The sequence below is a fragment of the Cynocephalus volans genome, chromosome 2 (assembly GCF_027409185.1).
Source record: "Cynocephalus volans isolate mCynVol1 chromosome 2, mCynVol1.pri, whole genome shotgun sequence".
In the NCBI taxonomy this organism is placed as follows: domain Eukaryota; kingdom Metazoa; phylum Chordata; class Mammalia; order Dermoptera; family Cynocephalidae; genus Cynocephalus; species Cynocephalus volans.
In genome coordinates, this window is record NC_084461.1 from 199,380,604 (window position 1) to 199,502,499 (window position 121,896).

Here is a 121,896-nt window from a genome sequence, read left to right on the forward strand (position 1 = left end):
CAAACTTACAGCTAGAAAGGAAGAATAAGTTCCAGCATTCTGTAGCAGTGCTAGGTGTCTATAATTAACAATAATTAGAAGAGAGGAACTCAAATGTTCTTAACACAAAGAAATGAGAAATATTTGCAGGGATGAGTATGTTAATACCCTGATTTGAACATCACCCATTGTACACATGTACTGAAATTCCACTCTGTACCCCATAAATATGTACAATTATTGCGTGCCAATCAAAAAAATATTTTTGTTAAGAGTCTGCCAGGGAACAGTCTCCAACCATCTCCTCTTCATTGTCCCTCTTCTTTTTTCAGGCCCTCACCTCTCCATTCTCCCCCAGGCATGTCCAGGGATGCAAGTGGATTATAGTTTGGAGATGAGGGGTCTGTAAATATATGCATGCAATGTCTGAGCACCATAGCTAATAAATTCCTTTGGGACAAAGGCATTTATTCTAAACCTTACCTGCTATACTTGCAAATCTTTGGTATTACATCCTAAGAAATAATTAAGGGTGTTAAAGAACAAAATTGTTCTTGATAACAAAAAAAGCAATCTATCCAAATATTCAATAATAGATGATCATATAAGTTAAGGAGCATGCATCTTAATGAAATTCTTTTGTAGATATGAAAATTAGCAATCTAGATCTATGTTTATTGACATAGAGAAATGTTCATTTTTTATTTGGAAAAGGAGATCAATCATTTTTCAATTTCTGTGCCTGGAAAACTGTGTGATTTTACATAGGAAAAATGCATTAACTAATACTGTCTTACTTAGGTTTAGATTTCTATAACAAAGTACCACAGATTGGGTGGCTTATAAATAACAGAAATTTATTTCTCACAGGTCTGGAGACTGAAAGTCTGAGATCAAGGTGCCAGCATGGTTGGGTTCTGGTGAGGGTCTTCTTCTGGACTGCAGACTTTCAATTTCTCATTGTACCCTCCTATGGCAGAAATAGTGCAAGGGAGCTCCCTGTGATCCCTTTCATAAGGGCACTAATCCCATTCATGAGAGCTCCACCCTTATGACCTAATCACCTCCCAAAGGCCCCATCTCCTAATACTGTCACCTTGGTGATTAAGATTCAAAAATAAGCATTTGTGGGGACACAAACATTCAGTCCATAACAAGTACAAAGCTTTCCACTGCAAGTAAAAAAAATCTGTAACTCAATAATAAAATAACTGTAGAATTGTGCAAGGAGGCCTTGCTGGCTAACTCCACTGAGCTTTATTTCCCAGAGAATGCTCCCAAGGACTGGCCAGAACAAGGTGAAAAAAGCAACACTAAGGAAATATTTGGGAAGAACATGTCCAAAGGGCTCCCTGACACAAGAGCCCCCCATGCTCTTCTCCCTTCTTAATTGTACTGGATAATTTCTGTTTGTCCTGCCACATCCCCCAACCACCCCTCTGCACGCTGCTCTGGTTTCTGGGGCAGGAGGGGGTGCTGCTGAGCTTTACTGGCTCTATCAGAGGCTCCTTGCTCTTGACTTCTAGCTGGGCTCAGCCAAAGCGAGGCACCAGCAGGCAACAGAAAGAAGGGAGGGGGATGAGACTGAGCTATCTATTTCCCTATGCTGATGTCACAGCTCCTGTCAGACAGTCCTAGAACCACACCACCCTCCTCCCTTCTAATCCAGAGGTGTGCATTAGTCAGTTTTTAAGGTATTCAAAAGAGCCTCAAAATTTCGATGGCTACAAGAATAAACATTGTGATTTTGCTCAAGGGTCTGGGCTTTAGCTCTCTTGGGCTCATTTAAACTTGGTCCAGGCTGCCTGGGTTCACATCTGCTCCGTGGGTCTCCTCTTTCTGAGGCCATCAGAGCATATTCTTCTCATGGCAAATGACAGAAGTACAAGAGCGTGACTGTGTCATGCAAGCCCATATCTAGTATTTGCTTACATCATATTCCACTGACCTACGCAAGCCCCATGGCCAAGCCCTAAGCCAATAGGATGGGGATGCACATTCTGCCTATTCTTCTGCAAGACACTGCCATGTCTCATGGTTCAGAAAGAGAAGTGCTGGAACTACAGTTTTACTTATTCCAAGGGGGTAACAGATCTTCACTGTTGCTTTCCCTGTAACACAGCACTATTGCATGCTTTTTTTTCTATAACCTGTATACCTGTAAATAATTCACATACTCATGTTCTATTAATTAATTATAAACAATAAATAATATTATTAATAACTCGTGTTGTTTTTATTTGATATTGTATTACTTTAATACATTTGTGGTGTTGTTATTGATATTAAACCCTCCACAAATTACCCAGTGTGTGGGTGACAGATGTTTCTTGCTAGAACCCTGAAGAACAGATGCTCCATCATGGAATTGAGCCAGCACTGACTAAACACTTCCTTTCTGCCCAGCCGGGGATGGATAAGAACTAGATTAACAAAAATAACACCCTCTCTTTGCTGAGCTCATACTCTGTTCTGTGCACTATGCCAAGCTCTATGTGCGTAATCTCATCCAAATACCATAACCACACTGGACAGGGTCTTCTATTGTTATCCCAATACAAGAAAACAGAAGCTCAGAGTGGTAAACTTACTTGCCTAAAGTCAATTAACTATGACGGAAAAGAGGCAGGATTTGAAGCCAGGTCCTCCTGGCACTTTACAGCCTCCTGCTGCAGTAAAAGTAAGCGCTTTGCAAATACAACCTCATTTCATCCTCACCCTATCTCTGTACAGAGGTTCATTTACTATGTCCTTTTTTCAGATGAAGAAATTGAGTGTCAGGGAAATGAAACTAATTCCCCAGAGTCTCTCTCTCTCTCTCTTTTTTAATTGATGTTCTTGTGTCTACTTAAATTTATTTTCTTATCTAATTTTATTTCATTTATTTTTTGGCAGCTGACTGGTATGGGGATCTAAACCCTTGACCTTCATCCTATAACACCACACTCTAATCAACTGAGCTAACTGGCCAGCCCTCCAGAGTCTCTTAGCTATAAATTTGCAAAACTGAAATATAAATCTAGTTCCACTAGAATCCAAAACCCATTTTCCTTCCACCACACCTCACTGCCAACCACATCTACTCTCTCATCAAGGATCCATCCTGAGCAGGTCTCAGTGTGAATTCTGGCTGACTTTGACCACAAACAGAGGCGGGCCTCTTCCACCCTTTGCTTCATCTCCTCTAATTGCCTGGCCCCTTTCCAGGCTCTGCAGTCTCTCAACTTTCATGTCACCTGCTCAGTGAGGCTACCTTTTGCCATGTTTTACAGCCCTTTTGATAAAGAGCAAATCTGTATTGATTTGGGAATGGCTCAAGCTGTAAATTAGTGGTCATAATTTGCTTGGCCACCCTGAGAGGAGACACTATTGACTGAACTAGGCTGATAAATCTAATTATAGCTTCAGGAAATTCATTTGCAGAGCATCCAAAGGCCTGTGTTAAGAAATGATTTAAACAGCCACAAGCTAACTACAAAAATACATACAACCTAATTTAGAGATGTCCGTGGTCATTGTCTACTGTATCAAAGTCCAGTGGCTTCCTTTGGAATTGAACTGCGAGAACTGCCCCCGAGTCATTTCTGTCAATAATAGTAATAATGATGACAATACAACAATAGCTAATATTCATTGACCACTTTGCCTGCACTGTCTCATTTTAAATCTTCACAAGAGCCCTACCCCTTGCTATCTTACTCAGCTCATGTTGCTACAATAAAATACCATAGACTGGGTGGCTTAAACAACAGACATTTATTTATTATGGAGACCAGGAAGCTTGAGATCAAAGTGTTGGAAGGTTCAGATCCTGCCAAGAGCTCTCTTCTTGACTTGTACATGGCTGCCTTCTCCCTGTACCTTCCCATGGCAGGAAGAGAGAGCAAGATCTGGTCTCTTTCTCCATTTGTAAGGATACTAATCCCATCACGAGAGCTCCATCCTCACGACTTTGTCTAAATCTAATTAGCTCCTAAAGGGCGCACCTCCAAATACCATTACATTGGGGGGTAGGGCTTCGACATATGAATCTGGGGGGACACAAACATTCTGTCTGCTATAATACCACTGCAAGATTCTGGACACGTGACTCAGCCTCTCTCTGCTTCTGTTTCCTCATCTGGAAGACAAGTGATAACAGTAACACCTATGTCATCACATTGAGGTAAAGATGAAACAAAATAATCCACGTAAATTGCTAAACTCATGAGCTAGGTATATTCTTACCCCCATTACTGACGAAGAAACAGAAGCTCAGAGGTGTTAAAGGGCTTGCCCAAGTCCACACAGCTAACACATGGCTTTTGTCTGGCTTTCACTACATACTTTTTTAGTTGCCGGAATTTAAAAATGGTGCAATTTCACATCTAATTAGGATTTCCTACTTCTTCTGAAAATTTTAAAAAATCTGGCAGCACCAAATTCTCTGGTCAGCTGATGCTGACCAGGAACGGCTCCTGTCACATGGGGCTTGTGTGTCCCAGTTTACTGCAGTCCCCCCCAGTCACTACCTTCCACTTGCCCCTCTTCTCTCATTCATGGTGCCTGCCTGGCCCTTGTAGGCATCTGAGGTTGTGGGGTAGATTAGCACACTTAAGTATCACATCAAATCCCTGAGTGGTGTGTATTACCAACCCCAGTTTACAGATGAGGAAATAGAGGCTCTAAGAGACAGAGACTTGACTTCTGGTTTCTAGTCTGGCATAAAAGGAGCTTGGAAGTCATCACTCCCATCCTGACAAGAAGAAAAAAGCTGAACAAACTGAAAACCAATAACCCTTCTCAGACCTACCAGAGAATTGAGTTTACAGGCAAACTGCCGCCCTCAAAATTAGACAGACAGAGAGGCAGGTACAGAAAATTACAGCTTACCAGAGCAGCAGTCCAGGAGCACAAATCGCTGCTGGAGCCAGTACCCGGTTGTGAGATTTAAACTGTAATCGAATTTCTGGAGGCTCTGTATGGGCAAGCTTTGAGAATTAAAAACTCCAGAGGGAGGGGTTCAGCCTTAGGGTGCTCCTGCATATTCCTGAGTTTTACCCTCAGGAGCCCCACCAGTGCTCCACAGTGAATATTAGAGAAAAATGCTCTTGTTCTTCTAGCAAGGGGAGTGGTAAAGTAACCATTTTAAAATATACCCAGAGCACTGTGTTCTTCTTAACAAGGCCTGTCCTCAACAGAAAATGTTTTACCAGAGCCTGACCGACTGGGGTTTTACTAGAGTCTAATAACCAACCTGGGCAAGGTAAATATCCAACTCCAGCCTCCTCTGGCTGTCCTGCCTCACCTCAGGTTAAGAAGGAATAATAAGCATTTGTGCATGTCACAGCCCAGAGGCACAGGCTCCCTCAAATACTGACACCTAATCATAGGAATATGGATTGTGCCCTCTCCCCCAACACCTTCCCACGGTATCAATAGGGCTCCTGCAAAGCAGCAGGACATTAGAAAGAACCACATGTCTCAAACCCAAATATAACAGTGGAGACAAAAGCAAAGAGCATAAAGAATTATCATAATTTGTAAGAATGAACATGCTAATAATAAATAATAATAATAAGTAAGAATAAAAATGAGTGATTTTAAAGTACTAAAAAAAAGACATTAGAAGAAATGTCAGCTTCTAACACGATAGCAAACACTAAGTATAGCCTAACTCCTAGCCAGATAAAAATAAAACTTCACACTAAGTCCTATTTACATCAGTTCCTTTTACCCATATCTGGCTTCCAACAAAAAATTACAAGGCATACTAAAGACAAAGAACACAGTTTGAAGAAATAGAGCAAGCATGAGAACCAGACTCAGATATGGCATAGATGTTGGAACTACCAGGCTGAGAATTTAAAGCAACTATAATTAGTATACATTGTGCTGTAAAGGAAAAAGTGGACAACATGTAAGAACAGATAGGTAATCTAAGCAGAGATATGGCAGTCTGAGAAAGAATCAAAAGGAAATGTCAGAAATCAAAACCATGACATAAATGAAGAATGCCTTTGGTGGGTTCATCAGTAGATAGACTGAACATGACTAAGAAAAGACTCTCTGAACTTCAGGATATGTCAATAGAAACTTCCAAAACTGAAGCTCAAAGAGAAAAAAGAATGAAGGAGATGAAACAGAATATCCAAGAACTGCAGGGCAACTATAAAAGATATAACATATGCATAATGGGAATACCGTAAGGAGAAGAGATATTTGAAATAATAATGGCTGAGAATTTTCCAAAATTAAAGACAGACATCAAACCACAGATCCCGAAAGTTCATAGAATACCAGGCAGGATAAATACAAAAAGTTCTACTCTAGGCACATTATATTCAAATTGAAGGGACAGTGACTTGCTCAAGGTCACACAGTTAGCAAGTGACAGAACTAGGATTCGAACACAAGCTTATGTACCCCTAGAGCCAACCCTCTATGCCCCTCACCAAGGTTCCTTCCCAGGCACACAGGCTAAAAATCCTGCAGGCAGAGACAGGGAAGAAAAATCCCTGTCCATCTCTCACACTGGGGAAGGAAGATAGAAAGAGAGGGTGCTCATGTCTACTTTTGGGTCTGATAGACTCCTCTGTGGCTACTCTTCTGAGCACAAAGTGCTGTTTCCAATGGCTAATGGTTCCAGCAGTGCAAGACCCTTAGTGGGGACAGCACGGAACTTACATTTGTCCTCGTTTTGTGACCATCACAAAAAGCCTCCTGCATTCAGTTTGTTTTCCCGTTTGCATTGTTCAGACCTTGAAGGAAAGCAAGAGGCAGGGAGGGCTGTGGCTGACAATGACTCCCCCTCAGCATCCATCCCATTGGGGGACAGTGCCAAGGCCCCCCTGCCCTGACACCCACTGTGAAGAGACTTATTCACCAACCCCAATAAAGCAGCCTCACAGTTGTGGGAGGCCCAGGAAGAAAGATTTCATGTTCTCTCCCTTTCCTAGGTCTGACAGCTTGGACAGAAGCTTCCCAGAAACAAACTTTATTCTCATACAGACAGGTCTAAGCCTTGCATGCTTCCATGCATATGTACGGCTTTTCTCCCTGCTCCTGACTCCACCAGGTGGTGCTGCTGTCCTTAGTTCATAATGACAATGGCATATCAGAGCATTGTGGTTTCTTGTCACTGCGCTAAATGTTTTACATAGATCAAATCATTTCATCCTAATAACAGCCTCATGAAGTAGGCAGTGAGGCACAGAGGTGAAGTCTCTTATCCAAGGTCACACAGCTGGGAATTATTGCACACAAAATCCAAATCCATAAACCAGTGTCAGAAGTTTTCTGTAGCAAAATCGTCAGTGTAAGGACACCAATTGTCCCTGCTTGGGAAGGGCTGTAATTTTTTCTAAAGTATATCCCTACTACTCTTTAGGTGTTAAGGTGGTCTTTCTTTTATAAATTGATGGAGACAGTGGATGAGTTGGTTTTAAAATTTTGCTATCCTTTACTTTTTTTTTCTTCCAATTTTCAGGCCCCGAAGGTTCAAGACCGAGGACCATTTCTCCTTATGAACAAGCTATAGTGCTGAGTTAGAAGGAAATTCGAGTTTGTAATGAGCCAACATAATTGTGTTGGTAACCTACTCCTACTGGAATACACTCAACAACGCTGCATATATAATTATAAAAGTACTGAACGATTGAGAATTATAATGAAAAGTTCTGTATCACAGTGAAAGTAGTAATTAAGGAAGAGGAAGAGCTAAATTTTAAATAGAAATCAAAGATTATGTTCTTGGATTATTTAATAATCATATTAATAAAGAGAAGTAAATCTTATCAATATAAGTAATAAGTACTAAGTGGTTGTACACTTTACAATATAAGTAAATCTTACCTTATATCGGAGGAACATGTAAAATCCACATAGTTGGAGCTCAATAAATAGCAACTTCTCTAGGCAATGGGACAATATTATGTCTGCCATTTGGATTTAGATAAAAACCTTTGTCAACACACAGCCTGTCCAGCTATGTGCTGTGTGACTATGGGAAAGTCACATCATCTCTCTGAGACCTGATTTCCTTATATGTGGGATGGAAATTTACATCACAGGGACTCGTGTGGGTCATAAGAGCTAATCTGTGAAAGAGTCTGGCATATGCTAAGTGCTTGACAAGTTATAGCTATTGGAGTTGATATCATTCCATAATGTCAAAGGGCCCTGGTTAACAAGCTGATCTCCGTTCCATCTTCTGGGAAATAAGGACACACCAGTCACCTGTCTCTACCAAACTAGGCTTCTAGGAATTAGGAATGATGGCATCTTAGGTGGGTGTAGAGCAGCATCTAGTGGAGTAGAAGGAAAATTGATGAAGTGTAACAATGACAAGGGAAGAGAAAGTTTTAAGCCTGGAACAAAGGTTGGCAGAGAATCCAGGAAGGTGACCTGCATGTGCTGGGTGTCCCCAGCAGTGGGGGGGGGGGGTCAGACGAGGGGACTCCCCATATGCTAATGGAGGAGGGGGCTCCTCTCCTCTCCCTAGCCTCCCCGAGTGCTGGGTCTCTGGGTCCTGTGGGCACAGAGGCCCATCCTTCTGGAGTTCTGCTTCATCTGCCCGTGTCCAGCTAAGGGCACTGCCCCTATGCCCAGTGCTCAGGATGCCAGGACAGTAGACGGCTCTGTGCAGGGCACAGCCAAGGTGTCCTCTGCAGCTCTGGGCCACACGTCAGCAGCTGGGCCCTGCGTCTCTCTGACATCAGGTCCTAGGGGCACTGGCTGTGCCCGTCTCTGCTCTGAGGCTCCATCCTGAGCAGGTGGCTCGGCAGAGAGGTTCGCCATGCTGTCCCTTCCCCTTCTCCATGCTCCTGCCTTGCCTCACACCCCTGCCCATAAGCCCTATTCATTCTGCCAACGAAATTTAGAAGAAACCAGTCTTCTCCCCCCGTCCTCATCTGCAGAGGGGGAGATCCAGATCCTGGTAGGACCCCCTTACTGAGCCGTGAGGGTGAAGGAAGAAGCCGTGTAAAGCGTGCAGCTCAGGAACAGGCGCGCAGTGAGTGCCCGGGAAGCGGAGGCCGTGATCACCGTCTCCATCAGCACCGTCAAGGAGAGAAGCAAAGAGAAGACCATTTGCATGTCGGTGGAAATTCCTCTGTTATATTTATCACTTACGGTCAGTTTTAAGGATAGAGGTGGATACATATAGAAATATATCTAAAATACATTAAGTTTTAAAAAGTAGGTTATTAAAAGATAAGTACAAGATGGTTCAGATTTTTATAAAGATGAATATACATACCACAAATGCCCAAATATAAGCTAAACCCCATTCTAAGTCAATTTTTTAATGCAGTAATAAAAAATATTGCCCAGTGAGAGAATAAAAATGTTGGGTTTGTCCTGATAATATAAACTTTTAGGGAAATCAAATGTGTAAAGTATTTAATTCATTAGTTTAGATGCAATTAAATATTTATATTATACAGGTATATCATATGAATAACAGAGAAGTATTGCTCTTTTCTACTTTCACATTTAGAAAACAGTTTTTCTATTAAGATAATTATACATACATGTGGGGTACAATGTTGATTTTCAATAATTGTGTACAATGTATGATGGTTAGATCAGGACAGTTAGCTTATTCCTCATTACAACAGGCAATCATTCCTTATATCTGTTGGCCGAAAACAATTTTTAACTCAAGTTCTTCACAGTTATCTCTAATATCAGTGTTTTTCTTATCTGCAAAGCAAATTTTGAATCTTCATAGCCAGTTTTCCAGGGCTCAGCATCTTCTTTTCCATCTAAATGAAGGAACAGGCCTTTTTGAATCAGAAATTTCTTGACAAACCCCGGAGAGGTATTCATGTGGCATTAGGACATTTAAAACAATTATCTCATATTCTGTATATTCGTGACCTCCACAATATCAATGTGAGATTCCTCCTTTAAATAACTGTAAAATGTTTATGTAACAGCATCCATATGTGCAACTCTAAGGCCATGTTCTGAGGAAAAATTGCTAAATAGGAGTTCAATTTCTTTAACACTTGTTTTGCTGACTTCATCGGTCACCTCTTTAGGCCTCCAAAACTCTCATTAATTGAGATCTTTTAAGGCCAACGTGTCTTCCCCAAATTGTCCTTTGGACTTCAAAATTAAATTGTTGAGAAAACCCTTTCATCCCAAGAATTCTTAATGATTTCCTCTTTCCTATGGGATAATGGGAAGGGAGCTCACCTAGAAATAAGACAGGAAGGAGCTACGCCCAGATATAAATGGTGAGGGTCCCCTGATGATGGGATTGTTTTCTTATGGAATGGTTTTTGTTTTGTTGATCTGTGCTTTCTAAATTATCTACCACAAGCATTCATTGCTTATTCTATAAGGAGTAAAACAAGCAATAAAGATTGTGTTTGCTCTTAGAAAATAAGGAGATCAGCCAATCCCAGACCCTAGGGCCCCTCAGTCTCAGCCCAAGCCCCTCACCCCCTCACTCCAGGCAGTCAGCACCTCCTGACCCCAGGAGCTACTCTTTCCAGTTCCTGGATCCAGTTGGGGATCTAGGTCTCCTGTCCTGAATCAGGAGATGGGGAATGGGGAAGCGGGGGAGAGGGGGAGGCACCTCCAGGACACTCTGGGAAATTCCCAGACCGAGAGCCTGTGGGGAGGCCTGGAGGGTGGAGGGGCATCTCCAAGCCATTTTTCCTGGCAGCCTCAAACAGAAAGAGAAAATTCCAGCTCAGCAAACTCAGTTTCTGTTTCCAAACTTTGAGCAGGAAGGACCCAGCAGAAGAGCTGGCTACTGAGCTGAAGGCAGCCCAGGAAGGGAGGAGCAGTGTGCGAGGACCCCCACCTTCAATCCCTCCCCTCACCCCAAGGAGAGAAGGATAAATCCTTCTCTTTCCCACACTGTCTCCTTCCCCATCTGCAGTACTTTAGCCCACTGGAGACAGGCTAGAGAGTGGTGCCTCTTCACAGGGCTGAGCAGAGGCAGAGAGGATTTATCCCAAGAGGTAGCCTGTTCCTGCAGAGATGGAACCCTCCCAGGGCCTGGATGAGACCCCTGGGGACAGTCTGGATGCCTTCCTGGAGCAGAACCTCCAGCCCCAGTGGGACTGGAGAGAGGAAATGCAGGATGCCTGGCAGAGAATTGAGAGGTTCTTGTGGGATCGGTGCTTCCATGATGAGCTGGTTCTGGACCAATAAGTCAGGGTGCTGAAGGCAGTAATGGTGAGCGCTTGGGGACCCTGGGGATTCAAATCCCAGCTCTGCCCTGTGGGACTGCAGGACCTTGGGGAATGGCTCATTTCATCCCTCAAAGCAATTTTTTTTTTTTTAAAAAAAAAAAACTGGTTTGTTATGAGGAATAAATAGGATAAGAAATGGAAAAGTGCTTTTAAGGGATAAATTGTTCTACAAATCTGAAGATTGAACATGTTGAATCCTATTGATTCTAGTGTTCCTTGTTCCAATAGAAGACATGCAATTTATGCTAGTAAAAATATCAATATCTTGAAGTCTCCAAGCCTACTTTTATCAGGGGTATTGATATATGCTTCAAATGGAGTCTATTTGTCAGTGATAAGAAAAAAATTATTTTCCTTTTCCTTTTGTTCCCTTAATAATCTCTGTCTCCAGAAGCTGAGACACTCCCGGAATAAATATCTTTAACAATTTTTAGTGGAATGGAAAATGCATAGAACGAAATATTTATTAATTGAATGACCTTATTTCACCAAATGTTGGTAAACAAGCCACAGCAATAAGGGCATGCCTTTATGGAGTTTCAGTTTCTAAATCACAACAGAATATAACTGCACACGGTGCACATAATTCAGCATTTCTTTGCTTCCTGCCTTTCTTGACCTGGTTGAGCATTAGCTTTTCTTAATTAAATCTAGGTTTCCTGGTTTCCTCCATCCATAATAGAAATGAAAGTGCTGTAGTTTTTTAGTTAAATATACTGATTCTTTTTGATTTCCCTGTGACATGGAGAGTGTTCTGGGAATGGCAGCAATTTTTGCAAAGACATTTCTTGCTATTCTGAATCACGCCACCATCCGATATCCATATTGTTCCTTTTTCTACTTTTCTGTTTCCTTGTGTCGAGAAATTCAATTTCTAAAATCAAGGTTACATAGGAATCAGGGGAAGATCTAAAATCAAAATGATGTCATGATTTTTAAAATTATACCAGTAATACTTTTAGTTACAAATTATGGATAAATGCAGAAGTTTACAAATCAAACGATCTTTACTATTCATAAATAAGCACTGTTAACATTTTAGCATACTATGGCAATATTTAAAATATTTATAAATAACTATAAAATATTTTCTTTCATATGTATTTATAAGTACATTTATTTCATTTTATTTTATTTTGAATTACAGTGAATATTTATTGAATGTTTATTTGTGCCAAGGAGCATAGGCTGTATTCTTTTTTTCTTTCCTTTTTTTATGCAAATATTTTTGTTGGTTATGAATATTCATGAGATACACACAGACTTTAAAAAATGAGCCCTAAAGCAAAGGCAACAAAAGAAACAATAAACAAATGGGACTATATCAAACTCAAAAGCTTCTGCACAGCAAAGGAAACAATCAACAGAGTGAAACGACAACCCACAGAGTGGGAGAAAATTTTTACTAACCATGCATCTGACAAGGGATTAATATCCATAATACACAAGGAACTCAAGCAATGACACATTTATTTTAAAAGTGACTGCAAACTTTTGATTAAGCAGAGGTGGAGTTAGCTTCATACAACTTCTGTCTCTCAAGGATAACAATTAAAATTCCGAACAGAGGACAATCAATAAGTACTTGAGGACTCTTTAAAGTAAATAATAACAGGCAAATGGGACTGAAGTCAAATCTTAATAATCACCTGTACTGGGGTGATTATAGTGGGTTAAATTTCCTCCTCTGTCTCCTGGTTTACCCAAGGGCAGGGGGAGTTGTGGAATTGTCCAGCAGGCACTTAATGTAAAACCTCTGGGATAAACCCCCCAAATTTCTAGCCAGACTAGCAGGAAAGGGGTCTCCTGCATGTTGAAGATGGTGAGGGTCACGCCCTTTTTATTTTTTCTTCTCCCCAGTTACAAATCTGTCCTGCAGTCTCAGCAGTGGCAGAGGGACCTAAAAAAACTCTGAGGAATTGCTTCACTCACTGGACAAAGGAAGAGAAAAGAGACTTCTGAAGAGTGTAGGGAAAATCCTTGTTATTATTTTTTTTTTCTATTCTCTTGCTGCTTCACTTGAAAGGCTGACCTAGTTACATACAACTGCACAACAACAGCTCAGGGTGCTAAAACACTAAGAGGAACATGAAAAAGAAGCCCTGCAAGTCTTAGGATGTGGGCAGAATGTTGCAGAGGAGAGAGCTAAAGGGGATCATTTAAATCTGTATATGATGTAACATAGGTCCTGGGATCACCCTGAGCTATGCATGCACAAAACAGACCAAAAGAAGCAGAGCAAAGGCTTTGAGAGCTGAACTACAATATAACCCACCACTTGACTTCTAGATGAACCCCTGAGTGGTATGTGAGCCATGTGGATACAATGGCAGAACAATGGCTTGAAAATTGCACAGAGACTGGAACGACTGCCAATAGAAAGCAAGACAGACAGACAGACAGTTTAACCTAAACTATGCTGGTTGCTCAATAAACAACAACAAAAAAGGAACATTTCACCACAGGTTTTAATAAGAACCAGAGTCTCACACATAATAAGCAAACTGTCCAGGATAACAACCAAAATTATATAATAAACACACAAAAAACTAGGAAAATCTGACCAATTCTCAAGGGAAAAGACAATCAACAATCCAGCCCTGAAATGACCCACATGAAGGAATTATCAGAGAAAGCATTTAATATAACCATTCTCAAAGAAATAAAGGCAAATACTCTTGGAATTAATGCAAAGATATAAATTCTCAGCAGAGAAGTAGAAACTATGGGAAAAAAGCAAATGGAAATTTTAACTGAACATACAATACCCCAAAATTTATAAACTTACTGGATGGACTCAGTTACAGACTGGAGAAAGAAAGGAAGGAGTCAGTGAACTTGAAAATACATCAATAGAAATGATACAATATAAAGATCAACAAACAAAAAAAGAGTGAACAATAATTCACAGAGCCTCAGATATGTATGGGACACTATCCAAATTTCTAGAGCTGACTGGTTAGCTTAGTTGGTTTGAGTGCAGTGTTGCCATACTGGCCAGCTGCAAAAAAATAAAAATAAAAAAATAAAAATCTAATATTTTACCTATTGGAGAACCTTAAAGAAAGGAGAAAGTTGGTGCAGAAAAAATATTAAGAAAATGGCTCAAAATATCCCAAATTTATGAAACATAGATTCAAAAGCTCAGAAAAACCTTAACCGGATACAGCATAATAATCTACTGAAAACCAAAACTGAAGAAAAAGTCTAGAAAGCAGTCAGAGAAAAAAGTGATGTTATACATGAAAGAATAACGATATTAGTGCTTGTGATTTCTCATCTGAAATGATAGTACCCAGAGGAGAGTAGAACAACATTTATAAATGCTGTGGAAAAAAGGACTATCAACCCAAGATACTCTATGCAGCAAAAATATTCTTAAAGATTTGCGGGAAGGGATGGAGACTGATAGAGATGTGGGAAAAAGAAAAAGAGAATTCATCGCAAGACAACTTATTCTAAAATGATGTAAAAGGAAGTACATAGGCTGGAAGGAAATTATATAGGAAGGAAGCTTGGAGCTTTAGGAATAAGGAAAGAGCAACATAAATGGTTAAGTATATGGGTAACTGTGATCGTCTGTTTTTCTCCTCTTAAACTGATTATAACTTGTGAGAGCAAAAATTATACAACCGTCCCAAAGGGCAGGGTTCAATCATGTAGATGTAATAAATATGACAACTAACATAAAGAATAAAGGGTAAAAGTACCTATATGGATGTCAGGTGACTACATTTTACTTGAATTGGTAAATTATTAACTCTATTTAGAATGTGAAAAGTTTGGTATACTTATTGTCACTCCCATAACTGCAATTAAATACAATTACAAACTTACTCCAAAAAATTGTATAAACTCAATAGTCCTATGTCTAAGTGATATGAATAAAGCAGCTAAAATACTCATATTCAGGTTTTTATTCAAAAATAAGTTTGATTTGCCTAAGTACATCGAAGTGGAATTGCTGGGTCATATGGTAAATGCATCTCTCCCAGCCTGCCCCCACAGAATCTGGGTAACACGGAACACGGCGCCAGGGCTGCTGTGGATGCAGACAGGATCCCGGAGGCCGGGGCCGCGCTGAAGGTGGCCAGCTGCCCTATTCACGATTCGAGGTTTCAGGCCGGCATTAAAGAAGATTCCTGGGAGTGCCCGAGCCACGCCGCGACTGAACAGCCCGAGGCGGCAGCGGCCGAGAACGGGGAAGGTGACAAACCAGAGGCAGAGAGTGAGCACCCGACCTCGCACAGCCCTGTCAGTGATGGCTGGCCCAGCCCCGTTCGGGGGGCTAACGCCCACCCGGCTCCCACCTGCATCACCGGTTCACTCACTGCCCCGGGGCTGCCTCCATTTTTCCAGGTGCTGGCAGCTCCACCCAGCTTGGCCGTCACTGAGCCTTCCCACTTGCTTGGCCCAGCGCGGGGCTTTCCGGAGCCTGCGGGACAGCCTCCCCTCCCATACCCTCCGTGGTTCTCTGGCGGGGCTGGTGGCGTGGGGCGTCCCCGGCCAGCGTCGGGAGGGCAAGGAGGTACGGGCGGGGCCGACTGTCACTCCACCACACCCTGGACTCCGGCCCTGGTAAACTTCCTGATACTGGGAGGCAGATACCATCTCTGTGGCCACCAGTTCGGAAAAAAGCCTAACGAATTTCTGGTTGGGAATAGTGTAGTAGGAGAGTTCCCAGGTCCGCTTGAACCTGCCGGAGAGCCAGCTGCAGGTGGGCACTAGATTCGGTCTATGCTGGGGGGATACAAAGGTGAACAAGTCCCGAGAAAGATCTACACAGTGCTACAAAGGCACCCAGAGCAACCGGTCATCTGTGCCTACCAGAAACCTGGTAGATTTCCTGGGCGAGGCGGTGCCGAACAGGGTCTTGAAGGCCCAGCTGATAGACGAGGGTTGCAGAAGACATGCCCCAGCCCAGCACAGTGCGCACAGACTGGGTAGATGTGCAGCCAGGGAGGCGGAGACACGACAGAAACCACACACCCTGTGGGGTCACCACTGCATGATCCAACAGCCTGGGCCAGAGCACATGGAACAGGAAGAAGTCCTGCACGGGAAGTGAAAGCTCAACAGAGATCACACACCCTGTGGTACGTGATCCACCCGCCCAGCAGAGTCCAAGCTGACCAGAAAGGTGGCTCCCTGGAGAAGCCCAAGACCTGAGGCAACCACACACACAAGGCACTAGAGGCCAACTGAGCAGTCACGGAGGGAGCCATATGAAATTGGCAACCACAGCAACATCCTAGTTAGTCATTAGTCTCAAACCGGTGGACTGTGAAACACCCTGCCACAATGAATAAACACCAAAAAAAAAAAAGACACCAGAAATACAAAAAATCAAGAAAGTACACCACCAAAAGTTAATAAATCTCAAACTCTAGATCCTATAGAACAAGAAGCCCTTGAAATGACTGACAAGGAATTTTGAGTGATAATTCTAAGGAAACTGAATGAGATACAAGAAAACTCAGCTAGACATCATGATGAAATGAGGAAAAGTATACAGGATCTGAAAGAGGAAATGTTCAAGGAAATCAATGTCCTGAAAAAAAATGTAGCAGAACTTGCTGAACTGAAGAAGTTATTCAGCGAAATAAAAAACACAACGGAGAGTATAACCAGCAGGCTTGTCGAAGTTGAAGAGAGAACCTCTGAATTTGAAGATGGGCTGTTTGAAATAACACAAACAGACAAAAAGAAAGAAAAAAGAATCAAGGACATTGAAGAAAATCTGAGAGAGATATCAGACAACCTTAAGCGCTCAAATATCCGAGTCATGGGTATTCCAGAAGGGGAGGAAAATGGAGATTCCATTCAAAACATATTCAACAAAATAGTGGCAGAAAACTTCTCAGGTATAGGAAAAATCACAGATCTTCAGATCCAGGAAGCTCAACGATCTCCAATGAGGGACACTACTTAAGGATAAAAGGACTGATCCATCAAGAAGACATAACAATCATAAATATGTACGCACCCAATGTTGGAGCAGCCAGATTTATAAAACAAACTCTATTAGACCTAAAGAAGGAAATAGACACTAATACCATAATAGTAGGGGACCTGAACACCCCACTGTCAATATTAGACAGATCATCTAGGCAAAGAATCAGTAGAGAAACACAAGATCTAAACAAGACTCTAGACCAATTGGAATTGGCAGATATCTACAGAACATTCCACCCAACAAACTCAGAATATTCATTCTTCTCATCAGTACATGGATCATTCTCCACGATAGATCACATATTAGGTCACAAATCAAGTCTCAAGAAATTCAAAAAAATTGGAATTATCCCATGTATCTTCTCAGACCACAATGGATTAAAACTAGAAATTAATAACAAACGAAACTCGGGAACCTATACAAACACATGGAAATTAAACAGCATTCTACTTAATGACATATGGGTCCAAGAAGAAATCAAGCAGGAAATCAAAAAATTTATTGAAACTAATGAAAACAATGATACATCATACCAAAACCTGTGGGATACTGCAAAAGCAGTATTGAGGGGGAAATTTATTGCATTAAATGCTCACTTCAGAAGAATGGAAAGATGGCAAGTGAACAACCTAACACTTCACCTTAAAGAACTAGAAAAACAAGAACAATCCAAACCTAAAGTTAGCAGATGGAAAGAAATCATTAAGATCAGAGCAGAACTGAATGAAATTGAAAACCAAAAAACAATTCAAAAGATCAACGAATCAAAAAGTTGGTTTTTTGAAAAGATAAATAAAATTGACAAACCATTAGCATGGCTAACAAAAAAAAAGAAGAGAGAAGACTCAAATAACAAAAATTAGAAATGAAAAAGGCGATATTACAACTGATTCATCTGAAATACAAGGAATCATTACAGACTACTATAAACAACTATACGCCAACAAATTTGAAAATCTGGAGGAAATGGATAAATTTCTGGACACACACAAGCTCCCAAAACTGAAACATGAAGACGTAGAAAATTTGAACAGACCAATAACAATAAAGGAGATTGAAGCTGTTATCAGAAGGCTCCCAACAAAGAAAAGCCCAGGACCAGATGGATTCACAGCAGAATTTTACCAAACATTCAAAGAGGAATTGACACCGATTCTTTATAAACTATTCCAAAAGGTTGAAACAGACACAAATCTCCCAAACTCATTTTGTGAAGCAAACATCATCCTGATACCAAAACCAGGTAAAGATATAACCAAAAAAGAAAACTACAGGCCGATATCCTTGATGGATATAGATGCAAAAATCCTCACTAAAATACTAGCAAACAGATTACAGCAACACATACGTAAAATTATTCATCATGATCAAGTGGGATTCATCCCAGGGATGCAAGGTTGGTTCAACATACGCAAATCAATAAATGTGATACACCATATTAATAAACTCAAACACAAGGACCATATGATCATCTCTATAGAGATGCTGAAAAAGAATTTGATAAAGTTCAGCACTCATTCATGACAAAGACCCTCTATAAGTTAGGTATAGAGGGAAAGTATCTCAACATAATTAAAGCCATATATGACAAACCCACTGCCAATATCATCCTGAATGGGCAAAAGCTGAAAGCTTTTCCTTTAAGAACAGGAACTAGACAAGGATGCCCACTCTCACCACTCCTATTCAACATAGTGTTGGAAGTACTAGCCAGAGCAATCAGAGAAGAGAAGGAAATAAAGGGCATCCAGATTGGAAAAGATGAAGTCAAACTGTCCCTGTTTGCAGATGACATGATCCTATATATCGAACAGCCTAAAACCTCTCCAAAAAAACTGTTGGAATTGATAAATGATTTCAGCACAGTAGCAGGATACAAAATCAACACACAAAATCAGTATCATTTCTTTTCTCCAATAGTGAACATGCAGAACGAGAAATCAAGAAAGCCTGCCCATTTACAATAGCCACCAAAAAAATAAAATACTTAGGAATTGAGTTAACCAAGGATGTGAAAAATCTCTATAATGAGAACTACAAACCACTGCTGAGAGAAATTAGAGAGGATACAAGAAGATGGAAAGATATGCCATGCTCTTGGATTGGAAGAATCAACATAGTGAAAATGTCCATACTACCCAAAGTGATATACAAATTCAATGCAATCCCCATCAAAATTCCAAAGACATTTTTCTCAGAAATGGAAAAAACTATCCAGACATTTATATGGAATAATAAAAGACCACGCATAGCCAAAGCAATGCTGAGCAAAAAAAATAAAGCTGGAGGCATAACACTACCTGACTTTAAGCTATACTACAAAGCTATAATAACCAAAACAGTATGGTACTGGCATAAAAACCGACACATTGACCAATGGAATAGAATAGAGAATCCAGAAATCAACCCACACACTTACTGCCATCTGATCTTTGACAAAGGCACCAAGCCTATTCACTGGGGAAGGGACTGCCTCTTCAGCAACTGGTGCTGGGATAACTGGATATCCATATGCAGGAGAATGAAACTAGATCCATCCCTCTCACCATATACTAAAATCAACTCAAAATGGATTAAGGATTTAAATATACACCCTGAAACAATAAAACTTCTTAAAGAAAACATACGAGAAACACTTCAGGAAATAGGACTGGGCACAGACTTCATGAATACGACCCCAAAAGCACGGGCAACCAAAGGAAAAATAAACAAATGGGATTATATCAAACTAAAAAGCTTCTGCACAGCAAAAGAAACAATTAACAGAGTTAAAAGACAACCAACAGAGTGGGAGAAAATATTTGCAAAATATACATCTGACAAAGGATTAATATCCAGAATATATAAGGAACTCAAACAACTTTACAAGAAGAAAACAAGCAACCCATTTAAAAAATGGGCAAAAGAGCTAAGTAGGCATTTCTCTAAGGAAGATATCCAAATGGCCAACAGACATATGAAAAAATGCTCAACATCACTCAGCATCCGGGAAATGCAAATCAAAACCATACTGAGATACCATCTAACCCCAGTTAGGATGGCTAAAATCCAAAAGACTCTGAACAATAAATGCTGGCGAGGTTGCGGAGAAAAAGGAACTCTCATACATTGTTGGTGGGACTGCAAAATGGTGCAGCCTCTATGGAAAATGGTATGGAGGTTCCTTAAACAACTGCAGATAGATCTACCATACGACCCAGCTATCCCACTGTTGGGAATATACCCAGAGGAATGGAAATCATCCAGTCGAAGGTATACCTGTTCCCCAATGTTCATCGCAGCACTCTTTACAATAGCCAAGAGTTGGAACCAGCCCAAATGTCCATCATCGGATGAGTGGATACGGAAAATGTGGTACATCTACACAATGGAATACTACTCAGCTATAAAAACGAATGAAATACTGCCATTTGCAACAACATGGATGGACCTCGAGAGAATTATATTAAGTGAAACAAGTCAGGCACAGAAAGAGAAATACCACATGTTCCCACTTATTGGTGGGAGCTAAAAATTAATATATAAATTCACACACACACACACACACACACACACACACAAAACCGGGGGGTGGGGGGGAAGAAGATATAACAACCACAATTACTTGAAGTTGATATGACAAGCAAACAGAAAGGACATTGTTGGGGGGGAGGGGGGAGGGAGAAGGGAGGGAGGTTTTGGTGATGGGGAGCAATAATCAGCTACAATGTATATCGACAAAATAAAATTTTAAAAAAAATTTAAAAAATAAAAATAAAAATAAAAGGTTTTTTTCTCTGGTATGCCTGGGGAAAAGGGAAGGTGGATACACAGGTGCTAATCCTAAAGATACCATTTTTTGCAGGAGATACAAAGCTCAACTCCCTAACAATTTCCCCTCTGCTGACTTGGGGGGCCTCCATTCTTCACAGTAGCCTGACACCTCTGTGATGTGGCCAGTGGGGAAGAGGGCTGCTCCTCCTGCCAATACACTTAAGCCAAACACCTTCAACCCTCAGCAGGAGACCCAGAAGTACCAGAGAGTACATAGGACCAAGCTATAGCCTTTGCTCATGCTATTTCCTTGCATGTTTTTCATGCATGTCAATTATTGGTGCCTCTGTTACATGCCTGTGCCTGGTCCTCACATGTTCTGTGAATGCACACTCATTCCTTGCTTACACATTCCAAAGATACATTACAGAAACATGCCAAATAGTATGTGTTTTGCATTTTGCCAAGTTGGCAGGAAAGAGAGAACACCTAGAATCCATTTCTTTAAGCCAAGAACCAGATCTTAGTTGGTATTAATTTAAACTAAATTATAAATTTAATATTTTAATTGTAATTCCTTGTATAACCAATAAGAAAATAACTAGAAATATACAGAAAAGAAAACAAGAAGAGAACCAAACGGTACACTACAAAAAATCAGTTAAACACAAAGGAAGGCAATAATGGAGAAAACGAGGAACAAAACAGACATAAGACATATCAAAAAAAAATAGGAAAAGATCAGAACTAAGTCCTTCCTTACCACTAATTACTCTAAAAGTAAATGGAATAAACTTTCCAATTAAAAGGTAGAGATTGGAAGAATGGACAACAAAACATGACCCAACTATATGCTGTCTTTAAGGGATGCTGTGAATTGACTGAATTGTGTTCCCAGAGTTCACATATTAGAAGCTTAATTCCCATGTAAGTGTTGAGGATGGGAAATTCTATTATGGTAACTGAAAGGTAGGGCCTTGAAGGGGTGATTAGTTTGTAGGACCATGCTGTAGTGAATGGATTAAAGATGGTGGTCGCAGGTGTGATTCTGAGGGCTTTAAAAGAAGAACACATGAAAGATTAGTCTCTCTCTGCTCTGCCATTTTCTGTCATGTGAGACCCCTGGGTCACTGTCACCACCACCAGATATGTTCCCTGGACTTTGGACTTCCAGACTCTGAAACTGTAAGAAATAAATTTCACTTTCTTTATAAATTACACAGTTCCATATATTTTGTTAAAGCAACACAAACAGACTAATATAAGGAACTTGGTTTAGATCCAAAGACACAAATACATTGAAATTGAAAAAAAATGGAAAAGATACTCCACATGAATGGTTACCAAAGAGAGATGGGTGGCTAACCTTATTTTAAGTCAAAAATTGTTACAAGAGACAAAGAAGAACAATATGTATTGATAAAAGGATCAATTCACCATGAAGATATAACAATCATAAGCAAGTATACACTCAAAACAGCTTCAAAATGTGAAGGAAAATTTAACAGAATTGAAGAAACAGACCGATAAAAAATTACAGTTGGAGAATTCAATACTGCATTCTTAGTAATGCATATAAGAACCAGAAAGAACATCAATAAGAAAATAGAGAACTTGAACAACTCTATAAACCAACATGACCTAAGTGACATATAAAGAATACTCCACCCAAAAGCAGTAAAATATAAATTCTTCTCAATTACACGTGAAACATTCTCCAGGATAGATCATGTGTTAGGCAACATAACAAGTCTCAATAAATTTTAAAAGATTGAAATCATACAAACTATCTTCTCTGACCACAATGGAATAAAACTAGAAATTAATAACAGAAGGAAAACAGAAAATTTTAAAAATATGTGGTCAAAGAATGAACCATGGAGGAAATCAGAAAATACTTTGAGATGAATAAAAGCAAAAATACTACTTACCAAAACTTAAGAGATGCAGTAAAAGCAGTGCTTGGATGGAAATTTATAGCTGCAAATGACCACATTGAAAAAGAAAAATCTAAAATCAGTAACCTTACTTTAGGCCTTAAGACACTAACAAAGGTAGAGAAAATTAAACTCAATTCTAGCAGAAGGAAGGAATTAGTAAAAGTAAAAAAATCGGTGAGCACAAATAAAATTATAAATAGAAATACAATAAAGAAAGCAACAAAACCAAAAGTTGATCCTTTAAAAATATCAACAAAGGTGGCAAACCTTTAGCTACACAGACTAAGAAAAAGCAAAGACTCAAATTACTAAAATCAGAAATGCAAGTGGGGATATTACTAGCAATCTCTCAGAAAATTTTCTTATAAGAATTATAAGAAAATACTATGAATAATTGTACACCAACAAATTAAATAACCAATATGAAATGGGCAAATTGCTAACAACAAACAACTATGACTGACTCAAGAAGAAATAGAAAATAGGAACAGAGTCATAATAAGTAAAGATACTGGATAGCTGACTAGAGGCAGCCAGCCCTCACTTCTAATGTAAAGAAATTTCAAAGCCACAAGTAGACAGTCATCAGTAGAATAGAGTGTCTAGAAAAATGACAGAATTCAGCAAAATAGTGAGGAAGACCCCCAAAATCTGGAAACTCAAGATGGCAAAACAGAAATACAAGGGAAACACCTGACCAAGACCAGCATGGAGATTGGAGACACCCGGCACAGCTGGGACAAGATAGATGGGGTGATCCACAGTCTGTGCTCCTATTGCAGACATCTGCAATTCAAGCTGCAAGCTAACTGTGCGAACCTTGTGGGCAGTTGGCCCAGAGCAGAAAGCTGCTGGAAGCCCACGCAGATTCATTTTTCCAGAGGGGAAGTGAACTCTGAGTTCCCTATTCCCCTAGGTTCCAAGCTGCTGCTGAACATCACCATTTTGAGATGGGAACCAGGACACAGAGGCCTATTCAGTTCTGACAAGCCTGTCAGAGCATCCCACCTTGCAGAGAGGGTGCAGGAAATGATCCAGCCTCTCATGTCTCCGATGAACTTGCCTAGATCCACGCCCACCTCCCCAGGGAACTCAGAGACCCTCCCAACTCAGCAGGCCCACTGGAGTGTCCTGCCCCGGTGGAGAGGGTTCAGGAAGTGTGCTGGCCTGGGTACATGCAGCTCTGAGAATCTCTGGTGAATTTGCCTAGATCTAATCCCACCTAAACCCCCCTTCCAGGATCTCAGAGAACCAAATGACACAGCAAGCCCACCCACACCAGTGGAGAAGGTTTAGGGATTGCACCAGTCACTCCTGGGTGCACACAGTCCCATGTCTCTGGTAAACTTGACTATATCCAAATACCACAGCAGCTGGGGGAGCTCCAGAGAACATACCCACCTTGCTCAGGGACTCAGAGAAGTACCCCAGTGCTTCCCACAGGGGTGTGCAACCCACTCAGTAACTTTCAACTCTGCCCACATTAGCAGAGGAACAGCCCATTGAGACATGTACCCCAGAAATCAAAGCTCCCAAAGGTGACCCTGGTGACCATGTATAGGGTCACTCATCTCAGCTTAGGAAGCAGTGAGTGCACCAGCACATCCCCAAGATACTCGAGACCCTGCTCACAGCTACAAGAACCCTACGTACTGTCAAACCATCCCAACAGGAAACTGCCAAGGGCCCCACCACCTAGGCCATGAAGGTACCCACAGACAATTCCAAGACTGAATACAGTCAAAGAAGTTACATGAAGACTATATTACTGCACTCAACCAGAGTCAAACCTAAAACACCCAACCTGACTGGCAATATAGAACACTTCTATAGGAAAGAGTTGTTCCCTTCAAAAACTACTCCAAAAATTAAAAGAGACTGCACCACCAGATGCCTACACTTCAATGAAAAAATACAAGAAGCATGAGAAAAACAAGGAAACTCAACACCCCGAAAAGAACAATAATTCTCCAGAACCAATTCCCAAACAACGGGAAACCAGTGAAATGTCTGAAAAGGAATTCTAAGTTGTAATCTTAAAAAACTCAATATGAGGCAAGAAAAAATGGATATAATCACACAATGAAGTAAGAAAAACAATCCAGGACCTGAATGAGAAATTCAACAAAGAGATAGATATCATTAAACAAAACAAAACAATCAAGTCCTGGAACTAAAGAATTCATTCAGTGAAATAAAAAATACAACTGAGAGCTTAAGCAACAGACTAGAACAAGTGAAATAAAGAATTTATGAACTAGAGGACAGGCTTTCAAATTAACCCAGTTAAACCAAAAAAAGAAAAAGGATTTTTTTTTTAATGAAGAAAGCCTATGAGATCTATCAGACAACATTAAGTATACAAACATCTGTATGGGTGTACTGGAAGGGGAAGAGATAGGGAAAGGCATTGAAGGCCTATTTAATGAAATAATAACTGAAAACTTTCCAAGTATTGGGAGAGACACCAGTTCCCACATCAAGAGGCTCTTAGATCCCATACAGATTCAACCCAAAAAGGTTCTCATGAGACACAATATAGTCGTATTATCAAAAGACAAAGAAAGAATTCTAAAAACAGCAAGAGAAAAGCATCAAGTCACCTATAACAGAATCCTCATCAGACTAACAGCAGACTTCTCAGCAGAAGGCTGGGAGAGAGTGGAATGATATATTCAAAGTGCTAAAAGAAAAAAAACTGCCAGCCATGAATGCTATACCCAGCAAAGCTACCCCTAGGAAATTAAGGAGAAATAGTGTCTTTCCCAGAAAAACAAAAACTGTGAGAAATCACCACCACAGGACTGGCCTTTTAAGAAACCCTCAAGGGAGTTCTACATCTGGAATTAAAAGAATGATAACTACCATCATGAGTACATGAGAAAGAGCAGATACACAATGAGAAAGAGAAAGAAACTGTATCTTATCACTACAACAAACAAACAAACAAACAAACAAACACAAAAAACACCAAACAGCAAAGACCAACAATAAAAAGGAAAGAAAAGAAAAAAAGAAATGTAAAACAGCCATAAAAAATTTAATTAAATGGCAGGAGTAAGGCAATGCCTTTCAATAACAGCCCTGAATGTAAATAGACTAAATCCCCCACTTAAAACATACATACTGGCTGAATGGATTTTAAAACTACACCTAACTATATGCTGCCTGCTAAAACCTCACTTCATCAGTGAAAACACATGTAGTCTAACAGTGAAGGGATGGAAAAAGATATTCCACATAAATAGAAACCCCAAACAAGCAAGAGTTGTTATATTTATATCAGATAAAATAGACTTTAAACCAAAAACTATAAAAAGAGACAAGTAAGGATATTTTATAATGATAAAGGGACCAATGCAGCAAGAATATATAACAATCACAAATATACATGCACCCAGCATTGGAGCACCCAGATATATAAAGCAAATGTTATTGGATGTAAAGAGAGAGATTGACCCCAATAAAATAATAGTTGGAGATTTCAACACCCCTCACTTAGCATTGGACAGATCCTCTAGACAAAAAATTATCAGAGAAATACTGAATTTAAACTGCACCTTACACCAAATGGACTTGACAGACATTTGCAGAACATTTCACTCAACAACTGAGAATACACATTCTTCTCATCAGCACACAGATCATTACACCCCAAGTTATGCCACAAACCAAGTTTCAACAAATTTTTTAAAAGATTAAAATCATATCAAATATTTTTTTCAGACCACAATGTAATAAAACTAGAAATAAATAACAAGTGAAACTTTGGAAACTACTCCAATACATAGAAATTAAACAACATGGTCCTGAATGACCAGTGGGTCAAAGAAGAAATAAAGCAGGAAATCAAAAAATTCCTTGAAACAAATGAAAACACAAGTACTCTGTCACCAAGTATGTCAATACTCTCCAGAGACATAGCATTCCATTTCCACTGCCTTCTCTGCAGTTTTGCCCCAAATTTGGATCCTTTGAGGCTATTAGATCCCAGAAGCCAGAGACTTTGCTACAGGAGAGGAAGGCCCTTGGCCCATTTCCTTCTGGCCTTTGAGCAGGTGGGATGCCAACTGCTGCCTACAGTTCCTTCCTACCACTCCCTCACTTTTCTCCTGAAACCCTTGTCTGTCTTCTACATGTTTTATACATAAAGCATTGTTATTGTTCCTTTGCATAATTCTCAACCATCTTTGCTCTGTGAAACAAGTTTGGAGAAAGAATTGACTTAATGCTAAGTAAATGTATGGCAGATTGGAGGAGCCTGGCTTCTCACCGTTGGAGTGAGCAAGGAGAAGAGGGTATAGTGATCCATGTGTTAATGGATTAGAGTTAGAGACATCAGTATAAACTCATGTTTAGGGCCGAGCCCGTGGCGCACTTGGTAGAGTGTTGCGCTGGCAGCGCGGTGACGCTCCCGCCGCGGGTTCGGATCCTATATAGGACTGACCGGTGCACTCACTGGCTGAGTGCCGGTCACGAAAAAACGACAAAAAAAATAAATAAATAAATAAAATAAACTCATGTTTAGATTATCAAAGATACAAGTGATTACTCATACAAATATTTATAGATACATGCATATACACAGGTTAATATATACACACACTTGTGTATATGTTCACAAACACACATTTATTTCCTGGCTCTGTCAAGTGACAGGGCTTGGACACAACAGCACCCCAGTAGCAACAACCACACTTGGCACTCAGAGCTTGGTTTCTAATACCACTTTCTAAAACACAAAATCAGGGCTCCTCGGAGAAGTAGTTAAATGTGTGACAAGTGCAGGAAATACACAAGATGAACCTGGAGTATTACATACCACCAGAAAGGAAGTACTAAAATAAGAAAAGAAAAAAGAAAGGGAGAAAGAGAATGTCCATGATGGTGGTATATCAAAGGGACACTGAAGCCAGCTGAAAGAGACCAATGGTTAAAGCTGGAACAATTTGAGCCACAAAATAAAGTAGCATTTGATTGTAACCCAAAGTATAAAACAAATATTCATGAATCCATGCTGATATAAATATATGATTGAATAATTTAATAAATGGGGAAAAACAACAAATTTCTCATGCAGAAGAATTCCAGATAATCTAAATAGATACTCCACCCTCAGTTAGGTGCAGCATAAGTCCCCAGTCAGTGAGCTACATATAATGACTTCCTTCAAAAGACTCCAGAATGGAGGGACAAAGTGAAAGAAAATTTACAGGGTAGAAACCTGACAAACACCGCCATGAGACTAGTGACCAAGGTCAATATCAACAGTGATGTCATGCGTGTACCCTTGATATGATGTGGGGAAAAATGACACTGCCTCTGTGGTCTCCCTCTCACTTTGACTTTGATCTACTGAAAGACTTTATTCACATATACATCTTGCAGGGTGACTTTTTAGCCCACAGGATGTATGGGTTTTATGGGTTGTCAAAAGTTCAACTCCTTGATATTTGCAGAGTTTGAGAGGTCTCCAGGACCACCGTCAGGTTTGATACTTCATTAGAAAGACGAACAGAACTCACTGAAAGCTGCTTTATTCACAGTTACAGTTCCTACAGTGAAAGGATGCAGACTACAAACAGCCAAAGCAAGAGGTGCACGGGGCAGAATTCAGTAGAGTTCCAAGGATGGAGCTTCCAGTTGTCCTCTCTCCATGGAATTATGGACAGTGCTAACTCCTCCTAGCAATAATGTATGACAGTAGACACAGAGTATTGTCAACCAGGGAAACTTATCTGAGCTTTGGTGTCCAGAGTTTTTATCTGGGGCTCATTCACATAGACATGGTTGACCACCCTCATGGCTGACCTTAGTCCCTCTAGATGGCCAACAGATACCATGTGGCCCAAAGCCCCTATCATACATCCCACTGTTAACACAAACTATCTAGGGCCCAAGGACCCCATAAACAAAGATGCTCTTATCAGGCAGGACACTCTAAGAGCTTAGAGATCATACCACATGAGCCAAAGGCAAAAGCCAGACATCTCTTCAGGTAAGGTCGATCTTTTACTATTAAAACAAATGAGTATACATTTTCTCCCCGTTTATTAACATATATATAATGGAAGAAGCATTGGGCTTCACTACAAACAGTAATCCCAGCTTGGTGTCTTAGAATATCCAGCTGACCAGGCAGCAACTGGGAATCAAGATTTATAAAACAGGCCAGTATTTCTTATTCCTGTAGATACCCCACCCTACAATCTTTATTATGAGCATTATTATTTTGTATTTCGTGAAAAGGTGACACGTGTTTATTACAAAGAAGAAAGCAGATTGCTGAAGAAGATTCACAATTAAAGATAAGTCTCCTTCCCACACTTTAGTAAAGGGAGGGAGTCATCAGCAGAGAAAGGAGGCATACAGCAAAAGACTAAATCAATACCCCTCATACAGTCCAGAGAGAGAAGCTGCAGGATGCTGTTTGTCCTGCCCCTTTTTTCTATCAAATTCCCCTTGTATCTTTTATCAATTTAAATTGCATGACTGAACACTCATTAAATGATTCAGACTGGGTATCTTTTCTGTCCCAAGAGCTTTGACTAACATCTGCCTTAGAGGCTTGATAAAACTGTTTTATCACTTCCTCAGTAATTTAATGATTCTATGCACTTACATGGTATTTACACCAAGAGTCTCTATAAACACGATGTCATTTGATTCTTATCCTCAGCTGCAAAGGAACATAAATAAACAAGTAGAGTTAGTAGCTATTCCATATTATAGATGGGAAATCTGAGGCTTAGAGGGTAAAGAATGATGTTCAGAGGGCAATGGAGGTGGAACAGGAACCAGGATAACTCTGACAGGGACAATCAGGAACTCTCATACATCATCTGGAAGGAATACTTTTTTTTCTCCCACTTTCTCTAGGCCTCACCCATAGGCACCTGCCTGAGCTCTATATTCTTCATTCTGCTGGTCTTCTCCAAACACTTCAATAACAGTGTTCTCATCAAATAACCTCAGCCTGTGGGCTATAGCAATTGGAGTAGAGATGGTCACCTGAACCAGGGTAAAATCAGTCCATTGCCTGGGCTAAGCCAATCAGGTTTTGAATTGTGGAGATTAAGAACTATTATTTCTTAAGCGTGTCTGATGAACCAGGAATAGCACAGTACACTTGGAATTCATTTTACTTTCACAAGAAGCTTAGATTGATCATTATTGCCCTCATTATATAGATAAGGAAACTAAAATTCAGAAAGTTAAGGGTCATGATCAAGGTTACACAGCTGGTAATTAGCAAAGCTGAAATTTATTCTTGTGTATGTCTGACCAGAGGCTGTGCTTTTAACCACCATGTGGTGCTGCTTCCCTTAGTGGGTCCCAGCTCTCCCTCAGCCACCCAGCACTCTGTACCCCAATATCCAACCCTCTACTGAGCAACATGCAGTTCCCCAAATGTATCACACTGGTTGTCACCTGAGTCCTTCACATGTTGTTCGTTCTGCCTTTCATGCCACCCCTAGATAGGCCACTTGCTAGCAGTCAGTCTTTGGGCAAGTTATTACTCTCATTAACCTCAACTTCTTGGTGTCTAGGGAACACACTGATTATAGCACTTACCTCACAAGGTCAATGTGAGGATCAAGTGAGGACTGTGAAAGCACTTTATAGCTTCAAAGTTCTGTACCAATATCAGCTACCATAGTACAAAATTATGAATGTCTAGGGGCTAAGACAAAAAGAGAACTTAAAAGATAAAAGCAGTTGCTGTGTTGAACTGGTAGATGCAGATTTGTTCTGTATGCTAGTAATAGAAATAAGTTTTACAAAAGTACAGATGAAAAAATGGAGCGGAATTGTGATAAGAGCTACGAAAGAAGCAAATTGTAAAGGGTAGGCTGGGATGGGGTTGGATCCTCTGAACCCCAGAGAGAAGAAAGAGATTGATGGGTATGGGAACCCACAGAAGGGGTTTCAGGACAGGGGTAAGAGTGGAGACTCACTTTAGAAAGTTGTTGCAGTTGTCCAGGCAAGAGATGATATTTGCTAGTGAATGGGAGTACAGGTAGAGAGAAGCGGATGAACTCAAGCCTCCAAAGGCTTGCTTAGTCAAATCCAGTGATGAGAGGTTGAAAGCTTTTCCCTAAGATCAGGAACAGGATAAGGACTCCTACTTTCACCACTTCTATTCAGCATTGTACTGGACATTCTAGCCCACAAATTAGACAATATTTTATATATGTTTTAAAAACTAAAAGGCATCCAAATTGGAAAGGAAGAAGTAACACTATCTTTATCTCTAATCACAGAGGACATAATCTTACATATAGAAAATCTTAAAGAATCCATACCAAAAAAATTAAAAAACTATTAAATCTAATAAACAACTTTAGCAAAGTTGCAAGATACAAGATCAACATCCAAAAATCAAGAGGATTGCTATACACCAGCAATGAACAATCTGATATGGAAATTAAGAAAACAATTCCATTTAGAATAGTTTCAAAAAGAACAAAGTGGCTAGGAATATAAATTTAACAAAGGAAATGCAAGACTTTTACAATTTAAACTATAAAATGTTGCCAAAAGAAATTAAAGACTATACAAAGGAAAGGAAAGTCAGGGATTGGAAGACTTAATATTGTTAAGATGGCCATACTGCCCAAAGCTATCTATAGATTCAGTGTAATCACTCTAAAAATCCAACAGCCATTTTTGCAGAAATGGAAAAGCTGATCCTAAAATTCATATGGAATATCAAAAGACCTCAAACAGCCAAAACAATTTTGAAAAAGATCAAAATCGGAAGATTCACAGTCCCCTACAGTAATCAAAACAGTGTGTACTAGCATAAGGGTAGTTACATATACAACTGATTGAATGAGGCCCGCCCACACCAGGGATGGCAATCTGCTTTACTCAGTCCGTGTATTCAAATGTTAATCTCATCCAGAAACACCCTTAGAGACACACCTAGAATAACGTTTGACCAAATGTCTGGACACCCCATGGCCCAGTTAAGTTGACATGTAAAATTAACCATCACAACAACAATGAGCACACATTATACAATGCTAACTAGGATTTGTCTGTATAGTAAGTTGGTTGAGAGCCTTGGTTTGAATCCAGCCTCTCTCACTTTCTAGCTACATGTCTTTGGTTAAGCTGTTTAACTTCTCCGAGCCTCCACTGTAAAATACAGGTAATGGGAGGAATCTACATGGTGAGGTTGATTGGTGAATTAAATGAGATACTATGTGTGAAGTTCATAGCATAGCGTCACACATTAAGTGCTCCACAAATTTTAACTGTCCTTATCATGATCATTATATTATGAATTTTGAGGTTATGCATTGTGCCAGTTATCAATGCATTGCCTCTCAGCTCCAAATTCATTCTTCAGTGTTTTCTGCTCCATATAGACGACCTTTTAAGCATTTATACTGAGCACGATGCTAAACGTTCTCAGCAGAGGGCGCTGAGGGGACATCGCAGGAGGAAGAGGTTTCTGTTACTGGCTCCAGCTGCTGCACCATTGGATGGCAATGAGGGTATGAGATGTGCCCTGGGTAGTATGGGTCAGGTTAAGAAAGAAAAACTAACCTGAGATTCTCAGACCCTGAGGAAGGCTTTGGGACCCTGGTAAGTTTTTCTGCTGGGACCCCAAGAAGGGTCCAACCCTTCCCAAACTGATGTTAGGTGATGGTACCCCTCGTGGTGAGTGGTACAACCGCAGCGGAAAGTGCCGGACTTCGGATCCAGAAACCAGGTAATCCCTGCTCGTCTATGCCCACCTTCCTGTTGCTACTGAGCCCACCATCAAGTCCTTTATCCTGGATAGAAAGCTCCAGGTTTTCAAGGAAAGGCCAGCACAGGTCAACTTCCCAGGCTTGGTGTATGGCAAGGAAAGAAAAAACTAAGGTGGGTTTGGAAAAATCGTTCCCCAGAGTGAGCCTTAGGTACCCTACTTTTTCTAAAGTACCCCAATTAACTTAAGGATGCAGACAAGAAGGAGGACCACTAGGTCAATCGCTTGGGCCCTGAGATCAGAATTCTGGCTGCCACTCACTTGCTGTGTGAATTTGGATAAAATCTTCTCTGGGCTTGGCTTTCTTCCTCTATGATTTGAGGAGCATGGGGCAGGGAGGACATTCAATAAGGTCTTGTGAGTAAAGCCCAAAGCCCTTAGCACAGTGCCCAGTACATAGTAGGTCCTCAATACAAGGTTACTTTTTTTTCCTTGTTGCTGCCAAATAACCAATTCCAGTTCTCCAGTCTCCTGGGGAACTCACCACACTCTCACTGGGGATAGTGGCAGCAGAGGAGGACTGTGATTGAGACTCCCCTCCCCGAGGCAAGGGGCAGGCATGTGTCCCAGGCCAGGTGATCAGATGCTCCCTCCCTGGCACAAGAACTGTAAACAGATGTTGCCTTTTTCACCTGAGTTGATAATGCCCTAACCACACCGTCTTCGGCAGGTGAATGTTCCCAAGGGTCTTCCTTTCTGGACTTCCAGAACTCCAGTTTTATCCCATTCCCCAATTCTCCAGGCTCCCACGGATTCTGGGAACATGGATTATCTTTTCAATTTATTCCTTTTTTGTCTGAGTCAAAGTTGGCTACTGTGGCTTATGACCAAAGACCCATGACACTGACAAATGGAAAAGAGAGAACTCCAAATCCACCACTGCAGAGAGAGGGCATACTCAGCTGTCCCCCAGTCCTTCTGAAGGGAAGACTGAATACTGGGGGACACTAGGAAGCACTGCAAATCCTCAAAGTGACTTTCAAGGCCCTGCAGGATCTTGGCCCACCATCTCTCTGGCCCACATCCTGCCACTCTCCCCCTTGCTCATGCCACTCCAGCCTCATTGGCCACCTTGCTATTTGTCACCCTCAGTGGGCACACTCCCACCTCAGGGCCTTTGCACTTGCTGGTTCCTTTGCCTGAATTCCTCTCCATCCAGAAATCCCCATGGCCTCCTCCTTGTCTTTGCTCAAATGTCACCTACTCAGTGGGGCCTCCCTCAACCACCCTATTTCAGAAGACAAACCCCACCTGTCTCGGCCTTCCCTGTATCCCTTGTTTTCTTCCAGAACCCTTCAACATACTATGACATTTTCTTGTTTATTTTGTTGTCTACCTTCTAAGCGCCACAAGAGCAGGGGTTTTTGCTCACTGTCTTGCTCACTTGGAAATGTCCAGCACAGTAACCTGGCACATAACAAGTGCTAAATAAATATTTGTTGACCTGAGTTGCATTCTGGGTGGACACAGTCAGGGACCTGGGGTGGGGGAGAGTGGGGATTGAGGAGAGGGGGAGGGTGGGAGTAGGAGGGTAGGGAAAGATGAGGGGTTCTCGTGAGACAAGCCTTTATCCCGCAAAGCCCACTGCTTGCCCAGCCCTGGGGATTCTAGCTGACAGATGCCTCCTGTAGGGTACAGACTCCTGGGAGGACCACATTCCCCCAGTGGCCTACATGTGGGAGAGGGAGTCACTTAAGTCCTGGCCTCTCCTCGATGGAAAGCCAATATATTTTAAGAGACTCTCAATAGTGATAATAATAATAACAGCAGCGGCAGCTACCACTGATGGTTGCTGATACTTTTTGCCTGGGTCTGTGTTAAGCGCTTTACATTAAATATCTCATTTAAATCTCAGGTCATTCTGAGACCTATTATACCTATTTTATACCGTATTATACCCATTTTAAAGATAAGAAAACTGAGGCTCGGAGAATGTCAGTAGCAGCCCCAACTATCTCCCGTCATTTCCTCCAGCCTGGCACATACCAGACTTTCTGTAAGTGATGTTTTCCTTCCCAGCCCCATATACGGGGTGGGACCTGGGGCGTTGGGCATGGAGGGCAGGGGCTGCCTCTGGATGCTCGGGCCTGCGTCTGGCGCGCAGGATCCTCCCGCGGGCGACCTCGGCCACCCCGCGCGCGGTGGCTTTCCGGAGGGGTGGGGCGGCTGCGCGGCCGGTCCTGACGTCGGTCGCCCTCGGCCGTCACTCGGCGCTCGGCCCCGCCCCGCCGCGGCTGTAGCAGCAGCGCCGAGCCCGGAGGAGCCGCCGCCGTCACCGCCGCCCGGGACTCGGAGCGCTGCGCGCGGAGCCATGGCTTCGACCCCCGCGGGTAGGAGGCGCGTGTGGCGGGGGTGGCGGGAGAATAGCCCGAGCCCCCGGCTCCCACCCCTCGGCTGACCCGCCGCTTTCCCGTCTTGCCCCACAGAGGCGGAGACCAGGCAGAGGCTGCTACGCACCGTCAAGAAGGAGGTAGGTGCCGGGGCGGGGGCGTGGGGCGCGACCCCCCGGGAGAGGGGACAGCCACAGCCATGCGGGGAAAATAGTCTCCATGGAGGGGTGGCCCCTGGCGGCGGAGGACGGCCCCCTCAGGTGTGGGGCTCACCTGGGTGGGCATTTACCTTCCCCGGGTCTGAAGGCAAGGAGGGTGAGTTTGATGGTAGGGAGATGCGACTCCAGGTACGGGGGCACCTCTGGATGTTTTTAAGCCTTGTGTAGGGGCGGATGCAGCCTGAGGGCCCTCCAGGTGTGGGGCATACGTGGATGTGCCCGGGTAGGACCCCCTCTTGTGGAGGAGCAGGTAGGTGGGTCTCAGGGATGGGATCTTTAAGGTGAGACCAGCTCCTTGGGGGCTGGCAGGGCATGCTGGGGTGCGGAACACGGCTGCAGAAGAGGAACCAGAACCAGACTTCAGGAAAGGAGAGAGGTTCAATCTGCAGAAATACAGCTTCCCTCCCCCACCCCACAAATTCTCAGTCCTTGGATCCACCCCCCTGAGAGTCTCGGGTCAGTGAGCTGCTCCCCTGGCACGCAGGGTTCCCTCACCCCCCACCTCCACTCCTCACAGGCCGAGTCAGGCAGGCTTTGCTACCCCTCAGTCCTTTCACTCCCCCTGGGGCCATGGGGAGCCCAGTTTAGCCTCTAGATTAATAGCCAATGACCTCCCAGGACCCCATAGAGGGGGAGAGATTATAGTGGTGGGGGCCTGGACTATGTGCGTGCGTGTGTGGATGTGGGTGCGCACGCCTGTGTGGGTGAGGACATGTGGCTGTGAGTGTGTGTATATGAGAACATCTGTGCATCCATCTGGAGATATCCAAGTATATCTCTGTGTATGGTGTATACCTGTGTGTTTGTCTCTGTATACATCTGTTTTCGTGAGTATGGGTCTATGTATGTGCATTTGTGTGACACATGAGTCTGTGTGAACAAGTGACACTGTGACCGTGTGCATGTGTGCATATGTGTGTGTATTGCCCTCTCCCTGTCGACCCCCCCCCCCCATTCCTCAGCCTGAGACCCCATTCATTGCCTTGTGAGTCCTTAGCCCAAGACCTTGCATGGCTGCAGACCTTATGGGCTGGCCTGGTCCCTGTGCCTGGCTCTCTGCATGTGAGTGCATGTGCGTGTGTGTGTTTCATGTGTGTGTTGGAGGTGTCGGCATGTGGCGGCAGCACTGAGCACCATCGAGGAGCCCCTCCCTGTACAGTAGCAGACAGCCACCAAGGGCAGCTTTAAGGCTGGGACCTGTTGCTGCCTCTCCCTCCTTGGGGAAGTGTGAGTATGTGTCTGTGTGTCTGTGTCTCAGTGTGTGGCATGTCACGTTTTGTTTAAAGAATCAGCTCCAGGGCCGGTTGCACATTCTATCATTTTCAAATAAGGAGACATTCACGATACCTTGGATCCCTCAGAAAGGCCCAGAAGTTTTCAGCTTAGCCCTTGTGAAGACCCCTGTGGGGACCTGAAGGGAGCTCTGTTCTAGACCCTCTTTCTAACAAAACCCACAGACCCACAACATTCTCATGACTATTTCAGGGGAGGGGCATGTATGGACCCAACAAAAGCCTTAAACCTGTCTTTTTGGTCTTTGTTTAACCAGACCTAGATGTAATATGTGCTCCCCAGATATTTTCACCTGGGATGGCTTTGTTTTTAAGGAAATGATCGGTTGGTTCAATTGGGAAGGAGGCTGGAGGCAGAAGACAGTGTCAGCAAGACATCCGGGGAGGGCCCTGGCTGAGTCCTACTCCCAGCTCTACTACCAGCTCCCTCAGTGCCCTGCACAAGTCCCTTCCCCTCTCTAGGACTCAGTTTCCCCATCTGCAGAAGGGTGCATTTTCCCCAATGTCTTTCAAGTTCCAGTCCAAGTCAGTCTAGTTTGGGTTACTGGGCAGGCTGTAGGGGACATGTCACCCCTGGTGATCAGCAGTCTGGGCCTGCATCCTCTCTCCTAGGGGCAGCTGGGGTTAGGACTTGAAGTGAGCTTTCTGCCCAGCTTGCAGCCAAGGCCAGCTCCTGATCAGAGGAACCTCGTGACATCCTGCTTGGTGCCTGAGGGAGGCAGAGGAAGAACTTAGGTTGGGCAGATCAGTTGAACCCTGCATCTGAAATCAGAAGGCAAGATTCACAGTTGCAAGTGGGTGGCTGTTTCTAAATTCTGCATTTCTTTGGCCAATTGTTTGAGGAGTCAGAGCTTCCATTTATGGGGAGCTACTATGTTCAGTGCCCTGTGTGTGCAGTAACCTTATGAGGTGGGTGAGGGGTAATCTCCATTTTACAGACAAGGAAGCTGAGTCTCAGAAAGGGAGAATGACTTGCTCAAAAGCATCCAGTGAAGAAGGGGCAGAGTTGGGACTTACCTTCCAGGTCTGTCTGACATCAGAGCCAAGCTCTTACCCTCCCATACCATCCACATCTGCACAATGCCACCACCTCGGGATGTTTGGGTGGTATAATTTCCATTGTACAGATGACGACACTCAGGACCAGAGAGAGTAAGTGATGTTCCAAGGACACAGAACCAGTGAAGACAGGTTCAAGTCTTCTGTCTCTGAGCCCCCTGTTCAGCATGGGTGCCCCTACAGGCATGGCAACAAGTCTGTGCCCCAAAAGCAGACCTCCTCTGTCCTTTTCTTCCTTTGCTTCCCTCTTTGGGGGCACCTCCCCCAATGTCAGGGAACCAGTCTCCAGTGGAATGAAGGGAAAGCTCTTTGCCTACAAATCTGAGAGTTGAGTCAGGTCTTACTTTTCCCCATCCACTGGGTTCAGAGAAGTCACGTCCCTGCCTGTCACAGCCTCGCCCAGAGGTGTCTCCCACCCTTCTTTCTGGAAGGGGTGCATTAACAATCAGCTTCTCTAGATAAGCCAGGCAGTTCTACAAGTTTTGCGTGAACCACTGCAGCCACCAAGGGGCCAGCAGAGAGACTGTGGGCTGGAAGCTCTGTCCAGTGCTGACCTAGGGAGCCAGTAGGATGTAGCACCCATGTGGCAGGCCAGGAAGGAGCTTCTGGCTCAGGCAGGGCTCTGTTCAAATCCCAGATTCATTTATTTACTGAGGGTTATGTGTCAGACACCAAGCTAGGTTCTGTGAATATAACATTGAACAAAATGAGCCTCATCCCTGCCCTCCTGGGGCTGACATTGCATCAGGGAAGACAAACCCGGACAGATACTCAGGCATAATTACAAAGATAATTACGGACTGTGCACAGAGGTCTGAGGGTAGGCACTTGGCACCACAAGTACATAAAACAGGGAGAACTTCCCACATGCAGGGGGCCCAGGACGTGATGTTTAAAAATATATGTGAAAAATAAATAGGCCTTTTAGGTAAAGGTAAGGGGTGGGGGAGATGAGGGAAAACCATTCCTGGCAGAGGGAACGGTGTATGCGAAGACTTTATGGCTGGAAGAGCATGGTGAATTTGAAGGAATTGAAGTGGCTGGAGCAGAGGGAAAAGAGAACAGTGCTGGTTACAAAGGAGGCAGAGCATGTGGTCTTACCCTAAAAGCTAGAGGAAAGGAATGGTAGGACATGGGGAATAAGGTAAGAAGGGGATGGAGCTGAAATTGTTTGTTAATTGCCCAATCTTGGACAAGCATCTGTCTTTATCTTCACAAGTGTCTGGATTTCAGTTTATTCATAATGGGAATGAAAATTACTCACCTGGCAGCATAAACTGTGTGAAAACACCTACCACATTAGCCTGAGCATCTCCAGGGCAGACATCTTATTTGTCTGTCTCTCCCTAGTCCCACGAAGAGAAAAGCTGGGGACAGGGTAGCCTCTGCTTGATTTTTTTCCAGTTAAATCCAGCCAGCTCTATCCTGGCTCCTTCCTGGTTCGCTTTGCCCTCTCTGCTACCCCTTAATTTTGTTTGGTTCCCAGAGCGAGCAGGGACTGGCTTCCCGTTGCCATGACGACTGCCATTAAAGGAGCCAGCCTCGTGATGCCAGTTGATAATGGAAGCAAAGTGACTAACCGCCTTGTTTTCCTGTCTTCATTCTGGGCCTGGGAGGCCTCTTAATTGGAGGGGAGAAGGCAGGGGCTTGTGGGCAGCAGAGGAGACCCCAGGAAGGAGGCAGGGAGATGAGGCAGTACCTGGAGGGGAAGCTACATGTAGCTCTGCAAACTGCAGCTGGTGGGAAGACTGTTATTGTGGAGCCAACATCACAGCTGCTGAGCAGAGAATGTTTGGGGAACTGAGCCTCCCAGCCTCTGGGCTGAGGGCGATGGGATGGGAGAGGAATGTGGGACATGCTAAGAATGATAGAGGAAAATGAGGGAAACAACTGATGTTACTATGGGGACCCTGTGGTTTTACTCTAATCCAGTGGTTCTTAATAAGGGAGGTGGGCAGTTTTGCACCCCCCGCCCTCAGGTTGGGTTGTCAGATAACCTACAGGTCTCCCAGTTAAATTTGAATTCCAGATAAGCAAGAATAAGTTTTTAGTGTAAATATGTATTGCTACATCTGGCAACCCTACCTCCCGGTACATTTGGCAATGTGTGGAAACGCTTTTGGTTGTTACAGCTGTGGGTGCTACTGGCATCTAGTGGGATGAGGCTAAGATGCTGCTTAACTCCCTGCAACGCACAGGACATGCCCCCACCCCCACCCCAGCCCACACACATACACACAAAATATCCAGCCCAGAATAGCAAGGCTGCTAAGGTTGGAAAACCTGCTCTAGCCGGACACTACACCCATGCCCCACCACACCTCCTCGCCTTTCTAGGCTGGCCTGATACAAATGTCCTCTTCTTGAACCATTCATTCTCACTTCTTTTAAATTGTTTGTATGTACATTTGAGGTTCCAGAAAGAGTGAGGGACAGTAGAGTAAGGTCTTGGCTCCCTAGACATGTCATTTGAGACCATCTTCCCTAGGATGCCTCAGACTTTCACCTGTAAAATGGGCTTAAGCCACAGGAGAGAGACTGGCTGGACTGTGTGATAACACTGGTAATTCCTCATTGCTCCCTGTTTATGGAGGGTTTGCTCTGTGACATTTGCTTCCCATGTATTATCTCCTTTACTTCTCACAACACTCCTAAGAGGGAGAATCATCAGCTCTTTTAATTGGTTGGTAAGTAACTGGAGGCACGGAGAGGTTACAGGGTTTGCTTTAAGATTACACAGTCAGTCCTTGAAGTCAGGATTCACACCCCACTTTGCCAGGATCTGAAAGGTGGCCTTGTGACCCTGACTTACAGAAGGCAGTGGTAGAGAGCTGTGCACTTCAGAGGAGTCCCTGGAAACATGACCTGGGGTCAGGTATGTGTAGGGGAAAGAGATGAGGCAGGAAAGGTCCATTAGGTCCAGCTTGTGCAGAGCTGTGAATACCAGGCTGCAGCATTTGGACTACTCCAGCAGATAGCAGGAGCTGTAGAAGATATATGAGCAAGGGAGCTTTTGCTAATAGCTGTATTTCAGGAAGTTTCAGCTGATAGCAGGGACCCAGATGGACATTTTCTGCCAGCTCGTAGAAGGAAATTTCCTCCCTTCCTCCCTCCCTTCCTTTCTTCCTTTCTTCTGCAAAGTTTTATTGAGAATCTACTATGTCGTAGGCCCTGTTCTGGAAGCTGCATATAGAGAAGTAAATAAAGCAAAGTTTTTAATCACATGCTCTCATTGAGTGTAAAATCTAGTGGGGGACCAATAAATGAACAATGAATACATGTTGAAGGTGACAAATGCTCTGAGGGACATAAAGGCTGGAGAGGAATGGGACGGGCTTGCCAGAGGAGATGGTCAGGGATGGCCTCTCTGGTGGGATGACATTTGAGCAGAGATCTGAAGGAAGGGAGCGAGTGGTGTAGATATCTGCAGGAAGAATGTGCCTGGCAGAGGGAACAGCATATTCAAAAGCCTTGAGTTGGGAACAGAATAGCAAGGAAGTCAGTGAGACTGGAGCCAAGAGAACAAGAGTAGAGATGAGGTCAGAGAAAGAACAAGAGCCTAATCATGCACGGCCCATGGCCATCAAAGGATTTGGCTTTTACTCTGGGTGAGTGGGTGCTATGGTGGGGTGTACTGAGCAAGGGAGGATTATGTAGGGGGATAAGTGTAGGAAGGAAAGACACCAGATCATCAGGCAAGAGAAGAGACTTCTGTGTTGTTCTCTGCTGGGCCTTTAATTCTTGGGCTAAAAATCACAGCCCCTCCATCCGCCACTCCCCTCCTGTGCTAAGTAAGGGCTCCAAAAGTGCTTGCCAATTGAATGAATGCAGAAATACCAGGTGGAATATTTGGGGGCTCTCTGATGCTTGCAGGATTGACTCAAATCAGCTTGTGTGCGTCGTGTTTGCGGGCTTAAGAGGGCAGAAATTCTCATGAATAATGCAGCCATATCCGCACGATGCACTTTGATGCTTTTTCAGGTCTCTGGCAATGTGGCTTCTGGGAGGTTTTGATCTTGATGGGTGTCTGCAGCGGGCTTGGGCGCCCTGTTTTGATGTGGCAAGGGTGACAGGAAGGCCCCTGCCTTTCTTGCTTCCTTATGTCTCTCATGCCGTCTGGCTGGGTCTCCCTCTGCAGCAACCTCGTGAGGTGCTCGGGGAGCTGGTGGTAGCATTGTTGCTGGTTGGCAGGTAGGAAAGAGCATGTTTGTCACCACTACAGGTCCACATTTGCTGGCTGCAAAACCCAGGGTGGAAAGTGAGAAGGACTGAGTCCTTGTTCCAACCCTGACCCTAACAAACTGTGTGGCTCTTAGCTGGCCCCTTCTCATAGTCTCACTTTCCTGCTTTCTAAGTGGACGAGGTTGGATGGCCCCAGGATTCTAAGAACCTCATCTAATTTGGCTGGTGTCACTTTCTGAGAGCCAAGTCTTCCATGTTTTCACTACTCTGAATTTGCCAAGTCTGTACTTAAGGCTTGTTAAAACTCAATAGCTGATAAGACATTTTGGGAGGCTCCACTCCCCTCAAGGAAAACTCGGACTCCACTAAAGGCATTCTAATGGATAAAGATTTTTTAAAAACAGCATATAGTGAGCATTTTGTTGGATGACCTCATTTAATTATCCCCAATGGATAATTAATCCTCTTATGGATAAGGAAATCAAGGCATAGAGATGGCAAGTAACTGGCCTAAGGTCATGGAGATTGTCAGTGGTCCAGCCTGGGGGCCTGGCTCCAAAACCTCTGTGCTGCAACTCCAGAGCAAAAACCAAAAACCCACCATAGTTATGAGCTATGCTAAGAGTATGGAGTAGGGAAGAGGGCCAAGTTTTGTAACTACACAGCCCTGGGTTCAAATTGTAGCCTTGCCATTTAGTAGCTGTGTGAACCTCTCTGATATTAGTTTCCTCGTGTGTCACGCAGCAGGGCTGCTATGCTCTCGCTGTCAGGCAGTCAGCAGTATCTACAGAGTGGCCAGGCAGAGAGCTTGGCTCACCCTGCTGGCAGCGAGATGGACTCAATGGCAGAAGGACACTTTGCTGCCCTTTCTGTTCACCTCTGATCTTGCAAATGCCTTCAACATGGGATCTTGCTCTCCCTGGGTAGGCTCTAGGCTGGGGGTTATGCACCCCCCAGAGAAGTGCTGGAGAATGAATGGGAAGGGGTATTTTTTGAGGTCCAAAGGGACGAGCCCTTGAGTAGAAGTCAGAAAGGTGAGGCTTGGCTGGCTGCGTCACCCTCCTGGGGTGGGAAGCTAGGTCCTCCCTCTGGGTCTGGGTGCCCATCAGCCCCATGGAGAGGATCCCTCAGCCCAAGGAGGTCAGAGTCCCTAGTAAGCCTCCTGGCCCTGTTGTTTAGTTGCTGTGAGCCCCTTGGCAAGGCGGCTAAGAGTGCTAAGCTCAGATGGGGGCAGTGTATTTTTCTTCCTTGTAGTGATATGGGAAGTTGGGAGAGGAATAGATTTTTGTGCTTTTTTCTTTGCACAATTTTGGAGGAACTCAGATGGTGGGCGTTTATAAAGGACAGCAACAGTAAGACCCCATTTGAAAATCAGATACCTAAGGCCCTGAAAGTTCAAGAGACATAGTGACACTTGGGGCATTGAATAAATTCATGTTTAATCATTTAGTTACTATTATTTAGTAAATTGTGCTTACTTAGTAAATTAGAATTATGGCAACTGCCATTTACTGAACATGTGCTTTTTTTTCTCACATTTAATCCACAAAGCCATCTTCCTATAGAGTAGGTGCATCACAGCTCCTCTTTACCAACAAAGAAATTGAAGATCAGAGAGGTTAAAAAACTGAACCAAGGTCACACATCTGAGAAGCAGCAGAATAGGGTATTTTAGCCAGCACCATTCTCCATCCATTTCAAATTGGATAAACCCTAATGAAACTAGCTAGAATGATGACTAAATGTATAAACATAAAGTGAAAGGGAAATAGAGGCCAAAAAACTGATTTCTTGGTTCAAGTGTTTGGGAAGTTTGGGGTGATCTGGCTTCAGGTACACCTATACCCAGGGGCTCCAATGATGTCATCTGGACACTGTCTCTCTCCATCTCTCTGCACTGCCTTCCTGTGTTGGCTTTATGCTCAGCCTCTCTCTGTGGGGAGGTAGAGTGTTGCCCAACAGCTCTAGGGGCACAATCTGCCAGCTTGGCATCATAGCAAAAAAAGAGTGTCCCTTCCTAATGGTTCTAGCAAAAGTCTTAGAATTAGGTCTCACTGGGACAGCCTGGGTCACTTGCTCCTTTTGCGCCAATCACAGTAGGAGGGATTGCTCTGATTGGTCAAGCCTGGAGGGCTGAAGGGTGGAGTCAGCCCTGTGAGAGGAAGGAAGGGGCACCAGAGAAGAGTCAAGGTGAAATGACCACACAGGGAGGTGGAAACCAGACAAATCACAGATGTCTACATCAAAGGGGTGAGGTGCCTGCATTTGGAGCTCAGCCTCTAACAGTGAGGGTGTCCACTCTGTGCTCTGTGCCTGCCGATGGTCCCACCTGCTGCCTGAGGACTTACTGTGTAGCAAGTGTCTGCTGGATGAAGCATTTATATTCTAGGAGTGTGCAAACCCCTGGTATTGTACAAACACTTTGTACTTGCCATATGGAGAGAGGATCCTCAGCTTTCATCAGTAGTTCTAAGGAGTCCACAACCCAAATACCCAAATATGGTTCAGAATCACCATGTGTCTTAGTCATATAGGACTGCTCTAGCAAAGTGCCATAGACTGAGTGGCTTTTAAACAACAGAAATATATTTCTTAATCCCGTGCCAGCATGGTCAGGTTTTGGTGAGGACCCTCTCCTAGGTTACAGACTGCCACCTTCTCATTGTATCCACACATGGGGGAAAGGCGAAGAGAGAACTCTTTGGGGTCACTTTTATAAGGACACCAATCCTATTCAAGAGGCCTACACCCTCATGGCCTAATTATCTCCTAAAGACCCCACCTCCTATTACCATCACTTGGGGGGTAGGATTTCAACATATGAATTTGAGGGGAGGCACATTCAGTCTATAACACCGTGCAAGAGAGCATGATACAAAGATGAATACAATACAGTTTCCTGTCCTTAGCGTGCTCTGAAATGAACTGGTGCCTTCTAATTTCTAAATCAGTGAGGTTTCTAATAATAATAATAATAATAATAACAAATATAATTAGCATTTCCTGGACACCTACTATGTTCCAGACCTACCCTGTCCAATATGTTAGCCACTAGTCACAAGTGCTTATTTACATTTCAATTAAGTTAAATTACATTAAATTTAAAATGCAATTCGTTGATCACACTAGCAATGTTTCAAGTGGTCAAGAGCCACATGTGGCTAGTGATACCATATGGGACAGCACAGGTATAGTGCATTTCCAGGAAATTCTATTATGTTCTAGAGTTCTAGATATTATGCTAAGTGCTTTATATGCATTAACATATTTAATGTCAAAAGAAAAAGCCGACATTAAGAGGGGGAAGTCCTTTTTATTATCCCATTTTACAGATGAGTAAATTGAGGCACAGCAAAGTGAAGTGACTTGCCCGAGGTCACACAGCTGGTAAGAGGTGGAGACAGGATTTGAAGCCAGCCTTTGCCTTCTAAGATCGGGAAGATGAGGTTAGTCCATTTTCGGGTTCACCTGTGTGTGTTTTAAGCAACCAGCTGGGAATTTCATTTCTTATTTTTCTGCAGCTGCCCAAACCTCCCAAAGTTTGGGCAGTCTTCTGGAGAAGCTGGGTGAGCCCTGGAGTCTGTGTGCCTCTTCCTCATCCAGGAGGCCCATGGGTCTGTGGAGATGGGCATGTTGCCAGGGGAGCCCTGCCACAGGCAGGGAGGCCTAGCACCCAGGAGAAAGCTGGCTAGTCTCCAGGGTATGGGCTGGGAATTGACACATGCATGCCTGTTTCTCCGGAATGGAAGGAGGCCAGGGGATTGTCTTCACAGCTCCATCATCTCCATCAGTGCCTATGTGTGGGGGCATCAGCCTGAATCAAGCATTGGGGGGACCTTCTTTCAAGGGGTGTCTGAGGAGCTGGGCAGGGTGGTAAGGAGAGGCCCATTTGTTGGAACCCCATTCTCAGCCCCAGAACACCCCTCCTTTCAGGTCATGGCAGGTTGGCTGTTCCTCGAACTGCTAGGGAACAATGCCTAGCGCCTATTTATACTGAGCCAGTAAAAGATTAACTGGGGCTAGGCTGGCAGCAGCCAAGTCAGAGGCACTGCTTCCCCTGTAAACCCCAACAACCAACCCCATTTAGGGCAGATTAAGTGGGGAAGAACTGGAAGGAGGATTTTCTAACACTCTGAAGATCCACAGGCCACCACTTTATCACTTTGCATCCCTCTCCCCTTCCTGCTCACACCCATCACACAGGCTGTAGGACGCTCTCCTGTGGTTTTGCTTTCGTCATCTGTGCCATGTGGATGTGACAGGAAGGAAGGATGAGTGTGGGCAGGAGTGGGGGCCAAGTCTGTCCTGGAATTGCACGTGAGAGAGATCCAGAAAGTAAGCTTTGATTCATTCACCAGCATTTCCTGAGCTCCTACTGTGTGCTAGGCTTGTGCTGGGCATGGGGAAGACAGCACAATAGGTGAGGTTCCTGCCCTCCTGGAGCTGACCGTCTGCAGGGGAGAGACCAACAGTGAGCAAGCCAACAGATGAGGAAGTATGATGAATTCAGAAATGGGTGAGAAAAGAGCATTGGGGAGGAGAGAGAGGCTGGGTGGGCTGGGGGTGGGGGCAGTTTATGTGAGCAGTCAGCGTGAGCCTCTCTGAGGAGGGGGCATTTGAGCTGATACCTTAAAGAGGAAAAGGAGCAGCTGTGCTGAGAACTGAGCATGGTGGAGGGAACAGCAAGAGCAAAGGCACTGGGGCAGGAGCTTGCAGCTTGGAGAAAAGCTGGGGAGCAGGGAGTGAGGAGGAAAGAGATGGGAGAATGAATGTCCTGCTGAGGAGGTGGCAGAAAGGGCTTCTGAGCTGACACCATCAGACATTTTCTCTACAAAGGCCCCAAAGCCCATTGCAGGGGGTAGTGCTCTGAGGGCAGGGAGGAGCCCATTTGGAAGGAGGTGCTTAGCCTGTTTGCTGAAAGGTCAGGATTCCTGCCAACTTCCTTCCATTAGTGGCAGAGTGAGGAAAAGTCATTCCTTTTTGTCTTTTTTTTTTTTTTATATAGACTTTACTTTTTAGAGCAGTTTTCAGTTCACAGCAAAATGGAGCAGAAGGTGCAGAGATTTCCCCTGTATGCCCCTGTCCCCACATGTGCACAGCCATCCCTAACATCCACATCACACACCAGAGTGGTACCTTTGTTAAAATTCACTGCCCTACCCCAACATATCATCAAAACCCAGAGTCTATACTTTACATTAGGGTTGACCCTTGGTGTTGAACATTCTGTAGGTTTAGACAAATGTACGACATGTATCCATCATTGTAGTATCACACAGAGCATTTTCACTGCCCTAAAAATCTTTTATACTCCACTCATGCATCCCTCCGTCCTCCCCAACCCCTTGAAACCACTAATCTTTTTACCGTCTCCGTCGTTTTGCCTTTTCCAGAATGTCATATAGTTGGAATCATATAGGATGTAGCCTTTTCAGATCAGCTTCTTTCACTTAGTAATAGGCATTCAAGGTTGGACATTTTTGTTCCCATGATTTTCCTTCGGGAACTAACGTGTGGCAAACAGAGGGAGGCAGGAGGTGCCGAGTGTGCTGGGAGAGGTGGACCATGAAAAATGGTGGCTGGGGCAGAGGAGGAGCTGGCAGGTGCTGTTGGACACTGGCCCTGGGGACAGGGAGTTGGCTGTGACTGTGATGTTCAGCTGCAGCGGGCTGAGGGAGCAGGGGCACTGGCTGTCCTGCCACCTTGCTGCTGAGGTCTCCATGCAACCTGGGACTCCAGGACAGGAGACTTTGATTCATATCCTGGCCTCTTCATAGACCTGATGGTCTTTGCCTCTCCCAGGTCAGCTGGCTCATTGGGAAAACGGGAAGAATAACGATGACACCTATATTGCATAGGTGGTTGTGAATCCTTGGGCTCGTGTGTGAAAAGCACCCACTTGTGGGAAGCAGCCGTAAGTGTCTGTTGAATGAATGAATAAACAAACCTCCTGTGTGCCAGGCTCAGTGCAGAACAAGTAGTCCTGGGTTCGAATCCCCACCCTGCTGTTCCCAAGCCATATGCTCTCAGGCAAGTCATTTAATCTGACTCGGACTCAGTTTCTTCATCTGTAAAATGGAGAGGCTAAATGTACCCATGATGATTTACCTGAATTACCAGGATGATTAGATGAGATCATGCCCCTGAGCAGAGTGCCAGGCATATAGTGAACACTTTATAAATAAATGTTGGTTATTATTGTGTAAAACCAGAGCATAAGGGACTTACTATGCAGCAGCTATTGTGTTAAATGTTTTAAATGTATTATCCCTCCTTTAACGTCGATACTAATATCAGCCATTTCACTGACGGGAAAGCTGAGGCTCAGAGAAGGGGCATGATTTGCTTAAGATCATGCATGTAAGAGCGGGGATTGGAATTCTGGAAGTCTCATTCCAGAATCTGATGCTCATAACTGTGCAGCTGTCATTACTCTCAGAGCTCAGAAGAGGGGGGCCCCATTAACTTGTTGTGGGGGGCTCAGGAGAAAATGAGGAGAGGGACATGTGACTTGGCCCTGGGGGATTAGGGGATTTTTTTCCAGAGCTGGAGACTGGGATAGGAATGGGTGGTGAGATCAAGTAGAGTAGACTGTAGGAGCAAAGGCCAGACAGAGGGAATCACGTGGGTCACACAGGAGGAATGGCACATGTGACCAGAGCTCAGGATATGGAAAAGGGAAGGGACAGGATTTGGCAGGAAAGGAAGGTTTGGATACACCGTCAAACAGTCACAGCTTGCAGGGCGGCACCAGCCCTCCCCCCTGCCCCCAGTCTTTTATTGCCTGTGCTTTGGAGCTTCCCAAAATACTCCTGTCCCCCCACCACTATCTCCACCAGCCCTGTTCCAGCCTCTCCCATTTCTCACCTCCTGCAAGCCTCACCCATAACAAATTAAAAAATTAAGAGCTGCCAGCTATTTCCATAAAGTGCTTTTCCCTGCCACATTGTTTCTGCATCTGTTCCTTCCTTTCAGCTCCAAGGCAGCTCTGTGGGGGCAGTTGTGAGGGGAATTTTTCCCTCTGCTTGAGAGTTGGAGAAACTGAGGCCCAGAGAGTTCATTTCTACTTGCACTTCAGATCTTGAGCCATCACCACCTCCAAGAAGCCCTCCCTGACCTTCCCCCCAACCCTATCAGGTCTGGTTTCTTTATTTGTTCTCATAGGACCAAATTCTTTTGCTGCAAAGAACTGGTCTCACTTTGTAATTATTTACGCATATGTGTGATTTAGTTTGTCTTCCCACCTCACTGGACTGTAACCTCCAAGAAGACAGGGACTCTGCTTTCCCACTGGTTCCTGACACGCAGGAGGCACTGGAGAAATATTGAGTGAATGAATGACACTTCAGTTCGTGGGATAAGTGCTGGGAAAGAGGTGTTAGCGGAGCATGGAAGGGGCACACTTGTCCCCACGTGGGGGATGGAGAGTCCAGGAAAGCTTCTAGGAGGAGGTAATGCCTTGGCTGAAGCTCGGAGACTGAGTTGCATAGCCAGATGGAGCATGTAGAGAGGAGCATCTGGCAGGAGGCACCACATGGGCAAAGGCACGGAGTTGAGAACATGGTGCCACCTTTGGGTCCAAGGGTCCATGGTCCAGGCAGGGCTGGAGATGCTGGCCTGCTAAGGCATCTGCATGTTGTCCTGACAGTCTGAGGTTCCTGCCTGGGAGGCCGAGTGACACAGCCTGCCCTCCACTCAGCCTCCTTACTCCAGTCGTTGCCGAGGGGCCTTTGAGTCACCCTGCTCTTCTCCCCACTTTCCTCATACTGAGAGTTATTTTTAAAGCCACCCTGCAGGGCCCTCCTGGTGTCCTAATTTAACCATCCTCTCCACTGCTCACGGAGGTAAGAGGGTGTCTGGGGGCCTCCATCTCACAGTGGAGCACTGGCTTAGTGTTGCTCATGCACCTGCCTTACTCTTCTGCCCTTGCTGGCCAGGTGCCAACCCCTGAGACCCCAGCTGGCGGAGGGGCACCCTGAGTCACAACTGAGGCAGCAGGCCCTGGAGGAGCAGGGGGCAGCTCTGGTGATTTGTATTCAGGCCTACTGTTTGCCATGGGCACTGCACTGGGTGCTTTTTTAAAAAAAAAAAAAAAAAAAAAGATGACCGATAAGGGGATTTTTTATTTTTATTTTATATTTTTTAATTTTAACTTCTCAATATACATTGTAGTCTTAACCCTTGACTTGGTGTTGTCAGCACCACGCTCTCCCTAGTGAGCTAACCGGCCATCCTTATATAGGGATCCAAACCCGTGGCCTTGGTGTTATCAGCACCACACTCTCCCAAGTGAGCCACGGGCTGACCCCTGCACTGGGTGCTTTCAACCAGGGGTCACTGTGGGCCAAATCCAGCCTATTTGTGTCCACCCTTGAGCCAAGAATGTTTTTTACATTTTTTTCTAATTACTAAAGTTTTTATTTATTGGCTGACAAATTATTTTTATTTGAATTATAAGATAGTTCTGTTCACAAACTATTTTCAAAGTCCTTACTAAAAATAAAATCTGTGTACATGAAATCAAAACAAAAAAAATTCCTTTATGTTGATTTTCTGAATATTTAAGAATAACATAAGAAAATTACTCTTGGCATATATTTGCATACTGTAATTGGGTTGGGGTTTTTTTTGCCATATCTCTAATACTGTATTTTTACATAATTGCATGAAGAATTCATTTTTTTCAATGCAATCTAATCTTCGTTTTTTTAATAAAATTACCTGAAGTCTCCTTCTAGTTTGCGTTTATGATTAATAAATTTGAAATTATTTTTTTACTGACACTAATTGTACATATTTATGGGGTAGAGAATTATATTATAATACATGTATACAAGGTGTGAGGATCAGATCAGGATAATTAGCATATCCATAATCAAAAAAGTGTATCATTTCTCATTTTTAAAGGGTTGTAAAAACAAAAGAGACTATGCAACATAAACTGTATGTGGCCTCAAAATAGGTTTTCTAGATTTAGCAAATAAAAAGTTAGCAATGAAGAATAGTTTGCCAGATTTAGCAAATAAAAATTCAGAATGCCTAAATTTGAATTTCAGAGAAACAATAATTTGTGTAATACTCCATGCGATATTTGAGACATGCTTATACTAAAAATTTATTCCGTATTTATCTGAAATTGAGATTTATCTGGGCATCCTATATTTTATCTGGTAGTCCTCCCCACAAAGCCTGAAATATTTTCTCTCTGACCCTTTACAGAAAAAGGTTGCCGATCCCGGCCCTAAACACATATCAGTGTGATCAGAAGAAAAGGGGGCTTAGGACACTGCCTAGAACTGAGCTCGATCAGCATTAGCTGCTAGTATTAGTGTGTTAATATAATTAGAGTACTCACTAACATATATTGAGCACCTACTGTGTGCCCAGGCACCATCCTAGGGGCCCAAGGTCTTCACGGTAGAGATGGACCCCAAACGGATAAACCCACAGATGCTTAAAGAGAGGTCAGGCCATGCTGAGCCCTAAGGAGATGTGCAATCCAGGGTAAAAGAGTAGAGCTGGTATGCTTGAGGACCTGTTTTATTTTATTTTTAAATTTTAAAAAATTTTAACTGACTAATAATAATTGTGGATATCTATGTGTATATTTATGGGGTATAATATGATGTTTTCATACATGTATGCATTGTAGAATGATCAAATCAGGGTAATCAGCACATCCAGTACCTCAAATATTTATCACTTCTTTGTGATGAGAACATTTACAATTCTCTCTTTTAGTAATTCTGAGGCATACGTTATTATTAGCTATGGTCACGTGCTGTGCAGTGCAACACCAGAATTTATTCCTGCTGTCTAACTGTAACTTTGTACCTGATGACTAACATCTCCCCTTTCCCCATCCATCCCCTGCCACCAGCCCCTGGTAACCACCATTCTACTGTCTACTTGCATGAATTCTACTTTTTCAGATTCCACAGACAAGTAAGATTGTACAGTATGTGTCTCTCTGTGGTACAAGGCCCTACCTAAGGGTGGTCAGGGAGCCCCTCCTAGGAGGAGGCATTAGAGACACCCCGTGAATGAAGGACTGGGGCACGTGGCTATCTGGGGGCTGCCACTTACCCAGCACTCATGGCATGCCCACCTGGTTCCGAGCGCTATGTATCCTCACACAGCAGCCCTGGTATCATCCCCATTTCACAGACAAGGAATCTGAGGCCTCAGGCCAGCCAGCGAATGACAGAGCTGGAGTTTGACCTGGGCCTGTGCCTCCGAAATTCACATTCTCACTTCACTAGAGTGCCTCCCTTGATTTGGCACCAGCTGTGTGCAGGGTGCTGTTTGAGGCTCTCTGTCTATTATATTCTCCATAATCCTTACAACAGCCCTGTACCCTGGGGCATGTTAGTGCCATCCAGGGTTAAGAGCAGTAAACACAGCACAGCCTGGGGAGACAGGGAGAAGTAGGGAATTGACTTGGAACCTGGCAGGGTTCACGCAGCACGAGGGTGCCTGGTTGTGGACAGGTAGCAGGTGTGAGGAGGGGCGAAGACAGGGCAGGCCCAGGAGTCCCATGAGTCCCCCCTTCCAGCTTCACAGATTGGCCCCAGTTTCCCTGCCTGGAATCAGCGCCTGCCTGCCCAGACTCCCTCCTGACATTAATCCTCCTTTTATGCTGTTTAAATATTTGCAGGTGGAGGGAGGTTTGGCAGGAGGGCGGGGCTGGTGCTTGAATGGTTGCAGGGTGGGGCCGGAGGTGAAAGGGACAGGTGCTCAGAGGCCTAACGTGGAGGGGCGGGGCTGGGTCACAGCCCCAGAGGCCAGCCAGGCCCCACTAGTCCATGGTGGGAAGCTCAGGGAAGGTGGCACAGATTTAAAGGGCTCCTTGGCAACTGGCCATTCTCCGAGTGCTCTTGAGCACCTGCTGTGGGCCAGGCAGGGAGCTGGATAGTCAGTGTCATCTCAAGAGTCAGTACCATTTGTAGACACCCCGCTGTGTGTCAGGCACTGTCCACAACCTCATTAAAGCCTTATATTACCTGTGTGAGGGAGGGCTGCTATTACCATCGGCCTCATTTTACAGCTATCTACACAATGTTGGCAACTTGTCCAACACAACGCAGATAGAGGGTAGCCAAGGATTCAATCCCAGGTCCGTGACTCTACATTCTGGGATCTTAGGTTCTCTCAGCTGCCTCCTGACACCCTGTCCTTAATACCAATAAGCTGGTTCCAAAAGCTCACCGTCATTGGAGGAATGCACACAGATGTCGGAGAGCCCCTGAGAATGGATGCAGGAGAGGGATAAAGCATCCTGACTACTTTGACTCTTGAGGTTCCCCCTCTCCTGAAAGGCCCCCACAGTCTTATCAGAGCAACCCCTGTCTCCTGACTTCCAGATTCAGTGTTTCTTTTGGGCCTCAAGTTGGGAGAGACTGAGGAATCCCTTCTCACGGGTTTTGGGTTTTCAGATGACCTAGTACTGGGCAGGGCTGGAGGCAGAACTCTAGGTCAGGCCTCAAGACAGGCCCAAGTTTGAGTCCCAGCTGTGCCCTTAACTGGCTGTGACTCTGGGAAAACCACATAAACTCTCTGAGCCTGAGTTTATACATCTTTAAAATGGGGATAATAATGCTCTTGTGAAGATTAAACAAGGTATTCTATACAAAGCACCTGGCACACAGTAGGTGCTCAGTAAACATTTTGTCTTTAAACTGGGGGATAACAAAAGCATTTGGTTTGAAACGGCCCCAGCTTCTGCTGTGAGACAAGGTATTCATTGGAACAAGAGCCCCGCCACCTCTACGTGACCTTGGCAGGTTGTCTAATCTCTGACTCCTGCCATTTCTATATGAACTTGGGCAGGTTATCTAATCTCTCTGTGCCTCAGTTTCCCCATCTGTAAAAAGGGAATAATTTGGAAACTTACCTCATCAGGGTTGTTTTTACACACGGTCCTCTGAACAAAGTGCTCACAAAAAATGTGAGTTGTGAACTTTATCATCACGAAGTTCCTTCCTACTGTGTTTGAGCCCTACCCGCCCTTTCATACATCACACCTCATTTCATCTTCACTACAGCCCCAAAGGTTGATAGGTTCCACTTTATAGAGGAGTAGACTGAGGCACCAGCAGGGGTGTGACCTGACCGAGCTCACACAGGATGTGGGTGCAGGTCTGTGGCTCCAAGTGGCTCCCATGACAGTCTCTCTGGTAGCAACATCAGGCGTGATACCTGTACCCAAGCTTAGAAAATCCCATAGGCCGTGATGAGCCAGGATACCATGCCACCACCACTGTCCCCAGCCCACCCCAGGGGCCCTTGAATCTGTCAGCCTCCAAAGTGGACCAAGTCCAAACCTACCTCTGGGAGCCCAAGATGGGGGAGGCATTTAAGCTGAATTTTAGATCTTCCTCCCAAGGCTGCCTGGTCCTTTCCCCCCACAGGTCTAGTCTGTCCCCAGGGATGTGTTCCTCCCCTCAAAGGAGTGGGCAGCACCCTCATTCCTGCGTGGAGTCAATGTCCTCTTCTGCAAAGCTTTCAGCCATCCGAGGGAGGCTTCCACCTCATTGCTAATCACCAGCCTTTTTAATTTCCTCTCCTAGCCTCCGGCTGTCATCCTGTTATTAACTTCTAGGAAGATGTAGCTGATAGCTGAGAGCTCGTGGAGGAGGGGAGGGGTACTCACTTGCCAGAGCCCCTCCCTCAGACTGAGAACAACACCCACCTCAGGTGCTGCAGCCCCGCCTCCACACCCACCCGCCCCAGATCCATTCCCAGGTGAGAGTTTTGGAGCCAGGCAGCCACTGGCTCCTCCTCTCTGCAGCCAACTTCCCGCTGTGTGACCTTGGAGAGGGGCATAACCTTTCTGAGTTTCAAGATCCACAGTCGTAAACAGACACCTTTCTCCACTTTGCAGTATTTGGACTGAGACAGTGTGTATACAGTCAGGGTGCCAATAGGAAACAGATGGTTCTCCCAAACTGAGTACATTAAGGTAAATTTAATAAAGGGACTGTTGACTAAGATGGGGGAAGGTGCTGGGAGTCCACAGGAAAGATGTAGCACCTTGTGGTTATTAACAGTGGACAGCCAGGAACCATTTACCACCCGTAGGCCTGAAAAGGGTGGGAAGGAGAGGTTACCAGAAGGAGGTTAGCTGTACAGGGAGGGTCCCCGACAACAGCCATGGCTGCTAAGTCCCTTCCTTCTGTGAGGAAGCTGAGACAGCTCCCCGTTTCATATTCACCCCCTTTCCCCCTTGCCATTCATCCTCCACTCTCTCTCCTTTCCCTTCCCCTCAAATTCTCCAATTTGAACATGCATGAGATTCACCTGGAGGGCTAGATAAACAACCCAGAGTTTCTGATTCGGTAGTTCTGGGTGGGGCCCAGGCATTTTCATTTCTAACCAGTCCCCTGGGTGCTGCTGCTGGACCTTGAGCTGAGCAGCTCTGCTCTACTACAGAGCATTTCTGGGTCCCTCTCTGACCTCATGCAACCTACAGCTCACTGGACTAAAGCCCCTCCAGGATAGGACTGTCTGACTCCATCCCTGTGGCTCTCCATACCTTGCACTAAGCATCTGAGTACAGGTTCGAGGGGCTAGCCTCCTGCCCCACTCCCAGCTGACTTCACTGGCGATTGCACCGTTTGCAATTCATCTCTCCTGACCACCGCTCAGACACATGCACAGAAGCTTGGTGGTCCTGGACTGAGATGTGCGTGGGCATGAGGGGGTGTGGGCGGGAGAACTCTTGGGAGCGGCACCAGGGAAGTGAAGCGAAGCAAGCAGGAGTGGGTGGGGGAGAAGCTGGGCCACGTGCAGACTTAGTGGCGGCCTCAGCTGGTCCCACAGGGAGTTCCAAGAGGAGCTGGGACAGCCCTTCAGAGCTGTCCTAAGTTGGGACAAAGTGCTGGGTCTTTAAACCCCACGTGCATCAGTCACTGGATATAGGCCACCCTCAGAGGGAGTGGGATCATGAAGGAGGCTCTCTGCACCTGAGGCAATCCCCTGACCCCCACAGAGCTGGCAGCTGGGGGTATCCAGGAGCTGCTCCAGCAGTTCTGAAGGATCTGGGTGGTGCATTGCTGCATCTGCCATGTTAGCAGAACCTAGCTGAAGAGTCAGAAGGGGTCAGGGCCTTCTCATGCCCGCCACCTACTCTCTCTTCCACATCCCTGGATCCCCAAATCCAAAACTCCTTCCTGTCTCAACTCCAACCAGAGAGCCCTCATGCTATCTCTCAAGCACAGAGGCCCCCAGCAGAGACAGCTTCCCATAGTTTTGCCAACAGCCAACCTCAGGACATCCTGTAATACAGAGAAGTAGAAGCCCTCAGGCCCCATCCTAGCTTGAACTGAGGTGCAGAATAAACACATCAGTGTTGTTATCCTCCACATACGTGGCTGGAGAATGCTCCAGGCCTTCCAGAGGAAGAGAAAGGAAGAGGAAGAGGTTTTTTTTTTTTCTCCGCTCTATCACTGAGGCCTGGAGAGGAGGCGCAGATGGGCTGTGTGCATCATTAACTTTGTCCAGAGAGCTGGTGCAGCTGCCATCAGCTGGGAGGCCTCCCGGAATCCCTGCTTCCCGGCTCAGCCTGTGGCTGTCTTGGGGCAGGCACCCCCTCAGCTGTCTGACACAATCCTGGCGTTTGGAGACTCTAACCCCTAGATCTGGGGCAGGAGTCAGACTGACATGGGTTTAAACCTCCTCAGGGCAACGTTGGATTTGTTGATGACCTTGGGCACATAGCAAGTGAACTTCAGAGTTTCCTTGTCTGTGAAATGGGTGATAGTGGCTACTGGGAGCTATGTGCTGAGGGTTACATGCGGCTGTCCGTACATGCATATCATAGTGCTGGGCACATAGCATGTAAGAATTGTAGTATTATTTTCAGAGACAATCATTGGTGGAAGCTTCCAGAGTAGCAGTCAAGAATGTAAATTTAGATTCCATTTCTGATAAATAGGCATAAAATAGCACCTATTCTCACAGGACTGCGGAGAGGATACAATGAGTTAATAACTCAGGTAAAACGTAGAATTCATTTATTTACTCATCTGAGTCTGGCACATATAAAGGGCCCGGTCTGACGCATGAGGATGCTGATGCTGATGGTGGATGCATTAGTTTGCTAGAACTTGCGTAAACAGAGACCACAGAATGGGAAGCATAAACGACGGGCATTTATCGTCTCACAGGTCCAGAGGCTGGAAGTCGAGATGGAGGTGTTGGCAATGTTGGTTCCATCTGAGGTCTGGGAGGGAAGGATCTGTTCTGGGTCTTTCTTCTTGACTTGTAGAAGGCCATCTTCTCCCTGTGTCTTCACATGATTTTCCCTTTGTATGTATCTGTGGACAAATTTCCTATTCTTATAAGGACAACAGTCATATTGGGTTAGGGTCCAACCTAACGACCTCATTTTAACTTAATTGCCTCTGTAAAGGTCTTATTTCCAGATACGATCACATTCTGAGGTGCTAGGGTTAAGCGTTTTAGTCTGTTTTGTGTTGCTATAACAGAACACCTGAAACTGAGTACTTTATAAAGAAGAGAGGTTTATTTGGCTTACGATTCTGGGACAGCTGCATCTGGCGTGGGCCTCAGACTGCTTCTACTCATGGTGGAAAGTGGCAGGCAGCTGGCAGGTACAAGCAGATCACATGGCGAGAGGAAGCAAGAGAGAGGAAGCAAGAGGAGGTGCCAGGGTCCTATAAGCAACAAGCTCTCAGGAACTAACAGCGCGAGAACTCACTCATTACTTCCCCCTCCCCCAGGGAGAACATTAATCCATTCATGAGGGATCCGTCCCCATGACTCAATCAGTTTCCAACACTGCCACATTGGGGATCAAAATTCCACATGAGTTTTGGAGGGGACAACACATCCAAACTCCATCATTAAGATTTCAACATATGAATTTTGGGGTGGGGGGACACAATTTAGCTCTTAACAGTGGGGGAGGTGACAGTTTGCAGGATTAGATTCCCAAGGATGGGAGAGGGATGAAAGGGGAAAGGGATGGAAGGAGATTAAGGCATCCTAGAAAGTGGGAATTGGGTCTCTTTGAGACCAGAGGGTAAACTGAGACTCTGAGGGGCAGTACCAGCCTGAGGGCACCTATTAGTTGGTGACAGAGCTAGAACTCTCCAAAGCTGGTGCCTCTCCTGCCCCCACCCCACCCCCACCCGAACCCTTCCTCCACATACACACACAATCTCTGAGAGAAAGCTGGGTATTTGCCATGTGTCCTGAGGAAGCTCATGGCTTTCTTTTGTGTATGGAGCAGTTGGGGCCTGGCGGTCTTTGCATTAACTGTGGGGGAGAACACAGGCAGGCCTCAGGACCCCTGTGTTAGAGCCACTCTGGAGGGTAACAGGCAGATGGTCACCTCCGAAGAGCAGGAGGACATTGGCAGGAGGCGATCTGCCTAAAAGAGGGCTGGCCCCTGGAAGGGGCCACAATAGCCATGTCAACACTGACCTCCAAAACTGTCCCAGACTATGGACCCCCCACCCCGCTAGAGCAGGCAGTCTGGGCCATGACTCAGGATGGAGGAGTGGTTCATTTGGCTGGAGCTGTGAAGTAGACCAACCTGGTGGAGCCAAACATTTTTGTGCAGGGTTGGCAAACTACTGCCCACAGGCCAAATCTAGCCCTTTATTTGTTTTTATAAATAAAGTTTTATTGGGACACAGCCATACCCATTCATTTATGTATTGTCTCTGGCTGCTTTTGCACTGCAAGAGCAAAGTTGAGTAGTTGACACAGAAACCATATGGCCCACCAAGCAGAAAATATTTACTCTGTAGATCTTTATAGAAAAAATGTGCTGGCCCTTGCTCTTGTGCCGTGGAGTCTAAAATCTTGGGTTCCAGGCCTGCTCCTGGAACATCATGGTTATGCCAACTTGGAGAGTGTCTCCTGCCCTCAGAGTCCCAATTTCCTCCATTGCCAGTGAGGACAGTCCAAGTATTATACTGAAGTTATTCTGATGACCCCATGAGGCAAGGCAGGCAGGAAAAAAGCTTTGCAAATGGATGAACTCAGGACATATTACTTGTTTTTCTCTGCATTTAACCTGCTTGTAGCCCCCTCCCCCTCTTCATCTTCCAGGTAAAACCCACCCCTTCTTTCCACCCCTCTTGCAGACTGCCCTTAGTGGCAGTATTTTCCCTGCGTGGTTAATTTTTATTTTCTTCTTAACATCATTTTACCTACATGAATGTGCCTGATGAGAAGGGAAGTGGGATGCACAGACCAGATGTGACTTCTTCCAGGGGAGCAGGGGCGTCTTCATCATCATTATAGACTTACTTCAGAGATATTGCAGGTTCTGTGCCAGACTACACCAATAAAGTGAATGTTGCAATAAAACGAGTCACACAAATGTTTGGTTTCCCAGTGCATGTAAAAGTTATGTTTACACTATACTGTAGTCTACTAAGTGTGCAATAGCATTATGTCTAAAAAAAATCTACATATCTTAATTTGAAAATACTTTATTGCTAAAAAATGCTAACGATCATCTGATCCTTCAGTGAGTCATAGTCTTATTTATTTATTTTTTTTTAAAGATGACCGGTAAGGGGATCTCAATCCTTGCCTTGGTGTTGTCAGCACCACGCTCTCCCAAGTGAGCCAACCGGCCATCCCTATATAGGATCCGAACCCACGGCCTTGGTGTTATCAGCACCGCACTCTCCCGAGTGAGCCACGGGCCAGCCCGAGTCATAGTCTTTTTGATGGTAGAGGGTCTCACCTCGATGTTGATGGCTGCTGACTGGTCAGGGTGGTGGTTGCTGAAGGTTGGGGTCACTGTGGAAATTTCTTAAAATAAGACAGCAATGAAGTTTGGTGCATTGATTGACTCTTCCTTTCATGAGAGAGTTCTCTGTAGCATGTGATGCTGTTTGATAGCATTTTATCCACAGTAGACCTTCTTTCAAAATTGGAGTCAGTCCTCTCAAACCCTGGAGGTGCTTTATCAATTAAATTTATGTAATATTCTAAATCCTTTGTCATCATTTCAACAATGTTCACAGCATCTTCACCAGGTGTAGATTCCATCTCAAGAAACCACTTTCTTTGCTCATCTATAAGAAGCAACCTCTCATGTGTTAAAGTCTGATCATGAGATTGCACAAATTCAGTGACATCTTCAGGCTCTACTTCCAATCTGCAGTTACTTTCTCCACTGAAGTCTTGAACTCCTCAAAGTCATCCATGAGGGTGGAATCAACTTCTCCCAAACTCCTGTTAATGTTGATATGCTGATGTCCTCCCGTGAATTAAGACACATGGTCTTAATGGCATCTAGAATGGTGAATCCTTTCCAGAAGGTTTTCAATTTACTTCACCTAGATCCATCAGAGGAATCGCTATCCATGGCAACTATAGCCTTACAAAATGTATTTCTTAACTAATAAGACCTGAAAGTCAAAATGACTCCTTGATTCATGGGCTGTAGAATGGATGTTGTGTTAGCAGCATGAAAACAATATTAATATCCTTGTACATCTCCATCGGTGCTCTTGCATGACTAGGTGCATAGTCAGTGAGCAGTAAAATTTTGAAAGGAATATTTTTTTTTTTTTTGAGCAGTAGTTCTCAACAGTGGGCTTAAAACATGGTGGTTGCAAGCATGCTGTAAACAGATGTGCTATCATTCAGGCTTTGTTGTTCCATTTATAAAGCACAGGCAGAGTAGATTTAGCATAATTCTTAAGGGCCCCAGGATTTTTTGGAATGGTAAATGAGCATTGGCTTCAAGTTAAAGTTGCATTAGCCCCTAACAAGAGTGTCAGCCTGTCCTTTGAAGCCAGGCATTGACTTCTCCTCTCCTGTTATGAAAGTCCTAGGTGGCATCTTCTTCCACCATGAGGCTGCTTTTTCTCTGTTAAAAATCTGTTGTTTAGTGCAGCCACCTTCATCAGTGATCTTAGCTAGATCTTCTGGATCACTTGCTGCAGCTTCCACATCAGCACTTGCTGCTTCACCTGGCACTTTTGTTAGGGGGGCAGATCCTTAAACCTCATGAACCAACCTCTGCTAGCTTCAAACTTTGCTTCTGCAACTTCCTCACCTCTCTCGGCCTTCAGAGAATGGAAGAGAGTTAGGGCCTTGCTCTGGATTAAGTTTTGGCTCAAGGGAATGTTGTGGCTGGTGTGATCTTCTATCCAGACCTCTAAAACTTTCTCCATATCAGCAATGAAGCTGTTTTGCTTTTTTATATTTGTGCATTCACTGGAGTAGCACTTTTAATTTCCCTCAAGAATTTTTCCTTTGCATTCACAGCTTGGCTAACTGTTTAGTGCAAGAGGCCCAGCTTTTGGCCTGTCTCAACTTCTGACACGCCTTCCTCACTAAGTTTAATCATTTCTAGCTTTTGATTTAAAGTGAGAGATGTGTGACTCTTCCTCTCACTTGAGCACTTAAAGGCCACTGTAGGGTTGTTAGTTCGGCTAATTTCAATATTGTCATGTCTCAGGGAATGGGGAAGCCAGAGGGGAGGGAGAGACATGGGGCAAAGGCCAGTTGGTGGAGCAGTCGGAGCACAGACAACGCTTATTGATTATGTTTGCTGTCATGTGAGTGACATTCTTTGTGCTCAAAACTGTTACAATAGTAACATCGAAGATCACTGATCACAGATCACCATAACAGATATAATAATGAAAAGGCCTGAACTATTGCGTGAATTGCCATAATGTTCCACAGAGACAGGAAGTGAGCACATGCTGTTGGAAGAATGGCACTGATAGACTTGCTCACCACAAGGTTGCCACAAACCTTTGATTTGTAAGAAACACAATGTTTGCAAAGCACAGTAAAGGGAAGCACAATAAAACGAGGTACATCTGTATTAAAATGCTACTATTTATTGAGCACATACGATGCACTAGGCACTATGCTGAGTGCTTTACCTATATTGCTTCATTCAAACCTCACCATGGAAAGTACGCATTCATTTGGCAAGTGGTTATTGAGTGCTGCTATGTGGCAGGCACTCTTCTAGGGCTCGAGAATAAATCACTGAATGACACAGATGGAATTCCTGACCTCGAAGAGCCTATGGGCACACGAAATGGGAGAGTTGGAGAATAAAGTAAATAAGCAAGACATAGAACATGGTGTGTTGAGTTTTGGATGGGGTGGGGGTGGGGGTTGCAATTTTAAGTAGGATGATCAGGGAAGGGGACATTTGAGCAAAGAGTTGAGCCCTGTAGATTTCTGGGGGGACATTCCAGGCAAAGGACGTGAGATGGGACTATGCCCACTGAGTTGGACAAACAACAAGGAGGCCAGTGTGTGTGGACTGGGTGATGGGAATGGTCGAGGGAGCTCGGGATGTCAGGAGTGGGTCCAGGCCATGCAAGGCTTTGTGGGCTGTGGTGAGGACTTGGGCTGTCACTCTGATGGAAGCCACGGGAAGTTCCTGAGCAGAGGAGGGATGTCATCTGACATAACTTTTTTTTTTTTCTGAAAAATATTCATTTGTTTACTATGTTACTATGTTAACACATATGATATGCACATTTTTTAATTATTGTGAAATAAACATAATATGAGCCTTGACTTCTTAATCATTTTTATGTGTATGAGGGTACTTCAAAGTGTTCGTGGAAAAATAGAATTAAAAGATAGTACAAATCTTTCCATGAGCTTTTTGAAGTACCCTCATACAGTTCAGTAGTGTTAAAAGTACATTCACATTATTGTTAGCCAGTCTCCAGAACTCCTTTCATCTGCAAAACTGAAACTCTTTACCTGTTAAACACTGACTCCCCTATCCCCTGCCCTCCAGCCCCTGGCAACCACTGTTCTGTTTTCTGTCTCTATGAATTCAACTACTCTAGGTACCTCATATAAGTGGAATCATACAGTAGCTGTCTCTTTGTTACTGGCTTATTTCACTTAACACAGTGTCCTCACAGTTCATCCATGTTGTAGCATGTGTCAGAATTTCCTTCCTTTCTAGGGCTGAATAATATTCCATTGTATAGATGTACCACATTTTGTTTATTCATTCATCCCTTGATGGACACTTCAGTTGCTTCTACCTTTTTGGCCATTGTAAATGATGATGCTATGAACACAGTACACAAATATCACTTTGAGATGTTGCTTTCAGTTCTTTTGGGTGTATACCCAGAAGTGGAATTGCTGGATCATATGGTAATTCCATGTTTATTTTTTTGAGGATCCGTCATACTGTTTACCACAGCACCCACATCATCTTGCATTCCCATCAACAGTGCACAAAGGTTCCAATTTCTCCACATCCCTGCCAATGCTTGTTATTTTCTGTTTTTTGGTAGTAGCCATCCTAATAGGTCTGAGGTGGTATCTCATTGTGGTTTTGATTTGCATTTCCCTAATGATTAGTGATGCCGAGCATTGTTTTCATGTGTTTGTTGGCCATCTGTCTATCTTCTTCAGAGAAATATTTGTTCAAATCCTTTGCCCATGTTTGAATCATGTTGTTTTTTGTTGTTGCTGCTGGGTTATAGTACTTCATATGTTCTGAACATGAATTCCTTATAAGATACATGATTTGCAAATATTTTCTCCCATTCCACAAATTGCCTTCTTCTGTTTATTGTGTCCTTTTATGCACAGAAGTTTTAATTTTTGATTTAGTTCAGTTTATCTATTTTTACTTTTGTTGCTTGTGCTTTTGGTGTCATATCCAAGAAATCATTGCCAAATCCAATGTTATAAAGCTTTTCCCCTATGTTTGCTTCTAGGATTTTAATAGTTTTAGTTCATATGTTTAGGTCTTTTGTCCATTTTGAGTAGATTTTTGTATATGGTATAAAGTGCGGGTCCAACTTATGAGGGTACCTCAGAAAATTCATGGAAAAATAGAATTGAAAGTTAATGTAGATCATTCCCTGAACTTCTTGAAGTATCCTTGTGTTCTTTTGCATGTAGATATCCAGTTTTCCCAACACTATTCATTGAAAAGACTGTCCTTTCCTCATTTCCTCTTGATACCCTTGTCAAAAACTATTTGACTGTGTATGCATGAGGTTTTATTTCTAGGCTGTGTATTCTATTGCATTGTCTATATGTCTGTCTTTATGCCAGTACCACACTATTTTGATGACTGTAGTTTTGTAATAAATTTTGAAATCAGTTTTGAAATGAGATCTCCAACTTTGTTCTTCTTTTTCAAGATTGTTTTGTCTATTCAGAGCCCCTATAGAGCTTCATATGAATTTTAGGATAGATTTTTCTGTTTCTGCAAGAACCACCACTGGGATTTTGATAGGGATTTTACTGAATCTGTAGATTGCTTTGGTAGTATTAACATTCTAACAATATTGAGTCTCCCAGTTCATGAACACATGATGCCTTTTATTTATGTGTGTCTTTTTAAATTTCTTTCAGTAATGTTTTGTAGTTTCAGTGTACACAGCTTTTGCTTCCTTGGTTAGGTTTATTTCTAAGCATTTTATTCTTTTTGATGCTATTGTAAAATGGACTGTTAAAAAAATTTCTTTTTGGATTGTCTATTGTTAGTGTATAAAAACATAAACATTTTTATGTGTTGATCCTGTATTCTGCAACTCTTATGAGTTTGTTTATTAGTTCTAACATCTTTTTTTTGTAGAATGTTTTGTTTTCTACATATAAGATTATGTCAAACAGAGATCATTTTACTTCTCCCTTTCCAATTTTCATGGTTTTTCTTTTTCTTTTCTTTTTTTTTTTTTTTTTTTTTGCCAAATTCTTCTGCTTTGTTAAGTAGAAGAGGTAAAAGAGGTGAAAGCAGGAATCTTTGTCTTGTTCTTGAACTTTGAGAAAAATCTTTTAGTCTTTCATTATTGAGTGTGATGTTAGTTGTGGGCTTTTTCCTTTAGCATGCTGGGGTAGTTTCCTTTTAATCCTAGTTTTTTGCATGCTTTTTCATTATGAAAGGGTGTTGAATTTTGTTAAATGTTTTTTTTTTTCTGTATCAGCTGAGATGATCGTGTAGTGTTTTTTTTTTATTCTGTTAATGTGATATATTATACTGATTGATTGTTGTATGTTGAACCATCCTTGCATTCCAGGAATAAGTTCCACTTGGTTATGGTGTATAATCCTTTTAATGTGCTGTTGAGTTCTATTTTCCAGTATTGTATTTTGTTGGAATTTTTTTGCATGAATATTCATCAGAGATAATGGTCTGTAGTTTTCTTGTATCTTTGAATGGCTTTGGTTTGCAGGTAATGCTGGCCTTATAAAATGAGTTTGGAAGTTTTTTCTTCTCTTCAATTTTTTGGAAGAGTTGGAGGAAGATTGGTTTAAATCTTTCAGTATTTGGTAGAACATACCAGTGAAGCCATCCAGTCCTGGGCTATTATGCACCAGGTACTGTTCCAGGCTGTGTGGGTACAACAGTGAGCAGGCAGATGAGGTTTATACCCTCACAGAGCTTGTATTCTAGAAGAGAGAGACAGACAGTGAACAAATAAACGAGCAGAATGCAAAGAGTGGAAATCTGATAGGAGATGAGATGGGGGTGCTGCCCCAGATACTGTGGTCAGGGATGGGGATGAAATGTTGTGGCATACCTGAGAGAAGCAGCAGCCCACCACACAAAGAGCCTGAACAAATAATCAAGTAAAACAGGAAGCATATCGCTATCACTGGCCTCAGACCTGCAAAAGACAAGATGAGGAGGGTGTGGGAGGAAAGCAGTTTCCAGAACATCCCAAACAGCCTGCAGAGGCTCATGGGAGCAACACAGCCCTCTTGGGGTGTGTGCACCAGGTCGCACTGGGTCTCTCCCCCTCCAGCTGCCTCTGCCTTCCAGGTGAAGCAGATCATGGAGGAGGCCGTCACGCGCAAGTTTGTCCACGAAGACAGCAGCCACATCATCTCCTTTTGTGGTGAGTCTGTAGCCCACCCATGGCCTGGAAAGTAGCTGCTTTCTCTGTGGCTGCCTCAGGGAAGTGGCATCTTTGAGCAAGGGTTCTCTCATCATGTTTTGCTTATGACTCCAAAGTTATTTTGAGATTCCAAAGGGACTCCACTGGAGAATTTGGGAATATGGAAAAGCCTAGAGAAGCAATTAAAAATGACTCCTGCACCCCATGAAGAGGTCATCATGGTTAACGCTGCAGGGATTGCCTTCGCCTTCCCATGGGCACAGTTCACACTGACCCACCCTGCAAGTGGCAAGTGGTCTTGCATCTGAGGAATTCCATGTCCTTTCCTTGCTCTGCCTGTGGCTATGGCCAGGTAAAGGAGATGATGGATGGGAACTTAAAAAAAAAAAAACAGGGAATTAAGAGCCATTGATACATCCTGAGAGATCACATCCAGCTGGCTCAGCAGGGGAAGCAGGCTCAGGCTCAGAGCGTGACTCAGATGTCTCTTCTTGAACCAGCCAGAAATAACTACCCTCCTAGGTTCTAACTATACTTGGACAATAGCTAGAGACATGTTTTGCATGTCCCTGAAGTCAGGAGTCAGCTCATTATTAGTGTGTATGTATAAGTGGGATTGTTTCTTTCTTTCTCCCTGACAACGTTTTTATTTAATAATTAGAGTATCTCATAATGAACGACACATGCTAATTCCACTCTTGCAATCTTGGTCCTATGGAGAGGCCTGACCAAGGAGACCTGGCCAGCCCATTGGCTTCTGTTCAGATGGCTGGGGGCACCACCTCATGGGGCCCACACCATGCTGAGCACACTTTGTGACCTGGGAGCCCACGGACCTCTCAGTTCACCCTCTTTTCACCCAGGCAGGCCTGAGTTCAAATCTCACCTCTTCCAATTCCTTGTTGGATAACCTTGGGCAGGATGGGCAAGACCTTTTTTTTAAAAAAGTGAGATGTTTATTTAAACATATATATGTATACATACACACACATATACACACGTATGTATGTATGTATATACACATATATGCACATATAGATATGTACGAGGGTACTTCAAAAAGTTCATGGAAACAATGGAATTAAAAGATAATACATGCTGGCTGGTTAGCTCAGTTGGTTAGAGCATGGTGCTAATAACACCAAAGTCCAGGGTTCAATCCCTGTGGCCAGCCACCAAATTAAATAAATAAATAAATAAATAATATGAATATTTCCATGAACTTTATGAAGACCCCTCATATATGGGAATATTTATATTCCCAGCTTTTTATTTCCTCCTGGACATTTTTATTTGCGAATTTAATAATATGCATGTCCATGTTAGGACTTGCTAACATACCTACCAATTATAGACTTAGAGGAATAGAAAGTGATAATAAATTACAACAATTCTGTAACTCTGATCAAAGTTTTTGGGTGGGAGAAATTTGATGGCACTAAATGGGGCCTAAAGAATCTCCTTGAGGTTTCTTTTATCCATTGTTCCTTATGAGCCATTGTCAGAAAGAACTGAATAATGTCTACAAAGCCTGTATAGGTAATTAACTTATTTCAGTATAAACGAATGAAAAGATGTTGAAGAGATCCTCACCCAGAATATTTTAAATCCATGGGTAGATTACGCAATATTTGGGTATTCATTCAAAATCGAGTAAGTGCCAGCTCAAAAACACAAAGACAAGCAATGAAACCAAAACTTCCCAGTATCACTCCTTCCACACAATGTAAGCTTGGCCAGGCGAGGCATGCTGGTTCCCTCTTCTAGCACTCTTATTTCATGGGTTTTGTCACAAGGATCAAGTAAGGTAAATCTTAAGGGTTATCAATACCAAGATAAATAGTAGCTCATTTTTTCAGTAAACATTGATTATGCACCTATTGCATACCAGTGTGAGCTTCTGTGTGCTCTGTAAGACAGAAGGCAAGAAGATAGGATACCAAAAGTACCAGGAGTAAGACAGAGTCCATCACCCAGAAGAGAACACTGAGGCCCAGAGAGGGAAAGTGATATCTGGAGGTCACACAGTGAGTCAGTGGTAGAGCCCAGGCTACAACCCAGGTCTCCTGCTCTGAGGAGAGCCAGGCAGGGCCTCCTGGGGAAACACAGAAATGGGAAGGTTAGTACTAAGTCCTCCCTTCTAAGGCCCTTCATGGAAGCCAAGTGTTGTGGCACATCTTGGACTCAGACCTGGAATTGAATCCTGGCTCCATCTCTTTTTGCTGGGTGGCCCTGGGCAGTACAGTTCACATCTCTGAGCCTCAGTGTCCACATCTGAAATATGGGGATAGTTTTCCTATTTTTCCTGGCCATGGCAAAGATTGAACAAGATTTATAAATGTTAGCTGTTACTGTAATTGCTGTGTTAATGACAATGATGATTGTGTGATTCATTAACCCAGATAAAGCTCAACAGTCATGGGGTTCAGTCTCCCCTCCCTCTTTGACAAGAATAACAACTAATATTCATCAAACACACGCTGTGTGTCGGGCTCTGCTGGGCTAAGTGCTTTTCATGCATTTTTTTCCACCTCATTCTAACAGCAACCTTAGGAGGTTGACATTAATACTATCCTCATTTTACAGATGAAGAAGCTGAGGCACAGAGAGGGGAGGGCATTGCCCACAGTCACACAGCTGATTAGTGTCTGGGAGAGGATGTGAACAGAGATGGTGGGACGTTGAGTCATGACTGTGGGTTAACCACACAGCTCTTTTGCCCCCTTTTGAGAGTGTGGAAGATGGAGAGGCATACGTGTTTTTCCCCATGATGCTGTCCTGAATTTTATGATTCTGAGGGTCCCCACTCTCCAAGATGCTTCTGTCTGACTGAAGCTCTGAGCCACACTGGCTACCGGGAAATGTGACCAGGGCGGGACCTGCTGACCGCCATGTCCCTGCAGCGGCTGTGGAGGCCTGCGTCCTGCATGGGCTTCGGCGGCGGGCGGCTGGCTTCCTGCGTAGCAACAAGATCGCAGCTCTCTTCATGAAGGTGGGCAAGAGCTTCCCTCTGGCTGAGGATCTGAGCCGCAAGGTCCAGGACCTGGAGCAGCTGATCGAGAGCGCGTGAGTACAAACTGGGGTATGGGCTAGGACAGTCCCCCAGAGGACAGTCCACACTCCGCCATGGGCTTTGCAAAAGCCTGCATCTCCTGGCACTCTCTCCACCTTCCTGTCTCCTCCTCAAACCTACCAGACTCTTTCTCACCTCAGGGCCTTTGCGCATGCCAAGCCCTCCACAAAGCTCACCCACTGATCTCCAGAGCTGGTTCCTCATCGTCATTCAGACCTTCCCCTAACTCAGTAAATTCCGAACCTCACCCCATCTCCTCTTTTATATCACCCTGTTTGTTTTCTTCCCAATTGTTATCATCATCTGTAATTAGCTATTCATTCATTTGTTCACCTCCTGTTCACTTGATTGTTGTCTGTCTCTGCCACTTGACTCTAAACTCCATTAGAACAGGCATTTCCCCCTGTGTTATTCCCCACTATGCCCCCAGCATCTGGTAAATGCCCAAGAAATAATTATTGAGTGAGCAAATGCTTACTGGAGGCCTAGCTCTGTTATAAATACAAGATGACCCATGCTTAATAGAACCGATATGGTCTCTGACTGCATGGAGCAGACGGTAGGGCCTCTGGTCAAAACTCACTTTCAGGCAACCATTGAAGGGGAGAGATAGCTCCCTTCACTCATCCTGGAGGCTGGTTGTTGTGTTGCAGGGAGGCTCATGGACTGAGCATGTGTACATGAGCGCCTCTTGCCAGAGCCTGAAGTCCCAACTGCACAGCCAAACCCCCATCTGGAGTCTGGTCAGGGATGGCAAATAGATTTCAACTCCAGTTGATGCTAGTGGCTGTGCCCAGAGGTTGTGAAGAGTTGTGCCCAGAGTTGTGAAGCTGTGATTGGGTATCATGGGAAAAAGTGCATGGATTGATTGGCCATGTCTGTCCCTGGCAAGGGAAAGGAAGAGACAAGCATGTCCTAAGTTTTTCATCTCTGCCGTGGGTGATCACTCACTTCATTGGATGAGAAATGGCCCCTTCCTTGGCTTTCAGGCCTTGCCTGCCCAGGGCTGCTGGCCAGAACTGTCTGGTGGGCAGAGCTCAGGATTCGGCTCTGCCAGCTTCCATTTGGAATGATTTGTCAGCCATCTGGTCTTTGGGGACCTTCCAATTCATCTGCTAAATTCCCAGGTGTTTGCAGATAACTTCTTAAAGGGATGGATTTCCATGGGCCTTCCACAATATTGGGAGTGACTTCCGAATGGAGGAATTAGAGATGCCCATGCCAGGTGGTAAGGGAAAACCATTCATTCATGTGTTCAATCACTCATTCATGAACATATTTACTGAGCCTCTCCTATATGCCAGGCACTGTGCTAGGCCCTAGAGATACAGACATGAAGAGGGCCCGTGCTTGCTACACGGCAGACTCTCAGTAAGTATTTTATTTAAAAAAAAAAAAAATTGAATTACTTTCTTCATACCCTCAAGGTTACAGTGTGGAGAGGAAGACAGAAAAATGAAATGTTAAGCTCCAGAGGTTGAGGCTACATGCCAGCTTTGGCTGGTCCTAGAGGGCTTCCTGTAGGAGGGGATGCCTTCACTGAGACCTAAAGAGTGAGAAGGGGTTAGTCTGGGAATGGGGTAGTGAGAAAAACCAGGAAGAAGCAGCAGCCCGTGGAAAGACTTCAGATGGGAGCCTGGCAGCCTCAGGAATCTGCAGATTTCTCTGGCTGGCTGGATCGTGGAGTGAGAGGGGGTAGTGGTGAGATTACTGGAGAAGTGAATGGGGACAAGGTCATGGAGCCCCCTGCCTATCATGTAAAAGAGCTTGCTTCCCAAGGGTAGTGGGGAGCCACTAAAGAATCTATAATCCAAGACTCTTCTCGGCAAGCACTCCTTCCAAGAGAGAGGAGTGAAGAGGGAGATGAGTGTAAGAATCTGGCTTGCCCGTCAACAGTGAAGGAATGTGTCTGTTTAACGACATTTTCACACTCACTGGGTATTATTATTCTTTCAACTCTTGACGCATTTGCTAAGAGCAATATGGGTTCTCAATGTTTAGTTGCCATTCTTTCATTTCCTGGAGAGACTGAACATTTTCCTATTTGTATATTGGTCCTGTGGATTTCCTCTTCTGTGATTATCTATTCTCCTTTACTGTTCTTGAAGGCGAAACCAGATCCAGGGCCTCCAGGAGAACGTGCGGAAGCTGCCGAAGCTGCCCAATTTGTCCCCACTTGCCATCAAGCACCTGTGGATCCGCACAGCCTTGTTTGAGAAGGTCCTGGACAAAATTGTGCATTACCTTGTGGAAAACAGCAGGTGAGAGGGAAAGACCAGACCCTGGGTGAGCTCTGCCTCTACCTGCTGGCCTTGGTGGGCATTGCACCATCTTGCACAAAGCGGCTTTCTTTTTCCCCTTGAAATGCACTTAAATTTGGAAGTGATTAAATAAATGCCTCCTGGATGTTTGATCCTGTATTAGGTTAGCTCAGAACCTTGGCAAATATGGAACCAACCGAAATGTCCATCGACAGATGATTGGATAAAGGACATGTGTGTGTGTGTGTGTGTGTGTGTGTGTGTGTGTGTGTGTGTGTGTGTGTGTGTGTATGCAATGGAATACTACTCAGCCATAAAAAAGAATGAAATTCTACCATTTGCACTGACATGGATAAACTTAGAGAAAATTATGTTAAGTGAAATGAACCAAGCACAGAAAGAGAAATATCACATGTTCTCACTGATATGTGGTAGCTAAAAAAAGAAAAGAGAGAGACTAAAACAAAAGAAGCAGACAAATAAAAACAAACAAACAATAATAATAAGTTGAACTGTTAAAAGGAGAGAGAAGAACTGTAGTTACTAGAGGTGGGAAGGAGGGGGAGGAGGGATAGTGGAAGGCTGATGACGGGACACAAAAGTACAGCAAGATAGGAAAAATAAGATCTATTGGTGTACAGTCAACCCAGAAATCTATAATCAATAATGTTTTACTGCAGGTAACCAAAAGACTAGAAGAAAAGAGATCAAATGTGCACACCACAAAGAAATGATTAAGTTTTGCAATGATGAATAGACTATTTACCCTGACTAGATCAACACACATTGTATACATGCATTGAAATGTAACTATGTGCCCCATAAATATGTACAATCTTTCAATAAAACATTTTTTAAATAAGTTTAAAAAAAAAAACAAACCTTTGCAAGATTTAGGTGTTAAATAGCAGTGCAGGGTCCTCAGATTTAGGATGCAGTATAGAGATCTTGGGTTTTTTCCTTCTCCTGTGGATTACTCCATCGATAACTGTATGGCCCTAGGAGAATCACTTAGCATCTCTGTGGCTCTGTTGTCTCTTTTGGTACATTGGGCAGGGATTGCTGCCACTATGGAGAAGAAGTGAGAAGAATCTGGCAAGCACACAGCATTCTGAAAACGCATAGTGACACTATTTACATTTTCTCCCCTAGCTTAGATTAATCTATCAGTCGTCTTGGGCAAGCATTCCTCGATGCATTCATTCGTCCAATACATATTTTACAAGCACCTATTGCGTGCCAGGCACTAACCAAGGGGTTGGGGATACAGTGGTGATACCTGTCATGTTAAAGAGCTTGGATATTATCCTAAGAGCAGTGGCAAGCCACAGAAGAATCTGTAATCAGAGACTCCTATGGCCAGTGTGCCTTTTCACCCAGAGAGAGAGAGAGAGAGAGAGAGAGAGAGAAATCTGGGAATATCCCTATGATTCAATATATGAAGGTGCCTGTTTAACCACATCTTCATACACAGTGGATACTATTATTATCTTTTAACGCTTTGCCCCGTTGCTAGGAAAAGATGCATGCATGAAATACAGAGTCAAGTCCCTCTCCTCATGAAGCTCACATTCTAGCAAGGAAAACAGACAAATAGTAATTGTGATAATATGAGATGAATGTTACAAGGTGGGTGTGGTCGTGTTTAATCTCTTCTGGGTGGTCAAGGAAAGTGTCCTGGAAGGTGAAACAGTTACGCTTCCATTTGAAGGGCAGGTAGATATTAGCCAGGTGAAGGAAACAGGGAGAAGAGTATTTCTGGCAGAGGGAACAGCAGATTCAAAGGCCTAGAGTCAAGAGAGAAACGCAAAGAAATTCACACTCTGAGTCTCCAGTTAACCTCTTTGCCTTCTAGTAAATTGTAACATATCTCTGCCCCTTGACGTGTGAATGGTCCCCTGGACTTCTTTAGTTATTGCCTTTGGCATGTGACCTTGTGTTTTACTGCTGAATAAGTCAGTCAAAAGGAATTAGTAATTTATGTGAGCAGCAACGTTAACCTGCTATTTTTTCATTAAACTTTTAATTTTGAATTTTAGATTCACATAGAAGTTGCAAAATTAGTACAGAGAGTGCTAATTGCGTAACACCAATGTTAACACCTCACATGATCATAGCATAATTATCTAAACCAGGAAGTGACTTTGGTAAAGTACTATTTTTGGGGGGGGGGGGGGAATTGGGTTTTTTTCTTTTTATTTTTTTTTCCTTTTTCATTATTTTTATTTTATTATTTATTTATTTATTTATTTTTAAAATTTTTATTGAATCAAAAATACCTATTTTGGGGATTCAACATTGAGATATGTTGATCAAATTGATATTTCTAACATATATATTATTACAAATTATACTTATTCTTTATGCCCCTTGTCCAATCTCTCCCCATACCCCTCTTCTTCTGCCCTCTCCCCTCTAATTACCCTAGATTTCTTCTCTCCTTATGAAAGAGTAATGGTTACTCTGTTGATTTGTTGCCTAGATGATCTGTCCAATGCTGAGAGATGTAATCAGGTCCCCCAATATTATCATAGAGCAAATGCTTCTAATGTCACTCTGGAATGGGCTTTGTGGAGAGAGACATCCTCTTCTTTTCTTTGGTCTCTGCTGGTGACTCTCATTGTGTCACTGCACTCCAGTGGCTGGCGGACCATCTACATGGTGGTTGTGGTGTGGGGGTGCACTGGCAGTGTGAGTGATTATGGGTGGGGGTCCTGTCCCTGGCTCCATAACTCATGTCCCCTGGTGGGCCCCAAGATACTGGTGGTGTGCCTGGGCTGGAACTAATTTTTCATCCCTTGATTACTTCTAACACGGGGGAACTTCCTGTGGGAACCAGTACTTGAGCTGTGTGGTTGAGCTAAATTGCTATCTTGCTGCTGTTTCCCTAGGGAAGGCTTTTTGTGAAGCTCGGGGTTTAATGGTTGACCTTATAGGTAATTCCAGCTCTCCAGGGACCCAATGAACCTGGGTGGTGTAGAAACTCTGATCTGGGCCTGAGTTTTTTCATCAAACTGCACCCCATACAACTCTACATTCCTGACCAGTCTCCTCTGAGTGGTCCTGCGCTGATTGGGGGACGGATTGGCTGTCTTTGCTGTGCCCCAGTGTTCTCCTTGTGGGCCCGTCTCCCCCACCACCCATGCTATAAACACTTCCCATGGGACGGACCCTGCCTTGGTCCCTTGTGATGACTCACCGGCCTCTGAATGGCTCCCCTTTTCAGTTGTTCTGGCTCCTTGCTCTTGTGTGGGTCCATGGGAACCCTATTAGTGGTCTTGCTGTCCTGGGGGCCACCAAGGCCCTCTTCTCCCCTGCCACCTCCAACTAACTCCATCTGAAGGGCACAGCTGCAGCTTCTGCCGGCTCCCGCTCTGTGCACTCAACAGCTCGAGCTTTAAAGTGGCCGCAGCCCGAAATGGTCAGAGCAGTTTTTTCTTTCTCTCATCGTGGCTTCTCCCGCCTTCACGAACTCCGTAGGTCTCTCCTCCTCTTCCCCTGATCTCCAGCGGCCCCATCTTGGCTGATGTTACATTTCCATAGTTGTAAATTGGTTGATTTGTGAGAGAGAGTGACACTGGGGACCATCTATTCTGCTATCTTGACTGGAACCTCTTGGTAAAGTACTGTTAACTAAACTACAGACTTTGTTTGGTTTTCACCACTTCTTACATGCACTCATTTTTTTTTTTGTATATAGTTCTATGAAATTTTACACATGTATGGTTTCATGTAACCAATACCACAATCAAAGTACAGAATTGTTGCAAAGAAACTTATCACCCCAAAGAAACTCCCTTCAGCTACCTTGTACAGTTACTTCTTGGTCCCAGCCCGACCTGCTGTTTTTTGAAGCAGTATTTCCAAGGTTTATGTTCACATAACTGTGCTGAATTTTGGAATGGAAACTGAGTGGTGGTGAAGCAGAACGGGTCTCTATGTATTATCTTCATATTTGACACCAAAATATATAAACTTGATATTGAGCAAGTCCGGGGCATGTCAGTTCTGCCTCATCCAATATTTTGGTTGATAGATTTCTTTTGGATAAAGATTACAGTGATGTTGCCACCTGAGTGAGAATTTCCTGATGTCAGGCTCAGTGCTGTTGCTATACAGGCAGGTTGTTGTTTGATCCTTCCAACTACCCCGGCAGGCAAATTCTGTCATCCTTCCCATTTTACAGCTGAGGACGCTGATGATCAGAGAGGGAATCTCTTGCCCAGGGACACACAGCAAGGCAGGGAGTGGCTGAGCTGGGCTTCCACCCCATCTGTCTGACTTCAGACCCTGTGTCCTTTACCCCCAGTTATATGATGGTGAGAGCAAAGCCAGCTGGATGTAGCCCAAGCCTGCATCTGCCTGCTGTGTGGCCTCCAGCAGGTCACTTACCCTCTCTGGGCCTGAGATCCTTGGGAGGTCAGAATGAGGTCCTTTCCAACCTTAAAATTCTGTTAGTTTCTAGACTATGTGAGTTTTCAAGAAATTAGGAACCACTACACAACAACTCAAACAAATCCAAAAACATTCAGCACAAACATTGTATTGAGGGCATCACATATTATTTTGAAGAGCCAGTTCCAGGGAGCATTTTTTAGCATCTCAGGCAAGTGTTATCAGGGCAGGAAAGCCTGTTCAGTACATTCCATAGCTGAACAGCATTTTATTGCCTCAGTAATAGAAGGGCAGACTTCATCTGAGTCTCTAAGCAACATCCTGTCTCAAATGGAAGATTCAGTAGAAGCAGACAGAATCAGCCAGTCCCCGGCTGTCTCCTAATTATTATTCCTGTTACTCTCATAAAGGCTGTGTCATGACCATGTAGTAAGGAAGTACACACCGAGCATTATGCTAAGTGCCTCTCATCTGCTGTCTCTCTCAAAAGTCCTTCCAACAGCCCTATGAGGTGTATTATTATTATCCCCAATTTACAGATGGGGCAGATGAGGTTCTGAGTGGTAGCAGAGTGACAGGCTGGGATTGAACCCAGCCCGTCGATGTGTGCCCTCTGCTGGTGTCTACCCAAACCTGCATGTTCTTTCCTCTCTTACTAGTAAATACTATGAGAAAGAAGCTCTCTTGATGGACCCTGTGGATGGCCCTATCCTTGCGTCTTTGCTGGGTAAGTGGTCCAGTGCTCTGAACTTCATCTAGACCTCTGGTCTTGGATCTCAGGGGCACCTCCGAAGGTCCTCTCTCATCCCCATCCACCCTCACCCATGAAAACTTACCTGCTCAGTGTTCTGCTCCCAGGGTCTTGCTCTGATCTCTCCTTTGCAGGACTGTGGGTCATCCTAGCTGGATGGAGAGAATGGGTAGTGAAATGGGTGGCCCATGTCGGGGTAGACAGGAAGGTGGACTTTCCAGGGCTGTGGATTCCCAGCCCCCATATGCTCCACAGTGGGGCCCTGTGCCCTAGAGTACACAAAGATGAAGACTGCAGATCACTTCTGGACTGACCCCTCAGCTGATGAGCTGGTCCAGAGGCACCGCATCCACAGCTCACACCTGCGGCAGGACTCGCCCACCAAGCGTCCAACCCTCTGTGTGAGTGGGCTGGGCACGGGGGCTGTGGGAGGGCCTTGGGATGGGGGCAGGGAACACAGTAGAAGCTCTGCAGGTAATCCCCCTATCTCCCCTCACACTACCAGATCCAGAAGAGGCATTCGAGTGGCAGCATGGATGACCGGCCATCCCTCTCTGCCCGTGACTATGTGGAGTCCCTACATCAGAACTCCCGTGCCACCCTGCTGTATGGCAAGAACAACGTTTTGGTTCAGCCGGTGAGAGTTCATCTCAGGTCCCCATCTTGCACTGAGGATCTGGTTCCAGATTAAAGAGGAGGAGTTCTTCTGGCTCCAGGTTGCTCATCCATTCATACATGCATCCACCCACCATCCATCCATTCATTCATCCATCTGCCAATATCTTCTTCCATCTATCCATTCATATGCCAGTATTTCCATCTACCCATTCATTCATTCATCTGCCAGTATCTCCAGCCAGCCAACCAGTCAGCTCTCTCTAGGCCCTCATCCATCCATCCCTCTATCCATGCATCCACCCACCATTCATTTATTTCTCTGTCTTTATTTATAGCCACCCATTCATCCATCCATCTATCCATCTTTATATCTATCTATCCATGTGTCCATTGATTTTCCAATCATCTATCCATCCACCCATCCACCCAGCCTTCTATTCATCCTTTCACTATTGTTCCCACTCATTCAGCAAAGCTTTACACTCACTTGCTCTGTGCTAGATGGATGTGTCATCAAGATAGTCATCTTCATGACTAATATTTATTGAGTGCTTCCTATGCATCAGGTACTGTGTAAAGTGCTTTTAACTGTATCTACTCATTTAAACCTCACAACAACCCTGTAAGGTTGGTATTATTATTATTGGGATGATAATACTGAGATCCATATAGGTGAAGAGCGGAGCAGAGTTATGATCTGAATTTAAGTCAGCTGGTGCCAGAGACTGTGCCATTTATCAGTTACCTTCCATGCCTCAGCATAGGACCAGGCTCCAAGGTGGTGAGTGAGGCACATGCAGCCCCCACCCTCACATAGTGTCTTTTTTGGCCGTCCCCTCCCTGGGGTCATTTGGTCACAGAGTCAGCGTGGTGCTTGGTCTCAGCTGGGAGGAAGCAGAGAGAGAACCAGCAGCCACTCTAGCCCTGCAGCCACAGTTTCAGTCACTGGGTGACACTGACCAAGTCATTTCTCCCTCTGAGCCCAGCGTCTGCACCACAATGGGTACAAGGCCCTATTTCACTAAATCTAATGAGCCATGTATTTAAGATGCACCATTTTAAACAATCATCAAAAATTTTTAAATGCTATTTAGATTATTTAGATTATGTACAGTGTTTTTTTACTACTTGGAAATTTTAACTTCCACTTTTTGAAAGAGGTTGTTGAAACTTGTTTGAACATAGTTTTTTTTGTTTGTTTGTTTTACATCATACTTCAGTCTTATAAGAACACACAAGTGAAAATATAATTGAAATACATTAGTTAAGATATTTCTAAAGCTTCTTCACAGTTGAGTTCAATCTTCCATATCACTTTTCAACTTAATCACTGAGGCCTTTATTTTTCCACATTTCTTTTTCTGTTCAGTCAAGAGATGGGATCAATAAACTATAGCCCAAGGACCAAATGCAGCCATCCACCTGTTTTTGTAAATAAAGTTTTGTTGTTACTGGAACATGGACACAACCATTAGTTTCTGTATTGTCTATAACTGCTTTCAGGCCACAATGGCAGAACTGAGTGGATGCAACTGAGCCTAAATGACTCACAAAGCCCAAAAATATTCCCTATCTGGCCCTTTACACAAAAACGTTTGGTGACCCCTGATCCGAAAGTGTAGGAAGTGCAGCATTTCTTGCAAGAGTGTCCACTCTCATCTCTGAGATGGGTCTTAAGTCCCGTAAAGCACTTGGTTGCTGCTTTGCAAGAAAATCTGGAATTGTGTGCCTCCCTGCAGGGATGGATAATGTGGCTGCTTCACCAATATCACATCAGCGCTCCAATGCTCTGTTCCCAGCCTTTCTGTGTTCACAATAACTTTTCAGTTTAAGGCTGAATCACAGTATGATCTTTCTGAAGACATTTAAGATAGCACCTATACTCCACATGTGAAGTGACGACCGGGCAAAACTTAATAAAAGAGACAACAGTATGAACAGCTGTGACCGAGTTTGCCCACGCTCAGCCAATGCCAAGTACATCACAGTTGTGAGATGCCACTGATTATGACACATCCCCACTTCAGGTTCATTAAAATGTGAAAACACAAAATACGCGTTTTAGGATCGATGACACACTGCGATGACGTTCCCCATGGGATAATAAGCATGTGGGGTTCAACAGAGACCGTGTGTGTGGAGACTGAGTCATGCTCGGTCCGCACTTGGTGCTCAGAAGACCTTAACTGTTTGTCTCTGCTGTTCAGGTGAATTTGGTGGAGGGGCTGCCTCCTCTGTGTAAAAGGGATGGTGACATCACCCCCTCTCCACCCACTTGGGATAAAACCAAAAGGGTGAGAAGCCTGTAGGCAAATTCTGGAAAGCAAAGGGTCTGGTTTCTGGGTTGGGGGTAAGGGGGGTATTTGGGGAGGAGGCTTCTGGGTAATGTCTGTGGGATGGGATATAGAGCTTGGCTGCCACCTCTTTCTCCTTTAAGACTGGCTGAGATAAATGCCTTCTGTTTTAAAAAGGGTGACATTAAGAGAGACTACGACCCCTTCCTGGTTCTAAAGGAACTTTGGGGCAGAGCCCCTCAATCTTGAGGGAGGCATGAGTGTGGAGGTGGGGGGGTGTGCATCTTTCATAGCTGGAATCTGCAAAACCCATGCTGGAAAGTTGGCTGCAAACGGCTTTGCTTAGCATGGCCACCTGGAAGGAGGTTTAGAGCTTTCCAAATGGCCATGGCCTTGAAGGGACTAATGCAACCTCTCGATCCTGGTAATATGTGCTTGAGTCAAATGGGCCAGGGCCTCTGTTCACTGTGACTCCAGCACCATGGCCAGACCTGAGTTCTCCTCTCTCTGCAGAGGGATGACATGGAGGCTGTGCCAGGGTACTTGTCCCTGCACCAGACGGCTGACATCATGACCTTGAAGTGGACGCCCAACCAGCTGATGAATGGATCTGTGGGGGACCTGGACTATGAGAAGAGGTAGGGTACTGTGTCCCTTGTGTGTCCCCTGGGTTCCTCCATTCCCCTTGGCACAGGGAAGTTATCCTCCTGACAGGGGGAGGCTTGTGCCCTGCCTCTGCCCACTACTCTGCTGGTTGTTAGGGCCAGTTGGCACAGCCTCCTTGCAACTGTGGCCTCATGGGTAACCCAGAGACTCAGAAGGATCTGAAACTAACTGAAAGAATCTTCAGGTATAGGGGTTAGGCAATACCCTGGTCAAAACACCACCCAGAGAGAGAGAGGTCTTTACAAAGGTCTTGTAAGCCCACAAATGGCAGAATATTCCCCAGTCTCCTGTCACCCTTTCCCATTACCCAGTAGAAAAGGAGACAGGAGATGTTAGTGGGTATCTGCTCCAGGGCTGTGCTTCCTATGGTATCCGCAATTTATAAGACCCAGCAAAGGCTTTGGAGTCATGCTCGAAAAAAGTCCTGGGACAGGGGATTTCCTGCTACAATGCCTGTGTTCTAGCAAAATTAGGGAAGGCTTTAAAGAATAAAGGGATGCCTAAGTCACAGGTGTGGCCAGCCCAACCATTGCACCTTTAGGAGTCTCAGCTGTTGGTAGGGAGGAGAAGCAATGGTTTTGGCTGCTCCAAGCTCACGTCCAATCTTATTTTTCTTTTACATTTTCTTGCTTTCTTAAAAAACTTTTTATGATAAAGAATTTTTAACCTAAAAATGAACAGAACTCTGGTACCAATCACCCAGCCCTAATGGTAATCCACATATCCTCTCCCCCCTACATATTATTCTGAAGCAACATGCAGACATCATATGTTTTCATCTGTAAATATTTTAATATGCACCTCTAAAAAAGTAAGGACTTTATTTTTAAGAAATATAACCAGAACATTATTGTTGTGTTCTGTTTAATGTCAAGCCTCAGTGTGATTAACAGCAGACCTTGGAGGGATGAATAAAATTCACTAAGCTGGTCACTTCCTGTTCAGAGGTCACCATCTGTCCTCAGAGACGGTCAGTGGGAGGTACAGTTAGTCCCAGGCTGCGCCTGATTATTCAGCTACAGCCAGATTTTGGAATTTTTTTATCAGGAGATCCTCCCTGAGACACAGTGAGGGGCTGAGGAGATGCTCTTGGCCTGGGAGAGCTGGTAGGATGACCACTCTATAAGCCAGTTTGACAGTTTCTTGTAACAAACCTTTACACATGACCTAGCAATTCCACTCCTGGGGATCTACCCAAGAGAAATGAAAATTGATGTCCACACTGAAATTTATACACAAATGTTCATAATGGCATTATTCATAAAAGCCCCAAACTGCAAACAACCCAAATGTCCATCGACTGAAGAATGGATAGACAAAATGTGGTCTCTCCATGCAACAGAATATTATTTGTCCATAAAAAGGCATAAAGTGCCGATACACGCTGCAACATGGATGAACCTTGAAAACGTTATGCTAAGTGAAAGAAGCCAGCCGCAGAAGGCCACATATAGTAGGATTCCATTTAGGTGAAATATCCAGAAAAGGCAAATCTATAGAGTCAGAAAGCAGATTAGTGTTTGTCTAGAGCTGGAGGAGAAAATAAAGGACAGACTGCCAACATGCAAGAGGGATCTCTTGGGAGTGACAGAAATGTTCTACAACTGGATCGTGGTGATGGTTGCCCAATGTATACATTTATTCATCAAACTCATCAAACTGTACACTTACAGTGAGTGAATTTTATGGTATGTAAATTATACCTTAATAGAGCTGTTAAAACATGTAAAACAAAAACAGAAGCTTAGCTCTTTCTTCTTCTCATCTGAATGACCTTGGGCAATCAGCTTTATCTCCCTGAGCCTCAGTTTATTCATCTGTGAAACGGAGATGTAGTAGTGTAAACTCTGAGTAGGCATGCAGGGAGGATTCAGTGAAAAAATGCATGTAAAGCCCGTAGCAGGAAACCTGGCACCTGGAGAGGGCCCTCAGTCATGGGGGTTGCTGACATTACTTCCATGGATCCAAAGGCACTGTGGCCACAGAGCTCTTCCATGCTGGCAGCTGGGGGTGGTTGGAGAGTTGCTTTGTTTACTGGGCATCCCCAGGGCTCAGCATTCACTATTCACTCTGAACACTCTCTTTGCATCATGTAGAAGTAAGTGAAACCAAGCCCCTCTCTGGGTGTTCAGCACCCTTTGGGGAGTTAGAGGAAAAAACGGACAATTGCAACCCTGTGTGGCAGGCGCACGGGGCTGTGGGAGCCCAGGGAAGGGCACACTGGCTAGACTGGGCACGTGAGGGGCTCAGCGGAGGCTGCCATTCTTGTGCACTTGACTGTCCTCGGTCTTTTTCACTTCTACGAACCTGGTGAGGCTGATTCTGGTACAGACCTGGGCAGGAAGGAGTTTCAAACTTCTCATTTCACAGCCAGGGAAACTGAGGCCCAGAAGGAAGTAGGAACTGGCTCAAGGTAGGTGGCCAAAGTGGGATTTGAATACTGTCTGACATTGAAGCCTGTGTTAGTTTGGGTCTGCCACGAAGCAGGTGCCAAGATAGGATTGGACAAGCAGGAGATTTATTGGGGAAGCACATGTTCAGGGTAAGGGAGGGGCAGGAATAGAAAGAGAGGCTCAGACCACCACGATGTGAAGGGCAAGGGAAAGGAAGGAGGTCAGGCAAGAAGAGTCTCGGACACAGCACAGCTCTGAGAACCTTTGGCCAGACCAATGGGAAGTCCCCAATTGACTGTTGACTGTTACAAGAGTCCCTTGTCCCATAGGAATGGGCTCATGCCAACACCCCCGCATGCTCAGTTCCTGGCTGGGAGCAGCCCCAAAGAATCATGGCTTTGGTGCGAACATTGTGGTAGATCCTAGATCCAGAGCGGTGGCTTCTGAAGTTGTCTGTCAACTCTGCTCCCCATGACAAGGTCTCCTGAAGGAGATCTGAGTGGCACATTCCCGTGGTTGCCACAAAGCCAAGTTCCTGTGGCCTCCACCTCCCATTGTGTTCTGATCGGAAAAGCAATTTGTTTCAGGACAGCATTAGGTTTTGAGCTGGAAATGGAAACAATTAAATTAATAATCACTGTGACCATTTCCCAAGTACTTTTTTTTCATGTATCAGCTCTGTGTTGAAGCCTTCAAATATGTGATTCTGTTTAATTTTCACAGCAACACTCGCGGTAGTTTTAGTCCCAATTTTATAGATGAGGAAAGTGAGGCTCAGAGAAGCCCTTGGCTGATGCTGCTGGGATCCGTAAAGTCAAGGCTGCAGGGTGGCTATTCTAGCTCCTGCCTATGGTGGCCTGGAGTTAGGGAATGAGTTAGTTGAGACAAAGTCAGTGACCTAAGCACTTGCTCACATGAACAGCCTCACCTCAGCTATATAGACTGGGGGTAGGGGAGGGTGGTTCCCTTGGAAAGTTGGGGTGCTGGGACCAGAAGAAGGTGAGATAGAGTCTGGGCAGGCTGGGACACAGATATTGGGGACAGGTGGGTCCTGGCGAGAAGGGTGAAGGAGCCTGTGGTGTGGTCTCCTGGCCTCCTGAGCCCCTTCCCACAGTGAGGTAGGTAGGCATCCTGCAAGCCTAACGCTTCCTCCCCTTCTAGTGTCTACTGGGACTATGCCATGACCATCCGCTTGGAGGAGATTGTCTACCTGCACTGCCACCAGCAAGGTAGAGATTGTGGGGACAGCAGGGGGCTGGGTGTTCCTCTTGGATCCCTGTGTTCCTCTACTCCTGCCCATTTGTTAGCATCATGAGGCAATGTATGAGCATCTCATATTACATGCAATCTCAGGCAAGTGACTTCACCTGTCTGAGCCTTGGTTTCCTCATCTGTAAAATGGGGATCACAACAGCACCTTCTCATGAGGTTGTTGTGAAGATCAAGTGATGTATGTTATGGGCTCAGCATCAAACCCATGGTGTTAGTTGCTGACACCTGTTGAGCATTTATAATGTGCCAAGCACAGTGCTGAGTATTCACATGCATGTTATTTAATCGTCCCAACAACCCAGTGGTAGGGGTGACACCATTCCCATTTTAGAGGTGAGGAAGCAGCATGGCACAAAGTCAGACAGCTTGTATGCTCCTGAGCCTGAACTCAACCCAGGTCTTTGTGACTCCAAAGTCAGGTCCCTGAACATCTGGGATCAGTAACAGCAGTACTCCTTTAAAGCTGGAAGGTAAAGTCAGAACAAGCAGAGGGACATCCTGCTTTACAAAACAAGTGGTCTGTGCCTTGCCAAGGCACAAAACACAGTGGCTTAATCCTTTTAAATGAGACAGACATGGGTGCATATCCAGGCTCTGCCACTCATCAGCTGTGTGGCCTTGGGGAAGTTACTTAACCTCTCTGAGCACCAGTTTCATTATTTGTAAAATAGGCAATAATAGATATGAGTCATAGGGCTTTTGTGAGTATTACAATAAGACAGTGCCTTTAGTGTGCTTGTATACAGTAAGTACTCAATATGTGCTAGCTAGAATCAACTACTGCCCTGAAAAGCCTCCATACAGAAATAGTTCAGGTAGATTTGTAAAGGATTTTTGAGGAGCGTAGGGTGTTTGGGGGCATCTTTTTTCTGTGCTAGGTAAATTTAGGGGGCCAACTACACTCTTTTTTACCTTGTCCCATAGTTCCTTAATCAGAGATGGATGGTGGCTGGGATGAGAGGTACTCAGGGGACGTAAAAACTACCCTGGCCTTTTGCCCAGCTTCTCCTAGAACTCCAGAGCAGGACCCCTAGATCTGGCTTGGCACCCGAGGGGATGTGTTTGCAGGGAGGGTCCTGTCACCATGCCTCAAAATGACTTCCTGCTGGGTCTTCTCTGGCTGATCGTGGTGGCAGTGGACAGCGGCGGGACAGTGGTGTTGGTCAGCCAGGACGGGATCCAGAGGCCACCCTTCCGCTTCCCCAAGGGTGGGCACCTCCTGCAATTCCTCTCGTGCCTGGAGAATGGGCTACTCCCTCATGGGCAGCTGGACCCGCCACTGTGGTCCCAGCGGGGGAAGGTGAGTGATCATAGGGGCCCAGGGAGGCTGGGGTGGGGGCCAGTCATGGGGACTGGTCACTCTTGCCTGTGTGCCCTTATGTGGCTTTGTGGACTCATGCACTCCCCACCAAGCCCCTCGGGGTGTACAGGTTGTGGGGACAGGTATGTCCTAGGGACCTTGCATTGGGACATGTTCTTTCAGGGCAAAGTGTTTCCCAAACTGCGCAAACGAAGCCCTCAGGGTTCTTCCGAGTCCACATCTTCAGACAAGGAAGAGGACGAGGCCACAGACTATGTGTTCAGGATCATCTACCCCGGCATGCAGTCTGAATTTGGTAAGCCGCCCTGTCCCTGGGCCCCAGGGATCCATGTGCTAACTGATCCTAAAATCGACTCCAGGTGTTTGGCACTGGAAGATGTGAAGTCTGGATTTTGGGGCCAGCAGGGGACCTGGGATCAGTATGTCAGTAGTTTGGCAGCCTTGATTTCCCCCCAAATGAGAACAAATAATCACTCTACTTAGCTAAAAAAGATGCCAGTCAGTGGGAGGTAGCATGCAGTAATGGCAATGGCATGGGCTCTGGAATTCTGGAGGATCTTGGGTAAGTCACTTCACCATCTGTGCCTCAGTTTTCTCATCGGCAAAATGGGGATGTCTGTTGCACCTATTTTATAGGGTTGTTGTGAGGATTAAATGAGATAAGGCATTTGGCATGCAGGGAACATTCAAATGTTAGCTGCTATCACATAGTTGTTGTTATTGTAAGGATTCAAAGAGATAATGAGGTGATCAATGTAAAGCCCATGGAATAAGGCCTTGCACACAGTAGGCCGTCAGTAAGTGGTAATAAGAGGGGAAGTAATGCCCTACGCGCTAGCACACGAGATGATGATAGGCGTCAGTCTGCCTGGTGACTGCCATGGAATAGATGCTTAGCTAATGGAAACTGTTACTATTAAGATTATCATTATCATGGGGCTACGGTGAGGATTCAATAAATTAATATTTGAGGAGTACTCGGAAGGGGCCTGGCACTTATTAAGTGTTGTATGTTTGTCTGTTAAACAAATCTATACGAGTTACAGGTTCTTTCTGCTCACCTCATTTTATTTAACCCTCAGCAGCCCTGTTGTTCCCATTCAATGGATAATGGATCTGAACCTCCTTTTGCTTAAGTGACCACATGCTGGGCAGTGAGGGACTCACTGAGAGGAGATGTCCTCCTCAGCAAGTTTGGACTAATTGTGCCAGGCCATTTAATGCCCTGTCTCTCATCCCCCACTGAGTCGGATCTGGGTGTGGGGCAGGCTTGGCAGTAAGATCTTATGTGGCTCGGGTTAGCCTATGTTTTCACCTGTCATAGTGCTTTGTGACCAGCTAGTAGCAAAGCCTCATGTTTCTGTGTCACTTAACTGCTACAGAGTGTCCTGAAGTTTTCATTACCACATTTGTCCAGTATCAGGGTTTGAAGCCCTCCCAACCTCTCTGTGGTACCAGGGCTCACACAGCCCTTGCCCAATACCAAGGCTGTTCCAGCTCCAACACTGAAAAGGCTCCATTCTTTAGGGTGAAATCCCCTAGGATGCTGGGCCAGCTTCTGTTCTGTTTCCCAAGAACCTGGACTTCCCACTCTTGTGAAAACTGACATTAATTAAGACACCCCACTAGAGAGCTGGTTAATTAGAGAGGGCCAGATCTCTTACTGCCTTCCCAGGAAACTCTTTCCACAGTTTCTCATCCAGCAAATAGTTTGTACACTCTTGCTGGGAGCCAGGCTGGGTCCTGTATGTTTTATTTACTTGGGTACTATCCATATTATCCTCTTGTGGGTTGACGTGAGCCAGCAGAACAGACGCCAGCTGCGCCCACCCACACCCTCCGGTATTTCCCATTCTGTACATGCCATTCGACTGCCAGCTCCCTGCCTCAGTGTCTCTTTGCCTGGGGGATGTGGGGGGGGACATGTTCTGTCTACCAGGGTCCCTTCTGCACATGGGTGGGGCATCAAGGAATCATGCCTCCCTGGAGCAACCCTCAGCCCATGACTGACAGCAGTTGGCATATAAATACGCCAGCTCCCTCACCCCCCTGAAATGTACGCTCTGTGTCTCCCACAGATGCCCCAGGAGATGAAGCATGGTTGCCTCTAGTAGTAACTTGCTTGGTAACTAACCCTTTACTCTCTGCCTTCCCGTCCCTGTCTCACTTCACCTCTCCCATACCGGTGCTTCTTGGGAACACCTCCCAAATAAACTACTTGCACTTGCATCCTTGTCTGCCTTTGAGGGAACCCCAACAAAGTCCGTTTATTTAGAACAGGGCTTCTCAACCTTAGCACTGCTGACATTTCATTGTAAGGAGCTGTCCTGTGCACTGTAGGGTGCTGAGCAGCATCCCTGGTCTCCACCCACTAGAAGCCAAGTAGCAAACCCACCCCCCTGAGTCGTAACAACCGGAAGTGCCTGCAGAGCCAACTGTCCTCTGGGGAGCAAAATTGCCCCGGGTGGAGGAAAGAATACATCATATCCCGCTCTGCCACTGCAGTATGGTCAAGTGACTCATGATTTATAAAATACCTGGCCACCTGGTGTGGGGCCTGATACCTGGCAGGTGCTCAGTGAGCCATAGCAGGTGTCATTTATTGAGTGCTGCCATGTGTCAGGCTCACTTCTGTACTGTCACCATGTCTTAACTCATTTCATCCCCACCATAGCCCTCCCTCAGACAGGTACCATTGTTATCATCATCCCCCATTTTGCTGAGGAGGAAACTGAGGCACAGATAGGTTAAGCCACTGGTTCACACAGCTAATTCTTGGCATTGCTGAGATCTGCACTCAGGTGAGAGCACTGTGTTTTTACCACCTTCATCCTCAAAGTCAAATTCAACCTACGTGGAAATGGTGACCCCATTCTTGGTTGGTTTTCTTAGGGGCCTGAGCCACTTGAGGTTAACAAAAACAATCTTCCTATGGTTTTCGTCTGTGAGAGGTCTGACATCTTCTAAGAAGTAGTTCCTAAATCAGAAGTCAACAAACCCCTTCCCGTGGGCCAAATTTGACCCACTATCTGTTTTTATAAATAAAGTTTTATTAGAATGCAGCCACATCCATTCACTTACATATTGTCTGTGGCTGTTTTCATGCCACAACAGCAGAGATGCATAGTGACAGAGATTGTATGGCCCATAAAATAAAAAAATATTTACTATCTGGCACTTTACAGGAAACAGTTTGCAGATGCCTGCCTTAAATAATAAAAGAATTTCACCCTGTGGGAGGGAAGATGTGGCCGTAGATAGTTCTATGCAACCCTTCTGTCTTATCACCCCTGTCTTGGGTGATTTCCTTGGTTCTTTGCCTGCCCCATGTCCACTGAGGTGACAAAGGTAAGTTCTAAAATATTTAAGCAGCTTCACAGTCAGATAGGGGCACTTTCAGATTCCTCTGTTGCTGAGATGGTCTCTGTACTGTCTATAATCGTAGCCACAAGCTCCATGTGGCTACTGAGTGCTTGAAATGTGGTTGTGCAAATTGAGATGTGCTGTAAGTGTAAAGTACACACCAGTTTTGAAGACTTTGTATAAAATAAGTAGAATATCTCATTAATAACTTTACATGATTGATTATATGCTAAAATGATAACATTTTGGATATACTGGGTTAAACAAAATACGTAGTTGGAATTAGTTTCACATGCTTCTTCTTACATTTTTAATGTGGCTACTAGAAAACTTCAAATTGCGTTATGTGGCTCCATTATATTTCTATTGGATGGTGCTGTTCTAGTGCAGGGTTTTTCAACCTCAGCACTGTTGACCTGTTGGGATGAAAAATCCTTTGTGTAAGGGGCTGTCCTGTGCATTATAGGATGTTGAGTAGCATCCCTGGTGTCCAGCAGCATCTGGCTAATCCCCAAGTTGTGACAACCAAAAATGTCTCCAGACATCACCAAAACTTCCCAGTTGAAAATGTATGGTGTGAGGAGACTACAGCCGATGGAAAATCAGCTGAGGTTTTGAGTATGAGGGGGTATGAGTAGGATCTCAGGGTCAAATGCCCTGAGTTGGAATCTTGGCTCCACACTTATTAGCTGGGTAGTCTTGGGCATGTTGCTTAAACTCTGTGGCTCAGATTTTTAGTCTGTAAAAGGGGATAATGATAGTGCCTGCACTCACTAAGCAATAGATGTTGTTTGTAGAAAGAGAAGGGAGACTTCAGGCAAAAAGAACAGATATGCCATTTACTACCTGGCAGGGCTTTGTTTGGGTGATTAAGTTGTGTTGTCATTCCAAGCCTCAGTTTTTTCTTCTACAAAATGGGAAAAGAAATACATCCCTTGCAAGGTCACTAAGGACAATAAGGCAAACAAACCCCTGTCTAGCCCAGCACCCAGCACATAGCAGGCACATTATAAATACCAGCATTCTTTCTTCCTCTAATCAATCACAGCAGCAGGGCAGGAGAAGGGTTTGAGCCCCAAGGAATTGGTTCTTCCAGCCATCTCAGTGTCCTGCCCACTTCCAACCTTACACTTCACCGGTTCTTTTTATTTTGTGTCTCAAGTTGCCCCCAACCTCTTGGGCAGCACTGCCCCTGTCTCCGTGGGCCCTGACTGGATGATGGTTCCTGGAGGCCAGTCCATGCTGGTGGTGGCCAGGGGGACTCGGTGGGCACAAACCAGATGGGACACCACCCTCCCCACAGCAAGCCCGAAGGAGCAGCCCCCCAGTAATGTCTGGGCTCCCCTCTTCCCCAGGGGCTGGGTGCCAGCCACCTCTGCCATGTTGTCATTTGAGTCTTGGTTCTGAGGGAGAGGGAGGCAGAAGACAAAATGACACCCTTGTGCTGTCTACCTTCACCCTGCAGAAGGCAGCTGGGAGTGTTGTGGGTTCAATAGCAAAGGGATCCACTGGGGATTTCTGCATGGGAGTGAGGGGCTGGGATAGAGGCAAAGTTGCTATACCTGAACTAAACTGCTCATGCTTCCCTGAGATTGTCTAAGACCTGGGGATGTTTTTCTAGGACATTTTACAGGGGCTTGCTGGTTTTTCTTGGCCAGCTCATTGATGAATCTCCAGGGAGAGGAATAGTGTAACAAGCCATATTTAGTGGCCGCAAGAACCATATTCTGTAGGCAGCTTTCCATTCTGTCCATGGGTAGCAGCTGACCCTGTCAACCGCTCAGCTCTGATGACAAGTGAGTCCAGGTGCACAACTCCCCCTCCCCTTGGAGCCCAATGGAAGAGGCAAGTTATTATTAATTGTCCTTGCAGGGCCATGGCATATGGGGAAAATATGCACCTCTCAATTTCCTAGAGCAGGGATTAGAAAACTATGGCCCATGAGCCAAATCCAGCCTTGTTCTGTACAGCTGATGATCTAAGAATGTTTTTATATTTTTAAATGAGTGAAAAAAATCAAAAGAAGAATATTTTGTGATGTGAAATTGATATGAAATTCACATTTCAGTGTCCATTAAAAAGTTTAATTGGAACATACCAATGCTCATTTGCTTACATTTTGTTTATGGCTACTTTTGCACTACAGTAGAGTTGAGCAGGTATGATAGAGACCAAATGGCTCACAACCCCTAAAATATTTACCACCTGGCCCTTTACAGAAAACGTTTACATAGTCCTGTTCTAGAGAAAGGAAACGCACCAATCTAGAACTGCCAAGATACAGAAAGTTTACTATGGAAATTGTAATGCATATGTCACCAGGATGTTTTTTATGAAGATTTACAGACACTGCAGTTTCACAAAGCTGGGAAAGAAAAATATAAGGGAAAATATGAGTGCTACATCCTGGGAGCTGTTGGTCAGGAATCACTTCATCAGGGTCTCTCAAATGTGGCTGCTGTATCAAAACTGTTTTAAAAATACAGATTTGACGGCTCTGTCTTCAGGAGATTTTAATTCAGTAGGCCAGGGGAGAGGGACAGGCTTACGGCTTGTTAACAAGCCTTCTGTGTGGTTCTGGGGTGGTTGCCAATCTGTTTGAGACTCGCTTGGTGGACAGACTGTGTGTTCAGCACCACGGACAGGGCCCACGCCCTCCTCCCTCAGCAGCATGGATTCCACTGGGTCTGGGGGCTCGAAGCCATAAGCCTTCCCCAGAAGCACCCATCAGGCTCCCCGTCCTTCCTGCAGCATCCTGTGAGCACAACTAGATGACAACATGGTGAGGCTTGGCCTACTGCTCTGGGATTGGGCCTGTTTTCTTGGTTCTGGTCTCTATCTCTGTTATCTTCCTTTCTCTTCTGTTGTCATCAGCTTTGCTCATCTGCTTGGGCCCCCAAATGTTGGTGGTGGCTTTCGTTGGATTGGATGGGTCCAAGGACCTAGGCCAGACTATGACCAGGGTTGCTGTTTCCTACTGTCACATTCGGGGTCTTTCCTATCCCTGTGCTGGACTGAGGGTGAGCTGCTTGCTTTGGGGTGAGGTTTCTATGACCCACACAGGCTTAACCAGGGCTCTTTATTTGCTCCTTTTTTAACATACCACAGTCCCACAGGATCTGATGGATGTCTCCGTGAGCAACCTCCCACCCCTATGGCAACCCAGTCCCCGGAAATCCTCCTGCTCATCCTGTTCACAGAGTGGCTCAGCCAATGGCAGCTCAACCAATGGCTGCAGCCATGAGAGGTATGAGGGGCTTGAACTGTAGATAGAGGGAACTGAAGGATTTACCAAAGATTTGTGGTGCCCATTTCTTGGCCTGCACTGAATTCAGAGGAGCAAACAGAGGCTATGGAATCAACCAAACCCAGGTTAAATATTGGCCTTCTGAAGTCCTAGCTGTTGGAACTTACATCTATCAGTCAGGGTAAACGAAGTTATGATGTCACAGTAACAAACAGTTCTGAAGTCACAGTGGCTTTTTACAGCAAGATTTATTTATCATGCATGCTGTGTGTCTATCATGGGTCAGTTGGGAGCATTGCTTTCTCCACATTAAAGGGCCTGGCTGATGGAGCAGCCACCATCTTTGATGTTGCCAGTCACAGTGACAGAGGGAAAGGTAGCTCTGGAGGGGCTTGAATCAACAAGTGTTACATCCAAAAGAGGCACATGTCATTTCCTCTCACAACTCATCAGCCCCACCTACGAAGGGCCAGGAAGTGCAGCCCTACCATATGCCTGGAAACCAGAAGCCAGAAATATTACTTAATGACAACCACATACATCTCAGTTTGCTCCTCTACAAAGTGTATGTCTAATCTATATGACTATGGTAAGGAACAAATCAAATAATGATTTAAATAGGCCAGCATGTGGTACCTGGCACATGATAATGTTCAATAAATGACTCTTCTTGTTTTATTGTATGAAGTTAAATCTCAAGTTCATCTCTCTCCTTGCCCATAGAGTTGTTGTCTCTTTTGAACTACTAAGCTAGTTTGTGAGACTGGTCTTGTTTCCCACTGGCCCAGCCTGGCCTGGGAGAATGGAATCCTTTTGTAAGATTTAAGGGGTGGGGGCCTGCATCAAATTTTTAAAGTCACCTACCCCCAGGCTTCTCAATTGTGGTCTAAACCAGCATCATTACCTGGGCAGATTCTCAGTCCCTCATCCCAAACCTACTGAAACAGAATCTGTATTTAACACAATCCTAAGATCATGTGTTTACTTTTAATTTTGAGATGCACTGATATAACTGGAGATACTCAAACTTTAATGTGCATAAGTATCACCTGGGGGAGGTAGCAAAACACCGGTTCCTGGATTACTTCCTAGAGGTCCTGACTAGGTAGGTCTGTGCAGGGCCCAGGAATCCACATGTTGGAGAAACCCCAAATGACTCTTGGTCTGGTGGTCCATGGACCACTGAGAAATACTGCTCTAACCCAGTGCCTCCTCTTATAGCATCTGCTTACACACTTGTAGTGATGGGGAGCTCACTATCTTGCAGAAAGCCAAGCCCACTATAGGACAGCTGTCAGTGTGTGGCTGTTCTTATGTAACCTGAGCAAGTCTCAGCCTCACCAACCTGAGAGCACAAAGGGCGACACGTTAATGTTTAATGTCGTCATGTGCATAGCTCGAGGATTTCAGCTGCACTCCCTCCCCAGTCTACCTGGCTTTTTCTGAGACATCCTCAGAATAAATATGCAGATATTCTTCTATCCTGTCCTCTGCAAGAATTCACAGCACTGCTTTTCAGCAGTTTTTGTTTTCTCAAAAAATGCGGGGCCTTACCCCCTCTCCTTTTTAAGCCAAAAAAGCCCCCAAATTTTCCATGCAAGGAGGCATCAACTACTTTGCAATCAGCCAGACTCTGGATCCCAGGTTGGCTCAGTTTGGTCCAGCTGCTTCACTTTAGAAGTCAGAACTCTTACTGAAAGTGAGAGAAACTCACTTCAGACTGGTTCAACTAAAAAAGAAAAATTGTTGGTATAACTGAGAAGTTCAGAGACACAATGGCTTCAGGCATGGCTGGATCCAGATGCTCACAACAGGAATCTCATTCTGATTTTTCAGCTCTTTGCTCTACTTAACTCTACAATGGTTTCATTCTCAGGCAGGCCCTTCCTATGCAGTGACAAAAGTGACTCCCGGCAGCCACTGCCATATATCCCACTGGCTAAGAAACTCAAGCAGAAAAATGAATGTGTTTCCTAGTAGTTCTAACAAAAGTCCCAGGGCTCATTCTCATTGGCCCATGTTGTGTCACATCTCTGACTCAGTCACTATGACTCCAGCCTGGGTCATGTATTGTGTAGAGTCATTCCCATCCAAATCACAGGAACATGAAGTTATGGAAGGGATGACTCCTCAAAGGGGAATTGGGGCACTGATAACAAAAGGGGCAATGATGCTGTGTGGGTAGAAATCATAGCAGCCCTCTCTACAGTCCCCTGACTGGCTGATGTTAATCTGCCCTCTAGAAATAACAAGTTGTGCTCCTCTCCAGAAAACCTGTGATGTGTGTGGATCTGTTCTAAGCATCTTCCTCTTTCTCTACCTGCAGGGCTCCTCTGAAACTTCTCTGTGACAATATGAAGTACCAGATCCTTTCCAGAGCCTTCTATGGATGTGCGTATAGGTCTTCATTGACAGTATGGTCTACCAAGGAGCTTTTATTGAGTGTCTGCTGTATGCCAGCAATATCAGGGGAAGGATCCTGGCTCTGGAGTTTGAACCTCTCCTTCTCTATTTCCTAGATGTCTGGTTTTGGTGAAATTACATTAACCTCTCTGAACCTCGACTTTCTCATCTACAGATTGGGGATAAATTTTAGCTCTGGGTCCTAAGAGACGGCAGTGAGCAATGGAGCCCCTTGGGAGCAGGGATTTGGTTTAATCAGCACTGCATCCCAGGGCCCACTTTGGACAATTTGTTTTCAGGATTGAATGAGAAGCACGTACAAAGCCCCTAGAACCTAATATTGCATATAGTTGCTCAATAAATGTCAGTTCAGTTCTCCTGTGTGCAAAATTAGAAGAGTAAGGTGGCCTGATTCATTCCCCAAAATTTAAAGATTAAATTCCTAATACAGATATTCTGATCCCTATTTAACAGATGAGAACTAAGGCACAGAGAGGTGAATTGACTTGTCCAACATCATACAGCTGACAAGCAGCCGAGCTGGGACTCAAACCCTGGTCTGCCTGATTCCAAAGGCTTTGTTTTTTCCTCTTTAATATGTTCACTCTTAGCAGGTTTTATTTCCCCAGCCTCATAGTAGAGAGGGAGAGATAAAACATGTGTATTTAGGGATTCTAAAAAGTCTTAATACAACCTACATGGGCTTGTGAAATAGCAGTGCAGGTTATATCCCTGGGTGCCTGGAGAGGCAGGGAAAGCTTAAGCTCCACTAGGTTGAGGTTTCGCCTTTTTCTATTGCCACCTATCCTCAGTGGCTAATACAGGGCCTGGAATGAAGCAGGCACTGGGCAAGTATTTATTGGACCCAAATGGAAGATCCTCCTGGAGGAAGGGATGGGGGTCAAGATAGGTCTGGAATGATGTCGTCAGATGATATGGCTCATCCCCGATGGAGATTGAGAGCCAAAATTTAAAGCCAGGTGACCTTGGTTCAAATCCCAACTCCACCCTTTCCAGCAATGTGACTTGGGTAAGTGACATAACAAGTCTGTGCTTTGATTTCCTCATCTATAAGATGGAGATAATAATAGAACCTGCTTCATAGGGTTGTGGTGAGAATTAAATGAGTTATGTGAACTCTGGGAACAGCTTCTTGGCATGTAGTATGTGCCATGTAAATGTTAGCTATTGTACTGTCATCATTGTCATCGTTATTACAGTTAGCCCCATTGTTGGTAGAGGTGAGTCCTCGGGCTTCAGAAGGTCCAGGGTTCTCTCTGGGAACTGAGGATGGGATGGTGGAAGAAAGCCAGAAGGAAGGGGCATGGTTAGAGCAAACAGCACTGGCTGGCAAATGCTGAGTTCTTCCTACATGCCAGGCACTGTGCTGAACACCCTCCAGGTGCCCAGGATGGAGCAGATAAGGGGTAGCACGATGGTGGGCATTCATTTAAGGGTGCAGGGCCATCTTTGATAGCAAACTGGGTGCCCTCAGCATCTCCCCAGTTACTGTCTTGCTGGGACTGCCTTTATCCAGCTGCAACTTGAATGGGAGTCTCTCACATTCATTTTCTCTCTCTCTGGCTTGGAAGTATCCAGAGGCAGAGAAGCCCAAGGAGTCAAAGATCCCCTTTCTTCCTGCTCCTCCTCTGCTTTCAGTCTGTGAATTAATAAATACTTTGGCTTCTAGCACAGCAGGGTGTTGTCACCCTGTCTGAGGCTGGGAAAGGTGATAGACTTCCCCAGGGTCACAGAGCTATTAAGTGGTCAAGCCAGTAAGTGACATCAGCCCTCTGAGTCTTACCTTCCTTGTCTGGAAAAAGGGGCTGATGGGAATTAGCTGGTTGTGGGGATTCAATAAGATGGGGAGTGGGACAGCACTTTGGAGACTCCCTGAGACAAGGTGAGGGGTATTGGATGGTGGATGATGACATTTTCCTCCTTTCCCCAACAGGGCTTGCCTACTGCAGACACCTTTCCACCGTGAGGACCCACCTGTCAGCCCTGGTCAATCACATCATTGTGTCTCCGGATGTGCCCTGCAATGCTGGACAGGGGCTGACGGCTGGGATCTGGGAGCAGTACCTTCAAGACAGCACAGTAAGGCTTGGCCAGGTTTAATCTGCATTGGGGCCGAGGCTGCCAGAGAGGCAGTCTTGTCATTGAGAAATAAACCCACCTGCTTGTGGGAACTTAGGTTGACGTGCTGGGGTTCTGTGTATGCAAGTTGAAGGTCACCTCCTCTTCTTGAGAGTTCTAAGACCCACAGCTCACTTCTGCCCTTTAGGCAGAAGAATGAGGGGCCTGGAAGGGGTAAAGAATGAATCAGTCAGTAAGCGTTTATTATTAAGCATCGGCTGTATGCTCGGTCCTGCAGGAGGTTCTGTGACATAGCCCCACCCAGAAGGAATTTACAGTCCAGTTGAAATTACCTAGAATGTTGGGAACAGCTAAGTTAGAGGGAGGCAGATGAACCAAGAAAACCTTTTCCACCACTGTTCGAAACTCTTTCTCTCATCTCAGTCTTGGGGCCTGAGGTTAGATAGTTCCCCTGGAGATAGTTAGTCCTTGAATGCTAAGATTTTCTTATTAGAATACAAATGTCCCTGGAAGGAAAATGTTTATGTTTGAAAGAGTTTCATAGACAAATAGTTTGGGAAACTTTAAACAGTTTTCTATGTTCTGCAGGACTTCTGAGAACTTGGCTATGATGATATCCTTGTCACTCTTAAGAAATTGGGGGCATGTTTCAGAGCTGATGGAGCATTACTTCAAATGTGTGGCCACAGAAACCTTTGTTGGAAAAGTACCTCCCATGGCTAGTAGACGGCAGAACCCACTTTTTAAATTATTATTATGAATATTCATGAGATACAAAGCTAATTGTCACCCCTCGTACCCGTGATGTGAGTGCCAGATTACTACTGGCAGCACACCCATTACCAGAAATTACTTTTGTACCCCATGTCCCCCACCCAATTATCCCCCAACCTCCCTCCCCTTCCCCTTTCCCCCCACTTTGTAGCCCTAGGAATGTAGTCAAGGCTTCAGATCCCCATAGCCACCAGCAGCCAAAAGAACAGAACCCACTTTAAGAAGCACTAGTTTATCTCTGCCGGGAATAGGATTTAGAAGGAGACACCTTTTTCCTCCATGCTGGGTGAATCTAGAGGCCTGATCTGCTGTGCACCTTCCACCCAGGTGCTGGGGAGGGCCGAGCTGGTGAGCACCTGGTCTGAGCTGGCTTCCACAGCTTGAGGGAAGATGCTAGTCTGTGCATTACTGTGAGAATGCCATGGGACTCAGTGGAAAAAAGAAATTGGTTCCCAAACCTGGACAAACAGAAGGGTTGTTTTTCTTTTTGCCAAAAATTGTTGTTGTTTAATAACAAGATAAATGCCTACTTAGTGTAAAAGTTCAAAAAATGAAGAATGCGGTTGTATAAAATTTAAAAAATTTTAAATGTCATTCCTCTGCTCCTCTCCTCTAGTTCTGATCCCCTGAATTAGTGACTATTATCAGTGTAGACTCTTCCACATATTTCCTATGCTTATCCATAGAAATATATATATATCTTTATAGTTTATCTATACTCATCTATATCTATATCTATATATCTATAGTAGATATAATATAAAGACATACATTACATACTTATCTGTATTCATCTATAGATGCAAATCTACATGGGTATAGATATACAGACATACAGATTTATATCTATCTATATATTACGTAGATATTATACATTTCTATATTATATCTACATAGATTTATATCTATAGAAATATATCTTTATATCTTTTGTTTCATCTTCATCTCATTTATATATATCTCCATTTATATATAGATTTATATATAGATATAATATATAGGAATATGTAATATCTATGTATAATATATAGGTAGATATAAATCTATATCTTTATAATATCTATATCTACCTTATCTATATTTTTTTTATTTTTTAAACAAGTCAATATTATATTTGTACTTTAAGTGGCCAACTTTTATATCAAGGACATTTTTCAAATTCCTAGGTAAAATATTAAACGTTAGCATCTTAGAACCTCATATATGGATGGCCCATAATTTATTCAAATCATCTCCTAATAACAGACACCTGGGTTCTTCCTTTCTCTCGGTCTTTTTTTTTTTTTTTCATGATTTCAAGCAATGTTGCAGTCAACATCTTTATAAGCACATACCTTTTGGTACTCTGCTTTTTTTTTTGAGAGTAGATTCCTAGAAGTAAAATTGATTGATGTGCACTTAAAATTTAGATAGATATGCCAGCTTACTTTCTCAAAAGGTCATAGTGCTCCTAATCCCCAGCAGTCTCTAAGTGTGCCTATTTCCTGAGGAATTTAAAAGATTTATAGATTTCCGGGCTTGACTCCAGCTTCACTGATTTAGCATCTCTGAGGGAAGAGCCGAAGAATCTTTATCTTTTTAAAGTTCCCCAAGTGCTTCTGGTGATCCTCCTAACTTGGGAGGCACCAATCTGAGGACAACTTGGTTGAAACAATAAGTTAGTAAAAAATGTGTATTCTTCATCTAACACCTATCGCGACCGCTTGGCTATGTCAGTTGTATTGCGATATTAGAGTAGATTGAGCCTCAGTCACTAATAGTCCCCACTCTTTCAGATGCCTGACACTGTAGGGGTTTATTTCTCACTCACTTAGTGCCGGGTGGGTGTTCCTGGTGAGGGGGCATGTCCCCTCTCTCTAGAGGTTCAAGGTCCTTCGGTCTTGTGGTCCCACCATCTTCCATGCCTCGTAGACACTGCCTCCTGCTAGCAGATGTTGAAAATAGGGAGTGTGGAGGGAGCTCACCTGCTTCTTCTGGGCCCTGGCCTGAAAATTGCTTACATCATTTCCTCTCACATCCCATTGGCCAGAATTCACCACATGGCCACACCCAACTGCCAAGGAGGCCGGGAAATGGAATCTATTGGTGGTTCCTGGAGAAGAGGGCGTGGTTTTTGATGATGAGTTTGCAGCGTTGGCCACAAATAGTTTACCTGAATTTTAAGCAGCTTTCATACAGCCATCTATATAGTACAAATCAAAATTCCCGACAGGGACAGAAGTAGCTGGTTTTGCCATTGTGGCTGGGTACGTCTAAGACTAGTGTTAAAATGTGAAATAGGATTTTAATATTGGAATGTGACGCAACGAGGACAGAGGACAGAGCCTGGTGCCCCTCAGAGCAGCCTTCCAGCAGCCACTGGTACTTTCCAGTCCACACATACACTTAGGGCATGCTGGTCCCTCAGCTTGACTGTAACTGCAAAGCCTTTGCCTGAAAATGATTTATTTTTAAAAAGCATACAAAATCAGCTCCACAAAATAGCAAACAGTCATTAAAATCATCCTAATGTGCAGAAAGGTTATTAGTGTATGAAGTAGCAGCTGGAAATGTTTATTTTGGATTGGTTACTGACTCCAAAATAATATTTCCAAACAAGTACAATACAAAAAATTGACTGAAAATTAAATAGAAATGTTAATTCATTATATACTGGCCTTCGTTTTTTTCTTTTTTCTTTTTACAAAAATGGGTTCACACTAGACATGTTCTGCATCTTGTTTGTTTCATTCAACAGTAAACATTGAAAATCTTTTCATGTAGGTCCTCACAGATGTATCAGCAGTTTGAAATGCCTGTGTGGTATACCCATGCAGGGACGAATGTTCCCCCATTGGTAGGTAGTTGGGCGGTTGCCAGAGTTTGGCCCTTTCCTATGATGCTGTGACGAATACCTGGGAACATAAGGCTTTGCTTATTCATGCCAGGATCTCTGAGGGCTGGATCCAAGAAGCAGGACTGCTGGGCCACAGAGCCCACCCCCTGGTTTTCTCCTGATCAGACCTTTTGCTTCCCCCACCCACCACAGAGTTACGAGGAGAAGGAGCTGCTGCGCCTCATCTACTATGGGGGCATCCAGCCAGACATCCGCAGGGCCGTGTGGCCCTTCCTCCTAGGCCACTACCAGTTCGGGATGACGGAAATAGAAAGGAAGGAGGTTGGTTACCTGCTATGGGCAGGGGGGTCTTTGGCAACAAAGGGAAACAGATACTGTGGAGTTGGGGGAACTCTGTTTCCATGTTGGATCAAGGTGGGGCAGAGAGGTATGGGGGAGGCAGGAATCTCAAGGACATCACTGTCCAGTAGAAATACAACATGAGCCACATATGTAATTTTTAAAATAAACTTATTTGAGATCATTATAGATTCACATGTAGTTGTAAGAAATAATGCAGAGGTCTTGTGTATCTTTGACCCTATTTCCCCCAGTGGTAACATCTTGCAAAGCTATAGCGCAGTATCACAACTAGGGTGTTGACATTGATGCAACATACCAATCTTATTCAGACTTCTCCAGTTTTACTTGTGCTCATATGCGTGTGCATGTGCGTGTGTGTGTATTAAGTTCTTTGCAGTTTTCTCACACATGTAGATTTGTGTATCCACCACCACAGTCTACATACAGAACATGTCCAATGCTATAAGGACCCTCAGGTTGTCCTTCCTGAGTCACATCCACCTCTCTCCCAGCCCCATCCCCATTCCTAACTCCTGGAAACCACTGATCTGTTCTTCATTTCTATAACTTTGTCATTTCAGTAATGTTGTAGAAATGGAATCATACAGTATGTGACTTTTTAAGATTGACTTTTTTCACTCAGCATAAATCTCTGGAGATTCATCCAAGGTGTTGTACGAATCAATAGTTTATTCCTTTTAATAGCTGAGTAGTATTCCATGGTATGGGTGTACCACAGTTTAACTATTCCTCTGTTGATGGATAGCTGGGTTGTTTCCAGTTTCTTGGCTATATGAATAAAGCTGCAATGAACATTCATGTACAGATTTTTGTATTAGCATAAGTTGCCATTTCACTGTGATAAATGAGCAAGAATTCAATTTCTGGGTCATATGGTAGTTGAATGTTTAGTTTTATCAGAAATCGCCAAATTTTTGCAGCAGTTGTACCATTTTACATTCCTACCAACATATAAGTAATCTACACCTGCATCTTCACCAGTTGGGTGTTGTCATTACTTTTTATTTCAGCCACTTTGACAGGTATGTAAATGCTATTTCATTATGGTTTTAAGTTGCACTTTTGGGGCTGGCTGGTTAGCTCAGTTGATTAGAGTTCAGTGTTATAACACCAGGGTGAAGGATTTGGGTCCCCATACTGGCCAACTGACAAAAAGAAAAAAAAAATTGCATTTTTAAGTGGCCAGTGAGATTGAACATCTTTTCATGAACTTTTTTGTCATCATATATCTTTTCTGCTCATGTCTTAGTGTTGGCTTTGACAGTTCTTTGTATATTCTAGATAACAGTCCTTTCTCAGATATGGTTGCAAATATTTTCTCCCAGTCTGTACCTTGTCTTTTCATCTTCTTCATGGGGTCTTTTGCAAAAAAGTTTTTTAAATTTTTGATGAAGTTCAATTTATCAAATTTTCCTTGTGTGGATTGTGCTTTTGGTGTCAAGTCTAAGAACTTTTTGCCTGGCCCTAGATCCTGCAGATCTTCCCCTATGATTTTTTCTAAAAGTTTTATAATTTTACATTTTACATTGAAGTCTGCAATCTATTTTGAGTTCAGTTTTACATAGGTGTATCTTTTAGGTCAAGTTTCATTTTTTTTTTGCCAAAGGGTGTCTAATTGTTCTAGCACCTTTTGTTGAAAAAGCTACTCTTCTTCCATTGACTGATTTGGCACCTTTGTCAAAAAGCAGTTGGGCATATTTGTGAGTCTGTCTGGGTTCTGCATTCTGTTCCATTCATCCATGTGTCTATCCTTCTGTTAATACCACCTGTCTTGATTACTGTAGCACATATGTAACTTTAAATGTTTTAGTAGTCACATTTTAGAAAGTAAAAAGAAATAGATGTAATCAATATTTTTAAACTTATTATTTTGACATAACTACAAGTTCACAAGAAGCTGCAAAAATAATACAGAGGTCCTGTGTACCTATCACCCAGCTTTCCCTAATGATAACATTTTATTTAACTATAGTGCATTATCAAAACTAGAGCATTAACATTTTTGCTCAATACAACTAGCTAGACTACAGACCTTACTAGGATCTCACCAGTTTTTGCATCTGCCTGTGTGTGTGTGTGTGTGTGTGTGTGTGTGTGTGTGTGTGTGTGTGTGTGTAGTTCTATGACATTTCATCAAGGTGAAATTCATTTTAATAATATATTTTATTTAACCCAATATATCTAATATATGACCATTTCAACATGTAATCAATATAAAAATTACTAATGAGATATTCTACATTCTTTTATTCATACCAAATTTAAAAGTCTGGTGGTATTTTACACTCTTATATTTGTGTACCACCTGTACTGTTACTTAACATTATCTTTAAATGGAATCATTTAAAATTTTCTGAAAGAGGTTTTAAATCCCTGCCATAAATGGGAAACCAATATGACTTTCCACAAATAGAAAGAAACTATAAGAAGAAATAGAATGATATAATTTGGTTCTAACCAGATGCTGCAGCCTCCCCGAGGCCTGCTCTCTCTTTGGTAAAAAGCGAGATTATACAGTGTCGAGGAGGTATTGAAGACACGGTAGCAGTGGACTGGGCCTTTCTCTCTGGTATAATTAGAAAAGTTGAGAGTTGAAAATAGAAACTTCCTGAGATACCAAACTGAGAACCCGTGCCAGTGAACTGTGTAAAACCATCTCAGTACCAGCGCAATGCTCATCCACACTTTGCCCCAAACTAGCAGGTTCCTGGGCAAGAAGTGACTGAAGATTCTGGTGTGCTGGTTCCTGTGCTTGGAGCTGGGGACCCAGAGGGTGCATTAGATTAGGTCCTTGCCAGTTTATTGGGGGTGTGGCAGTCAGTGATATGATGGGAGGCAAACAGGAGGGCCGTAAGAGCACAGAGGGGCCACCTAAGCCAGGCAGGAGGAGGAGACTGGTCAAAGCAAGCTACCAGAGGAGCTGCTTGTACCTGAATTCTTTGAAGGAATTGCCTTCAGGCAAAGAGGGAAAGAAGGGCTTCTAGGAAGAAGGGAGAGCAAGAGCAAAGGCCTGGAAGAGAGACTAACATGCTATAGAAGGGGTGTGTATGCGTGTGTGTGTGCGTGTGTGTGTGTGTGTGCGTACGGGGATGGGTGGGAGCGGGAAGGGCACAGTAGACATGAGTCGCTGAAACATAAAAGACTAGGGGATAAGAGTGGCATGGAGAGATGAGGCTGGAGAGGAGACAAGGAGGAAGGCCACTGAAAGCTGCATGGGTAGGAGTGGCTAGGCTGGGATGAGCAGGGAGCTGGGAGGAGACTGCTGGGGTCATCCAGGTCAGGGTGGTAGAAGCCTGGCCTAGGACAGCAGTGGGAATTGACAGGTGGGCAGGGCTTGGGGAGTCTTGGGGAGATTGAGGGTTGGGGGGAGTTGATCAGGCCAGGCCTTTGGGCAGGATGGATCCAGAGAGGGCTCCAGAAGCTGAGTAGCTACAGAGGAGGGTAGAGCTTCCCACCCTCTGCTTCTCCTCCTGCCTCTCCATACCTTAGTTCAGCTCACCTGTCCCAATATGTGCCCGGAGGTCTGGCAGATTCAGAACATCAGTTACCTGGGCTATGTAACCCAGAAACAATGAAAGCTCCCCACCTGTCTTCTGAAAGCCCACAAGGAAAAAGCTTGAAATCTGTGGCCTTTCTGTAGGGCCATTGCTGTAAGTAAAGGAAGAGGACTGGTCTCATTCATCTTCATATCCTCAGCACCTGGCCCCATGTTGGGCTCAGCAAATACTTTCAGTAGATGAATGGATGGATGTCAGAATCTTGCTTATTTTGTATTACATATGCCTAGCTTGGTACCTGGCACAAAGCAGGTACTTATCAAATTAAATGAATGAGTGGGTGGATGGATGGACAGATGGACAGATGGATGGGGAAGGAGAGATGGAAGGTAGTTAAAAAGGAAAGAAACAGTCTTCTCTCTTTGGTACCCCAAGGGCCTACCACATAGTAGGGGCTCAACAAATAATTTAATGGATGTATGAATGAATGAATGAGTGAATGAAAAGAAGGAAGGAAAAAAGTGAAAGAAAGAATAGCCTTGTTCACTCTTGTGTATCTTCAGGGCCAACCCAGTGCTGGATGTAATATAGTACGTGCTCAGTTAGTATCTGTTGGATGTTAACTGCATGAATGTTGGATGGGTCAGAGCCACTCTTTTTCACATTGGTCTGGCTCTCCCCAGGGAACCCAGAACCTCGGGTGACCTTGCATCTACCCCGGCAGGTGGACGAGCAGATTCATGCCTGCTATGCACAGACCATGGCTGAGTGGCTGGGCTGTGAGGCGATCGTGAGGCAGAGAGAGCGTGAGTCCCATGCAGCTGCCCTGGCCAAATGCTCGTCGGGGGCCAGCCTGGACAGCCACCTACACCGGATGATGCACAGGGACTCCACCATCAGCAACGAGGTGATGGGCAGCTGGCCTATGGGAGGAGGGTGGTGGTGAAGTCCAGGATCTGCTCCATTGGGCTCTTATAGGAGTGGTGAGGGCTGGGTGTCTGTGGCCTTGGAACAGTCTTACTCCTAGCTTTCTTTCTTTTTTTTGAGGAAAGGTGACTTTGGAATCAGACCTGGGTTCAAACTCCAGCCCCACCATTTCCTACTTCTGAGGTCTCCTGAAAGCATCTTTGTTTTCTGGGCCTCAGTTTCTGCATCCATAAAATGGGAATAACCAGGTGTATAGAGGAAGTTTGTGTACAGCTTAAACAAGATAGTGTGAATTTGAAAAAGTGCCTAGCACAGTGCCTAACTGTCATTTATTCAACAAATGCTTGAGTACTTACCATGTGCCAGGAACTGTCAGGCATGTCCTGGGATGTCACATGGTTACCTTCACAGAACCTCCAGTTTATTAGCCCAAAGCAGGAGCTCAGAAGAAAAATTAAATCTCTTTACCAATGAAGTATCAGTCTTCAGTTAACACAATAACACTGCATAATAAACAGCCACCAAGTCAGTGACCTCCAACAACAAATGTTTATTTTTGCTCATGAGTCTGTGGGTCAGCCGAGCAACTCTGCTCTGAACCAGGCTGGGTGGCGCTCACTCAAGCGCTTGCTGTCTGTGGCTGGTCATCTGAAAGGTTTGTTGATCTTGGTTGGGCTCTCTCACCTGTCTGGGATGACTCGTCTCTGCTCCATATGTCTCATCCTCTGGTGGGCTAATCTGGGCATGCACTCATGGTGAAAACTAAAGACAGAAAGCAGAAATGCACAAGCATACTGTAAGCCTCTGCTGGGTCAAGTTTGCTAGCATCCTACTGATTGAAGCAAGCCACACGGCCAAGCCTGGCATCAGAGTGGGCAGGGTCTACAAAGTTATAGGGCATAAGCATGCATACAGGGAGGGGGTGAAAACTCTAACCATTAACACAAACAGTTACTCTGAGTTAAACTAAAACACTAACCAGAAGTCTCAAGTACAGAGCAGTTATAGGTGAGGTGGCTGTAGTTGTGGAGGTGGGAGGTGGGAGCACAGAGGCCAAAGTGGTCTCTGAGGAGGCTCCAGGAAGCAGGAGTGGTCCCTCTTTTCATTTTACAGCTGGGAAGCTGAGGCCCTGAGAGGGGACTCGTCCAAGTCAGGAATAGAGATGAAACCAGACTTCCTGGCTCACAGCCCAGCAGTCTTCCTGAGCTGGGACAGGATGCAGCCTCACCCCCTCTCCTTCCTGCCTCTTTTTCTCTCAGTCCTCCCAGAGCTGCAGTTCGGGCCACCAGAACATCCGCCTGCCCAGCGACTCCAGCAACAGCACACAGGTGCCCTTCCAGAGACCCCACCCCCTCCCGGCCCATGCCCCTTCCTCCAACCTGGGTAAAGGGGTTGGATGTCCATCATCTACTGATCACTTTTGATCTATTTGTTTTAGCTTTTTATATACTAGCATTAAAAATTGGTTTTTTTAGTAATACAAGCAATATATAAATCTATTCTCCCTGAAAAAAATTAGAGCATTGTGGAGAAAGTTGAATTCTGCTTTGATCATCCTTAATCCCTGCCTGTCCTTCTTTGAAATCATACCACTATCATCAGTTTTCTGTGTATCCTTTCAGAACCTTCTGCATGCCTTTACATTCGTAGAAATATGTAGATCAATGTATGGTAGTATGTAGCAATGTCAGGTAGTTTTCTAAAATTTCTACATAAATGTCATCAGATTATTGTTCAACAATTTTCCATTTCATTCAACAAAAAAGATAGCTCAATCTCCACAATATTAAAGAAAAAAGCATAGTGCAAAAAATATGCATGATATGTCGCCTTTTGTGTAAAAAGAGGAAATATCAGTATATGTATATATTAGCATCTATTTTGAGGAACAGAGGAAAGACAACCAGAAATTTTTATGGCTACCTAGAGGAGAGGGGACAGGGAAAGAAGCTACATTTCCGTGCATAATTTTGACTATGGAGTAAAAAAGAAAAGCTCTAGCTTCAGCTCTGGAGTTAGATAAATTTTTTATATAATTTAAATCAATTGAATCAAAACTAAGTTTTTAAAAACATAGGGAAACATGAAACTTTCCATAAATCAAGTTCATGAGACATAACCACACAGAGAAAAAATCCAGGGGTACTTCAGAAAGTTCATGGAAAGATTCATATTATCTTTTAATTCTGTTTTTTTTTTTAACAAACTTTTGGAAGTACTCTCATATTTCAAATGACTTTGGAACATGGTCTTTTACTGTCTAACCTTGATGGGATGTGGTCTAAGGACACAAAGAATCACAAATAAATTTTTAAAATGTATTCTGGAGATTTTTTTCATAGTATTTTATGTATATCTAACTACTTTTGAAAAGTAATCTATTATAATCAACCACATGGACATAAAATGCTTTTTTTTAAAGCCTGTTCCTTATGTTAATTTTTTACCTGAAAAAAAAATATATATGCACATGGTTAAAGTCCATATATGATGAATAGTTATTCTCTCCCCCGACTTCAATTCCCTAGTGCCCCCTTCTCAGAGTCAACTGCAATGCTTTCTTGTTCCTTGTTTCTTTCTGGATTATTCTATGCATACCCAAGCACATAGATCACGTTTTTATTTGTCACAAATGGGAACACATTTTACACCTTATTCTGCCTCAGTCTTTTCACTGACTGTCTAATCTTCCCGTGCATGCATATTTCATATTAAACTGATCCCCTGTTGTTGGATATTTAGGTTGCTATTGTAAGCATTGCTGCAGTGGACATCTAGCCCATCTGTCTTTGTGTACTTTGTTCTCAGGTGTTTGAGTCTGTGGATGAGGTGGAGCAGGTGGAGGTAGAAGGCAGGTTGGAAGAGAAACAGCCCAAGATCCCCAATGGAAACCTGGTGAATGGCACTTGTTCCCCAGACTCTGGTCATCCTTCCTCCCACAACTTCTCCTCAGGCCTCTCGGAGCACTCGGAGCCCAGTCTGAGCACAGAAGACAGTGTGTTGGATGCCCAACGGAATGCCCCCTTGGTGCTTCGACCTGCGGACAGCAGCATGGAGGATAGGCAGAGCAGCGAGGCCACCACATCCCGGGATGAGGCCCCCCGTGAGGAGCTGGCTGTGCAGGACAGCCTGGAGAGCGACCTCCTCACCAACGAGAGCATGGATGAGTTCATGTCCATCACTGGCAGCATGGACGTGGCTCTGCCTGAAAAGGATGGCACCACCATGGAGGGCTGGCAGGGCAGTGAGGTGGAAAAGCAGAGCCAGGTGGACAGTGAGGACAACCTCTCAGAGGAGCCTGAGATGGAAAGCCTCTTCCCTGCCCTGGCTTCTCTGGCCGTGACCACTTCTGCCAACAATGAGGCATCTCCTGTGTCTTCCAGTGGCGTCACTTACTCTGTAAGTCACCAGGACTCTCCTCTACCCAATATTCTTACCTCCAGCTGCAGGAGGGTGGGGATGCACTGCAAACCTCAGTTATCCAGAATGACGCAGGCATGAGACCTCTGGTTTGTTGCCTTTTCCCTATCATGGAGGATTCACTGTAGCAACTCATGTGGAAGAGAATATAATATTTAGAGAACACAGGCTTTGCAGTAAACCATCCTGCATTCACATCCCAGTTTCGGCAAGTCATGTTATCCTTCTGAGCCTCAGTTTCTCTACCTATTTAGTACTTTCCTTCCTAAGTTGCTTCCAGAATTAACAAGTTAAAATCCTATGTGCCTGGCACGTAGTAAGCACTCGATCGACAGCAGCCTTGAGGATGATCATCATTATTTTTAGTCAGGTCCAATATATTTTAAATATTCAAGTTTGCTTTCTTGCCAGACAGTCCATGCCCAGGAACATCAACTGAAAGGGGGATTTTCTGAGCCAGGCATTGCATATCTATTTTCTCTTTAAGAACTTGTTATTTCTATCAAAGATACATAAGCCTATAGTTTAAATAGTCAAACACTTAGACAAGGCTGGGTACAAAAATCAGAAGATGTTTGCCCCATCTCTCCCCATCTAGCCCTCCCCACAGGCAATCTTATTTGCTTATTCTGCCCAAATTACTTAGTGTTTATCCCCATATATTGCTGCTTCTTGATCTTTTTTTTTTTTTTCCAGTTTAGCATTATCTGTTGACTCCCCACTATGGAAGAGGAGGATTTAGCTTCTATTTCTCTCCCACCCCACAAGTGACACCTTCCCATCCCCATCCCTACAACATAACTGTATAGTAATTTTAATTAAATTATTATTCATTGTTCGCATTATTATAATGGTATAATGCATGAGCCATGTAGTAAGCTGTGTTTACTTTTTCTTTCTTGCATAAATGTTTGCTCTTCCTAGATGTGTTTTCATTTTCTTAGTTTGCTACATATTTATCATCAATTCAGCCCTCCAATTCTTTGCTAGTCTTCTAAATCTCTTCTTAAACATTCAGGCTCATCAGGCTTTCTATTTGTTTTGTATGTCTAAAGAACTCTCCCCATGGGCCTTCTGGCCCCCTCCAGTCTGCTGTTCCTGATACAGAGTTGCTGTCCTCAGTCCTCCTCCATGTTCATCTTAAGGCTCCTTTCCCTTCTCTCCTATTTCCTGTGGCTCATTTCCTCTTTCTTAGTTTACTCCCTTGTATAGCTGAAGCACATACCTCAGTGCCTTCCACACTTTTTGCTTTTCTTCTTACAGTCCAGCCCTGTAATCGAAGATAACTATCTTTTTATATGAAGTTCTCTCTTTAAAATTCCCTTTAGCAGATTATCTCTCCATTTGTGTTTATCCAAAATGGTATTCATTTTGCTCCCATTGTTGAAAGATATTCTTACTGAATACGCATCTCTAGATTGCACTTATTTTCTCTAGGTACTTTGAAGATATGGTTCCACTATCTTCCAAATTCCATTGTCACTGTTGAGAAGTCAGGTGTCTATCTAATTGCTGTTCCTTTAAAAAATAATCTCTTTTTCTCTTTGGCTACTTTTAACAGTCTCTTTGTGCTGTTGTGTACCATTATGAGAATAGGTGTAGTGTTTTTTTGTTCTTTGCTTTTTTTGTATTTCCCAGCTAGTGGTTTCTTGAGCTTTATGTATCTGCAAATTAGATGTCTTTAGTCAGTTCTAGAAAATTCTCATCTATTATTTATTCAGCTGCTGCTACTTCCCCATTTTCTCTCTACATCTGTAGCTCTGATTAAATGTTTGCTAGACCTCACACTATCTTTCGTGTATATTACTTCTCTTTTGTTTTATCATTTCTTTACCTCTCTGTGCTGAATTCTGGATAGTTTCTTCAGATCTCTTTTCAGTTTATTAATTCTCTATTCAGGAGTGTCTAATTTTCTGTCATGTGTCTCTAATGAGTGTTTAATATGTTTTCTAAAGGCTTTTTTTTTCTTTAAATATGCTATAATGTGATCTGCTTTATTATTTTAAAGTCTTGCTCTTATTTGCTAAGGTTAACATCTTATTTCTTTAAATATATTAGGATACTTCAAAAAATTCATGTAAAATAACATTAAAAGATAATATGAATCTTTTTATGAACTTTTTGAAGACCCCTTGTATTAAACATACTTATTTTATATTCTGTTCCTGATTCTTCTAATAACTGAGACCCTCATGGTTCTGAGCCTGTTGTCTTATATTTATGCTGACTGTCACTAATGGTGCCTGTTTTTCTCTGAATGTTTTGTGGTTTTTGAACATTAGTTCATATTTCTTGGAATTTTATCTGTTACACTATTTAAGGCCGAGGTGGAAGGTAGATTCCTCAAGATCTCTTTTCAATTCACTAATTCTCTCTTCAAGAATATCTAACTTTCTGTCACATATCTCTAACAAGTGTCTTTTTGTTTGTTGCCTCTTATTACTGGGGCATAACAAATCTGAGTTGACTTTAAATTTTCTGATGTTTTGGACCACCTCAGATAGTGGAAATTTGGGTTATAAACCTGAATGAGTTATAAACCTGATTTTTGGCTCTTAATTACTCAGGAAAATGTTTTGCACTTAACTTGACACCTATGTTCTACGTAAGTAATCAGGCAATTTCTTTGAGATCCCAGGATGTTAGTGTTTTTTTCTAGTTTTCCCTTATGGAGCTTGTGGCTCTTTGGAGTCCTGCCTTTTTATGGGAAGGTCTCTTATTAGACTCTTCACCTTGGGTTGGGGAAGGGGGAACACAAAACCATTAAATATAAAGGAAAGTTTTCCCAGTTTGGCAGCTTCCTTCAAGACAAAAGCCAGCTTTGGTATTTTCTCATCTTTCTTGGTTAGTTTTTGGCCCTTAAATATTTCTTATTTTCTTGCCATATCATTGAACTTTTGATCAAGATTGTTGGTTAAAGCATCTAGTCCAATACAAGGGTACTTCAAAAAGTTCATGGAAAAATTGAATTAAAAGATAATATGACTCTTTCTATGAACTTTTTAAAGTACCATCATATATTACCAGAATTGGATTTCTGTTTACTTCTTCCATTCTCTGTATCCAGTTTTCAGCAGAGATACGCTTTCAGCTACAGTTGTGACTCTCAGAGTCTCAGTTTATTTATCTATAAAATGGGTATAATAATTGTATGCACCTCATAATATTGTTTTATTTCATAAAGAAATAAAAAGAATTTTCATCATACAAAGTAAAGTAAGGCTTTCCCAGAAAACGTACAAACAAAAAAACAAATCAAACACCCAACTGGTCCAGGTGGGAGAGGTACTTTTCAGTGACAATGGGCAAGAATTAGAAGAAGAGAGCATCTCTGTCTCCCAGTGTGAAGTGTGTAATTTTTCCTTTCTTCCCTTCCTGGGGGCCAATAGCCAGAGCTGCTGGACCTCTACACAGTGAATCTGCACCGGATCGAGAAGGACGTGCAGAGGTGCGACCGCAACTACTGGTACTTCACACCCGCCAACTTGGAGAAGCTGCGCAACATCATGTGCAGGTGGCTGGGGGTGGAGGGGGTAGGGAATCTGGGAGAGGAGGATAGCAGGAATGGACAAGGTGGGAGATATAGGGAGCCCAGCTGAAACTTTTTTCAGCCTCTGAATCTGGCACCATACCTACCTGGAGTCTTATTTCCATCCACACTGACAATTAGATAACAACAATAATAATATGGAATATTTGTTAAGTGCTTACTGTATACCAGACACTGTCCTAAGCCTTTTACTCTCATCAGTTTACTTAGTCCTCAATCATACGAGGTAAGTATTATCCCTTTTATAGGAGAGGATATGGAGGCTCAGAGAGGAACCACGTTGCTCAGAGCCCCCTGCTGGGCAGTGGCTGAGGAGGAACTTGTAGCCATGTCTCTCTAGGACTGTAGAATTTGTCCTGTTTTCTTTTCTTATTTAAGCCAAGATATAAGACTACTTCTTACTGTCCACATAAAAATTATTATTGGCATTTCTTAAACTATGAAAGTAACTCAGGCTTATTAAAAATCTAAATCAAGGAAATCAGAAGTTCATAAGATATAAAGAGAGACTTCTTCCATCTCTGCTCACCAGTCCCACTCACCCGAGAAGTAATGACTGCTAACAATTTAGTGAATATACTCCAAAGTCGTACATATGATATTTAATGTAATATGTAATTGTATATTATATAACATATTGTATAATACATCTTTAAACATGTTTTTTAACTATAATATAGTATGAGAAATATTATATTAAAATGAAAAAAAGTGCTGGGGGAGAAGGAAAGATGGTCTGACTTTTGCCTGGTTATGGCATAGGGAGAAATCATGGAAGACTTCACAGAAGTAGCAGCCTTTGAAATGAACTTTGATGAAACTGAGAAAAACTAAATAAACTATTTAGCATAGAGGTTAAGATCACATATCCTCAAGTAAGTCTTCCTGGGTTCACACACTGCCTCTGCCACTTATTATTAGGTGTATGATTTTGGGCATGTCATTTACTTCTGTATTCCTCAGTCTCCTCATCTGTGAAATAATATAATAATGGTACCCATTTCCTATGATTATTTTGAAAATTAAATGGTGCAATACATGTATAGAGGGCTGAGTATACAATAAGTGCCCAGTAAATATAGACTATTATTAGTAAGGGATAGATCAGAATTCCAGACAGAGAGAAATGCTAGAACAAAGGCACAGAGACATAAATGTATAATTTATTTGTGCAAAATGAATACCTCAGTATGGCTGGAGAGGGAGTGGTACTAGGAAGTGATGTGTGAGGCTGTGAAGATGAGTTGGGAGGAGACTATGAATGCTTTGTATACCCAGTAAAGGAGTTCGGACATCATCCCATCAGACAGTGGGGAGCTTGTGAAGGTTTTTGAACATGCACTGGCTTCCTTGAACTCATCTTTAGGAAGGTCTTCCTGGTGGCTGCACATAAGATGTTTGAAGAGAGTGAGACTGGGGATGGAGATGCAGGCAGGAGGCTGGGGAGTGGTCTGGGTGAGAGATAGGGACCGAAAAGGGGAGGAAGGAAAAGAGAAGTGGGTGGGAGAGTGAGTTGTGCGTGCCATCATTTGGCCCCTTGTGTCTCTCATAGCTACATCTGGCAGCACATTGAGATCGGCTATGTCCAAGGCATGTGTGACCTCTTGGCTCCACTGCTGGTCATTCTTGATGATGGTGAGTATGTCTGTCCCAAAACTGGGCATTCAGTCTTCTTCCCACCAAAGGCCAGGGGGATTAACCTCGCTTGTGACCCCATAGAATGTGTCAGGACAAGTGCTCAGAAGACCTGTCTGTTGAACACATCAAGGCCCTGGTGAAATAAAAAGTCCTCATGTTCCATAGTGTCCAGCAGGAACACCGAGCCAGGCCTTTGCTAGCCACTGATAGTATGAACATGAATAAGAACAAAGAAAAACCCAGGCCAAGATGGCTTTGCTGGTGAGTTCTGTCAAATGTTTAAAGAAGAATTAGCACCAATTCTTTAAAGACTCTTCAAAAATAGAAAAGAAGGGAATTCTTCCCAACTCATTCTCTGAGATGAGCCCTCATATGAGGATTGAGTACCTCACTGGTACCCTGATACCAATACCAGAAAAAGACATAACAAGAAAACTACAGATTTATATCCTCAACAAAATACTAGCAGACTAAATCCAGCAAGATATAAAAAGGATTTTAAACCATAACCAAGTGAGGTTTATCCCAGGGTGCAAGAATTCAAGCGTGGTTCAACACACAAAAATCAATCAGTATAATTCACCACATTAATAAAATAAAGGACAAAACCACACAATCATCTCAATTAACAAAGAAAACACTTCACAAAATTCAACAACCTTTCATAATTAAAAACACCAAACACACAAGGAATAGAAGCGAACTTCCTCAACATAATAAAGGACATTTATGAAAAACCCACAACTAATGTCATAAGCAATGCTAAAAGACTGAATGCTTTCTCCCCAAGATCAAGAACCAGGCAAGGATGTGCACGTTTGCCACTATAGGTTCTAGTCATGGTAATTAGGGAAGAAAAAGAAATGAAAGTCATCCAGATTAGAAAAGAAGTAAAACTATTTCTATTAACAGATGACTTGATTATGCAGATAGAAAATCCTAAGGAAATATATATATATATATGAACTAATAAGTTCAGCAATGATGCAGGATACAAGACCAACATATGAAAGTCAATTGTATTTCTATACACTTGAAGTGAAAAACCCAAAAAGGAAATTAGAAAAACAATTTCATTTGCAATAGCATCTAAAAGAATAAAATACTTATGTATAATTTTAACAGAAGTGCAAGATTTGTACATTGAAAACTACAAAGAATTGTTGAAAGAAATTAAAGAAGTTCTAAATAAATGAAAATATCTCATATGCATGGGTCAGAAGACTTAGCACTGTTAAGATGGCAGTGCTCCCCAAATTGATCTATAGATTCAAACCCTATCAAAAAATCTCAGCTGCCTTTTTGATAAAACTCAGTAAGCTGAATTTGAAATTCATATGGAAATTCAATCCCTGAGAATAGCTGGAGTGGTTTCAAAAAAGAAGAAAAAGTCAGAACTCACACCTCAATTTCAAAATCTACTACAGAGCTACAGTAATGAAAACAGTGTGGTACTTCCATAAGGACTGACGTATAGACCAATGGAATAAATAAACCTTTACATTTAAGGTAAATTGATTTTGACAAGAGTGCCAAGACAATTCAACTCAATGATGAAATGGAACAACATTATATTCATATGTTAAAAATTAAAGTTGGATCCCTACCTCACACTGTATATGAAAAACTAACTCAAAGTATATCATAGACCTAAATGTTAGGGCTAAAACTATAAATACCTTAGAAGAAAACACAGGAGTAAATCTTTGTGACCTTAGATTGGGCAGTGGTTTCTTAGATATGACACCAAAAGCATAAGTGACAAAAGAAAAATAGGTAAATTTTACTTTATTGAAATTAAAATCTTTTGTGCTTCAAAAGAAGCCATCAAGAAAGTGAAGAGAACTAAAACAATGGTAGAACATATATTGCAAATCATATGTGTGATAAGGGTCTTGTACCTAAAATATGTAAAGGTCTCTTACAATTCAACCATAAAAAGATAACCCAATTAAAAATCATCAAAGGACTTGGATAGATATTTCTCAATAGGATAGAGGATATACAGATGGCAAATAAGCAAATTAAAAGAGGCTCAAAATCATTAGTCATTAGGGAAATGCAAATCAAAACAATGAGATATGACTTCTCACCCACTAAGCTGGCTACAAGCAAAAGAAGAGAAAATCAAAAGATATGGAGAAATTGGATCCTTTTGTACATTGCTGGCAGATTTCTAAAAAAAAAGATTTGTCTGTTTTGGAAAGCAGTTTGGCAATTCCTCATAATGTTCAACATAGAATTATCACATTACCCAGCAGTTTCATTCATAGCTGTATACCCAAGAGAACTGAAAACATATGTTTATATAAACACTTATACATAAATGTTCAGAGCAATGCCGTTTATAATAGCCAAAAAATGGAAACAACCCAAATGTCTGTCCACTGATGAACGCATAAACAAAAAGTGATTAATCCATAAAATGTGGACTATTACTTGGCAAAAAAGAATGACATCCTGATACATGCTACAAAATGGGTGAACCTTGAAAACATTATGCTAAGTGAAAGAAGCCAGTCACAAAGGCCATATATTGTATGATTCTATTTATATGAAATGTCCAGAATAAGGAAATCCATAGAGACAAAATGCAGATTAATGGTTGCCAGGAGTTGGGGGAAGGAGGAAATGGGAGTGACTGCTGGGGGTATGGCGTTTACTTAGAGAGATGATGTTCTGAAATTAGATAGTGAGGATGGTTGCACAATTCTGTGGATATGTTAAAACCACTGAATTGTACATTTAAAAAGGTAAATTTTATGGTATGCAAATCTCAATAAGGGTGTTAAAAAATGAGGAGCATAACTCCCCAATCTTCAGACATGAGTTGCACATAGTTACTTCCTTCCAAAAAGTGTCGTATGAAAGTGGGTGGGGATGACAGAGAAACTACACCAGAGAAACCTGACAGACTACAAACACTACCTCAGCCAGGTGATCAAGGTAACATCAACAGGCATAAATCATGTAGATAAAACCATTAGGGTCATCAAAAACAAGGAAAGCCTGAAAAACAGCCACAGCCAAGAGGAACCTGAAGAGACTAAATATAATGTGTCTACACTGGATGGGATCCTGGGATCAGAAAAAGAACATTTGAAAAAAACTGTGGAAATCTGAATAAAGTACATGCTTTAGTTAATAATGAATCAATATTGGTTTATTAATTGTTAACTAATGTGCAGTACTAAATGTAAGATGTTAATAATAGGGGAAACTTGGTGTGGGGTATATAGGAACTCTACTATCTTCTCAATTTTTCTGTAAATCTAAGCTGTTCTAAAAAATAGTCTTAAGAAAATGAATGCTATCCTATGGCCCTTGGAAAACCTCCCAGCAGCTTTCCTCAAACTTATCAATTATTAAGAGGAAAAAAAGTACCGTTTTAAAGTAAGCTTTTGAAACACTGGGTTAAACAATATAAAACAGGTTTTTTTTTATTGCAGGACTTCTCAGAGCATTTACTTTCTTAATGTATGTAGTGACTTTCTAAGCAATAGGTAGTCCAACCACTATTTCCCAAAGTTATTGACTCTCTATTTGCATATAGCCTGTAAAAGCACTTCCAATATTGACAACTGTTGTTCAAATACAGCGGTTCCCAGACTTAAGAATTTCATAAACCAGTAGAATTTCAAAAAAGAAAAAAGTTTGGGACCAACAAAACATTGTCACCTTTTTTATTGTAGCAAATAGGAATTTTTTAAAAAGAGCATCTGCTATCACCATCATTTCCTAAAAGAAGGTATTTCAAACCTCTAGGGTGAGAAATATGTAATTAATTTAAGATTGAAGAGCATCCCTTGAAATGGAATACTCTTGGCTCTCCTTTGTCCGTGTGCTTCTCATTTGACTGTGAACTTTATGAACCTACTCTGCCTTAGACCAGCACTTTGGGCGCTCCAGTTCCTTGGGCAGTGGCACAGCTGACTGTCCTGTGCTGCTTTTCCAGAAGCCCTCGCCTTCAGCTGCTTCACAGAGCTCATGAAGAGGATGAACCAGAACTTCCCCCATGGAGGCGCCATGGACACGCACTTTGCCAACATGAGGTCGCTGATCCAGGTATGACCCGGCATCTAGTCCTGCTTTGGACTTTTTTGGGAGACAGGAAGTATAGCTCAGTGGCTTAAGATTAAATGATTTAGAGCCAACCTGGGTTTGAATTCTATTTCTGCTACTCGCTAGTTGTATAACCTCAAACATATGCTTTTAATCTCTCTGGGCCTCAGTTTCTTCATCTGGAAAATGGGTTATTCTATCACTTATGTGATTCTCAATAAATTATACAATTGTCATGGAAATGAAATAAAGTAATGCATTTATAATGCTTAGCACAATGCCTGCTAATGCGTCTCAGAGTATAGCCCATGGGTCAGCAATATCAGCATCACCTGGGAATTTTTTAGAAATGCGAATTATTGGGCACTTTCCCTTACTGACTTGGAAACTCTGAGAGTTGGACCCAAGAATCTGTCTTATGAAGCTCTCCAGGTGATTCTAATGCAAGCTCAAGTCTGAGAAGTGCTGTAATAAATGCTAGCTCTTTAGCACACATAGTGATTAGTATTTCTGCTCCCCAGAGAAACTGACATTCACCCCTTTGAGTAGAAGAAATGGAAATCTATTAATCCAAGTAAATAATAGGGCTTCTTCATTATCTATGCACCAGCAATGGAGCTACAGCAGTAATTAAGTTAGCTCTGATTTCTTCTTTGGTGGTGTTAAAAAATACTACAAAATATTTTGGACATGAAAAATAGGAAGAATAATATAATGAATACCCATGTCTCAACCCCCATCTGCCCAAGAAATAAAACATTAACCACAGATTTTCCAGGCTTCATGTACCTCTCCCTGATAGCGTTTCCCCACTCCTGTCCTCCCAGTGGTAACTGCTTTCCAGAATATGATATTTATCATTGCAATACATTTTTAAAAATCCTTTTACAACATATGCATATATTCCTAAACAAGATATAATTTTGTTTCTCAAGCTTTTCCGCTTTACATAAATAGTTTTAAATGGTACGAATTCTTCTGCAGCTTGTCTTTTGACCCTCATCAACAGAGCAGTTCATTTCTTTTTTCCTGAAGTACAGTCTTCCTCTTTAGGAGTATAACAACACATTGTATCACATTTTATTTGTGTCCATAACACATTGGATCACGTTTTATTTGTGTCCTGTTGAAGGACATTTAGGTCGTTTATGTTTTGTTTTGCTTTTGCTTTGGGGAATTCGGGTGTTTGTTTTTGGCCTTTGCAAGCAGAGCTGCCCTGAAATTTTGTGTACATCACCTTCAGCATGCATGCAACAGCTTTGCTTGGGCATGTACCTAGAGTGGAATTGCTGGATCAGAGAGAGTACATATCCGCAGCTTCGTCAGGCATGGCCAAATCACTCTCTAAAGGGATTGTGCCAGTTTCTATGCTCAAGAGTAGTGTGTAAGGGTTTTCAACACACTCCATCCTCACTTGGTTTTGTCACACTTGTTAATTGTTGCCAATCTCTTGGGTGTGATCATTGTGACCTTGTTTGTATTTTCTTAACAGTGAAATTGAATATCTTTTGTTTTCTTTTGGTTCATTTGGATTGCTTTTTCTATGAATTGCCTGTTCATATGTTTTGCCTATTTTATATGTACATTTTTTCCATAATTAGAATCATACCGTACATACTTTTCCCTTCTTTTTTGTACATACTATTTCGAACCTACTTTTTATTTATTTATTTATTTGTTATTGGTTGTGAATATTCACGAGATACAAAACTGATTGTCACCCCTCCTGCCCATGATGTTGGGGCCAGATTCATGCTGCTGGTATGAACCTACTTTTTTTTTCGCTTAACAGCATATGTGATGTCCATTAAGTATTCTACCACCACCTGTTTCTTTTTATAATAGTTTTATTGAGATATAATTCAGATACCACAAAATTCACCCTTTAAAAGTATACAGTTTAATGGCTTTTAGTAATTCCAGAGTTGTGCAACCATCATCAGTTTTAGAACATTTTTGTTACCCCCAAAAGAAACTCTGTACCCATTAACAGTCAGTCCCTACTCCCTTCCTCTCCCCAACCCTTTCTGTTCCTGTGAATTTGCTTTTTCTAAACATTTCATGTACATGGAATCATAATATGTGGCCTTTTGTGACTGTCTGCTTTCACTTAGCATAATGTTTTTAAGGTTCATCCACACTGTGGAACGTTCCATATCAAAACTTCATTCCTTTTTATTACCAAATAACATTACATTGTGTGGATATGCCACTTTTTGTTTATCCATTCATCTGTGCATGGACATTTGCTTCCAGTTGTTGGCTGTTTATTATTCATAGTATATCATGTACAGATTTTTATATGGATACGTGTTTTCATTTTTCTTGGGGATATACCTAGGAGTGAAATTGCTAAGTCATGTGGTAAATCTGTATTTAACTTTTTGAGGAACTGCCAAACTGTTTTCCACAGCAACTGCACCATTTTAGATTTTCCTGAACTGTGTATGGGGTTTCCAATTTCTCCACATCCTCACCAACACGTGTTATTGTCTGTAATTTTGATTTTAACCGTTCTAGTGGGTGTGAAGTGATATGTCACTGTGGGGCTTTTTTGTTTGTGTTTTTGGCGGCTGGCAGGTACAGGAATCTGAACCCATGAACTTGGTGTTGTAACACTGCTCTCTAACCCACTGGGCTAACCAGTCAGCCCTCCTTGTGGTATGCATTTTCCTAATGACTGATGATATTGAGCATTTTTCATGTGCTTATTGGCCATATGTAAACCTTCTTTGGAGAAGTGTCTGTTTACATCTTTTGCTCATTTTTTAACTCCACCTGGCTGTTAAGGACTGTGTAGTGTCCGGTATGGGGATGCACCACCATTTATTCATCTGTCGCCTCTGGGCCGGCCTTTTCCCAGGATGCTAATGCTGCCCTTTCCTTTCTCTGACAGATCCTGGACTCTGAGCTTTTTGAGCTGATGCATCAGAACGGGGACTACACTCACTTCTACTTCTGCTACCGCTGGTTCCTGCTGGATTTCAAGCGAGGTACAAACTATGGCTTTGTTCTTTGTAGCAGAACTTCGGGGGAAAAGACACCAAGGAGGTGAAGCTGAAGGAGGGTTGGAGCAAAGGCAGCAGAAGAGCCTAATGCACATTTATTAAGGTCTGACTATCAGTTCACCTGCCTTACCTGCAACAACACTGTGCAGTAGTGCTGTGAAGATCCCCATTTTACCGATGAGGAAACCAAGGTTGAGAGGAATTAAATTTAGAGCTAGGAATAGTAGCGCCAGGATCTGAGGCCACCTCTGCAAAGCCCACTTGCCTTCCATTCTATTATGCTGCTTATCAGAGACCCAGAACTCTAAAGCCCATGGAGCAGGGGTTATTGTGTGCATGTTCCAAACATGACTTCAAAGTGATGTATAGCACAGTATGTTGTTGCTGCTGTGCAAATTTGGGGTGATGCTAATAATAATATTTAAAATTTATGGAGATGTTTGTTAAGTGCCAACACTGTGCTGAGCAACTTATATGTATGATCTCTTCAGTCCTTTTCTACTATCAGCCTCATCCCACTTACAGATGAGGAAAGAGAGAGGCTCATGGAAGAGAAGTAACTAGCCCAAGGTCCCCTCACTAGCAAGTAATGGAGGAAGGATTCACATCAAGTTTATTAAACATAGGAAGCCCTGCTTTTAACCATTGCTCTATTCTGTCTCTTTGCTAGACTCAGAGGCAGCAGCCAGTTCTGCCTGTGTGCAGGAGAGAGGGGAGATATCCCCATGGGTGCTAATGGAGGTGGAGGGTGCAGGGATAGAGAGAACACGGGGCAAGGGGCAGGGCAAGGATAGGTTTATGTAAATCAAACCTGCACATGCTCAGTTCCTCCACTCACAGTCTGCCAGAGCTGGAAGAAACTTAGAACCCACCAGGTTTTCATAACCCATTCTACAGATGGGGAAAACTGAGGCTTCTGAAGGTCAAAGTCCGGGTCTCCCATATCCTAGCCTGAGCTCTGTCTGCTGCAGCAGGGCAAAGGCACAAAGCACAGCTTGCCTGGGACTTTCCCAGAGGGATTTTCACAAGGGAGTACTGTGAGCTCTGTTGCTGACTCTCTCCCCATGCATGTGCATGTTGGTGTCTTGGTAGAACTCATCTATGATGATGTCTTTTCTGTCTGGGAAACCATCTGGGCAGCCAAACACGTCTCGTCTGCCCACTACGTCCTGTTCATCGCACTGGCTCTTGTGGAAGTCTACCGCGACATCATCTTGGAGAACAACATGGATTTCACAGACATCATCAAATTCTTTAATGGTACTTGTATGACTGGGTTCTCATCTCAGGGGTGCAGGCTTTTACAGATGAGGAAACTGGGTTCTTCCCCAAGATCTCTGCTTCCATAGCCACTCTGTGATGCGCTGGACACAGAAGAGGGCTCATGAGATTTTTGTCTTCTGTTCTTTCAGAAATGGCCGAGCGACACAACACCAAGCAAGTCCTAAAGCTGGCCCGGGACCTCGTGTACAAGGTGCAGACTCTGATTGAGAACAAGTGAGGGATACCTCACCAGGCAAATGTCAACCGAGCCACCACCTGCCTCTCCTTCTGCCCACTTTCCTCCCGGCTGGAGGGCCACCGTAGGAGCAGGGATCTGCTGTCTGTTCACAAGTAGGGACTTCTGTGCGTTGAGAAACTACCCTGACTTTGGCCACTGGGCAGGTGGGGTCGAGGGTTTGCCTCTTCGGTTCAGCCTTCATTTTCCTCTTTGACCAAAGATTGTCCAAGTCTGGGATGTTTCCTTTGCGGGAGTTGGGGGTTGTTAGTAGATGGAGGCAACATCTTCATTCCTGGTCTCCAGAATGGTCTCCTCTTCTTCTTTCCCCTGGCCCTCCAAACTTTCCCCTATCCCTTCCTCATCTTCTCAGATGAGACTTGGGAATAGAATGTTTTGGGAAATTGGTGTAGGGGAGGTCTGTGGGGCTACCTCTATACTCTGAATGAGGTCTTTGGAGATGTTCCAGAACATGACTGCAGGGTTGGTCTAGAGCAGGGTCTCTCCACCTCAGCATTAGTGACATTTGGGGCCAGGTAATTGTTTTCAAGGGGGACTGTCCTGTGCATTGTGGGATGTTGAACAATATCTCTGGCCTCTACTCACTAGATGCCAATAGAATCTGCCTCCCCAAGATATCTCCAAATATTGCC

At 43.7% G+C, this 121,896-nt stretch overlaps 1 protein-coding gene and 1 non-coding gene across 2 annotated transcripts; both read left to right on the plus strand.

Annotated features, from left to right (window-relative positions):
* Nucleotides 1-61,894: 61,894 nt before the first annotated feature.
* SGSM1 (small G protein signaling modulator 1) lies at nt 61,895-121,246 on the plus strand. Its single transcript, XM_063087740.1, has 25 exons — nt 61,895-62,024; nt 65,421-65,513; nt 68,417-68,579; nt 70,695-70,847; nt 75,902-75,969; nt 76,249-76,394; nt 76,499-76,630; nt 79,419-79,543; nt 83,126-83,193; nt 84,373-84,536; nt 84,720-84,852; nt 89,083-89,247; nt 91,029-91,167; nt 93,494-93,558; nt 95,525-95,670; nt 99,473-99,601; nt 103,865-104,047; nt 105,327-105,395; nt 106,876-107,466; nt 110,877-111,001; nt 112,590-112,672; nt 116,631-116,740; nt 119,634-119,730; nt 120,838-121,005; nt 121,158-121,246. Exons 1-25 carry the CDS (start codon nt 61,895-61,897, stop codon nt 121,244-121,246), a joined length of 3,534 nt encoding a protein of 1,177 aa, XP_062943810.1.
* Nucleotides 66,614-66,688, plus strand: TRNAI-AAU (transfer RNA isoleucine (anticodon AAU)). Its single transcript has one exon. It is a non-coding gene; the product is annotated as a tRNA-Ile (tRNA).
* Nucleotides 121,247-121,896: the final 650 nt, after the last annotated feature.

Coding starts and splice junctions, on each gene's coding strand:
- SGSM1 (XM_063087740.1), top strand. CDS start 61,895: ATGGGACTATGCCCACTGAGTTGGACAAACAACAAGGAGGCCAGTGTG. Junction 76,395..76,498: donor CCAAGCGTCCAACCCTCTGT/GTGAGTGGGCTG, acceptor TCACACTACCAG/ATCCAGAAGAGGCATTCGAG. Junction 79,544..83,125: donor GACCTGGACTATGAGAAGAG/GTAGGGTACTGT, acceptor CTCCCCTTCTAG/TGTCTACTGGGACTATGCCA.